The following is a 123,888-nucleotide window of genomic DNA, read 5'->3' on the forward strand; positions in this document are numbered from 1 at the left end:
CATAATTCAAACTATGGTAACACCCTGCAAAGTAACAAAAATGCTACTTTGGTCACATAAGCTACAATGTATGCTTTTTTAAAAAACTATTTTCGTACAGAAAAAAAGTGAAAAATTGCTAGTCTGTATTTATGGCAACCCATGCCAAAGTATTATTTCATGTATTCAGTTGATAGCAATGAGATGATATGAAACAAAAAGTACAGCAAACTTACTTAAAGAATGGAGGTATGTGAAATATCATAGGATAAGGCACACACACACACCACACATACATGGTTTACACAAAATTAGGCAGCCAAAAAAAGAAGAAGAAGAAAAAAAAAAGAGCCAGCCTTGCCACCATCCTTACAGACAACCACTCCTGTAAAAAGAATCCTATAATCCTATAATTCCACTAGCGAAAGCTGATCCTTTCAGGCCAATCATCATTGTATTTCGTCTCCAGTCGTATAAGTAGGCCTATACGTGCTTTTGCTGTTGTTGTTTTCTTCTTTTTTTCTATTCCATGGCTAACCTGTTCACTCCTGTCATTTGACAACGTAAAACCTAACGCGACAGAAGACCACCACGTATAGTCTGCTAATCTGCTAATGCGATTGTCATCCACTGGCTGAAAGTTGCGAGAGCCTTTAAACCTTACACTAAGAGTCATCCTGCAACATGATAATTATCAGATGGCACTTAACCCTATTATGTACTTTGAGTGCTGATTAGCACAGAAAATCCCATAGCATTGCACATACTGCCCGAAGTCCTTAGCACAAAAAGGGATATAACATGTAGTAGTTTGCACTACTTTGGCAAAATGAAGCGAGTGTTTATTATGAGCAAAATGTGTCTTCCATAAGCATAGACGTCATCAGTGTTTTATCACGTCACTTTGACTTTTAAATGTCACGAAACAGTATAGATTAAAGTAGAGGAAGACAAATTGAAGAAACTCACACCTGAACCACAGTCACCCCGCTGATTAATATCTTGCTTTCACAAACGTTCCTGTTTAAAACTTGGCATACAACATTTTATGAACATGCTAAGTTTTTTTAATGCATAATATTTCTATGTATACATGGGCGTCTCCTTCACAATTTATACGGTTCAAAATTAAAGTTTTGTCTAAATATACATATTTAGACAAAACTTTAATTTTAAACTGTATAAATTGTAAAGGAGATCTCCATTTCCAAGCCCCGGGCTTTTGCGTGAGTTCCTCCTTTGACTCACACATCTCCATCAATATTTTGAATGTGATTTTATGAAAAAGATATAATTGCACTGAATTGGAGTCCATTATAAAGCTTTATAAAACCAAATGTGGGAATATTTGTCACTTGGGTTCTATTGCCTGTCTGCTGGCCTTACACAACACGATTAGGTTGCTTCTTTATGCAAACAGCGTGATACAGTGACACAAATCTTCGAAAGGCGAAAGAATGACGGAACTCTGGTTCATTATTATAACGAATATTATTTCCGGTATTGCTATCATAATATTCTGATTTATTGTCTGTGGTCCAGTAATTTGCTTTCCACATATTATACAGTGTCGCAAAACAAAAAGAAAAGAAGAAGAAAAGAAACTAAACGAATTCACAGTGATTGTTATTATAACTTAGTTCATTTGGCAACAATCTCAAAAGGTGAGTAGATTTCGTTGCGTGAATGCATCTCCTAGAGTCTGTGGTCATTATACAAACTCTATAAGATGCATCTTTGGATGGATGGATCATGGAAAACTAGTCTGGCAACAGAAAACTTTCCGAAAGTCAGCTCTTAATTCTTTTCTTTTTCCGTGTGCGTCATTGCTTAATCAAGAATAATTAAAGCTTGAATCATCACGATCATGCTGCACATACGCACTCACACGTATGAATGATCTTATACACCGGGGTATATACTGTCATTATTCCCTGCGGTACGGCGTTGTGGAGCCCCATTTCGCGTTCGTATAAGATGTACAGTCTTACACATTGGGCTGGCGGCTAAATCTTGGCAATCGGCGATAACTATCTCAATGGCAATTCATCAATGTTATTATGGGTTTGACGTAATTAAATGATGATGATGATGATGATGATGATGATGATAATAATAATAATATTAATAATAATAATAATAATAATAATAATAATAATAATAATGATAATAATAATAATAATAATGATAATAACAATAATAATAATTTTGACAGCAATAACACTTTTTTTGATAATCACTGATTGATCTGTGTTAGAAGTTCTGGGTTTTCTGATATAGCTACTTAATATATCACTGATTATAACTGCGAAAAGGTTTGTTACAGAGATTTGAGGAAATGGACACAATTTTACTATAATATAGCATTCATGTATCAAATAAAAGAAATTGACACTAATAATTCTACCTCTAATAATAAACAGAATATAACTTCTCATTTACATTATGAGACCTGAGATAGAAAAAAGAATGAATTGGTTTCATAGATGTTTATATCTTTTGTTCATTAATGGAACAAACTCTTGTAAACAAGGTTACAGCGCTAAACAACAATGTTCAACAATGTTCAACAACAAACACAACAACAACAACAACAACAACAACAACAACAACAACAACAACAACAACAACAACAACAACAACAACAACAACAACAGACCCGAATACATTTTTAACAAAAATGGTCCAACAAAATGGCGCATTTCTATATTCCGGGTACACTGTAATAGCACCAAAAACGGTATTTCTATATATTTCAGTATGATAAACATAAGATTATGCGTATATAGTACGAAGTATTAATTTTGCATAACACAAATTACTCTCAAATGATTAACCATGGGAAAAAAAGTAGGGGTGGATCCAGGAATTCCGAAAAGGGGAGGCGCCTTTAAAAAAAAAATCACGTCTCCCTATTTTCCCTTTTTATTTCTATTTTTTAACACACACACACACACACACACAAAACAAGAGGGGCTCGCGCCCCGTGCGTCCCCTCTGCTTCTGTCACTGAAAAGTTTGATATAACGCAGTTGAATGCTAGTAGGCCTACATGTTGTACTAATGATATAATATGCATTAAATTGCATGAAACTCCAATCGGGGCTCGTGCACTAAAATAAAGTTAAGGTTCAAAGTTTCAACCGACCGAGGCACTGGGCGACTTCCAAAATTGGTGGCACTTAGTATAAATCATCGTCCTCTAGAGGGCGACAGATCACGAAAATCTATAGTAGTGATGATGAAAATCACCTGCATTCATTATACATTTTGTACCAGTCAATTTAAGCTATTGTGAATGTGAATATACATTCGCAGTTCATCATTTTTCAATTCATCGCGAAATCATCGCAAAAGCAGATATATCGCGAATTCACATTTTACTTTGAATCCATTGTGGATTCGTATGTATTTCATATTTCGCAACGTGTTGCAATATTTGCTATCCGTCCCTTCACGAGACCCCAGGTTGAACGATATAGCCTTAGGCCTAATTATATGACGATGTTACCGAATTGGCTCATAATTATGACATTTTTGGGGATATGTTTGAAAACTAGATATTGACAGTATTACTAATCAGCTATGATTCACAACAAACAACAATTATTTTCCTGTTAAAACCCACCCAAGCCGAAGACTTGATCACATACACACAGTCACCCACAAACACGCAAATTACTATGTTATATGAATTATGATACAAGTAGGCTATACATCGTTATCTATTCCACTAAAACTATGCATGGCCGGCACCACGTTTTCAAAAAAAAAAAAAAAAAAAAAGGGGGGGGGGGGGGGGGGGGGGTCTTCACCTGACAAGCAAAAAGCACAAGGCCTTACCGCGCTCAAGGTTGCATTCTATTTTTTTTTTTTTTTAGCCACTTCCGGGGTAAAAAAAAAATAGTGGCTGGTACCCAAAGTGGTGATACCTTATGTATTCTTTAGGTTAGTACGGCTATGATAAATCATCACGCCTCTTCCTTTTTCAGATTTTTCATTTTGTCTCTCAATATGACAATATCACGTAGGGCCTATACGAGGAATATGACCGATTGTTCAAATTAACATCATCTTTTCTGAGAAAAGCTTTTTTTCTTACCATTTTAATACTGCATGTTTTGCATGTTGTACACAGGGATGGCTTACTGTGACCTCATTTTTTCGTTCACTAATTATAGTAATTGCCATCGAAAATGATTTCATATGGTGAGATTTCATCCTGTTTCTATTTGAACAAGAAAAATTATGTGTGAGATCGTTTAGCTAACATCATAGAATTATTCTTATATCGTATTCGTTTCTGATAGACGTTTAATTTATTTCTTATTTTTAGCTCTGAAATGATAATTTCATCATAAATTGTTTAAATGAGTGTATGAATTAATTTCAACAGCATGATATATTACAATATCAAAACTTTGAGTTCTTCAAAGCTTTGATATAAATATGGGCCTTTAATTGGGTGAATGATTGTAACGAAATCTGGAGACACGAAAAAAGAAGAATTACGAAACCACCGTAGCGTACCGCGACAGCTAAAAATGAATAAAGGGACTCCGGAAACAAGTAGGAGATGGAGACAAGAAAAAATGGACAAGACTCGAAATCAGTGGAGGAGAGTATAGGCCTACGGAGGAGAAGGAGGAGGATACGAAGAAGAAGAAGAAGAAGAAGAAGAAGAAGAAGAAGAAGAAGAAGAAGAAGAAGAAGAAGAAGAAGAAAGAGAAGAGGAATACAATATCATTGCACGAGTTTCCAACAAGTTCGGGGAAAAAAAAAATCGAATTTCATTCATCTGGTTACGTTTTCCTCAACAGTAACGGAACAAAGGAACTTCACAAATGTTCCTGAAAGCTGTTCTCTGAAAGCAGGCATTTCATTTTACCCTGCTACTGAAATATTAACATGATATTCTTCATAAGTGCTTTCTTCAGTTCTTAGGGAGCTACTATAGGCCTAGATGCTCTTTCAATATCGTCAAAAGATTTAGCCGCTTTTGTGAAATTACTTCTCCAGGGGTGGATCGATCAGGAATTCCGTAGGCCTTTGTGTTCTGGTGTCTTTAACACATTCCTGGATCAGGCATTACGATTTGTTGTGGAATTTCCGCATGTAGAGAGGGGCACAATGAGTGGAAAGAAAAACAAAATGTTGAAAACTGATTTTTTTTTTTTTTTGAGCATGTTGCCCTAAAACAGGGGCGGATCCACGAATTCCGTAAAGGGGGGGGGGGGGGGGGGGGGCGCAAACAATATTTCTGGTGCTACTTCCGGGTTTCATCTCATTTTTTTTTATTTATTTTGTTTTAACAACAAATAAAGGGGGGGGGGGGCGCCCTCCCGGTGCGTCCCCTCTGGATCCGCCACTGCCTAATAGAAGTTTTTATTGCAGTGAATTGCTTGATCATTGACTTAAGAATACAAACAAACAAAAGACACTTTGAATTTCGCCAGAGATATATTATCTATACATGTATACCTATACCTTTTCTTGTATATTTGGGGACGTGTGTGTATGCACACACAACTTGTGGTAGAGTTCTTAGTTGATGACATCACATCTCAACTACACTGTAGTTTTCATATACATGTAGATTATATAAACACTGTATGCAGTAAACTGTTCCAACTATCGATGAAAGCGTGTTGTGGAATTCTGAAAACTTGCTCAACATTCGACGTAAAGGGGACGTTGAAGAGAAACGCTAACCCAATCAACTTGCGCGTACGGGATAAGAGCGCACGAACAGACGACGATTGACTGCTGCCAAATCTTTTGTCCGGTCTCCGTTCAACTTGTACAAGATTCGGACGGACAGAAACCGCTACAAGCTAGAATGGTGTGACGCAATATGCGCATGCGTTGTAACTCCATTCAGTGACATGCGCACTAGTTTTCTTAAGTAGCCTTACTCTCGGTCGTCCATGTAAAAAGATAATGCCATCATTTTCGATCTGACTCCTATGAGTGTGCATGTCACCTGATGTGATTTAATCTACTCATTTTAAATTGACTCTACTTAATGGAGTAAGAATAGACCAAAACAACCATAAATCTTATCACAATGACTAGTTAAAAAGGAAAACCGCAGAATCCTAAATGAATAAGTGTTTGGTACTACAAAACTTGAAAATGGCATACAACACACACATACTGAAGCTTTTCGACATGCACTCATCAGAGTAAAATCGCATGAATGAACAGAAAGCCAGAAACGAAACAATATAAAGGAAGCGAAGGAACCATAAGGGCGAAATGGCGACCTATGGTTCCTTATGGTTCCTTCGCTTCTGTTCTGTTCATTCATGCGATTTTACTCTGATGAGTGCATGTCGAAAAGCTTCAGTATGTGTGTGTGTTGTATGCCATTTTTCAAGAATACTAAATGTATACAAGCTCACCAGAAGAAGTACACGTATGTGCCTACTTATTGTTACACTCTACAGAGCTGTAAAATAACTGACAGTGACATCAACTTACAGCACCCTATTGGTCTGTATTACAAAGCAATATCAGTAAAATTATGTATTGACCCAGTCGACTAAAACTCTTTCCTCATAAAAGTGATTAGGCCTATAACGTTAGGTTATTGCAAAAAGTAACAAAACGCACCAAGGCGATTCAAATGTTCCTTATTGTCTACAAGGGATGACTATCAATAATTACGAAAATAAAAATTCTGCAACTTCGTATTCTTTTTTGTTAATTCTTCTATACTTGATTATTCTGTTTGATTTAATTTGGTTTGTCAAGATCTGTTAACATGGGAATCTGTTAACTAGGAATTGAATTTGGCTCTTTGTCGTTCTTTGTAAAAAGATGTGAAATTCAAATGGTTCATAATGACCATGTCATTTACTCAGATTACAGAGGAATTATATCCATATAATTATACTTTTCCTGATCTGTGATCACTCACTGCAAAAATATATTTTTAAAAACATTGTCAAAATATAGACATTGTTATAGCTCGCCTGCTATGCCACCGCCCACAACTTGGAGCGGTTTTTCAAAATTGTATCAAATTCTGGCCAGGCCGTAACAATATACTGCACTGAATTCTTTGACATAAGATTGAAATAGGTCTACGTTTTCACGATTTGATAGTTTTGAACAGTCATTATATAACAAAATCAAATCATGGTTGTTTCCATCTTTTTCTGTATCTGTTTCTGCTTGCTTTTGTGAGTAAATTGATAGAAGAGGAAATATCTTTGGATATTGATAAGCTGAAGAAAGAAATCTCTTGTTTTGTTGCTCGTTTTTGTGCTGTGCAGTTCGTCAAGCTATGGAAATTTTCATTGTGTTGAAACAGCCTGTTCTTCCGCGCAACGACTTCCCTATATTGTTTGTATTGCCTTGAGGGGAGACTATAGTAGGCGAGCGGTGAATGGGCAAGTCTCACGTGTAGAGCTGAATTTGCGCGCGACATTGCATTGACACACTACAGAATTCCCTAAGTTCGGGCATTTATTCAGGTAAGTCAATTCAAGCACTGAGTAATCGTAATTATCTTAGATTGTATGATGAAAGAGTTGAGATTGTTATATGGAACCTCCTCTCTTTATTTTGTTTATTGTGGTAAAAGTAATAAGCTACATTGGAGTAATATTGTCTTCCCTGTTGCAATGTCTTTTGACCTTTTGTTGACTGATGATGGTTGCCGCGACTGAGCAGTGTGTGCTGTAGGCCTACTGGTCAATGCAAGTCGCACAATGTGCTCGTGGTGCTCCCTCCCTGAATGTGCATGAGCATGCATTTGCATGCATGAACTGTGAATGTGTGATTGCAGGCAGCAATACTGACCACAGGCGAGTTGGAAAAACGTGCTCGGTTTAACATCAGCTCTAATTGAGATGACACGATGATATCTTCAAAAATTTTGTAGAAAACTAATAAAAGTCAAACTAGATTTATGTCATGTCGCCATGAGGATTCTCTTTATTTTATTCTACTCTGAACACAGTTGTAGTTGTAACTTGTACAGTGTGTCAACTGTTGCCACACACCTTTGTTTTAGTTAGTTTTACTTTTGACATGACAATGCCATGGTAAATTAAATTTACTTGTAGCTAAAGACAAGTAAGAACGGAAAAAGCTAAATCTAATTCTGATTTACATGGATTACTCTGAAGACAGTGATCAGTGAAGTGTGGTGCAAGAACATGTGAAGAAGTCTACGTACAGATGCAATGCAATGACCGGAATTTGCCAGGAGAGCAATCCGTCAGAATGGTTTTAACTCGAGTGAAAGATTGGTCTGTAGACTGTAGTGTACCGGTATAGATCTCTGATTGTCAGGGATGTGTTTATGTGGAGACTGCGTCTGGCTTCACGGAATTATGTGTTATAGCATTTGCTCAATTCATTGAGACCATATGTCATTACCAGATATGGAATTGATATTTAATTTAAAACATACATGTAGCTCTGAAGGCCTATTTCAGTATTTGGTATTTGTCCAATTTATACAGATTGCAGTTTGCAGGGTAAAATGGATTTTTGTCAAGAACATTCCAACAATTTGGAATTGACTTTCATTCTGTGTTAATGTTCACACATGCCCGCGTGCACACACGCACACACACACACACACACACACACACATACCATGGCAAAGGCCATTTTGTTGTCTGCTGTCTCCAGTAACTGTTCCCCAGATTTGAGTCAAGTAGAATGAAATACAAGCACCTAATATTTCATGGAAATGGGTGTTTTATTATTGAAAAGCTCTCGTAGGCATGCTGCAGATTGTTTGGAGCTTGATATCTTGACAAGCAAAATGTTAAATTTGGGTCATTGTTGGTGACATGTCCAAAAGAAGAATATGAAACCAAAAAAAAAGGGGGGAAAAAAAAGATGAAAAGACCTGCACTCACAGAACTACCAATTTTTCATGATTCTGCGGAATGTTCTTTGGTGACTTCATCTTTTCATGTGTGAACAAAACAAAAGTGTCCCTGATTTGATGTTTTTTTTTTCTCTTATTGGGATGCACAATACATGCTGCACACAAGTATCTCCCAGTTTATTCAATGAAACTGAATTCAGAGCATGACATTGCTCTCAAGGGAAATATGATGTGGTTGAACTTGAAGGAGTTCAGTTATCAAGTCTGACTTGACAAAATGAGTGATCGGTCACAACTTCTGGCCTGATGCAAGCCATTTCAGTCACTTGCTTGTATTTCTATATTGATGCAAGTGCTTGGATGCACGTAGCCTTATATTGCTCTCCATCATTTGCTTATTGTCTGTGACAGTGAATTCATGCTGGATGAGAGTTAGTTTTACAAGTAGCCCTGGTATAGTTTTTACCGTGTGATATTACATAATCAGCTCATGTAGTGTTTTCCTTCCTATCTCTTTTGTTTTCCAGATTTGATTTTTCTCAACACTAAAAACCAGATAAACAATGGCAGCACCTGCTCAGCCAATGGCTGTATTCAAGGTGAGTGCAGAAGATTGTTTTATTTTATTCTTAGAGCAATCACACAAACTCGGAGTGCACAAGACATGTCTTCAGACAATGCAGGGGGGATGGGTGGTGGTGGGGGGGGGGGGGGTTAAGTTAAAGGACAAGTTCACCGTCATAAACATAAGGATTGAGAGAATGTAGCAATATTAGTAGAACACATCATTGAAAGTTTGAGGAAAATCAGACAATCCGTTCAAAAGTTATGAATTTTTGAAGTTTTTGTGCAGTACCCGCTGGATGAGAAGACTACTGCAGTGTATGAATAACTTAGATGTCACATGCGTACAACAATATAAGGAAAATATAAAGAGAATTTCACAAAGTTCCATCTTTTGAAAAAAGTACACATTCCCCTGACTCGTTACCGATAAATGTTATGGGTAATATTATTCCCCCTGCCTTTAGAAAGAGGCAAGTCAATTGCTCTTTTATTATGCGAAAAAAGTGAAAATATGTTGAATTTTCTTTTATATTTTCTTTATACTGTTGTACGCATATGACTCACAAGCTGTAGTAGTCTCCTCATCCAGCGGTTCCAACACAAAAATTTAAAAAATTCATAACTTTTGCATCGATTGTCTAATTTTCCTCAAACTTTCACTGATGTGTTCTACTAATATTGTTGCATTTTCTCAATCCTTATGTTTATGAAGGTGAACTTGTCCTTTAAGAGATTTCCAATGAGGAAAACTGAATTCAGGTCTTCATTTGCCTTCGAAGAATCCAATGCAATTTCGAGATAAGCAAAGTTTAGTTACCCTTCCACCTTACGATCAATGAGAATTTACTTGCTTGCGGTGTGTGGTTCAAGACACTCTTTCTAATCAGCCACTGCCACTGGGATGGATGGCCGTCTTTGAATGTAGTTTATGCCCCACCGTAGTGTTTGTAGAGACTCTGGCTTTGGCTTTCAATTTCTGTAAGGACAATGTTAAGTTCAATCACATTCAACCTCCCCCAAGAATGTTCCCCTTACCTGCCCCCCCCCCCCCCCAACCTGAATCAGTCATCACCTTTTCAGTAAAATGGGAATTTGCAGTAAAAAGTTTCCCCTCTGTTTCCAAGTGTTTACCTTTATTATTATTATTATTATTACTATAATAATAATAATAATAATAATAATAATAATAATAATAATAATAATAATAATAATTATTATTATTATTATTATTATTATTATTATTATTATTATTATTATTTTTATTGTTATTATTGTTATTAGTAGTGTTATTACTATTATTGTTAAATATCTGTAAGGTCCTGTTTCATCTTTCATTTCTAAGGATTGTCAGTGTTGGCTGTCATTTTGATACTTTACACTTAGACTTTCCAGTTTGGAAATGTCTCTGAATTTTTGGCTCTACTGAAGTCAGAACTGATGAGAAAATAACAATGAGCAAGTATTATTTTTAAGATGTTTAAAATAGAGAGTGAAACCATGAAATTAATAACAGGAGAGGGACACCAAATTGGCTTCGCGCAAAATGTTGATTTCCTGTAATAAACTCCACTATCTCTTCCCATTGTTTCCTTGTGTATTATACACATTTTCTTGATGTTAAAGGTCTATTATTGGATAGATCATCCAGCATATACTTATGTATTTTCCACTGGCTTTATCATGTGCCTCTGTTCAGTGTCAGTAAACACCAAAGAAAAAGATATATTTTGTTACCATTGTGTGATTCCATTTTAACAGCTTGTTCTTGTTGGTGATGGAGGTACGGGAAAGACTACATTTGTCAAACGTCATCTCACAGGAGAGTTTGAAAAGAAATACATTGGTGAGTGACATAGTCCTTTTAACAATTCTGCATGAAGAAGTTCTCACATAGATTTTTGACTCACTTGAGCTAGTGACATTAGTTCGAGGTCCTATGCATATAAAACTTACAGAATTACAAAACTCAATGCTCATTATGTCATCTTTCAATAATCTAAGCTTAATTTTTTTTTTCACTAGACAGCAATCATAACAGACTTGCTAGTGGTTTTTTTTTTCTAATGGAAAATTGTCAATATGAATTCAAACTCACTTTTCGTTGCTAGTTCCCCCTGTTTTACCCCATCTTACATATGCTGTATCCACCATATATTGTATGGATATGTTATTTGTTGAATATGGACTTGTAAGACAGTTTTGCGAGTGGTCAAAATCATGAGTAAAAATTACAGTAACAGAATGAGAGGAAAAGTATTCATCCCTTTGTTGAAGAAAGGTTAGTGATTTCAAGCCTTGGAGACGATATACAGCACATCTGTGTCAGGAAGCAAATCATTGCAAGTTGGTCATTTTGAAAATATTGGTCTACGAGCAAAAAAAACAAACCCAATACTCCACTTGACAATGATAAAATCAAAAGAGAAATGTAAAACCCACAATTTTTGGAGTTTTTTCCCTCGTGATTGATTTCATGAATAAAAGATGTTCTTTTTTTTTTACTGAACAGCAACCCTCGGTGTTGAGGTACATCCCTTGGTGTTCTACACAAATAGGGGACCAATCAGGTTCAATGTATGGGACACAGCAGGTCAGGAGAAATTTGGAGGTCTGAGGGACGGCTATTACATCCAGGGTAAGCATGGACTCTAGTGATTCTGAAAAAGCTCTTTTCGCCTACAGATATTTGTGCGAATGAGGAGGTCATGGACATTTTTGCGAGATGTTTTTTCACAATTGAAAATCGAGACCCATAAGTGCACTAATGCCTCTCTGGGTATCAATATTTTTTTGTGTTGTTAAATTTTAGGCCCGACAATGATTGGCAAAATTTGTGAAAATTAAGTCCTGGTGAAAATAATAACTCTTACAGTATATGTTGGCTCTCCATTAGCTAGTTTGTAATACTATGTTTTGGTTGGTGTTGTATGATAGAGCTGACTATAAGAAACACCAAGTTGATGAAACATTAATTTCCAGATTAACTGTTTGTTGATGGTAGTGTTTCGAGTGTTTTGCACAATATTTCTAAAGAAAGGCCTGAATGCATGCTTTGTGAAAGAGAAATTTCAAGTATAAGTGAGACAGGAAGGAATGTAAGCCATTTCATGGTCTGTGAAATTTTTCAACTGTTGGTCTGTCTGTACAGCAACACAGATCTTGTTAGTCTAGTACTTTAAAGGGGAAGGCTAGTAACTGATCAGTGGGAATCAGTGGAAATGCTGGGAGATGATTGTTCCAATCCTTATGGGATTCATTCAAGAGTTCATTGTATATCTATTGTTGTGTGAAAATGATTTGCTTCAGAATGGTCTCATATTCAAGTAATGTGCAGTTTAATGCTTCCAGGTTAGCGTCCCTGGTCAGCGACGGAGCATTAATCTGCACATTACTTGAATATAAGACCGTTCTGAAGCAAATAATTTTCACACAACAGTAGATATATAATGTACTCTTGAATGAATCCAATAAGGATTGGAACAATCATCTCCCAGCATTTCCACTGATTCCCACTGATCAGTTACTAGCCTTCCCCTTTAAGTAGCAATGTTAAAAGAGCAAAAGGGACAGAGTTTTTTTTGTTTTTTGTTTTTTAACACTTTATTCTTGGTGTGCAGTGTGCAACTATTGTGACCATCGACCTCAGACATCAAATTGTATCTGTCTATGCTTAGAGTTACGTTGTGACACACATTTTTAAAAAGCTAGCCATGACAACGTCTCAAAGGTTTTTACCTTCCATGAAATAGAGCAAATAGAGTAAAATAAGAGTTTCATGACTTACATAAAACAGGTGTATCAGATAAGGACTGCAGTTGCACAGAGGCTTTAAGGTGAATGAATAATCCTATGGGATGTATATTACGATGGATAGAAACCTTATTGTGAGATGGATATGCAAAATGTTGGGGTTACAGTGTATATACACAATGACATTCTTAAAGAATTGGCCTATGTATTTCTTTCCAGGCCAATGCGCCATCATCATGTTCGATGTCACATCGAGAGTCACGTACAAGAACGTGCCCAACTGGCACCGTGACCTGGTGCGAGTTTGCGAAAACATCCCCATCGTCCTCTGTGGCAACAAGGTGGACATCAAGGACAGGAAGGTCAAGGCCAAGACCATCACCTTCCACAGGAAAAAGAACCTCCAGGTATCAAAGAGATCAGCTCATTTCTGTCAGCCTCTCTCTCCTGTTTTGGTCCTGTTTCTCTGATATCATATCTTTCAGAAATGTGAGATGGGTGAAAAAAGAAAGTTTTTTTCAGATTCACTTTCGTCCATGTGAACTTTGAGGAGAAAGTGTAATTCCTTTTTGATAAATCACTAGTTGTAATCTGTTTCAAAATTTAGTGTTCTGTGGTTAGTTGATGCCAAGTTGAGATTGTTGTATAATCAGTAGTGTTGATAGTCCCACAAACTGAAATGTGTGTAGCTTAAATGAAAGAAAGATATTATTCAGAGGGGAAGATTCAGGTATGAGTTTCTTCAGTTTGTCTCCCTCTACAAATTAAATTTGTTAAGATCGCAACTGCTGATTTGTAAATTAACAAACATGTCGGAAAAAAGGAACCAGTGGGACTCTAATCTGTCATCTACTGCTTTCCGGGCAGCGACACTACCACCAGGCTGTCCCTGGTTGCCGGCAGTGACTCAATGAACATGGAACAAATACCCAAGCTCCGAAATTCCAACATTGTTGTGTTAAGTAGTCCAAGGCGGACAAGGCATTGGATAAATGAAAGAAAGATATTATTCACAGAGGAAGATTCAGTTAATTTACAGATTTTGTTAATTTACAGATCAGCAGTTGTGATCTTAACAAATTTAATATGTAGAGGGAGACAAACTGAAAAAACTCATACCTGTGTGTAGCTTGTGGTGTTCTTTGCTACTCTGCTGGCTCATTAGATTTTGTCTATGAAATTGTTTCACAGAGTAAACTTGGTATGGAGTATGAAGAAATTGTCTTCTACCAGCATGATTTTTTTTTCCCATTCACATTTTAATATGTTGCATTCAAGTGCCCGCTTTAAGCTTTCAATTTATTTGAAAAAAAAAAATGTTCCAAGTTCACCCATACTTTTGGTGCAGTTTTAATAAAACTCCTACTCTTGAGTTGAGAGTGGTGGTCCAGAGAGGAGAGTACATATAATGCAATCATCGCCTCTCTGAAAGCAAGCATATTCCCTCTGACGTTAACCTCATTGCCATCAGAGTTGAACCAGCTTGCAAGAGAATCCAACCTTTGGTCTGTGAGTGTGGTGTCACTCGTCTTGTGGGACAGCATCTTCACAGATTGAAGGGACATTTGGCCATGGGAAAATGATTCAGTTGTGCAGGGGAATCCCGTTGTAATGAGGTCGTTGGGCCCAGCTTATTGACCTCATAGCCAGACCCTCGTATCTGTGCACTTGAAATACACCCATAAATTTCCACTCTGAACATGATATGGTAGGGTTACACACATAGTATGACATAATATTGATGAACAGGAAAGCTGAAAATGTGATGGTAAAGTGCTTAGAGTACTATAGCAAAACAGAACAAAAAACACCCAGCAGATCTTTTGTTCACTGATGTTGATTGTTTTAGATTTGAAAAGGTGAAGATGATACCTGCCATTCGTTTATGTCTTATGTGCTACCTATATAATATCTACCAGGTACTATAATTTTGTTTCTGTAGAGTTACCTGTGAACAATAATGTGCGCTCATGGCTCTATAGGTGCAGACGTCTCATCTGACAATATGGATTAACTAATCCTACTAATCCCTTTATCACAATACTAGCTTGTGTGCAAGACTGTTGCTGTGTTTCATTCTAGTGGGTTTGTGCAGTGTAAAGTCAGGAACTGAATACCAATAAATGGTGAATTGTGGGTGAAAGCATATGCACATACATTGGATTGAGCAGATTTAGACATCTTTACTCATATTTTACTGATTTTGCATCATATGTTGCGGTGTAGAAAATGTATTTATGCCGATGTAATTCACATCCAACACACACACAAGATCAAAGAAAGTATCACATATAACCAATGTCTTCTGAATAACTGTTCTCTCTTGGCAGTATTATGACATCAGCGCCAAGAGCAACTACAACTTTGAGAAGCCATTCCTGTGGCTGGCCCGTAAGCTGTGCGGAGAGGCTGAGCTGCAGTTTGTTGAGATGCCTGCCCTCCAGCCCCCAGAAATCACCATGGACCCCACATTGGCATCGCAATATGAGGCAGATCTTCAAGTAAGTTATTTAGGGGCACTTGCTGAGGGGGTTTCATGGCACATTAGTTTGATCATCATGGATGACTCTTTCATACCTGATATGGGGTGGTTGTAGTTTTTTGGAGGAAATAAAATTTATGGTGTATTTGTCCATGTTAGTTTTCATTGAAAGTTCAACCAAGGCCCCAAAGTATGTCTGGTTATTCAAGATATTTTGCCAGAGGAATATAGTTGCATTTTTCTTTTGTAATTCAAAATTTCATTATAACCGAACAACTAAACAGTAAAAAAAAAAAAACCCCAAAAACATACAGTATATAATGTTGCGGTCTGAATTTTACTTCCGTGTAACTTGCATTTACCTATTACCATGTTTGTTATAATGGGAGTGCACTGTAATTTGTTTACACATTCACCTGTTTCTGCTAAATGTCAAAACATGGGAAACTCCAATTTGCATTCAGTGTTAAGTGCTATGTTAGGCAAGCATCAGGCCATCTTTTCTAGTCATCAAAAAGAACTAATTAAAAAGCATGCATAAAAATCTAAACATGCTAGTAAACTTAATTACTGTAAAAATTTACCTCTCCTCTCTTTATGTTTTGCTCCCTGCAGGAGGCCCAGAATACTGCATTACCTGATGATGACGAGGAGATATAGATCCTAGCCAGGATAAAAACATGTAATTACCATGGTAACAGTTGTGTGTCAATTATGTAATCATCTGGATTCCTTGTCACAGTCTGGGCTCTGTTTTATGCTGGCAACCCATTCCACTAATTCATCAGAAAACACAAAGAAGACAAAGAGAGAAAGATAGGAGATAAAAATAGAATGGGAAATCTTTTCGTAGGAGTCAGCGGGAGTTCCAGATGATTACACACAAAGGAGTGGAATCTACTGAGGCATGGTATTTATAGCTCTGTTTGTTTCCGCTTTTATTTATGTGCTCACGATATGTGACATTTTCTACTCCACTGACATTTTTCGAGAATGATTTCGGCCATAGCTCGTAGAGTACTTCCCTGTTAATCCCCTCCTTGGATTAGTAATGAGATATAGTCGCGCAAGAGACGTCTTCAGTGGCGGAATAGTGTGAAGATGCATGTTGTGTTAGGTGACGGGACACATTACCTCAAAGAGAGAGAATTTTAATACATGTATTTGCTTTGTAGATAGTTTGGTTCAAAGGAATGGTGTTATTCCATCAAGAGGGGTAGCATTAACTGCCTTCTGTAAAGCAAAGATGATAAACGACCCAACCTTCTCAAGGTTGTATGTACATTGTAATTATATTTCTCTGTGAAGTAAAAGCAAGACTTGAAGTTTTGTATCAATGTGGTGTGAACATTTTTGATATTTTGGTTATAAGTATGTTTTATTCATTGTCACAAATGAAAAAGCAAATGGTAATATCTATGACTGCACATTCATTGTGTGTTTCCGTTGTGAGAATTGAAATGTGAAGTAAATTACAGGTGCACTTCAGATATCTTCTGATCAATGTAGAGGAAAAGTGTGTCCATGGTCAAGCTTTAAAAATGAAGCGTTGTATCATAGCTGTATATGAAATGATATTCACCTTTGAATGAATCAGATTTCTTTCATTTCCTTAACTCTGACCAGATGTATGTGTGTTCCATTATCTAATTCATGAAGTTTTGACTTTATTGTCTGATACTGTCAGCCAGCTGCAAGCTAAAGGGACATCAAATTTGTACTGATATATTGCGACAATTTGTTCTGTTTTTCCTCTTTTTTTTTTTTACCTGTACAGTACAGGGCTCAGCATGTCCACATGGTGGACAATGCTTGTAGCATCGTTACTTGGCAGATCCCATTCTAGGCTAATATCACAAGAAGATCTTGGCTCTATAGAACACAAGTAGAATCATTCCTGGGGGGCATTTCATGAAGCGTTTTGTCTGATATTTCGTCTGACAAACTGTTAAAAGTTACAGAAATCCATGCATCTGATTGGCTGACAGCAAATTTGTCAGACAAAGTTGTCGGACGAAATGCTTCATGAAATGCCCCCCAGGTCTGGTTCAGACCTCGGCTGTGCAAATGCCACAGAAGCCAGTCAGTGTGTCGGATAAACACAAAAGTGATTCAGTGCACAGGAGCTCTGTTGAACAAACAGAACTTTGCACAAACAGCTGTCACATGTATGCCCTAAAAAAGTGAAGGTCTGTTCTCTGGCATGACACACTGAATGAATATTTGATGTCTTTGGTCTTCTGGAAAAAACAAACTGCCTTTGTAGTACCTGTTCTCACATGTTAACTGCGATAAACTCATAGTGAATGTACAAAGGTAACATACTTTGGGTTTGTGATTTTGCTAAAGGTTGTACCTCTTGTGGATAATATTTCATTGTGTATTTGTGTTGGAAGGTCGGGTCGGGATGGGGGGGGGGGGGGGGGGGGCAACATGTTCAGGAAGGGGAACCCAACCATGAAATGGATAGAACTGTGGATAAACAAATTAACAAACTGAGGTACAGAACCTAGATTTCAGTGTTTTATGTGATTCTATTGGAAGATGAGTGCCTAGCCCACATAATGCAGTGACTTCCTAGTAGTTCTGAAAGGTTGCTTTGCATTCATACACTTAGAGCTCAGTGTCAACCCTCATCAAATGTGCATGTACATCTGTGTGCAAGGTGGGGGTATGGCTCGCAGTAATACTCGTTGTACCGGTGTCGGGTTTAATGCATGATTTCATTATCATGTACAGTTCACAAGCTACATGTACTGTATATGCAATTAGCCTGAATTATGACAGTGTTACAAGAATTCTCAAGGCTAGTGTTTTTGCACACATATGAATTTTGTTGTTGATGTAAATTACATTCTTATATTTTTTTTTGTCACCGATTATATTCCATACCTTACATGCATGTGAAACTTGACTTACAGGAGTAGAATTATTGGTTGAAGCAGTCTTTCTGCTGAACGGATTGCACCATTGTCATGCACACGAATGTAGTCTGCGTGTTCACTTTGATTCCCCTTTCATCTCTACATTGATAAATCCTAGTTCAATTAGACTTCATTAAATTCTATAGACATACGTGTGTGTACACATATGGGACTTCTCCATGCAAGCAACTGAAACACTATTAAGCACAATCCAGAGATGTATGTAGGATGCTTTTTTCCTTTTTTTTTTCTCCATGTGTACTTGTCCCTTAACATGAGAATTAAACAGAATGTATGTTTGAATTTGCAGATATGTATGTGTTCCCTGTGTTTCTTTTCTTTCAAGTGAATAACATACACTCAGCCTTGCTTAAGTCAACCTCGCATAAGTTGAATAATCGCCAAAGTGGAAGGTCTTTTCAAGTCCTCTTCTTCTTATATTCTATTGATTTTAATCCCTCATAAATTGAATTTTCTCTCGGTAAAAGCTACCCGGTACTATGTTTCTTCAGTCCAAATAAGCCAGTTCGTAGTTCCACTTTGCGCATGAGCAGAAACAAGGTCATTCGGACCAACAGGCATAATGTTTTTTTAATTCACTGGGATAAGCATCTGTCATGTAATGATTATTCATGAGATACTTATAAATGCTGCTTGCCAGCACATCGACCTGACAGCAAAAGTGGTAATTGGCAATATCAATAGAAAGAGATTGTCAATACATCCAATGCAAAATAATGAAATGGATGCTTTCCCAAGTGTAAATTGACGGATCGTTCTGCTCATCTGGTCTACGCAACTCTATTCTTTGTTTGAACAGGATTGTGAATCCCATAAATTGTTATGTAAAGCTTATGCATTATGTCGCTCTAAAACGAGTGAAGTGCCCCTAACCGACTGAGAAAAGAGAAAGGTCATTCGTACCAATGTGCCCATGAGCTAACTCCGAACTAGCTTATACACACTAGATTCAACTTGGGCAAGGTTGACTGTACATTGTACATACATGTATGTACCAAGTTACAATGAAGTTGAGTTTTGTGATTTTACAGAATACACTGGTATACAATGTATGTGTACAAGGAAGAACACTGCACATGATGTGGAAAGGAAAATCATATACATTCTACATGTAGGTTCTTGGAAATCATCAAGTGCTCATTCAATTTGTAGCATTCTTTTTCTTCCGAACCCGTAGGAGCTGGAGATAGCGCTTTGCACTGTACAGTATGTTAAAATTTTTGGTACATTGTACATTTACATGTGCAGTATTACACACTCCCAAGAACCAAGGAATTCACTTTGTAATACATGCACAAGTACAACATTTTGATATACATGTGTATACAGTATCAAGATGTGACAATCACTAAAGAAATTTTGAATTCTGGACAAGAAATTTTATTTTGTTAGTAATGAGGGCTTGTGTGTACGTCAGTTCATATACAGTGTACAGAACACGTATTTACAAATGTATCTACTGTAATTTCATTGTTTCTTAGCTACTCCCCCCCCCAAAAAAAAAAAAAAAAAAAAAAAAAAAATTGTAAAGAAAATTAAAAATAACCAAACATAAATGAAAGAGAATTAAAAGCACTAGGTGTACTGTATTTTAAGTCAGGGTTAATATAACTGAAGAAAATTAAATCTTGTCATTAAATTGGCAACTTTGTACATGTACAATGTATGTGTATTTTGAGAAGTGGAAGGAATTCAGCATCAGACAGAAAACAGCACATACAGTGTACACAGTACTTGTGAATAGTTTTGCCAAGTTGAGACAAAAACATGTACATGTACAACTTAGCTTTAAAATATGATGCGCTTTCATAAATCTGGTCATAAATTTCTCTTAATTACATGTATTCCACAGTGAATAAAAAATAAATAAATGCTATGTGACCAAAGGCCTTGATGAAAGAAATTTTCATTCATGGTATGATGAGTGAAGACAAGCAATGAATAATACAGCTTTATCAAGAGTCCAACACAGAAATGGCATGTTTTTGGAATCTGACATAAGTCATAAGTAGGTCCACAAATTAATTCTTTATACCAAATCTATTTGTGGTAACAGTTTTTACTGGGGGGGGGGGGGGGGGGGGGGGGGTCAATTTGACCCCCCCTTCAAATCTCGGCCGCCGATCGCGCTATCGCCGCAAAATTTTGCCTGAACATAGAGCCGGATGTCAACTACAAGATTACGTGGTCATACAATAGAAAAATGTTGATTTCATATTTTTTGATAAATTAATTATGCAAATTAACACATGAAATCATATTTTCACCTATAACTCCATCAAAAAGACTGAAGGATTGCTGAACTTTTGAGTCAGAGTTCCTCAAGACACATCAAACAATTTTCTTGAAAAAAAATAGCGCAATTAAAATCAGATTCTTTTGTTTTTTATTGTTTTGTAAATTTCTTTTGTATTTTATTGTTTTTTCGATCTTTTGTTTTTCTATTGTTTTTTGCCAAAATTTGTTGGAGGCACTTTTTCAAGCTTACCTACATTAGAATTGATTTATTTCAATGGTTAAAAGTTGAAATAATCTAATTTATATCAATTAAACAAAAAAATACAGTTTGCATTGGATTTGCAAACGAAATCATGAATTTGAGCGGTTTTCGGGTTGACATGCATATGCAAAACATTGCGTAACTTCAGAACGGTGTACCTGGACGTCGCAAATTTGGTCTCAAAATATGTGGGAGACTTCAATGAAAAAAGTCATGAAATGACGTGGCAAAATCTTTGCGCGTTGCGGTCAATCGTGGCGCGAAACGTCGAGGGGGGGTCAATTTGACCCCCCCCCCCCCCCCCCCCCAGTTAGAATAGGGTTAATGGGTGAAATGTGCTCATGGTAATTCTCACTGGATTTCCCTGCACATGTACATGTATCACACAGTGGAAACTCGATACAAAAAGATCTGGGGGGCATTTCATGAAGGAACTTGTCGGATAAAATGTCCGACAAGTCAATTATATCAGACAAGTTCAGAGAAATCAGCCAATCAGACTAAAGAATTTCTCAAAACTTGTCGGATATAATTGACTTGTCAGATATTTTATCCGACAAGTTCCTTCATGAAATGCCCCCCTGATATCACAAAATACCTCTGATGTAACAAACTAATTTCTCCAGTCCCAATAATTTCCTTTGTTTTGGATTGTTTATTGACTATTGATATAAGAAAGTATCTGATATAAAGAACAAATTGTCTTCGTTCCAAGGATCTCATTATACTGAGTTTCCACTGTATAACAAACTAATTTCTGTGGTCCCAATGAATTTCCTTTTGTTTTGAATTGTTTATTACCTAATGGTATAACAAAATATCTGATATAAAGAACAAATTGTCTTGGTCCCAAGTATCTTGTTACTGAGTTTCCACTGTACCATGAAAACCCAAGTTATGAGTGGGACCCTTAAATTCCATCCTAGCCATATGCAAATACAATTTGACACTCGCATTACTCCATGTACAACCAACTTCACACACACTTGACAGAACAGACATACATGCATGGTACGCAATGTACAACATAAAGTATGATGGTGTACGTAGAGACTTTTTTTTTTTTTTAATGAATGTACACTGTATTTGATATAGATATAACTTATTTCAAACTGATGCCTCAACAGAAAACAAAGTATGACATACTGTTTGTTCCATGATGCTGAAATTGAGATTTAAACAACACTGCCTGTATACGTTGTATGCACAAATAAAGCACAGCCCTGTTTTATAAAGCTGTCCGTAACGTTATGCATGACTTTACCAAAGACTGGAATATGAAGTACACATACCAATACGTGTGCCCATTAAGTTATCCTTATGTTATATGTCAACATTTCATCTACATTGGGGCAAAAAAAAAAACACTTTCCACTGAAAAAGTGTGTTAACATAGAAGAATAATCATTATCATCTGCAATCTTCAACTTTAGCTATTGAAATTGATAATGATTAAAAAACCCACTTGGCTTGCCATATTTAAGTTGTTTGTAAAGTCGTGCGTAACTTCACAAACAGCTTTATGAAACGGGGCCCAGAGAGCCCAATGAACTAATGCATCTTGATCAAGGGGCAGGTGTCAGAGGAGCTACCGAGTCCCAATGTGAGGATCAATGTGTTCAGTGAAACAAAGCTCTTGCAGGAGAAACCATTTGTGCCAATTAAGTTAGACTATCGTAAAGAGTGGTGACTACATGTACTTGACATACAGCCAATAATCGCAGACATCACGGAGGTGCTTCAGAATGGACTTCTTCCATCATTGTGCCTGTAACATTATACAGGTGAGACACAATCATATTCTCCCAAATTCCTTTGCTCTTTCCATGGGCTCAAATTTGTTTGACCTATTGCTTTTGATACAAAGCAACTCCCACTACTTATTCTTCTTCTACATACATCACATTTATTGTAGCTTCCTCTTCCTTCAATAACTTTCATTCCTGATGTACCCTGTGATCACGTACAAAGTGCATTGCCAATACACGTTTGAGGCAAACTGGATAAATATGATGAAATAATAGTCGATCATTTGTAATTCTCTCCCTTGGGCTATTATAACACTTGAATCTGAGAAACTAATGATATGCCATCTTTCAGACAATAACAATCTTGGGACTTACAGTGCACTCCCATTATAATGAACGCGCTACAATGAAGTAGAAATACAGGCCCCAACATTATACTGTATGCTCTATGTGTTTATTGTTAATTTGTTCGGTTATAATGAAATTTCGACATAACCAAAGAAAACTGATGGTCCCAAGGACTATTGGAGTCGACTGTATATTAAACCTTCAACAAAAGCATTTGCAAACCCATTAGAGGCATTCTGTATTTCCCCCAAACTTGCCAATAATCTTAAACATATCATGCCTTCAAAAAGCTCGCACAAAAAGGTTTGCCTGATTTTAGCACTTGCCAAGTTTTGTTTTGTTCCTTGACTGCCACGCTCTTTATACCAGATTTGGGGTGAGGAATATGCTGAAATGTGCAATGCATGCATGTAAAGTGCACGTTCCTTCCATTAGCCCCACTGATGTCCATCACTTCAATCTTCATTGAGATTGTATGTTAAGCTAGGAAAAACAAATCTGATGTCTATGACATGCAGTCCAGGCTGTTGATGGTATGAGAAGGAGGTACATACTTGGGACAAATCCCCAACAACAACATGATCACATTTTGGTATTATAAAGAGGTTTCACTACTGTAATCTTACATGAGAGAAAAAAAAAAAGAGGAGAGAGAGAGAAAAAAAAAAACAAAACAAAAAAGAGAAAAAAAGAACATGACTACCGGTATATGGAAGTCATAGCATTACTATATGAGGTTCAGAGACTGATATAGAATGTGTTTCCATCATATCAAATGATATGCCCCTAATAAGCATGTAAAATTATATGCTTGTGTAAATTGATAAGAACCAACATCACTTTTAAACAGTAGTCTCTGTGAGTGCTCTGGGGTAATGTTAAGTGGCAAGATTTCACTTTTACACTCAAGCCTAACATGTGCATATTTGCCACGGTTAAAGTCATTCTTGAACTCTGACCATCCTTATTTCTGAGTGTGAAAGGGTTTTTTTCCCTCTTATTCACAACAGCCTGAACGTTTATTCACTACACATGCGACAGCAATGTTCCGATCCTATTTTGAAACATCTGTCTATGGTTGCCAGTCATGCAAACAGTCTTTCAAAAAGTCTTCCTCCGACTAGAACTACTCCTGATTTCCAAAGTGTGAATGGGGTCCTTCTCATAGTAGTTGCGGTTGCCTGAAAGTTCATGCACTGTTCATGCACCTGAAATATTTCTCGTCTCTGGTTCACAGTGCTTGTCTGTAGCTGTAAGCAAGACGTCCAATGGCCCTATTCAGAATGCCTTTCCAGAACGCTTCCTTCCTGTGTACTTGGAGTCTGGCCTCACATCACTGGTTGAACAATTGTGAGAAGAAAGCAAGAGGCAAGAGGTTAAAGGGACTTCCTCAAAATGACACAGTCAGACAGAAAAGTATTCTACATTCAATGTGTTTCTAAATGAAAATTGCTTAGTTGTGATTTTTACAAAGGGAAACTTTTAATTTTCTTCCCTACTGCTTTAACCATGAGGCATCAAAGGTACTAGAGTGAACAGCTAAACGTAAAGTAAATAGTAAAGCCCATTATATACATTCAAGTATCATTATCTTCCTCTCTACATGTACACAGATCACAAAGATTTATCCTAACAAAAAGTGTGGCAGAAACTCTGAAGGTGATTTCCATTCACACTGACTCAGGATGGAATAGTGAAATGACCTTGAAATTTGAAATGTAGGCTTTAAAAATGCTTATCAGTCATCGCATTCTACTAGTATCTGTTTTGTTTGTTTGTTTGTTTCATTTCAATCTGAGAAGATGGCTGGATAGCCCATATATAGCTGCAATAGCTGGTCTTCCATGTGGTCCAGATGGATGTAAGGCGGCACCACTTCACCGGGTTAAACACCCTGCTCTTTGCGGTGAATAAATGAAGTGGGATCTTTTACGTGCATGAGTTGTGACTCGCTCACACACAGGACCTCCATTGTATTGTATGCCATTTCCGAAAGACAGAGTGTTTTGCCTCTTTCTAGAGAGGACGGTACGATTACACACAACGTTGCTCAGTGGGACCATAGAATTGAACCAGGGTCCTTAGGATCGTGAGGCAGACGCACTAAAGACTGAGCCAACTCATTGCCCTCGGTGCATACCCTGGTTGCAGAAGTGGTGCAGTATCAGTCACATCTGCATCAGTTTTCTCCCAGTCAGGGTACCCTGTTTACACCGGTGATAACTCACCCCTTTCCTTGTCTTCTCCTTCTCTCTTTCTTCTCTAAGATCCAGTCTCTACTCTTCTTCACATTCTTTCCCTTCATGTTCTTAAACCTCATCCTGGAGTCTGTGAAGGAGGCTTGTGTTTGCACACCATGACCTGATTCCGTTCCAAGGGCCTGGAAACATGATATCAACAATTAACAAATAGCATACAGGTTAACAGATGAATGAATGAATAGATAGAAAGACAGATATATAGACAGACAGACAGACAGACAGAGATTTAAATTGATAGATAGATAGACAAATAGATAGATAGATAGACAGATAGATAGATAGAGACAGATAAATAGAAAGACAGATAGATTGATAGATAGGACACTTCAGATAGATAGAGATAGATAGATAGATAGATAAATAGATAGATAGATAGAGATAGACTAATAGAAAGACAGAAAGATTGATAAATAGGGCAGATAGATAGATAGAGATAGATAGATAGATAGATAGATAGATAGAGATAGAGATATAGAGATAGATAGATAGATAGATAAATAGATAGATAGATAGATAGATAGATAGATAGATAGATAGAGATAGAGATATAGAGATAGATAGATAGATAGATAAATAGATAGATAGATAGATACACAGATGAACAGATAGAGAGAATGTTAGACAGTTAAATAGAAAGGTAGATTGAGAGATGGATACATAGGTAAATAAATGAATGAGTAAGTAAGAAGGTAATATGCTTCATTTATAATCTACTATAATGGTTTATTTCAACTGAAAATAAAACCACAGCACAAAACAAAATGTATTAAATAAAAGGATATTACCATCTTAAACGTATGAAAATGGCAGTATTATTCAAGTACATGTATTTTCAAGTGAAACTTACTTTTGGTAGCTGTGGATTTGACACACCAGCAAACAAGCACAGGAACATCCTGTAATGGAAAAGCAAAGAGATAAAATTTGTATCTTTAGTTTTAATCACATCTTCCTCATCACATGTTCGAATCATTTAGCAAAACCCTTGACACTTCTTAAACATTGCTATTCGGGGCACATAGCAAATATAAGCACCAGCTTATAAACATATCAACATTGGTACCTAGCTTATAAACAACACATGCTACAGCAGTGGTATGCCCAAACACACATAGTCAAACCTGTCTGAGTGGCCACCTGTCTATAGTGGCCACTGAAAAATCCCCCTCCCCCTTGAGAAAAAAGCCATGTTAAAGACCGTGTGCACAGTGGTCGCCTATTTTGTATCCCGCAGTAGATTTTCAACTGTGTTTAGTGGTCACAGACACAATACGGACCCACAGTCAAGTCAATAATACAGTGTGTTTTCTCTCCTTTGCAGCTGTGCCGGTCATACATTTCGTGTACATGGCATTCAGACAAAGTAATGCACTCTTGAAAAGCTTGCTTGCTGTACAATATATATTCATGCTATGGTGCAATAACACGATCAATAATGGCACTGCTCAATGCATGAAACATGTGTATACTCATACACATATATGTGCATGTATGTGAGAGATACACATGATGACATTGATGTTAGAGAACTGGTATATAGCAGCTACCTGTCTATAACAGCCACTCTTTTTGTCTCCCTTGGGTAGACACTACAGACAGATTTGACTGTACATGTTGTATTTGAATACTTGAACTTCCTGATGAATAACCATTGCTGTTTACATCATGACACACAATTGGGAGGGTGGGGGTGATCTGTCCAAGAGCACAGATCAATACAAATGGCACACAATACAATATTTCTACACATATTCACTTTTTGGCCCTGGTACTGTTGGGGAAGTCAACGACCAGCCCTCCGGTGAAGCCTGCCCTCATTGCCTGAGATGTGATGAGTTCCAGCTGGCTGGGGTTCTCTGGGTAGAACTGGAAAACAGCTCGACCACCTCTCCTCTGAAATACAGTAAAATGGGACAAAAGAACAAAACAATGGATTACACTCTATCATACTGACAACAGAATGTTAGCACAGATCATTTCATCATATCATAATGGAAAAAAAGTGTTTATATTGCTGCCAAAGTAAATTTTCGGGTGGCAAATCCATATGGCATGTTACTGCAAACAACCTTGTCTGTATCTCACCAATAACAATGAGCAGAGATATTCACCTTGTGTCTGTGAAAACCCAGCATTCAATGGACAAAGCCTATGGATATTTGAGAATTTCACATGGGATGGATTAAAAAAAGGACACTTTCAGTTCTTGCAATGTCTTCAACCAACAGTGTATAATGGTACACTGCTTGCATGCAGAAACGTGAAAGCTGCATGTAATGACACACTTATATGTAATTTTATGAATAAATCATTGACTATCATTCATATACATGTACATTTCATAAACATCCAACAAAATCTACAAGAAAAAAATCTACTAGAAAAAACAACAACAACAACATTCTTTCTCTACACATAGCAATGAGAAGAAGACTCACCAGGGCACCGTAGAGTGTGGAAAAGAATCTGTACAACCTTTTAGGTGGGTGATGTGATTTCTTGTCTGCATTACACAGCCATTGTAAGGCTGAGATACTGTGGAGACAAGATAACATAGGTAACACACTCAAACACAAATAACACACAGAAGAACAGAAAACAGATCTCATCACTGACACCCAATGTTGTCTCCAGTCATAATGTTCTTCTGTTGTGATGATATCCAAGTATTTCAAATCAGCAGGAGTAATTAACCCCAGGGAGAAAATATGTCTGGACAATTAGAACAATGGATTCATTAAAAGATAATATGCACACTTCCAAACACTCAAAAATATAATTTTTCTATTTATTGCAACAACAACTTTCACAAATATGCAAGAGACATCATTTGAGTGCTGACATCCAGGGGAATAACACATTCTCAGAAGCCATAAGCTCGAGAAAACAGACCTACATTCTAACAATCCTCTCCTGGGTTAGATTCTCTGCTGGGTAAAGTGGTGTCTTTTCATTGTATTTCAAAATAAATTTGCTCAGCCCTATATAATTTAAAAGATGTTTGATTTTAACTTCTTTATAAGCATTGATTCCTACCTGGTATTGAAATGCTTTAAAGACTTTGTAGTATGGGAAGACAAAGTTGACCCAACTGATCAGTCTTCATTTGCCATCCGTCAGGTTACATTGAAAAAAAAAATCCTGACCAGTGCAAGCTTGCGAGAATAGATTAAAGTGCTTGTCAGAAAATATTTTTGCTGAATACACTCATCAGTAACATCAAATTTCATTTTATACACAATGCATTATGGGGGTTTCTAAATACAGGTGACTCCTGTTATGACAAAGTCCTTGGGATTGTCCGTTTTCTTTCATCATACTGAAATTTCATTATTGCCAAACAAATGAAGCATTCAAACATATATGCAGATAACAAATCTGGGTCCTGAATATTTACTTTGAAGTAACAAAACTTTGTTACAACTGTGTTTGTTACAATGGGAGTGCACCTTACATCGGAGTCAGACCAGTCTTCCCATTGCAAGGTACCCCACACTACTGGGTCTTTAAAACAAAGTTATTAAAGAATGGTAAGGATGTCATTCAATCACCTGATTGCACCATCAAATGTTCCTGGTTTAAAGAAGACTCCCTGTCCCATATCCGCCTGACAGACGTCCCCGTCAACTTCTCTCTCCATGGCAATGTCTGATGGAAGAATATATCGGATAGAACAGAGAGTCAAGTACAGGAAACTAAAGTCACAGCCTAGTGTACTAAAAATTTGAGATCAAGTAACAAAGACAATGGTCTGGCTAAAAATAAGGACCCACATAGGAAGAGTAAAGCAAGATTCATTAAAGGACAAGTTCACCTTCATAGACATGTGGGTTGAGTGAATGCAGCGATATTAGTAGAACACATCAGTGAGAGTTTGAGCAAAATCGGACAATCCGTTCAAAAGTTATGAATTTTTGAAGTTTCTGCTCGGTCACGGCTGGATGAAAAGACTACTATAGCTTGTGATGTCACATGAGTACAACGATATAAAGGAAGAATAAAGAAAATTCAACATATTTCCATTTTTCTCGCATAACAAAAGAACACTCGACTTCTCTCTTTCAGAAGGCAGGGGGAATAATATTACCCTTAACATACGTCAGTAGCAAGTCGAAGAAATGTGCACTTTATTCAAAAAGTAAAGTTTTGTAAAATTCTCTTTTTATTTTCCTTATATAGTTGTACGCATGTGACATCATACACTGTACTTCCAGCAGTGACTGCGCAGATACTTAAAATATTGGTAACTTTTGAACGGATTGTCCAATTTTCCTCAAACTTTCACTGATGTGTTCTACTAATATTGCTGCATTCTCTCAATCCTTATGTATATGAAGGTGGACTTGTCCTTTAATCTCTCCACAAACAAATGTCCACTATTTACCAAGCATACTGGGGCTGATGTCCAGTCCCACCCAGTGGTGTCCCTGTTCAGTCAATGCTTCACCACTCAGACCTGACCCACATCTGAAAAACAAGGCAGATGATTGATATCTCTTGTTTCTGTGCAAACATTTCATGCAAGGCTGCCAAGATGGCATTTAAAAACAAACAAGCAAGCAAGCAAGCAAACAAGCAAACAAGCAAACAAGCATGCAAAAAAAAAAACAACAAACAAACACAAATTATTTTAAAGGTAAAAAGTTAATATTTTGTTTAAAAATGGGGAGTTTGTGAACATCAAGCATGCTACAAATTGTAAATCAAATTCTAGAAAAGGATTTAACAATATATTATATTATTCATTTCAAAGCAACATTTACCTTTTCAAAGTAAAGAAAACACCTCTACTAAGTAACTAATGGTGGAAACATGTTAGTGGGTTACCCTTATACATGGCTGATATGACACATGTTTTGTACATAACAAAAATATGTGTTGGGAATGGTAACCATGTAACTTGTACGAAAATAGATGTACACAAAAGAAAAACTTGTGGTCACCTGAAATACAGCAAGGCTGTAAGCCATACCTTTTCTTCCAGCACTTCTTTATCAAAACTAGAATTTTATTATATCATAAATATGACTAATTAGTTACCCTCCCCAGTACACCATCCATTTCCTTCAAAAATTACTTTTGCCTTCTGCTTCCTAGCTGTGGTGGAAGGGTGATATCTGTAATAATTACCCAATGTCCAAGATGTATGATGGTGTGTCTGCTGGCAGTGCTAGGAGTTCTATGGCTCTCTCAGACATCGTCATCTGAATTTCAATCATTCTTGAGCTGAGAAAAGAATAAAAGTATCAATGAAGTGCCATAATGACTGTCGTATCAAACCGCCATTACAACATGAAACCATTTCTGCTAATGTTGTACTGCAGCAAACTGCAACCTTTCTTTATAAAGAGAACCTTGAGCAAAACATGTTCAGCAAATTGTTGGAAAAAACAACAAAATTTTAGCCTACCATGGAGGCCTGATCTGACCATACATAGCAATGAGAGCTACATAAATAACAGGTTGATGCTAATATGAGATGATTAATGATAAAACAATCCTAGGTACTATTCTAGTCAAACTTGCACTTTGAAGATAGATGTTGGTTCCATTTGCCACATGATTTACAGTTATTTCAAATGCCTTTATTATTGGGTGAAGGTCACCCAGCGCCATGTACACAATGCTGGCTTACTGAAAACTTTCATCGGTTGGGGATGACAATAAATTTACATTTTTAAGCTTCTACCAACCTTTAATTGTAGTGGGCAAGCTTTTGTCCTACTCCTGAGGACTTTCTCAAGCCTTATGCAGTGAGGTGTTGTCTTGCTGCCTTTGCCTGTCTTTGTTGATCACTGGACCATAGATGGGTGAGAGGGTGTAGCCAGAGTCTCTACTGAGAGCTGGATTAATCCTTCTGATCCAAAGTGATTCCTTTATTTTTCTTTTCAACCAGTTGCTTTCGAAGTCAATGATAAGAGCCTCATCCCATTCAATGTTATGTCCTGTATTGTAGGCATGTTCAGCTACCGCCCAGTGTGATGGGTTGTTGAGTCTCAGTGCCCTTTTGTGTTCCTTACTGTAAGTCTCTCATTCAAGGTTCTGCTAGTTTCTCTGATGTAGCAATCGTGGCAATCAGCACAAGTGATCTTATATACAATGCCTGACCTTGTTTGTCTCGGGACTTTGTCTCTTGGGTGGACTAGTCTACTTCTAAGGTCTATGGTCTACATATGGTCCAGTGATCAATAAAGACAGGCAACGGCAGCAAGACAACACTTCACTGCATAAGGCTTGAGAAAGTCCTCAGGAGTAGGACGAAAGCTTGCCCACTACAATTAAAGGTTGGCAGAAGCTTAAACATTTGAATTTAATGCTGGCTTACAAAGAGGTGAGGCAGGCATCGAGTTGGGGTAAAAATTCTGAGGAATACTCACTTGCTGGTATACTTTCTGGCTTCTTCATCATTATAAAACTGCCAAGGAGAGAGGGAGAGGCATATAATACATTAATCATTAAGTTTTAAACCATTGGTATCTCAACTTTCCATAGAATTTCTGGCTTGTCTACCTCCCCTACTAAAGCCATCAAATAAGCAAACTAATAAATACAGTTGTTGCCTTGTAGCCTTGAACTTGCCAAAGAGTAGAGTAAGAACAGTTCACATTATTATACTAAGATTTAGAACAGTATGATTTGAATACAGTTAAGAAAACAGTGTGTAGTAGTCTGTAGCGGTTTCCAATATTTCTGTATTTTTTACTGTCTGGCTGCCGTCAATTATGCTGTCTGACAGCAGCATTCTGTCAACATCCACGCGAACTTTCTTTGTGCGCCGGCACACGACAGGTGCGCACTACATTCTTCGCCTTTGTCATCGTGCCGAGGTACGCGTAGTTCACATTCCAACAGTAGTCGGATCTCATAAACACACCCCCTGTTTTGCTGTCACGGAAACAAGCTACCAATTAGTGGCGAGCTGTACACCTTCACCAGCCAATTACCACTCTCAAAGCTCCTGTCCGTGACATCACACGTCTTCTCCGACCACGCTGTTTTACTTTCCACGCTCCCTCACTTCACGATTAGCTTTCATCCTGAGAGCACGTTCTAATCGTTGGAGTCACTCACGTCCGCATATCACGTCCGTATATTACTTCCCACGTCTTTTCTCGCGCACGATACCTCGCGCCGTGGACTGTCATTTCTTACGGATTATTACATTTCATACGGAATATTACACTTCCTCGGATTTCATACCTCGCGACATTCGCTCCTTTTTGTATCGCGACTCGCCCTTTCTTCATGCTCTACACTCCAACCTGGGGATTTTCTACGTAGCTGCATTCAACGCGATTCGCGTCGTTACATCGCTGCATCGGTCCTGCTAGCGTGCTGTCGGTGGTGTGCAGACTCTATCAGGGACCTCGCAGTTCTTCGACCCAGCGCTCCAGCGGTGGATTCTACCCTCGCTTGTGCTAGCCGCGGCACCCGGAGGCTACTCCACGCTGTCGCTGGATCATTTGTACATATTTATATGGGACACTGTCGTCTTCGGACACCCAAAGTGCATTCGGAGTTAGTCCATATTATTTAATATCATTTCGGGAAGTGCGATACCCATTTCAAGGACACTGTTCACCTCTACTGGTGCCCTGGTGCTTTCTACAGTCCATACACTACTGTCATACGGTCGGCTACCACTCCTGCTGGTGGTGCCTTCAGCTTCAAGCCCCGTTAGCCACTCGGTGAGTAATTGTTAGGTATTACATCATAGGCCCGTCTAATAATACCTACATTGGTGACCCCGACGTGATAGTTTAGGGCCAACTTCACGCATCTCATTCTACATCCTTCCCCTTTCGTCCTTCATCCCTCACTTTGACGAATACAATGGCTACCACCAGCCCTCCGGCGGACGTCATAGCGAACCTCACGGCGCAGGTCCTGCTGCTAACAGAGCAGCTGTTCATACTGGTAGCACGCATGGACGAACGACGGTCTCAGCGAACGTCACGCCGTTCGCAACGGAAATACCGTCCTCGTCCTCGTCCTCGTCAGCGGTCCAGAGGCGGCAACCGCGGCCATGGAGGTGGGCCGCGCAGCGCGCTGCGGAAGCGAACCCCTTCCCAAATCCGACACGCTGGCAGTGAGTGCTACTTCCATTGGAAGTTTGGCGACGACGCCCGGCAGTGCTGCTCACCCTGCTCGAGACGAAAAACCCCGACCACTCCCACCGCACCAGGAAAACGACTCAGCCCCAGCCAGAGATCAGCGGCGACGAGCCCCTCTGGCAGCGACACAATTGGTCGCCGATCTCCCACTTCGGATCGACAACACCGGGCTGTCGAACACTCCTCGACCGTCACCGCAGCCGAAGTCAGCGCCCGCCCTCCTTCACCCCCCAACAAGACGAAGCCCCCGCCTACACTTCATTTACAGGCGGAGGTGAAGCCCCCCGTCGCCACTCTCGGAGAGCGTTCGCCCACACTAGACTTTGGCCCGCGTCGCAATCCCCGACGCAAACGGAACACCACATCCCACGCTCCCGCTCGTCCACACAACTCCACGCGTGATCCCAAGCATCTCACTCTGGAGGTCAACGCCAGGAGGGAGACAGCCACGAGCGTTCCGCCCACCACACCGCGGCAGCAGCCTACGCCTGTCCCTGCCAGGAGCCCGGCGAGCACACCGAGCGTCCAGCTCACCACACCGCGGCAGCAGCCTATGCTTGCCCCTGCCAGGACTCCGGCGGATATACCGAGCGCCCCGCTCACCACACCACCGCAGCAGACGACACTGCGGCAGCCTACACCACTGCAGCAGCCAACACGTGCACAACCGCAGCACGAGCTGCCAACACGAACGGCACGCACTAGCGGTAAGCACGTACACTGGCCAGCCCATTACGTACAATACAGATACTTCGACACGTGAAATTTTCAACCCCTACTTCCTTCACATTTCTCACAATCGATCGCTCATTTCTAGTCTTCACTCCACTGACTCCTCCACTAGCGATCTGGAAGGGGGCTAAATGTAGCGGTTTCCAATATTTCTGTATTTTTTACTGTCTGGCTGCCGTCAATTATGCTGTCTGACAGCAGCATTCTGTCAACATCCACGCGAACTTTCTTTGTGCGCCGGCACACGACAGGTGCGCACTACATTCTTCGCCTTTGTCATCGTGCCGAGGTACGCGTAGTTCACATTCCAACAGTAGTCGGATCTCATAAACACACCCCCTGTTTTGCTGTCACGGAAACAAGCTACCAATTAGTGGCGAGCTGTACACCTTCACCAGCCAATTACCACTCTCAAAGCTCCTGTCCGTGACATCACACGTCTTCTCCGACCACGCTGTTTTACTTTCCACGCTCCCTCACTTCACGATTAGCTTTCATCCTGAGAGCACGTTCTAATCGTTGGAGTCACTCACGTCCGCATATCACGTCCGTATATTACTTCCCACGTCTTTTCTCGCGCACGATACCTCGCGCCGTGGACTGTCATTTCTTACGGATTATTACATTTCATACGGAATATTACACTTCCTCGGATTTCATACCTCGCGACATTCGCTCCTTTTTGTATCGCGACTCGCCCTTTCTTCATGCTCTACACTCCAACCTGGGGATTTTCTACGTAGCTGCATTCAACGCGATTCGCGTCGTTACATCGCTGCATCGGTCCTGCTAGCGTGCTGTCGGTGGTGTGCAGACTCTATCAGGGACCTCGCAGTTCTTCGACCCAGCGCTCCAGCGGTGGATTCTACCCTCGCTTGTGCTAGCCGCGGCACCCGGAGGCTACTCCACGCTGTCGCTGGATCATTTGTACATATTTATATGGGACACTGTCGTCTTCGGACACCCAAAGTGCATTCGGAGTTAGTCCATATTATTTAATATCATTTCGGGAAGTGCAATACCCATTTCAAGGACACTGTTCACCTCTACTGGTGCCCTGGTGCTTTCTACAGTCCATACACTACTGTCATACGGTCGGCTACCACTCCTGCTGGTGGTGCCTTCAGCTTCAAGCCCCGTTAGCCACTCGGTGAGTAATTGTTAGGTATTACATCATAGGCCCGTCTAATAATACCTTTACATCCATCAAGTTATTACCCTTTACAAGGATCATGCCCACCCTCTGCATTGTCATCATCATTCTGATACCACATCAACAATAACTTCAGCAAACAATTTAGATGCACATCCAACTTTTGACGTGCCATGGTGTACATCCCCCATGTGCCACATTTAATATTCTGTGTCAGCAACATATTCATGCCTTGGGAAAACATTCTGTTTTTCAAATCTGTGTAAGTCTCATATCTTTATTACCATGGACAAGTAATGAACAAAGATGTAGAGAAAATGCCAAGCTTTGCTTCATGATGTAAATTGTATATCTGCAGTGTACGTAACAAATCTATGATTGTTTATCTTTCAAATGACCAGTAGCTACATTATTGTAGAAGCATGACTTTTGTACTCAAAACAGTGACAGAAATTTAGAAGTTACTTGCAAATCCAGAAGGGAACACCACTTGATAGTCATTCACCACATAAAATGCAAGCTACATGTCACAGCGTTGACACAGGAATAGAACTGAGGGAAATGCTTTCATTGTACGTACTGCGATATTTTGGCAATCTATTGATTGCTTGGGGCAGGTTTGTGCATTTGAGCAGAATATAATGCGAACTTGGCACGCCGTCAACTGAGTTGGGTGTGCAAATGTGACACATAAAGAGTTAACATATCAAAACCAAAACAATTCCGACAGTGCAGTGCAACAAAATTTGTAAATTCCATTTCTTCATCTTACTGTGACTGCCTCTACCATAAACTGTGTACAAGGAGCGCCCCGGGGTTACCTCTACCATAGCCTGATCAATTCGCACAGTGTCTGGCCATGCACTGTCGTGGCTATAGACGCTCTATAGTACAGCGACATGGCTGTGTATAGTTACCTCCAGTATACAGTACCGGTATACAACTCCAGGCCTCGAAATAGGATTTTGGAGTAGCAAGGCCATTTAGAAAAGCGCACTTTTTCCAAGAGGCCAGGGCACTTAAGTCAGTCAGAGGGGCACCAAGGCCACATTGGAAAGGGCATGTTTGGTGTTTATGAAAAAAGAAAGAAGAAAAACAAACCGAGAAAAACAAACAAACAAACACACACACACACACACACACAAAGTGCAACACACAACAAAAACCTCTTCCCTACAGCTGTAACACATTCCCGATCTCCGCGTTTCTATCAGGTGAAACAACATTTTTTAAAACAGGAATAAAACAACAGTAGGTATTGATTGAAACTCGACACCCTTTCAGGCCAGCCAGGCCAGGCTGCCATGAAACTTCAAAGCACATTCCGACAGCTGGCTGGCAAAACCACAAGGCAAAGGAATTTGCGTGCGCGTGTAGATTGCTATGATTAGTCACCGTGATTAGTCTGTGACAGACAGTTCATGACCTCCAAGAATGCGCCAGTACGCGCGGTTTCTTCTGTTGATTGGTCTCTCTCTCTCCACCCCTCCCCATTCCCCAGTCTGGCACATCTTGGCATCGTGGGATTTTTCTTTTTTCTTGGTAAACTTGGAGTTCACTCTTTACTACTCTATCTGAATATGCGCTGCCTAGCCAGTACATACTCGCGGCCGCTGCGCTGCGGAGGCAGTCGGGACGGTAAAAACCGGTCGGGCGTACATGTACGTACACGTCGTCTCGTATCTCGGAAAGATACTTTGAGTTTATATCAGATATATCGGGACGCGAGTGAACTGAAGGTATGATATTTGAGATCAGGAAAGTTGTTCAAGCTTATTAAAGAGACTTTGAGAAAGGGCATATCATACGTCATAAATAATAACTTTCATTCTAAAAGGGCACCACGGCCCCAAGAAAAAGGGCACATTTTTTTTGGCCGTAACTTTGATCAAAAAACAAAAGGCATTGCGGCCAACGAGAGGGGCACCGACGGCCATGGCCGTCGGTGGCTGTCGGTTAATTTGAGGCCTGCAACTCTAGCTCATGCAAGCCTCTATTTTAATTTACTTTAAACGTTGTAAACTTTATCTATTGACCTGAGTATAAAGCGTGATGATAAAAAAAATAAATGTAGATTTAGATTTACTATCACACGTTCTACACAAAATAAGATGCTGGCAAATACCATGTCATGGCACAACCATGACACAGGCAAAGTGAGACCTCAAGATGAAAAGTGATTTCTTCACAAGGGCAATAAAATTGTATTAGTAAATGGGCATTTAATTACGCTTTTACAATCAGAAGATTCTAGATCTACCATCTAACTAACTATCCGTCTATACACAGCCCAGTCGCTGTACGTAGGTACAATGTATGTAATGTGGTATTCACACAGCGTACTTACAGCGTTTGGTCGGGCTAAAGGTTTAGATCCAGATTCTAACTTAACGTTGAATAAATTTAGATCAAACGTTAACATTAGTTTAGTCCGACCAGACGCTGTGCAAAGAACAGCGACTGGGCTGTGTACAGTATCAGAGACTCCAACCCCAAGCACCTTCTGATCTGGAGATTCTCCCGCCTGAAACCCCTATAGCAAACGGGAGACTCCAACTTGTAAGTTGTAACATGTTAGTTGATGTGCGCGAAGCGCACATCACGGGGTCCAGGGCCCTGGAAGCTGTAAGGTTCTAGATGCTCTCTCGTGCTATCTAAGCCTTAAGGCCTATTTTTAAACATACAATGGCAATAAGTAAGAAATCATTTCAAGCGGGAGACACAGAGCCAGGGCGGCAGAAATTAAATCTCAAGCGGGAGAACAGGAGATTTTGCAAAAATGGTGTAGTGGGATTTGGTTTTGGGGGAAGGTTGGTTTTAACTTCCCCTCCTATCTACCTCACGACCTTAACCAGACCCGGACTGTGACTTTAACCTGACTAGGGGGTCACCTGACTGACACATCCAACTCTGTATCAGGTGACAATTGACCCCCATGACCTTGACTGATAGCTTGATGACTTGGACTGGAACTTCACGGATGGAAACCTCACACACCTCATGAAATATCCTGTGAAATCAAGCACATCAGGCCGATGGCGTAGTCGGTAAGTACCAGGTATATTACGCTGTGAAGTGGACACTAACTTTACTCCCACTTTAAAATGGGCTTTCGGCAGGAGAGTTGGAGTCTCTGCAGTATAGTTCTAGCTAACATATGGTAAAATATATTTTGATTACAATTATTTGTGTTTTTACGGAGGAAAAAGGTGAATTACGAATGTATTTTGAGAGTGATGAAAATCCGTCGCCCAACCTGATCTCCGATCGCGGCGCGCGTTACATGCGATGTGAATGTCTGGCGACCTTACCGCAGTGGCGACCATACCGTAATTGACGTTAGTTAGACTAGTTGTTCAGTGCCTACATGTATTTATTTATTATTATGACCATGATGCTAATATAATTGCTGTAGCGTCTAATGTGTGTAATTTTTCTTTTACCTTGTAACGAGTGCGTTCATCCTCGACCATTTGAGGGCAGCACTTTATCGGAAGAAGAAGAAGAAGACACCTGAATTATGAAGCTACAAAACGTTACAATATATATATGAGCATGACGCAGAAATCTAGATGTGGGACTACATCGTCCCCACTTAATATCTAGTACTACCACTATAAATGTTTTCTTTTACCATCTCTGGAGGAGCCGTATGCTCCGGTCTCCGACTAGATGCCATGGTGATGTGAAATTTCCTTGACGTTCTATCAACGGTGGGTTTACCAATAATTTGTGAACGGGCTCTTGAGAGTAGAAATCCTCGACACACTTGACGACAAATCGCTTGCGCAATCATCCAGCCAGATACTGTACTAGGCCTGGTATGTAGAAAAACACCGGTACAGTAACCACCTGAACACGTGCTGTGTGTGTGTTTTGTACATGTCATACACGCGCACGCGACGTGGCCGACGAGACGATCATTGTACGACACACGGCATCTTGTCTGGCGGCGCGGCAGGCACGGAGCACAGCTGCTGTAACTGGGGACCGCAGTCATTGGTAAGCTCTTTTACTCTTTTACTGTTTTTGTTACTCTGCTGTGTTGGATTTTGTAGATCATGTTCAAATCACGTACACGCCTTATTTACTGCAATATGTAACTTACTGTACAAGTAACGTAGAACTCTATTCCCGCTCTCATCTCATAGTCATGCCAAGAGTGATGGCAGTGATGCAATTTTACACGGACGCCAATCCTCGCCAGGGCGCTGCCGGGGGAAGTGCGGGTGACCCTATGCCAGGCTACAGTCTGTGCTGCATGCTGTTCGGTCCTTATTTAGTGGGATACATAGACCAGGGAGGTTGGAGTTTCCCACCTCCCTGGATAGACATTGTTGGTACACGCCAGTGTGTGGTGTACTTGAATTTACCTTGAATTCACCCTGAAGTGCTACACCTCCATCTTCACGTAGATAGATTGCAAGTGTGGCAGGGTTTAGGGAGCTTTTTAGCCCATTAATAACCCAATTTAGACAATTTCATTTTGAAGGTGAGGAGTGTCTGTGACTGGATGACATCTTCTGGGAGTTTATTCCAGCTGTCTACCACTCGTTGGCTGTAGAAGTGTTTTCTTACGTCCAGTCTAGGGCGTGTCTTTGCAAGTTTCTGGGAATGTCCTCGAGTACCTTATTATACATGTATGTTGTTTTCTGGAAGATGGAATTTGGGTCGATGTTGTCTAACTGTGTTATGATGCGGTACGCTTGAATGAGGTCGCCCCTCTTCCTTCTGACTTCCAGAGTGGTAAAGTTGAGTCTTCTGAGTCTGATTTCATAAGGTAAATCTTTTAGGTTGGGGATGAGTTTAGTGGCCCTAGCCTGCACTTACTCCAGTATTTTCTTGCCTTTCTCTAGATATGGACACCAGGCCTGCCTACAATAATCCAGGTGTGGTCTGACAAGTGATTTGTAGAGTTTTAGGACAACTTCTCGATTTCTGTATTGAAAGCTTCTTTTGATCATTCCCAGGACTCTGTTCGCTTTTTTTGTGGCTGCTGCACACTTGATGGCATGGTCATTGACAACAAGGATGTATCATGTACCGGTAGCTATAGATGCCTATGTACCTGGTATTTAATTGGTATGAAAGTACATGCATCATCATTTTCCACATGTAACTGATGATATGTATTATTTCTTAGATGAGAAGTGTTTTATTACAAATAAGGTTGAAGTGCAATAACTGTCATTGATGAGTTGTGTGTACAGATGGTGCCTTCCTTGCATGGCCATTTCTAGGGACGTCGATACATGGTTTGAGAGTGAGGGACTTAATGTAGGGTTTTCAGGGAAAGAGAATGTTTTTCGTCTATAAACATAGACAGTTCTACTGGATGCTATTACTATACCATCTGATTTTTGACAGGTGCTACATGACAGTAGACTAAGTTTGTGTATCTATTGCATGGAGTCTTTGTTTCAAAAGAGCAATTTTATTTTTAAGAAGCAATGTTGTCATCAGTCATAGATTCCTCAAGTTTCTTGTGACATGAAAGACAATCTTTTCACCCCTTGCAGTGACTTGTGTGGCTGCAGTAAACTCAAGAAGACAATTTCTCAACATATTGCCATGGCAACACTGGATGAAGTAAAGAATGTCTTCAAAGATGCAGATGCTGTCTGCTTTGATGTGGATAGCACGCTCATCGAGGATGAATCCATAGATGAACTGGCAAAGTTCTGCGGAGTCGGTGACCAAGTTAAAGAACTGTAAAGAGCCCTCTGATCTTCTTCTCCCCCCCCCCCCCCCACTTCCTAGTTAGGGCATACAACATGACATACAACAGGATTTGGATTTGTAATATGATAATTCACACTTTTTGAGATTTGTTACATGTATACATAAAATCAAGAGTGTAGAGAGGGGAAAAGCAGCTTTGTCGCTCAGTCCAAGAGCAGTGATCTAGTAACAGAAAGCAGCAAGCGATTTGGAATGTATTTTGGCAGAGAAGTCTAATTAAACCTCCTCAGAGCATGAACTGTGATAATGATTCATAATAATCCATTATTAAGATGGCGACTTCTCAAGGTGCAATTCTTCCTAGGTCGTACACATTTTAATGTCAATGCAGGGGCGGTAAAGGGGTGGCACAAAAAATATTTCTGCTGCCACTTCCGGGTTTCATCAGCTGACAAGCAAAAAATAAATAAAGAAAAGGCAAGCACAATTTACGATTTCTTAAAAAAAGAATTAAGGGGGGGGGGGGGGGAGGGGCACCAAATTAAAGGGGTGCACACCCTATTTTTTCAATTTTCTCCATTGATTTCTTTTGTTATAGCAAAAAATAAAAAGGGGCATGCACATGTTAGTAAACCATCCATATTCCACTGCTATCCAAACAGGACCAACAAGGCCATGGGAGGTCAGATGAGTTACAAGGAGACGCTGGAAGCTAGACTGGATCTGATCAAACCAAGCAGGGACACCATGGAAAGATTCAATAAAGAGAATCCACCAAGGTTTACCAAGGGTGTTGAGTGAGTAGCACTTTTAAAAAGCATGTTTTTTTGTTTTGTTTTGTGTGTTTTGTTTTGGTTTTTTTTTTTGCTCAGCCACCCGCAGAGCACACAAGATCATGTGGAAGACTAAAAGAGATTCAGAGAGTCTGCCAATATGATTCAAAATTTGGCAGGACAGGTGCATTAACCTTAACTAGGCCGGGGGAGGGGATTCTCTGAAGCCCCCCCTCGACGTTCCGCGCGATGTATCGCTATCGCGAAAAGCTATGGCCGCGATGTTTCATTACTTTTTTCTTCTGAGTCTCCCGCATCTTTTGACACCAAATTTGTGATACCCGGGCACTGTTCCGAAGTTGCGCATAAATATGTACGTGCATGTCATACCAGAAATTGCTCCAAAACGTGAATTCGTGTACAATTTCAATGCAAACTGTGCTTACAGGCTAATTTAATAAAAGCATGGTTATTTTGGGGTTATATTGATTAAAATCAATTAATAACATATTTTCTTGTTCAGAACAATGTCGCGGACAAATTTCATCGAAAAAACATTGAAAAACAAAATAAAAAAAAAACCACAGAAATACACAAGAAATTAAAAAAACAATAAGATACTTCAGGATATTTTTTTTGATGGCACAAGTTTCTTCTTTTACATTTACTAAGGACACTAAAGAGAATATTTACACAAAAAATGTGCCTGTTTTGAGTTTTATTTAGTGATATACCAAGTTGTCTGATTTCATGCATCATTATGCATAGATTAGAATGATTTAGCATAAATCATAATTTTTTTAAAAATTGACTTCATGGTATTTTAGATTACATCATAGGCAATGTGTGCGCCAATTTTCGTCGCGATTACGCGGTCGATGGCCGAGATCTAGATCACCCCTGGCTCTATCATCTACCTAAATACTGTAAAAGTGGTTTCTTTCGCGTACAGAAACTTTCGCGGTTTCCATCGGTGCGGACTTTTTCGTTTTTAAATTCGCGGTCGGTAATGATAGCGTTGTACAAGCGATGAGTTCAAAACATTTTTGCGTGATGTTAAATTCGCGGTTCAACCTCAAAGCGCAAAAAGCGCGAAAATAAAACCACCACAAAAGAAACCACTTTTACGTTACAACGGCTAGTTAGGGTTAACCCTATCTTAATGGGGTTTTTTTGTGGAATGAAAAGGGGACTCTAAAACCGATAGTTTACTACAATGTATTGGTGGAGATGAGAATTTGGCTTTGAACTTTTTTCGAGATACCAGGAAACCACTTATGAAATAATACAGAGCATACCAGTCTAGAAGGAATTCAAAGTTTATATGATGAAAATCGCTTTTGTAATGGCTGAGGCACCCAAAAACAAAGTAAAACAAAATGATCGTAATAAAAGCTGGGTCCTACCTTTTATTACCTCTGCCAAGGGAGGAGGCTTTGTTTTCGTTACCGTTGGTTTGTTTGTTCGTTCGTTAGTTAGTTTGTTAGTTAGTTTGTCCGTGTGCAAAATAACTCAAAAAGTAGTTAACGGATTGGAATGAAACTTACAGGAAAGGTTGAGAATGACACAAGTAACAAACTACTAACTTTTGGTAGTGATCCGAAATTTTTTTTGGAATTTATGAAGGATTTTTTATATTTTGGCAGGTAGGGTCAATGAACTTGGGAGTTCAGGCTGCGCATATTTGAGGTTTGCCCGTGCGCACTAAAGTGCGTGCTCTAGTTTCTGCTGGGGCGAGGCGCGCCGTGCAGCTGAGGGTTTATGACATAACAAAGGCTTCTATATTGGGAAATCGGGCGATTTTTCAGTGGGTGAAAATCACTTATCTCTATGGAAGAGCAAGATCATTAGTGGAAAGTAACTGCTTGGTGGAGGTCTGCGCTCTCGGAGTGCTTTTCTAGATAGGATTAGATTTTTTGGATATCTCAGCCATTTCAAAACCAATTTTCATCAAATAAATGCTGAATTCCTCTTGAAATTACATGCTCTTTTATATTTCATGAAAAGTTCCTCATCATCTCACCAAAAAATGTTAGAAATCTGAAGTTAGGTCTCAACCAAAACTGTACAATACCTTTAAGATGCACCTAATCACACTTTTGTAAAAAAAAGTGTCGAGAAAAACTGCTAAAAACATGATCGCTCTTTCAAAAAATATGAAAAACTCAAGATTGGCTAGGTTGACCCATTTCACCGATTTTCAGTCCTCACACAAAGTCACTGCATGCGACTTTTTGTTAGTTTGTGACGCACGGTCACAAATGAATCAGACTTGCCATTCAGAGTGTGGATGATTACACCTTTTTGCCTCCTCCAGGGATCTTGTGAGGAAGCTGAAGTCGCTAGGCGTGGCCATCTACCTGGTAACCGGTGGCTTCACCAGCATTGTCAGAAGCTTTGCCAAGGTTCTTGGTATTCCTGCTACCAACATCTTCGCCAACAAGCTCCTCTTTGACTACGATGGTAAGTAGGAAAAAGATGTGTCAAAGTGTACATATATTTTCCAGAGTGCTGTTTTGTCACTCAAGCAAAACACTTTAATATGAATATTGTCTGATGAAAGAAATCTGCAGTTAGAAAGATAAATTCTGGATACACAAATTGAACTTACTAGTATTCTGGAGATGTCCCATAAATCCCTACAGTTCAGTTCATTTCGTTCTTTCTGCAGGGAATTATGTGACATTTGATGACCGTGAGCCAACTTGCAGCACGGGAGGGAAGCCCCGCGTCATGTCCATTCTAAAGGAGCGGCATGGCTACAAGCGACTTGTGATGATCGGTGACGGAGCCACGGATATGGAAGCATGCCCTCCAGCAGTATGTTATCCCATGGGATCTCTTCATACATTCTCTTTTGTATTGATGGATGTCATGTTGGGTATTACAGTTCAAATTCAAATACAGTGCACTCCCGTTTAACCAACGTGGTAATAATGAAATTCCAGTCAAAATGAAGTCAAAATTCAGGCTGCAATATCATCCACTCTATATATTTTTATTGTTTATTTGTTCTGTTAAAATCTTGATATAACAAAAGAAAATTGCCGGTCCCGAGGACTTTGTTATAACAGGAATCCACTGTAGGTGTTAGGCAACACTTTGCTATGTGCAAAAGTATGTCACTGCTTCAAATTTACAGACATTTCAAGAACAATTAAGAGCTTAATATGTGAAAGTGACACAGTAACATGACCAAAATTCACAATTTTGAAACCTACGAAGACAGGAGAAGCAAAGACTGTAAATATCTTGGTGCTTGGTTGAAGTTTGGAAGTTATTTTTTTATAACTTGACCATGTTAGTTATATTTCTATTATATTATATTATATTATTTTGTAGTAAAGCAGATTTTTTCTTGTTCATATAGGAGGTATCTCACTGGGCTTCAAACTAGTTCGCGACTCCAGATTTTGCTAGTTGCAAAGATGTCTCCGCAACGTCTCCGAGATGTCTCCTGAAAATTACAGAGTCTCCGAGGAGTCGCAAGAAATTTAAACATACTCAATTTTTTTGGAGACTTCTTCCAGTCTCCGCGATGTCTCCGAGACATCTCAGAGACGTCGCCGAGACCTGCTGGAGACCAGAAAAACTGGTGAGAGGTCGCGGAGACATCTCTGCGACTCTTATTTGATGCTCTTTGACCTACTTTAGAAACCATATGACCCATCTGCGTGCTGACATCCTGCCTAGATCAAGTCAGGTGATCCTGCAACGGCTCCATCATATTTGAAAATTTCTGACACCTGCCATTACTTCTACCAACATGCCACCCTAGGTCTCCTTGGTGAGACCGCAAGCCATTTTTATGTTGGAGACGTCTCCGCGACTGCTGCGACTATACAGTATATAGATACTTCCTTATCTATATACTGTATTTTTTCTTTCTTATTTTCTTTCTATCTCCAGGATGCATTCATTGGTTTTGGGGGCAATCAGATCAGAAACAAGGTGCAAGAAGGGGCCAAGTGGTTTGTGACAGACTTCCAAGAACTGATCGCTGTGCTGGACTCATGATCTCCAGGAAGTTTTTAAAGTTTTCCTGCTTTAGTAGGGATGATTTATGCTGCATTACTAACCAGTAGCCCACTGACTTCCCAATGAATGCCTTGCATTTTGAAATATTGAGAGATTTTCTTTCACTCAAGACTATAACATTTAACAATCAAACCCTTGTGAAACTGGACCTGTATTTTGGAATGATTTGAACGTGAACCATGTTTTTTGGCCACATTCAATAATTTTTTTGAAAAACAGTGTAAAAAATTCCTCTGAGTTCATACCGAAGTTCCGTGTGAAAGTATCGGTTTTAGATTTTTGGTGATATCCCTATGTTTTTTGACTCTGCTAATTTGTTTGTTTCTGTTTTGTTTGTGTGTTTTTTTTTCCAGTTCAAATCTGTTTCTTTACACTATTAGGTATGTACAGTCTTGCAAGCCATTTAAAGGCTTTCTCATGTACATTCCCTTTTTCATCATTACAGTTACGAACAAATGTGTACTTTGTGCTGATTTGTATAGTAGTGAATGTATCAATACCTTGTGTTAACGTTGTTTTGATTTGTATGTTATGTGTTTTTTTATCCTTCTGGAACGATGGAAGTACGAAATGAAATGAAATGCAATGCAATGAAATGAAATGAAATGAAAAGCAAAGTTATGCCATGCCAACTGCCTGCCAATAACAACATGTCATTTAAACTTCTGTTGATACTGTTTAGCATTGCTGGATTGACAAAACCTTGTACAGAGTATCTCAAAAATGTCAAATGTTCAGGAGAGCAAATAACATGACAGCCAAAGCACTGTAACAAACAGGATCACCTTTCTGTTGACATGATATGGTGGCTTCAATTTTGTGGGTAATTCAGCTTGGATTTGGACAGGACATCACTTGATTGATTATCTAATGATTAACCCTAATCAGGCTGGGGGGGCAGAATCCGCGCCCCCCCTCGACGTTTCGCGCAATATCTTCGCAGCGCGATAAGCTCCCACCGCGATGTTTCATGACTTTTTTTCTTTCAAGTATCGCGTAACTTTTGAGACCAAAATTGTTGCACCCGCGCGTACCGTTTTGACGCGACGCCCATTCGAAAAAAATTTGTCAACCCCAAAATTGCTCCAAAACGTGATTTAGGGTACAAATGCAATGCAAATTGTGTTTTTTCAATTAATTCACATAGAAATTCATATCTTGACTTAGAATGGACGAAATTAATTTATTTTAGCATAATAAAGCTTCAAAAAATGTCTGTTACAAATTTTGGCCAAAAAAAAAACAAACAAAAACAAAAGGTCGAAAAAAAAGGAAATACATAAGAAATTCAAAAAACAATCAAATACATAAGATATTAGTTTCGATACAGATTTTTTTTTTATCCTATGTCTCAGAAGAATGATACAAGAAACATTTTAAAAAAGAAATTAGCTTAATTAGAGCATTAATAAGTGATTTAGAGCCCAAAACTGATTTTATGCATAAATTACAATAATTAATTAATATAAAATATAAGAAAATTTTTTCGGAGAAAGCAACCATACATTTTGATAGTATACGTCGCGAGCGTCACGTGTGCCGATTTTCGGCGGGATCATGCGTTCCATAGGCGAGATCTGAAGGGGGGGGGGGCGGAATCCCCCCCCCAGATATAGCATAGCCAAGAAAGCCCAGCCTGATTAGGGTTAAGCCAAGAAAATGACTTTTACCAAAATTTGAGATACAAGGTTTTGTCACCTCGGTGATGTAACATCATATATATTTTGCCAGCATACAATTTAGCAATACATGTATGAAATTATAATTCACAATTTACCAAGAAGTTCAATTTGTGATCAAGAACCAAAGATGAGTGTAGAATAGAAAGGAAATATTAGAAGAGAGTAAGGTAAGGAAATGAATAAAAGCAATAAAGTTAGTGACTCCCCACCTTGAGTCAATACAGTGCACTTGTTACTAGAGCCATTTCCCCCCAAGTTTCTGTTTTGCAATATACAGGACTCAAACACTAACATTTTCTCTGTTGGCTCAAATTGTTGAATTTGAAATTTTGGTGGCCAGAAATAAAAGGAATTACAAGATTTCATTTTGAACTTTTGCTGCCCAGTTGGACAGTAAAATATGACCTTCATGGAAATGTAATGCACACCAGGCCTGTGGGAATTTAAAAGACAAGTTCACCTTCATATACACATGTACATGTGGATTGAATGAATGCAATATGCTGTACTGTAGTAGAACACGTCTGTGAAGATTTGAGGAAAATTGGATAATCAAGTTGCTTTCATGGCGTGATCCCCCCCCCCCCCCCCTGCAATTGACATTCATATTGGGCTGACTACTTGTACATGTACTTGGAAAGGGAGGTGTGTTACAACTTCATGTACTTGTATTACAGATATGTAGAAAATGTACAGTATCATATGGCTGTAGTGTATATCACATTTCAGACACATAAGATAGTGGTCTATCAAGAATTCATGACGAATCCTACTAATTTTGTTTCTTACAGAGTGGATCATTGCTGGTAATTAGTTTTGCAGATTAAAATGAACTCATGTTTGTGGGACTTTATTTGTGACCCTGCATCACAAAACCAGTTAAGGGCAGATTCTGAAAGAGCAGACTCTAAGCTTTAAAATGACACATAACTCAAGTAAAATGGACTCTCCTTACCTATCTACTATATTTGAAAGAAAGCACACACTCTGGAAATGTGTGAACTGAAAAAAAAAAAAAGAGGATCTGAAGTGCAGGATCTATTCAAGCGCTTAATCTTCACCAAGCTGTGCTGGTTGTACCATGAATGAGACAAAAAACAGGATGCCAACCACTGTAGCAACAACAATGAAGGAATTACCAGATTAAATTGAAATGAAAAATGCTCTATGAACATATTCTGTTCATGATTACTGCCAACTTTCAAGGGGGTAGCCCTTCCCTTTCAAGAGTTATTAGAGTTGAAAGTGAAGGGTGTGCAAAGGATTTTCAAGAAATGTAAAGTGATCTCTAAAGACGTACCTTGATCACACTACTCTACGAAAAAAGGGTTGTAGAAAAACTGCTGAAAACACACTTTCCCTTTCGTTTTATGACCCGAAACTTAATAGTAATGTACATGAAGAATAGCTCTTTCAGAAAATATGACAAACTCAAGATTGACTTGGTTGACCCACTTCACCTTTTCAGAGTCCTCACGTGAAATCAAGGGGTGCGACTTTTTGTTCGTTTTGTGATGCACTGTCACATTTTGTACTTGTGCACTGTATAAGCTTAGTTCTGTGTGTGTCATATTTTTTTGTATGTATCTATGCAGTATGGGGTAGCATGTCTCAGGTATTATCATTTTAAGAAAGGATAATGAAAATCACCCTTCATGTCCTGGCAATTTAATTTTTTAGTTACAATAGTGCAATTAGTAACATTAGCTGTTTACTAGTAAGTCCAATGTATTACCTAAAGGTACAGTTATGCTTTGAAGGCCTAGTAATAGACATCTGATTTACAGCCCTTTGGACCACTCCAGTAAGCATTTTGTTGTATTGATTGTGCAAATATACTTCATATTTTGAATTTTGCATCATTATGAAATGACTGCAATTTCATTCAAACTTCTATCTCATAAATTATGTGCAAAATCTGTAGAAATGACAGCCAGTAACCAGTGAATTTCCATATTGGGCAATAAATGCAATTCAAACAGACCAACACATTTCATCCAATGTGCAATGAATCTGTGTATGACCCAAGTGTGAGGAAGAGCATTCATTCATATCCAATTTCATTTTGAAGTTCACCTGGAAATATTTCCTTTGTCAAAACAGTGGCTGTGGAAATTGTGAGTGTTGCACCCAACTTCCTTATGCATGCAGCTCAGTATGATACGTGTATGAAGAGTTTATCTACTTACATGTACCAAGGAGGTTCAGGAAATGGAGTCACAACAGTCTTATTCGCTTTGATCCCATGCTGGAAGCCGCCACTCAAAAATATTTGAAGTATGTGTCAAACTGGATCTGCCGCTCAGATGCGAAGACAATTGACTCGTGTCTCATTGCATAATCACCAGCCACTTTCCAAGGAAGATATGTCTTTGTGATGGTAATTACTTTTCGCTATCCCTACTTCCAAACGATGGGCGGTATATAGACAATGGTAAAGGCACGGGGATGCTTGAATAGAAATTGCTCAAATATTGCTGAAATGGGTATCAAAATTACTCGACTGTATGTGTCTGTACGCTAATCTGACATATTAATTTATAAAGAATTATACTTGAAGATGATACCATATTAGTTTCATTTGGCGGAAATAAGGAGAAAAGTGATAAAACTGACTTTCCATGAGGGTAAAATTTCAAACACTTTCCCAAAATACAGCTCAGATTTACACTTTCGCACATATTTTTGAACGGAATTGACTTTTGTGTTACATTGTATATGCTTTATCATTAGGTGAAATTTCATCGCATTTGATATATAAACGAGCAGCATATACCCGATATTATGTTAGCGTTAGAAATGAATCTTCAGATTGCTCAGAAAGATGGCGGCTTCAACATCAAACATCAAAGGCACAAATGAACCTGTGGAATTCTTTTGTCAATCCATAGAAAACTGACAGCTGATTGAATAATTATAGTCAGTTGTAACTCCATCTCTCGAACCTCCTTGCATGTACACTGTACATGGATGTAATTTTTGGAAGTCCAGTTTGTGTTTTCATTATTTTGTTTTGTGTTATGCCACAAGTCCTGCTCAAAATGAATGACAACTGTTTACATGGATGGATTATGTTAGGCAATGCTTGTACAGCCCTTACACAATATCTGATACAATTACATTCTTTGTGACAAAACAAGTTTGTATGTCAGAAGTAAGCTGATATGGAGGTCAATGACTAAGGAAGATAGTCTTCTTGTCTGTGAGTAATGCAGAGACTCCAACTCTCCCGTTTTCGACGGGAGATCTCCCGCCGAAAACCCATTTTTGCAAAATCTCCTGTTCTCCTGTTTGAGATTTAATTTCTCCCGCCCTGGCTCAATGTCTCCCGTTGGAAAGGATTTCTTACTTATTGCTATCGTATGTTGCAAAAATAAGCCTTAGATAGCACCAGAGAGCATCTATAACCCGAGGAACTTCGCGCTTCGCACACATAAACTTGGAGTCTCCCGTTTGCTAGGGGTGTCAGGCGGGAGAATCTCCAGATCAGAAGGTGCTTGGGGTTGGAGTCTCTGGTAATGATGTACACTCAAGAACCACAAGATACCAGAACCTAATGTGTCAATGCTGGACTTCTGTACCGACTTCTGCAGACAAAACAAACAAAAAATTCTGATTATGATGCATATAATAAAGTATTTGGGTTCTAAACAGTGAAGTACCGGCTATACAAAACATTTGAAATAAAATGCCTGAAAAAGGGTTAATTTTTCAATTGAAAGGCATACAGTATTTTCATCTTTTACGCAGGAAAAACATACCGTTTGGTAAAAAAAAACACACAAAAAAAACCAAAAACCAAAAAAACACCACTATTCACTAGTTGGCAGCTTGGTGCATGTGATCAAACATGTCGAGTAAAATGCATCCAATGTGGATTAGACTTATAAAACAGTTGCATGTCATGCAGTTACGGTATCTGCATGTATACACATACAGTGTACTGTAAAAGCGGAAATTTTCGCGGTGTTGAAATTTTTGCCCATTTCGCGCAACCCGAAACTAGCGCGAGAATAAAATCACGCGAATATTTTTGGCTTGCCATATGTTCCAGCAGTTGATGTCTTGATTTCGCGGAATTAAAAACGCGCGAAACTCTTCTTACCCCGCTGATCGCGAAAAATTAGTCGCGCGAAAATATCAACTTTTACAGTATTATGTTTATGTCATCAGTTTGCAGTTAATGAGATTAAATGAGAATCAAGCAGAATTACCGGTACACTCTGGCTCTTTGGGACTACAAGTTGAACAATCAAATGGACAGAAACAGACTTTGTTAGCTTTAGAAAGCAGACACTGACAAATTTGGTTTTTTGCAAATATACAATTCAATTTTAATGGTACAAAAAGGAAAATTACATTTACAGACAATATAGACTTTACATATGTAGAGTATATCAAGTTAGCATCAAAAACCTTACAATATAAAGATCTTTTAAATGTAACAACTTGAAAACTTTCATAGATGCATAATCAAGTGCAAGTACATTTGATGTTCCCAAACACACTGCATAAGAAGACAATTCTATTGCAGAAGTTCCAATATCATAAAGTGAAACATTTGTTAGCTATCATCTTCACACCACTGTTGCTCTTAGATACAGGTGATATCATTTATTTATAGGTGGAAGGGGTCATAGGGTTATTTTAATGTCATATTCATTATAAACAAAGATAATGTATAAAGATGATAATGTCATCTCCATACATATGTAGCATCATAACATTTTGCACATCTTCAACAGTACACAGCTCATCAACAGTATTCCAAGTTACTGTACACCGATTTACCATTCATCTATCGCTATTTGCCCATCTTGCCAATATCCTATAAATTGCACAATGTAATAGCTTCCAACACCGTATTTCAGGACTTTGTACCTAACACTGCCCTAATAAAAAACACCCCCCCCCCCAAAAAAAAAAAAAAAAAAAAAAAAAAAAAAAAAAATAAATAAATAAATAAAATAAAAATAAAAAGAATAAAAAAAAAAAAAATAAATAAAACCCCAAACAAACAATACAATACATCACATTTCCCAGTAGACTGCCTAAACCTCAATTCATACTCGGTGTGGTATTTTGTAGAAAATGAAATACCTTGTATGTATTGTATACTACACATTATTCCAACCTCATTTTACAAAGAAAGTACAAAAAGAACACAAATCTCGTAATAATTCAAAGTTATCATTTTCCTGCTTCTTTTTCCACATAACATGGTCACAATATGAACTACATTTCACAAAGAGAATGGACTGGTATACTTGCTTCTTAACTAACATACCTACATAGGTACAGCAACTGCACAAATTAATTGAACTCTAATGCTAGACTCGCAAATCTATGTAAGTATGAAGGGTTGGGCATTTTGTAAGTGTCAGGAGCAAAATGTCACTGTCAAGTATATCTACAGCCTACTGCTTAAAATTTCAGTTAAGGACTTCACGGAAAGACTGAATGTAAGAGCATCTCTCTATGCAGCAGTCATGTTCACATGTAGTATGTGTATATGATAAAAATTCTGGGTACCGTTATTCAAATTCAGCCAGTTTTTTCTTACGTCCCCCCCCCCCCCCCCCCCCCCCCCCCCCCCCAACATGCCCGGTAATAAGCTTATCATTTCATGGTATTATCTTTCCTCTTTCTGTACTGCTGGATTTTGCCCAGTGTGCATACAAATGTATCACCTGTTGTTGAGTTGGGCAAGACTTGTAGAAAGCTGCAAACAAGCTATTGCAGCTGCCATGCAGAAAGAAAAAATTATGTAATAAAAATAATAATAAAAAAAGAAAATGAAAAGAAACTACTGCAAGAGCTGTAATTTTATTATGGGATTAATACTCATAAAATTCTGCTAATCATTGTTGGGCCACGGATTAAGCAGCACATGAAAATATTGTGAACCGACAGGCATTAAAGGGCTCACACCTGTAAATAAAATGGACTGTCCCAGACCCCTTCACGTACCAAAGATACCAAAATAAATGAAGAAAAAAATTAATTAAAAATCAATGATGTAGTTTGGCAAAAAACTGAATAGCTGTAGACATTGAGTATGAATTCCTCTACAAACTGCATTTTGGTTGGAAGATGAAAGCTTCTCTGATGGAATTTGAGGGGACTATATTTCATTGGGTACGTGTACGGAAAATAGGTGATTTTTTAAGTGACAAGAACTCGTAGTCTGGCTTTGCGCACTCTTGGACAGAATTAGAGCAGAAGAACCCACCCTGGAAATTTGACGGATGAAAGGGTATATCTCACTTATCCAGGTTAGTGAAGATGAAACACCTCATTTCTCCCAGCTATTTTACAGAATTTTTTGAAATTTGAATTTTAACACACGTCTCTGGGGAATTATTTACCCGTGTGAGCCCTAAAGGGATGGTATGGTAGTGGTGAAGATGAGGATTGGACTTTTAATTTTTTGTGAGATATCGAGAAACCACTTCAATGAAATAGTACAGAGCATACCATTCTAAGAGGAATTGGTTTCAGAATGGCTGAGACATCCAAAAACAAAGTAAAACAAAGCGATCGTAATAAAAGACGGGTCCCACCTTTTATTAGGATTGCTCTATTTTGGGTATCTCAGCCATTTCTAAACCAATTTTCATCAAATAAACGTTGAATTCCTCTTGGAATTGTACGTTCTTTCATACATCTTTAGAGGTTTCTCACCTCACCCAAAAATGTTAGAAAATGGAACTTAAGTCTCCAGCCACCTATACGATCCCTTTAATGCACTAATATAGCCTCGGTGTGAAATTGCAAAAAACAATATCTTGCGAAAATGCCTCTGGGCAGAAAAATAACAGCTTTTACAGTGTGCATACACTATGAAGTCATCAGCCAAATGTTCTCTTTGAAATCGAATATGCTGAAATTTGTGGACGACTGCCCTCTCTCCACATTGCATGCTAACAGAGAATCTAATGAACCTGCCTCAAATAATTGCACTACTGTAGGTCAAAACACAAGTGTCAAACTCTGTTACCACTGTATGTCCGACAACTATCAAGAGAGCATTTTTAGCGATATAGTGGTAACAAGGAGGACCATTATATTTGAGAACAGTTTGGAAAATGGTTTAATTGAGAATTATGTCATACAGTATACGTGACACATGTTTTGTTCTATGTTTAGGCCATCTACTTTGCTGATTATCGGACACACAGTAAAAGTTGTGTTGAAAATGTGCAGCATACAATGTGATGTTCAACAGGGCAAGATTAAGAGTGTATTTCTTTTTCTTTTCTTTTCTTTTTTGCTCACATGGAACACTAAATAAAGTCAGTGTATTGTTCATAAATCCTAGTGCTTCTTGATGACTGGTTCATGCATGGTTCGTCTAGTTCCTGCATGATTCCTGCATGGTTCCTGCACGATTCCTGCAGGGTTCCTGCATGATTCCTGCATGGTGACAAAGTATCATTTTGCTTGTCCATTGCCACTCCTGACAATGTCGAGTCTAGAATGCCTGGTTTAGTTCTTGTACAAACTCATGCAAAGAAAACAACCCTGCCATCCTCATCATGTCTCACACACAGAAAATGCATCAATTGCAAATGATGGTATCATTAGAATCATCTGTGATGGACTTAGAATCCCAAATGAATCACTCTAGAAATACAGTCAAATCTCTCCATAGGGATTTCAAAACCAACATCAGAGCCTTTATAGACAGATGGTCACTGCTTTGTGCTGGGTTTAGTGCAAATTTCAAATTTGATTTTATCTCAAGTCAATCTTGTCACACAACATCAATCATAATTGTCAAGAAAACAAATAGGTTGAAAATGAAATTTTCTTCACTTTTTTTTACCATTTTGCTTGGGCAATAGTTTGGTTGGCTTTAAGAAGTGTTGCTTTGTGAGAACTCTGAGCCCCGTTTTATCAAAAGATATAACTGATTATAAATTCCCTTACCACACAGGCTGCCATAGACTTACGATAGAAATCACACTATATAATCAATTATAACTCTTTATAAAACAGGGCCCTGGTCATACCACAGGCAGGTAAGGTGAAGCATGGAGTGAGTAGCTACTTCACATGGTGATATTCCAACTATGGGACATAAACAGATGACTGCTGGTGACATCAGACTGGTGGTTACTGTAATATGGTATGTAGGTCTTTGAGGGATGGTGGCTTCATAAATCAGCAGGCCACTATTGAGAGGTGCCCACTGTGACAGGTTTGACTGCATATCTTAACTCATTGAGGACAAGTCCCGAGTATACTCAGGCAGGTGTCTGTGAGAAATGTGTGTCGTAGCAAAATCAGTCCGTCCTCAACGCAGAGACTCCAACCCCAAGCACCTTCTTATCTGGAGATTCTCCCGCCCGAAGCCCCTAGCAAACGGGAGACTCCAAGTTGATGTGTGCGAAGCGTGAAGTTTCTAGGGTTTTAGATGTTCTCTGGTGCTATTTAAGGCTTATTTTTTCAACATACGATAGCAATAAGTAAGAAATCCTTTCCACCGGGAGACACAGAGCCATGGCGGGAGAAATCAAATCTCAAACGGGAGAACGGGAGATTTTGCAAAAATGGGCTTTCGGCGGGAGATCTCCCGTCGAAAACGGGAGGGTTGGAGTCTCTGTCAACGGGTTAAATGCATTACAAAATGGAGGCAAAAACGAATGAAAATCACCATATTATTGTGTCTGTCTCTCCCATTGACCACTTCTAATCAGTTTATGTGACGATGATCATAATTATCTCCACTGGGTCACTGCTGATCAGTTGATGAGATGATGCTCACTTCTCCTCTGGGTCACTTCTTACTAGTCAGTCCACTTGACCGTGATTGGCTTGAAGTCAAAGAGATCTGGCTGACCAAGATGAAGGGTCTGGTTGAAGTCCGACTTGCTCCACTGGAAAGGAGGTTGCTGGTCAGTGGTCGGCCCACACACGGCCACCATAGACAGCTCTTTCACCATGGAACTTGTGGTCACCTTCAGGTCAAGCACAAGTAGTGAGAACTCATTTCAACAACATCTAGAAGCTGTCTTTGAATTATCCCACAGTATACAAATAATGCACAGTTGTGAGTGAGATTATGTGTTAGAGCAAGCATGTCATGCTATATATTTTTATAAAAAATGCAAAATCGAGTGCATTTTTGTGTCAATATAAATACCCATGACATATACCACATATCGTAAGTCCCTACACATCAAATACTAAAAAGCAATCACTATCTAATTTACATTGTATAAGACTGGTCTTCCATACAAACATGTCACTTGCCTTTGAAATATACATGACTTCAGTAAACATCACAACTGTGCATTTTCTAGGAATATCATGAACAAAAATTACCCTTTGTAACTTTGTGGATATACATGTTAAACCACTCAGTTTGTAATCAGTGTTAAAGAAGTTGTTAGAGAAGATCATGGTGCCATGCTTTACAGGGAAAATTCCCCCAAACATATAAATTATGTGGATTTAGTAAATGTAGGAAGATTAGTGAAATATGAGGAAAATCTTTTGCCTGTTCAAAAGTTATAAATTCTTACGATTTTGGTTAATATCATGTGTCTCTCTCTATGTGGAACTCTGCAACAATGAATGATGCTACAATAGTAGGACGACATAAAGATAATATAAAGGGAATATCACAAAAAGTAATTTTTCTTGGATATTGGAGGAACACTTATCTTAGCTCCACCATAAGTCATGGTCAATAATACTGCCTTGAAATATTTCAGTGACAGGTAAAGGAAATGTAAGCTTTTGCATAAAAAATTCGATTAAGGAATCAAAAACAGACAAAAAGAGGTATAATGAAAGGCGCTAGATTGCTATTGGTAACTGTAGTAGTTTGCATTCATATCACACATACATCAAAGACATCGCCATGTTATTGTTTTATATGTCTTATCATTGTTTTGACGTATATATACCTCATCAGTGTGATAGTTACCTTCATGTCGGTAGCCCCATGCAGGCGATGGCCGAGGGCAGAGAAGGGGTATTTCCCATTCTTTGGGTTGAGGTCAGATCTAGCAGCAATGGCGTTCTCTGCACTGTACGGCGGATTGCAGTCACATGCCGACAGGGGGTCATGCTCAAAGTTATTGTACCTTGGGGATGATATTATAAAGGTGAGATGTTATGTGTGAGGTATGTTTAACCCATTACCTTGACAACAACTTGGTGGCATTGGTGCACAGTCTATGCACGACTTCAAATTTTGTAGTTAAAATGGGTTAAACAAATGAAATTTTACTAATCTCTGTATCTAAGTATGTCTGTTAACCCTAAAAAGACTGGGGGGGGGGGGGCCTAAAAGGCCCCCCCCCTTGACATTTCGCGCGATTACTCTGCAACACGCAATGCTCTCGCCACGATGCTCTATGACTTTTTTCTTTCGAGTTTCCCGCACATTTTGACACCAAATTTGTGACGTCTGGGGGTACGGTTCTGAAGTTACATAACTTTTTGTACATGCACGTGAGGCTGAAAATGGCTCAAAAATGTGATTTTGTGTACAAAGTCAATGCAAATTGAGTTTTTTCACATGGTTCATATAAATATGCTTATTTTTACTCTCAATGGCTAAAATTAATTTGTTTTAGGAGTATTATGCTTCAAAAAGTGTCTGCCACAAATTTTGTAAAAAAACCCAACAAAAACAAAAGGTCGAAAAAACAAAGAAATACATAAGAAATTCATAAAACAATAAAATAAATAAGAAATTAATTTGATATCGAATTTTTTTCAAGTACATTTGCTTAGAATGCCACAAAGAATAATTAGACCAAAAATGAACACTTTTGGAGCTTTATTTACTTATTTAGACCAAAGAGTCTGATTTCTTGCATAAATTAGCATAATTAATCAAAATAAAATAAAAGAAGACTATTTTGGAAAATTTAAATATACGATCTTGTAGATTACATCGCACACTACCATTGTGCAAATTTCCGCTGCGATCGCGCTATCCACGGCCGAGATCTTAAGGGGGGCCCCTTTAGGCCCCCTCCCCCCCGTCTTTCGAGCTACCAAAATAGCCCAGTCTTTTTAGGTTTTAAGTCCCTTTGGTCTTGTTATTGCATAAGGTTGTAAAATTGTCAACTTTGATCATAACTTCTGAGCCTGGCCTTTTTTGTTGAATTGTGCAAGACACCAAATAGGTGTATTGCGCTGTTTGCTGCATCAAGACTGACTGTATTTCCTTGAATTCTTCTTCAATCATCAACCTTAGAATATATTGCTGCTGGTGACCTAGAGGGATCTTATTTATTCAAGGAACTAATTAACCTGTTCTATATGGGCACCTGGTATACCAGTCAACAATGTGTGTACTGTATTTTATGTGCATACTCCTTATGCTAGCAAATTGAGAGTTCCCTGTTTGCATGAAAGGTCAAGCTGTTTGTGACTCGGCACTTGATTGAATGCCATTTGCAGTTTTAACCCTAACTGCACTGGGGGGGGGGGGGGGGGCCTCGGAGGCCCCCCCCCCTCGACATTTCGCACGATTACTCTGCAACACGCAATGCTCTCGGCGCGATGCTCCATGACTTTTTTCTTTTGAGTTTCCCGCACATTTTGACACCAAATTTGTGACGCCCGGGGGTACGGTTCTGAAGTTACATGACTTTTTCTACATGCATGTGAGGCCAAAAATGGCTAAAAAATGTGATTTTGTGTACAAAGTCAATGCAAATTGAGTTTTTTCACATGGTTCATATAAATATGCTTATTTTTACTCTCAATGGCTAAAATTAGTTTGTTTTAGGAGTATTATGCTTCAAAAAGTGTCTGTGACAAATTTTGTTACAAAAAACAACAAAAACAAAAGGTCGAAAAAACAAAGAAATACATAAGAAATTCATGAAACAATAAAATAAATAAGAAATTAATTCTGATACCAATTTTTTTTCAAGTACATTTGCTAAGAATGCCACAAAGAATAATTATACCAAAAATTAGCACTTTTGGAGCTTTATTTACTGATTTAGATGAAAGATTCTGATTTCTTGCATAAATTATCATAATTAATCAAAATAAAATAAAAGAAGACTATTTTCTAAAATTTAAAAACACGATCTTGTAGATTACATCGCACACTACCATTGTGCAAAGTTCCGCGGCGATCGCGCGATCCACGGCCGAGATCTTGGGGGGGGGGGGCCTTTGAGGCCCCCCCCAGTCTTTCGAGCTACCAAAATAGCCCAGTCTTTTTAGGGTTAAGTAAAGAGATCAATTTTTGTGTGTGAATACTTGGTAAACTCGAACCAATGTTTAAAACTGGGTTTCAGAAACATGATTAAAAAATATTTCTTTTCTAAGTGTGAAACCCTTCTTTGACTCTTTTCTTCAAGACACTTGACACTTTCCCAATAAATTCTGTGATGATAATATTCAGCTGCACACAAACAGTGCACAATATTTACAAGGTTGCTATCAAGTATTTAGTCTGGATAGTGTTGTGTAATGATACACAAAGCTGTACCCCCTCCACATTCCACTACGGTGACAGGATATATCTCTTAACCTCCGGCCAGTCACTGACCCCTACCAATACTCTCCACCTCATCCAGTGAGTCACCCACCTTTATCATCCCTCCAGTATACTAACAGAATGGTGAATGTAGTTGTAGCTCCATCTAATTTATGACCAGGCTGAGTCCAACCCAAACATCCTGCCTTTCCCCCATTGATTACTCAGAATTGTTGAATCCAAATCCAAGAATACTACCTCCATCTTAAACCTAGCCCAGCCTTTGTTTCTATAACAACCAAAGTTTTGCCCAATTGAAAAGCCTTCTTTACACGAATACTCCACCCCCATTCACCCATTCACAACATGTTACAACCATATAACCAGTGTGTATCATTCAATGTATGAAGAGAATTGCATCATTGAGCAGAGACTTGCAATATGAAGCTTGAAGAGAGGAGATCGCTCCCAAACACCTCTCAAATAAAATGCTCTTCAAATTAATCTCAACTGTGTCGCAAGTCATTCATTAAAGATGTACCTCTCTAAACTAAAGAGATCCCACTACACAACAATAGATGGACGACCTAAACAAAATCTGACACCACTATGTGATGACAGCACATTATTCGAAACACCAAAGGAAGTTTTTATTACCATTGAGCCATCTATGCATTTATTCAGAATGAAAAGTAGACTTGGAATTTATTGCTTTGTAAAGTTGACATGAAACTCGCAAGTCATCTAACTCTCAACAATCATAAGGCATAAATTAAGACACATTACACTTTTCCCGTCTATATATGCCTTACATGAAGAAGAATTGCATGACAATTAAAAAACTTCCACATTCAATGCCATGATCAACATCTTCGTCACTGTGCTGAAGAACATTTTGCTGTGGCAAGCAAAGCTCAGCAAATAAAGTACCTCATAAGTTTGATCATCGAGTCGAGGTCGGTGACTTGTGTCTGGTTCCGTCTGAAAATGTTTGCTCTGGCCGTCTTGTTGTAGGAGAACCAGTCCCCATACTTCTTCTTCAGTGCAGGCCAGCCACTCTTGTCATAGATATCCTGGAAAAACCTGTGTCCACAAATTCAAAATGACACAATAAAAACAACAACCAACAAACAAACGATCACAATATTCATTCAACATGATTAATAAGGGCAATTTCGATTCTCTTCGCATCAAATAAAAGCAATATAGTGTCATTGATTTTCTGAAATAGACCTGTTACGACTTCGAAGATGAGATGGACACGATTCGACCGCACATTTCTATGACAATGAACGATAATAAAGCCACAACACTACCAATCATCTAAGGAGGAAACGACAAGACACGAGTTTTCCTCAAGTGCCACGTGTGTGATCTCTTTTCCTTTAGAAGCTTCCCACCACGTGGGGTTCATCAAACAAATTATACATTCATTAATATGCATATATGTACATATTCATGAGAGACTGCTTTGTTAATATACTCACACTTTATGTGTACCTAGAGGACTACACAGATTGTGCCTGACAACTAGATAGCTTGACAGAAACAGGCTGGACATAGCTATAGTAACAACTAGTGCATACAAACTAGATTTTACATGACTGTACTGTACATTGTATGAATGTGTCTCAATACAGACAGGTGCTTTGAACAGCTTGTTACCAGGTCACCATATCTTTAATATATATCTGTACACATTGTTAAACTAACACGATTACAAGTTAACTCTCCATGACAGCCCATTTTAACATTCTACTATGCATGATTTTCTCATCATCATATCTCAGAAACATACATTGCTATGGTGATGAAGATGACTGGATTGTACTGTGATACAAGAAATTGTACATGTTACTTCACTATTCCTGGTAAAAGAAGATCATAATACTTCGATATGTTTTTGATAACTTGCATTTGTTAGTTGATTCTCACTTTCATTTTGTTGCCTCTTCTTGGTACATCAGGTTAGGGCTTGCTGCTTCTTCAGCCCCCTCCCCTTCACTCATGCTGTTGCTATTTCACTCTTTTCCTTTCTTTATCCCTCTGTTGTTCCTAATCTTGTTTGATGTTGCCTCCCTATTCATCCTTTCCTTCACAGGTTGCCCCCTTGATCCTCAGGATCATCACTGACCCTGAAATCTTTGAAGGCTTCCGTCGGGTGGTGGTAGAACGCTGGGTGGTAAAAGGCTTCACGGTGCACCACGTATTCTTTCTGGAATATGCGAGTAGGCCCTTTTCAGGCCACTCACATACTCCAGAAAAAATATGCGGTGCACTGTGAAGCCATCTACCATCCAATCACTGACCCTCCTCTGCCTTTTGTCTGTCCACCCTCCTTTAATCCCCCTCCCTTTTTACCTGTTGGGCTCCTTGCCCATGACCTCCAACCCTCCCCTTTTGTTTCCTTTGTTCTGTATCCCTAGCCCTCCCCTGACTGTTCTTGTTGTGTGAAGTCTTTACGTGATTGCTCTCCCTGCCTGTTTGTCATTCTGCCTCTTACAAAGATTCTGCTAGGATCAAAAGCTCAGGCCCCTTTTGACTACAAAAGAAGAACATAATCCCATAATCATTGTATAATGACATATGACAATTATCCGCATAGATATATCTTTTCCTTACGCAGGGATTTCTGCATTAAAGGAAAAGAAAAGAAAGAAAAGAAAGAGATTCCAAGATGGTCCATGTAAACCTCATTTTGGGCTCGCTCTAACTACAGGGCATATTTTATTATGGTCATTTCTCTACCAGTTAGACATCTTTCAACAATCCTCTATTGTGAGGGCTGACACTCAGAGCTCTCTAGACTGGTTTTTCTTTCACAGTAAGTGTGCAACAATAAAAGCCATTACTTTGTCAGTCAAAAATACCTTATGAACTACATGCTAGCAGAGACGGACAATTGAAATTAATGGCAACACAAGTACTTTTGTTTAGTTTTGTTCTGTTTAATTCACATGATTATCCCCCTTGAGATTTGTTTAAAGAGCACTTTGTCTCAATGACCCATTTATAAACTAAAATATATTTAGACAAAGAATGAAGACCTGTCTATGTGCAATAAAAAGTGGGATATCATTTGTTGTGTAAGGTATCGATACTCACGGTGTATTATAGCTGGGCCAGTATGAATGTTCTCTAAGGAAGTAGGTCATGTCCTCAGAATGTATTGTACCACTGAAGAGAGAGAGAAAACATATTTTTCATGAAGTGATTTTACTTTACTGTCCCTGTTGACAGGTTTTCATGAATAAAAGCAAGCATTGGATTTATGACTATATATGACGCAAGAGAATAAAGTAATTTTCTATAGAATAAGAGCACTCAATGGTTAAACTTCACTTTCTCTAAAATTTGAATTTTCACACAATCATGTACAAGCTCATATCATACAGGTGACACATGCATTTCTTTTACAAAAACAATTACACATATATCATACTACAGGGCAGTTCATTAACATCATAAGAAACTGGTTTACCATTAAATCTATTAGTATATAATCATACTAACATATAACACCATAACATACACATGAGCTAATAATGCTAATTGCTCAGGACAGCTATGCCTATCATAAGCAACACAAGTGGAGCTAAATATACAAAATATGATTACAGCTATCTACATGGTATAAATTTGGTTCCCATAAATAATGCAGCACACTCTACATTACACAGAATTGGTAAAATGTGAAACTAAATTGCAATATTCAAAAAAATGTGCTTGCCTTCTTCTGTGACCTAAACGATAGTGCTTCAAATACAAATGCAGCATTAGGACTGATTCACTTACGGAATTTGTTCCAGTACCACTAGCAGTCCATCAGACGGGGTTTGACCAGGAGTGAACTTGTTGTAGTCAACAATCATCCACTGGTTATTGTACCTGACAAGAAAAGAGTTCAAGAACACACAACAATTAACTTTGTGGACACTATCACTATGCATTGTTGCTTCAAGCAATCCATAAAATGTTTGAGCAAAAATTGATCCTACCTTCCAACTCATGCAAAGACACTCATAAAATCTGAATTCAACTAATAATAATAATAATAATAATAATAATAATAATAATAATAATAATAACAATAATAATAATAATAATAATAATAATAATAATAATAATAATAACACATACAATTTCTATAGCGGCATTTTCCTTTCTGATTGAAAGCTCAAGGCACTGAACCACAGTGATATACAGGTACAGACGGGTGGGCCACAAATGAATGAAAATGACATACTTATAGTACATTAAACAAACACAATTAAAACCTTTATACAGAATTCCTCAAAAGAAAATGTTGAATGCAATTATTCAAGGTCAAACCATTTTTCTTCCAATGGTGGAAGGAATTATATTAGCCATATTCATAAGCACACGAGCATTGTGTTTTACATCTTTTACCCATCGTACACACAACCTCACACAAACTAAAATCTTAGCTAAATTGATACTGTAAAATCAAAAATTTTTGCGTGCATTTTAATGTCATGAATTTTGCGAGAGCAAAGATTTATAACATTAAAATGACACCAAAGTTCTTCCTACACAATATGTGACCGGCGACAACGGTTTCAGGCAAAAGTTGGGAATTTTGAAAATTCATTTTTTCACTGAATCACATTGCCCATTTCCTAAGCTTTGCATTGATATAAAATACAAATGGTACTTGTATTCTTCGGCACCATAAGTGGGCATAGAAAGAGAAATAAAATGCACTTTTTAAGTTGTTAGCCTGACAAAATTGCGAGAAAACAGGCTTTGAAGATTCACCTCTTTCTCAAAGACAATGTCCGAGCGGCGATGCGAGGGGAGAATCACCCATCCGTACGATGGTGCCAATCGATGTTAAGCTCCACCTCTGGCAACCACATCGCCTTCTGATTGGCTTACTGAGAGAGTCAAATTTCCCGGGCACCTTCCTCGGAGCTCAGCGTATGGAGCCGAAAACAATGCGTTTCGCTCGGGTTTGTTTACCAGTACGTCTTTCAAGATGGCGAATACGATATTGCACGTATGGTGTACATGTACATGTGCATGGTGCACGCATTACGCAATGGCATCCACACGCCATGACACGCCAATTTAGTGTAGATGTAGAAAACATGTCAAAGATTCGATTTCTGCGAAAAACCTAAATCGACCAAAATAATGGTCAAAATCTTTGCACCCCGTCTAGGAGGGAATTTGCTCTTGCGACTTTTGCCTGCAACCGTTGTCGCGGGTCTATATGCATTGAATGCCGGTGGCAATTTGCGAAAATGTCATTCTGCAAAAAAAGGCCACCGGCTGCAATTCGCAAAAATTTAATGCCGCAAAAATGTCTTTCTTTACAGTACTCCACCAGTCATGTCTTCCTTTGCATCTACATACCAACACATACACACTGACACACAAACAACAACACTACCACCCACCCCCCATCCCAGTAAAAAAAAAACAAGAGAATGACACTTACATGTATGTAAAAGCCAACATTGAGAAGGATAGTACAAACTTGCTTTGTTTGAATTTTAACATTTCAAGAGTACAATATGGAAGTCCTTTTTACACTTTTGATTCCACCTGTCTGTGAGTTAGGCAAACTTGTCAGATAGAGATATCAACTTCTGGGCTCATCGCATAAAACTATGGTAACTTCACAATTAATGGTAACTCCCATAGCAACATGATGCCATAGCCAATCAGGGCCAAAAAACCACGGACACTTACCATAGCAGAGATACCATTGACTGTAAAGTTACTATAATAGTTTATGCTACGGGATCCTGGTTCACTCTTTACCTATATTCCATTCCATTTCACTCTCCTTGGCACTTTTCCTTCACCAACACTTCATCCTACCCCCATTCCTCCCCCCCCCCCCCCCACTGATACAATAAAGATTTAATAAAGAATATAGTTATGGCTGATATCAAAAGAGATTCACTAAAACTATCATTCTATTCAGCTAAAATTGTCTCAGGGAAATGAACTTGATCTCTACAAAGGTACTCTCCAAAAATTAATCATTAATAGAACGAGACTGCAATGTAACTTACGTCCCACTGTTGTACATGGAGAAAATTTGGGCCCAGTGAGAGCCATTCCTGGCCAGTCTGTTAGCGATGATATTCCGGGCCCACTCCAATGTCTGGCCAGTTGGTTGGACGTACTTCCATAGGGCATTGTTGTTGTTGCCAATGGTGGTTTCTATGGTTACCTAAATATTGGAAGTAGATGTATCAGGTGTAGTGAGATATACAGCATGATCTATTTCACTAAACTGATCAGCTTTACCACAAGGGAGCCTCACTGAGTTTCCATGGTTACCTGACAGCTCATATGGACTGTCATTATTGAGTGAAGATTGGATGGGATTTCAGTGAGTATTGTTCAAGCACAGTATGGGTTAAGTTTAGAAAGTACGGGTATAAATGTTAAGTGATATTGGGGGTGGGGATGCTGAAACACATTACTTCCTACACTTGTCAAGATGACAGCTAAGGGTATGAATTCAACAGAATAAGTTCGCTAAGTTCCTTCCTCAAAATATTGTGAATTGAAACCAAAATAACGTGAACAGTATCGTAGACACTCAATATCTCTACCAGGAAACATGCCTTTTTGCTTTTCCGAATAAAAAATTCTTCCTAAATTGGAATCATTAAGTGGGCAGAGCAAAGAAATCAACTGCTCAGTAAATCAATTGGCTGCATACTTGTCACTGAAGAGTAACATCCAAATTTACAATCTGTAGTGACAAATTAACCACATACTGTAGGGCATGTGACAGATTTATGTCAGAAAAGTGCAAAGCTATATTGTCTTAGCCTCTGCATTACAGCTACAGTACGAAGAATGAAGATTCAGTACAAAATAGCCATACAGTTGTATCACAGATATGCAACACACACACACACACACACACACACACACACACACACACACTCCTGTAATCGACCATAAGGGGACAGTTTATCTTTTACGGTTGACTGGGGACCAATTTTCACACAGATACACACACAGAAAGTGTACATTCTGGGGACGTGCATCTTGGATGAAATGTGAAAAAGTGGGGACGATTTTATTTTTACATCCATCTGGGAACTTATACTTCAAAAACACACATTCGTAAAAATGTGCAATATGGGGACAGTCACCCAACATTTGGGGTGTGTCAAATGGGGACGCCTGATCTTTTATGACTGATTGGAGACCTGATTTCACACAAATACATGTGTACACAAACTGGAAGTGTGTGTTATAAGGGGACATTGTGATTCTTTCAAGTTGACTGAGGAACAAATTTCACACCGACACATCTTCTGAAAATGTACATTCTGGGGATGTGCATCGTGGATATGTGTCCTGTAATGGGCCATAAGAGGACAACTTGTTTTGTACTGTTGACTGGGGACCAAATTTCACCCAAATACACACACAGACAGTGTACGTTCGGGAGACGTGCATCTTGGATAAAATGTGAAAAAGTGAGGACGATTATATTTTTACATCCAACTGGGGACTTATACTTCAAAAACACACATTCGTAAAAATGTGCAATATGGGGACAGTCACCCAACATTTGGGGTGTGTCAAATGGGGACGCCTGATATTTTATGACTGATTGGAGACCTGATTTCACACAAATACACGTGTACACAAACTGGAAGTGTGTGTTATAAGGGGACATTGTGATTTTTTTCAAGTTGACTGAGGAACAAATTTCACACAAACACATCTTCTGAAAATGTACATTTTTGGGATATGCATCGTTGATATGTTGATATGTGTCCTGTAATGGGCCATAAGGGGACAGTTTATCTTTTACAGTTGACTAGCGACCAATTTTCACACAGATACACGAACAGAAAGTGTACATTCTGGGGACGTGCATCTTGGATGAAATGTGAAAAAGTGGGGACGATTTTATTTTTACATCCATCTGGGAACTTATACTTCAAAAACACACATTCGTAAAAATGTGCAATATGGGGACAGTCACCCAACATTTGGGGTGTGTCAAATGGGGACGCCTGATATTTTATGACTGATTGGAGACCTGATTTCACACAAATACACGTGTACACAAACTGGGAGTGTGTGTTATAAGGGGACATTATGATTATTTCAAATTGACTGAGGAACAAATTTCACACCGACACATCTTTTGAAAAATGTACATTCTGGGGATGTGCAGCGTGGATATGTGTCCTGTAATGGGCCATAAGAGGACAACTTGTTTTGTAACAGTTGACTGGGGACCAAATTTCACCCAAACACACACACATAAAGTGTACATTCTGGGGACGTGCATCTTGGATGAAAGGTGAAAAAGTGAGGATGATTTTACTTTTACATCCAACTGGGGACTTATAATTCAAAAAGGGATCGTCTGATATTTTGGTACTGATTGGGGACCTAACTTCAAACACTGTCGTACACACTGTAAAGTGTGCCTTTTTAACAGCTGACTGGGGACAAGACTGGGGAATTTCACTCGAATACAGACTAAAAAGTGTGCAATCTGGGGACGTATTTCATGGATGAAATGTGAAAATGCAGGGATAATTTATATTCATATTTTGAATCTGGATGGCCTTTCAAAAACACACTAATAACAAAGTGCATTTCAGGGTGTGTCTAATGGAAACATCTTACATTCTTTAACTGAGCCGGGACCTGATTCACAAAACACACACACACTGAAGGTGTATATTCTGTGAATGTGCATCAATCATAAATTATGTAAGGTGGACATTATTCATTCTTGATATTTGACTGGGGACCCTTTTTTTCACACGCATTGGTAAAATGTGCAATCCGAGGAAATACACCCTGTATGGGGGGTGTGAAATTTGGGTATTTTGTTTTACGATTTATTGGGGACCTGTATTTCACCCAAAACACACGAATTGAAGATTGTACAATTTTTAGAGTGCACTTTGTATATAATTGTGTGCAAAGTGGAAGATTTATATATTTGAAAGTTGACTGGGAACATATTTTCACAACAAACACACAAGTTTTGCCGTAATGGTAGAGGATCTCATTGGCAGGCCTGAAACCTGATTTTGTTTGAACTTAGCAGCATTTTGAAGATAATATTGACAGAGAACTGTTATAGAAATCCCTTAGCTTAAGCTGTTGTATTGGTAACATCATTTATGCAAATTGATTCATTTTGAATTTCATGTTAGGCCAACACGAAATTCAGAGTAAAGAAAAACAAAGGCATATCTATCCTCAGGATGCAGTTTTGCTTCTTATTCCTGATCTGTGAAATACTGGCAATTAAAACTTTACATGTGTTGTTCTGAAGTAGGAAGGCATCTGTAGAAGAATTTTGGTTGACAATTTGCAGTGACTTGCAAATGTGATCCCCTACCTTTAAGGTACAATTGTTTCTTATCACAAGATAAAAAAATAAACTGCAGAAAAAAATCAAAGGGAGAAGTCATTTATATATATTTTTCCAACTGGAAAATATGTATTTAAAACAAGAACAATAACAAGTAGAACAGTCAAGGCGATAGCCGTAATGAGTCTCCCTCTCTTCCTTTTTGTTTTGCTTTACCACGTAAGTTTGATTTCAAAAAGGCAAAAGGGTGCATAGTTATGGAACTGACAACATAAAATACCTCTGACCTATGTACTTGACCTTTGATCCCATAAAAGATTAAGATTATTAATGGTCATAGACCACCCAGGAATGATTTTGAAAAGCCATTACAGTGCAAAGTTATGGACCAATTTCAAAACTTACACGTAAAATACAATAATCAGTGGTTACCATGGCAACACCTTTTTCTCATACTAACACATTATCTTCTAAGCGGAATGTCTACAAAAAGTTTGATATTGTTGATACAGCAACAACCTACTATTATGTGAGAAAATCAGACTCAGTGGAGCACGTTATTATTACTGGAAATGATGTTCTTCAGAAATCCTATACATAAAAATTCTGAAATCAAATGATCATGTAATATCATCCCCTGAAATACAAAATACCCCTATCATACACTCCGCCTAGAAGCACTAGTCCCTTAAATTTTAATGATGCAAGTGTTATCAGTACAGTAGCACAGAAAAAGCACACTAAATATGAAGTTTGACAGAATAACATTTCAAACTGTCATAACAAGTAAACTATCCAGAACAGTATATGTTTGAACTGTCCAGTAAAACATACAAAGCAAAACTCGTAACAGTACAAACTAAACATTATACATCTCAATGATTTAATTCTTGTGTACATTTCAACAAAGCGTCTTGTCCATAACTCTCTTCTCACAAGACAAGGAAATATTAATCTATCATAACATTCAAAACACGGACATGATGAAGAGAAACATATTGAACAGCCTCATTTGTGTTGAGGTTGTATTGGCTACTATGGTAACACTTTCAAAAGTTGTAATTTAGAAAAGCGTGCATGATACACTCTGACAATGCCAGACTTAATACTCATGCTAATACTGTACAGGTTTTAAGAGTCATATATAATATGCATATCGGTATTAGTCAATACTATACAGTTAACAACAACATTATTCATACCCCTTGTAAATTTTAAGTTTATTGTCCTTTTTACTGCATAAAATGTGAAATGGCAAACATTTATCTTTTGTTGAATGCTTCCAGTGGTCAGGTGTTGCAGTTCCACCTAATTTGGATAACAATAGACATGCCCACATGTTAACTTCCTGACATCTCCTGAATTATTCATACCCTGCTCCATTCATGACATTTTTAGTAATATGTTTCAAAGATACATATGTTTTGATATTCCTAATATTTTGTATGTGTTTAGCAACTATTCAGTGATGCTTCCTGTCATTGTGAAAGCCGGAAGAAATTAGGTAAGTCATGGTTAAGGGCTCTACTTTTGGAATACATGCACTTAAGAAATTCAGGTATTGCAGCTTTTCTTAGTTAATGTCGATATGGCAAAGATTAAAGAACTCGGGGAAGAAAACGAAAACGCATTGTACTTGCTCACAACGATGTGAAGGGTTATGAAGCCACGTCCAAGCTTCTTAGAGTTTATGTTGCCACAATACAGAGCATCATCAAGAAACACAAGAAGTTCCACACTGTGAAGAATGTTGGGAAGCGTGGTCAGAAGCTCAAGATTTCCCCTCATCTTGCTTGGAGAGTGCGTCGAAAAGACCTGGGTAACCCTGTGTAAGCATCAGGAAGCTTGGCTGGCATTTAGAAAAAGAAAAAACAAACAAACAAACAACAACAACAACAATAACATAAAACATGAGGACCAGGATCCAATCTTCTAGTCATCAGTTCTATGGTCAGACGAGACCAAAATTAAGTTGTTCGGGCATAGGGATGTCTCGTTCGCCTGACGCAAAAAGTGTTAAGCCTTCAACCCAAAGAATACTGTCCCAACTGTGAAATCTGAAGGAGAAAGCATCATGCTATGGGGTGCTTCCCACTAGTGTGACTGGCAACCTGGCCAAGGTGGAAGGCATCATGAACAAATACATCCTAAGATTCTTTTAAGAAACAAAAAATAAAACACATCAAACCATCTGCAGAGAGTCTTCAGCTTGGGTCAGAAGGGGGTACCAACAAGACAATTACACCAAACATACTGTGAAGGCAGTCAAGAAATGGTTCGAGGACAGCAATGTGGATGTCCTGGAGTGGCCAAGCCAAAGCCACGACCTCATTCCATTGAGAATCTGTGGAAAGTGCTGAAGACCAAAGTTCATGCCCAAAGCCTTTGCAACCTCAAAGACCTGGAGACCTACGCCAAGGAAGAGGGGGCAAAGATTCCTGTAGAGATGTGCCAAAGCCTTGTCGGCAAGTACTAGAACCGTTTGGAGGCCGTCGTCACCAACAAGGGCTTTCCCATAGATTACTGTGACTTGAAGTATATCAAGAAAGGGTATGGATAATTATAGATTAGTCATCTTTGATAAAACGATTAAAGAAATACCCCTGAACATTGGAATTCCATAAATTGTCTTGAGTAATAATTTCTGTATGTGTTTTTCAAGCACTTGAATAATATTAAGGAGAAAAAAAAAAAGGTTTTCCAAACAGCAGAAATATTTTTTTTTCAACTGGCAAGGGTATGAATAATTTCGATAACTGTATATACAGGCATAGGCAAGGCAAAATCGATGACACAAACATCGTGCATCTCAATGTCAGACTTATGATATTAGGACCACAACAAATGTCCTGTACATAATTTTCTTCTCTCTTCTTACATGACAAGTAAGTAAAATTTATTTTTACCAGTTAGTGTCACATCATCCATTTGAATATTTTCTAACGTCCTCAGTTATACGTAACAAGGACAGCGCAAAACGTAGTATCCCGTTTGCCAGGTAAAAATCTGAATCCGTTGAAATAATTTATATTGACTCTGTTCTTTGCAAAATCTTGACCGCTGACCCATTTTTTTTTTATTTCGAGAAAGTGATATGGACTAGATTTGTAAGTTTAGTCACAATCTTTTGAAAAACATGGAATTTACATGTTCAAAACACTTCTATGTCCAACTTTTACATTGACATTTGATTTATTTTTCATTTCGAGAGACTAATATGAAGTAACTCAATCTCTCTTAGCATATTTATGATTTAACGCTTGATAACCTGTGATCGTTAAATGTTAAAACAATCATTTGCGTTCACAAAGCAAAACGTAAAGAAGATCTGCCTAAGAATATTTTGACCACAATTGTGAAAAATGGAGACTTGTTTTTTTATCCTTTCAACCTTTTGTCTGTGTCATTTCGTGCAACTTTCTTTTTTTCACTTTGTGTAAACAGATAAATATTTAGGTATCAAAATGTTAATTTTTTCTAAATGAAGAAACTTGGAGGACATTGAACGTAACTCAAAGTACACAAAAATCATTTCGTCATGCTCCTTTGGATAAATATGTATGTATGAAAGCAAAACATTGTTAACCCGTTCTATTCAAGAAATAGACTTTCTACATTAGTCTAAAAAATTAGACTGATTTTGCTAAAAACAGGTGCTCAAAAAATGGGAAAAACAGTCTACAAATGATCAAAATTTTAAATGTTAATCTGAAATTGTGGTGCAAGGTTTGGCATGAACAAAATGGAATTAACAAACCTGTCCTTCATTCTTTTCAGAATTGCATCAGTCATAGCTGAATATGTCAATGTTGGTCTTCTGCCAAACCTGCTGAGCTGGCAAGGTTCGGCTTTTGACGAACCTGCCGAGCTGGCAAGGTTCGGCTTTTGACGAACCTGCCGAGCTGCCCAGGTTCGGCTTTTGACGAACCTGTCGAGCTGGCAAGGTTCGGCTTTTGACGAACCTGCCGAGCTGTCCAGGTTCAGCTTTTGACGAACCTGCCAAGCTGGCAAGGTTCGGCTTTTGACGAACCTGCCGAGCTGTCCAGGTTCGGCTTTTGACGAACCTGCCCAGCTGGCAAGGTTCGGCTTTTGACGAACCTGCCGAGCTGGCAAGGTTTGGCTTTTGACGAACCTGCCGGGCTGTGCCCAGCTGCCCAGGTTCGGCTTTTGACGAACCTGCCGGGCTGCCAAGGTTCGGCTTTTGACGAACCTGCCGGGCTGCCAAGGTTCGGCTTTTGACGAACCTGCCGAGTTGGCAAGATTCGGCTTTTGACAAACCTGCCCAGCTGCCCAGGTACGGCTCTTGACGAACCTGGCGAGCTGCCAAGGTTCGGCTCTTGACGAACCTACCGAGCTGCCAAGGTTTGGCTCTTGACGAAAGTGCCCAGCTGCCCAAGTTCGGCTATTGACGAACCTGCCCAGCTGCCCAGGTTCGGCTTTTGACGAACCTGCCGGGCTGCCAAGGTTCGGCTTTTGACGAACCTGCTGGGCTGCCAAGGTTCGGCTTTTGACGAACCTGCCGAGCTGCCCAAGTTCGGCTTTTGACGAACCTGCCAAGGTGGCAAGGTTCGGCTTTTGACGAACCTGCCGAGGTGGCAAGGTTCGGCTTTTGACGAACCTGCCAAGCTGGCAAGGTTTGGCTTTTGACGAACCTGCCAAGCTGGCAAGATTCAGCTTTTGACGAACCTGCCAGGCTGCCCATGTTCGGCTTTTGACGAACTTGCCCAGCTGCCCAGGTTCGGCTTTTGACGAACCTGCTGGGCTGCCAAGGTTCGGCTTTTGACGAACCTACCGAGCTTCAAAGCTTCAAAGGTTCGGCTTTTGACAAACCTGCCGAGCTGCCAAGGTTCGGCTTTTGACGAACCTGCCGAGCTGCCAAGGTTCGGCTTTTGACGAACCTGCCAATCTGTACAGGTTCGGCTTTTGACGAACCTGCCGAGCTGCCAAGGTTCGGCTTTTGACGAACCTGCCAATCTGTACAGGTTCGGCTTTTGACGAACCTGCCGAGCGGGGGGAGGGGGGGCCAGGCCCCCCCTCCAGACCTCGGCCGTTGACTGCATGATCGCGACGAAAATTCGCACACACGTTGCCTATGATGTAATCTAAAGTACCATGAAGTTAAATTTTTTAAAAATTATCATTTATGCTTAATTATGCTAATTTATGCATAATGATGCATGAAATCAGACAATTTGGTATAAATCACTAAACAAAGCTCAAAATGGGCACATTTTTTGTGTAAATATTCTTTTTTTTAATAGTGTCCTGAGCAAATATAAGAGAAAAAAATTGTGCCATCGGAAAAAATTTCTTAAGTATTTTATTGTTTTTTGAATTTCTTATCTATTTCTTTGTTATTTCGACTTTATGTTTGTCATTGTTTTTTCGATGAAACTTGTTCGCGACATTGTTCCGAACAAGAAATTATGTTATTAACTGATTTTAATCAGTAAAACCCCAAAATAATCATGCTTTTAAGAAATTTGCGTGTAAGCACAGTTTGCATTGAAATTGTACACGAATTCACATTTTTGAGCAATTTTTGGTCTGACATGCACGTACATATTTATGCGCAACTTTGGAATCGCGCACCCGGGCATCGCAAATTTGGTGTCAAAAGATGCGGGAGACTTGAAAGAAAAAAGTCATGAAACGTTGCGGCGTTATCTTTTCGCGTTAGCGATACATCGCGCGAAACGTCGAGGGGGGAGCCTCGGAGGCCCCCCCCCCCCCCCCACCCCGGCGTAGTTAGGGTTAATGATCCTGTCAGGCTCCAAATTTTTCATCTGTTGCAATGTCCCTTTGCGAAGATCACAAAAATAGGGATTAGAAACAGTTAGTTGCAGTGAATAATAGGCAGAAATACATCTTAAATGCAGTTCAGTTTAATCAGTTTCCAGCGAAATGCTTTTTCATTGTTGAAATGCAAAAACATGCACTTCTATCATGCCACATTGAAAGGTTCATTCTTGTGTTGTTTTGATTATCCAGTACGCTGAAAACCACAAGAAGCTACATGGTTCATGCATACCAATTTGGGGACCAAACTGCAGTGAAAACGTGATATTCAAACATGAAAATGAAACAATTTTTATTCACTAGCTTAATTGTGACATTTTCAATTGCCAGAGTCACAAAATATGCTGCAGAAAAAAGGAGAATATTCCACAAAGGGTAAGATAAAAATTTGAGGAACATTAATTGCTCATTTGACTAAACAATGTTTTCATTATTAACTCTTTATGTGCCACGTTCGCACGTACGACTCAGTCGACGGCGTGCCAACTTCGCATATTCTGCTCAACACACAAAGCCGCCAAAACCGATCGATAAATCACTAGTCCCGCGGTACAATGAAAGCGTTTCTAGCGCTTTTGATCCTCTCACATACGGCTTGCATTCTATGTGGTGATTGACTGTCAAGCAGTATTCCCAACTATAGATTTGTGTGTACATTCTAAGTTTCTGTCACGGTTTCATGAGCAAAAGTCATGCCTTCACAGTAATGTAGCAAACTGGTCATTCAAAAGAAAATTGAAAATAGATTTGTCATACAATTTATATCGAAGCAAAGTTTGGCATTCCTCTAAACTTTGCTCACTATCATGTCAAAGCTCAACAGCTGAAATTTGTAGAAGTTACACAAATTGGAAAAACAGAATTCTTTCTCAAAGCATGTCTACCTTCGTGTCCCAGAATAACGTGGCATACAGAGGGTTTCCACCATGGCACATAAAGAGTTAATATTCAGCTTCAGGAATGTTATGCTCCAGCACTATAACATATGAAACATATGAAACATATGAAAAACACATACGGTATGCAAGCTGAATAGTTCAGTAGAGTACAGTTCAAAGTATTTCAACAATAAGCATAGCATATTTGCAGTATCGTCTCTTTCTGGAGCTCAAAAAGACTGAGCACATCGGTACTCAATCCTGTGAATGGCATTTTGAATCAGTACAGTGTATTTCGAAACACTGATTCTACATAGCAAATTGAGCATAAACACAGCCCATGTAAAAGTAATACAAGATCATAAAGTAGTATGCCATATTGAATCACAGAGAGTTAAGCTGCATTATACCTGTTTGATGGAGAAGATGACTGATGATTCTTGATGTATGGTATCCTCCACTTGTGGTATAGGAACATGTGCACTACACTAACCTCCTTTTCTCCTTGTGCAAGATAATATGAGTCAGGGTGGGCAATTCGTATAAGGCTTTGGTTGGCTAGTCCATGCAATGAGGTTATACCTTTATACCTCTATAAAACAGGCCCTTGCCAATAAGCTACACTTAGCAGGCAATCCTAATAAATTATCTCCTTATCAGAGACAATGAAAACTCTCTTGTGCGCCTCCAAGATCAGATTGTTGATATAGCCAGGGAGGGGGAAGAGATACAAACTGTACAATGTATAGCCCTAATGCACTGCTGGTTTGGGGAAGTACCAAGCCCTATGGTTTGTTTCTCACAGAAGTGCTTTGTGGTCTGCCAATTAACCACAGTCAGCAAACAATGTTTGGGCAGTCTGTGGTTGAAAGTCAAAGCTCCTTGGCATTCCTCTCAGCCTTCATTGAGAAAGTGAACTGATGCTCCATCCATACCAGCTGTGTACTCTGGTTAGATAGCACATTCGTCAGCTGCAGATGTTCCTCTGGACAACTATGATTCTAATTTTCTTACAATGGAGACGAATGATGGAAATATCAATGAACTTGATATCTCAGCTCAGTATTGATGATGATGGAGATGGTGCTAACATTTTGTCCTCAAAATTATCAACAAGAGCAAATACCAATGGAGCTTCTGACATGATGGATTTATCTCACCTGAGCTTTGATGAGCTCATATTAGACATGATGCTGAAAGATCAACTCCTACAGAGGAGTTTGCATGCCACATTAAGATGAAATTCGCTTGCCTCATGGAATATGCACCAAGACAGACATAACAGTCAGTATCTTCGTGGCAAGGCAGAAATACTGGATCCTACTCTTGGCCGAGCTGAATTCTACAAATCATCGTCAAAGTTCTTCTGGCAAGTGAGAGTGAAAAAGGTAAGTTTTATGCAAACATACTTGCCAATCATGGGGAGTTTTTGCACCAACAGAGAAGGCTCAACATGTTTATTTTTCAACAAGTGTTAATGAATTATTTGGGAATACATGATACATAGAAAACCTATCCATATTCTTTATAGTGTCACAATTAAAAATGCAGATATATCTCATTACCTCGTATTAGCTAATCGCAGCTCTATAAGGACCATTCTTAGTCACGTGTGTGACCAAAACTACTGCAAATTGGGAAAAGTATCTCATTTAACTCTAAAGGCCTTACAGGTATACTAGTTGTCAGTGTGTATTTGACTTATGCATGTCAAAACCTATCAGGTGACAATTTGAAATGTTTTGTTCATTTTGTTGATTAAGGGTCAGAGGTCAAATAAGGTCGGTCACGTGTGTGACTTCACACGGAATTAGATTTTTCATGATCAAGACTTAACGTACAAACTCTGTGAATTCTTAAAAGCTAGAATGTTTATGATTCTAGCAGACATGCATTAGAGTTTTGTGAATAGGAAATGAGCCACAAATAGTATAAATCTATTACAGGTATTTGTTTATGTATTACTTTATGTGTTGATGTATGGTCACGTGTGTGACATTTGGGTGGTCACGTTTGTGACATGATACTGACGAAGAAAATCCAGGAACATTGCATGGTGAAAACCTATGCTAAATTAGATCTAATAATTCATAGTTTCAGCTATCAATGGTTTTATATGATGTGAAAATTTAGTTTAGCTAATTTTAGAAATAAAGACACAAAAAGGGACCTAAAACATTTCTATTTTTTAAAAGTTCATTAAATGGTATAAAAAGCAGGCAGTTTCACACAAAGTTAATGTTTACTGCAGAAATATCAAAATAATGTGTATATGATACAATAATGAACATGGACTTATAGGCTGGTTTTATGTGTTATGCTGTCTTTTAAAACCTGGCCATATGTTATCTTTTTGATTGCATTGAATTATTGTGTGCATGTTCTAATATTATGCAAAAATCAACACCCCAGGTGCAAACATGCACAAAATCATACAATCATTATCTAATTGAATGCCATGTTTCATGCCAATCAGAAGCAAGAAGAATTGTTGGATTATAAATGTATGTATTTACACACAAATGACTACTTTTCTCTGAGTGATATCAATACCATGTAGTTTGATTATCAAAGTAAATTAGAAGTAACAAGCAATCTCCCTTCCTTAGTACTGTCAAAAAAAAAAAAAAACTTTGTGAATGCTTTCCTCACTCTTCTATCACATTTCAAATCAGACTCACATCAAACTGTTCTGACTAAATTATTTTGAGCCTTGCTAATTTAATTTGTCAATGATCCATCTTGATGTTTTAGATTCTGTTTTTGATTTCTAATCAAATCTTTATTGGTAACTTGATATCATAAAGCAAGCATCAAGTACTTTTCCCTATATCATTAGCGGTGTATAACATTTTTAAATAATGATGCTCTTGTTCTCACATATCTTCATCAATTTTTTAATTGTTGAAATTAATTTGCTTGCAAATATTTGGATAGATGAAGTGCGGCTTCCTATTTCTGGTATGTCTTCTAAAAGATGATCAAAGTCATTGCTTACTGTAGTAAGTTGCTTTACACATTTTGTGTACCGTAGCGTATTATACATACGTACATTACAGTACATAATTGTAGTACATCAGATGAGCAGTATGCAAACATGACTACAAAATTCTGTGCAGTTTAACTTAACTTTGGCAATGTTTGAATGTATCAAATCAATTCAGGGTAGAATAACCTGATAATGTTACTTACATCTTTGCATACATGTACAGTCCTAATGTCCTACTGTATCAATCCTAATTCTTTTCAATGGCATAACTGCTATGGATGTAGTCTTTAAAAAAACAACAACAAACAAACAAAATACATGCAATACACCATGCACGTACAAAACATATGAGATCAGTGTGGATATTGTAGATGAAACAACTGTTCATGAGAAAAGTAATCACATTCACTACATACAAAAAGTTGTTATGGTTTTACTGTGTAACAAGAAATTAAATGTGAATATCTTTTGTTTGACAGTGACATAATTGCAACAAAATTGTTCAGCAGACTTCTCACCAGCTTGAATAGGAAGTTACAATGAACTTTGTGCATTCTGGTATCAAAAGTGTCAAACTGGAGATCAAGAGCTGGACACTGCACAATCACTTTATTGTTTTAAGGGTATCATTCTTGAAATAACTGTTTAGAGTGTACCATTGAATATGGGTACATTCTCGTCATAAAAAGGGGCAACAATGTGCATTACTAAAGTGTGCAAATGAATTGCTGGTCACACGCGTGAACACACATATGTCACACACGTGACCAGTGGTCACGTGTGTGACCAATTAATTTGCTTGTTACTAATTAAGTCTGATACTGTAGGATGCTTATATTTGGTGAAAAGTAAGATACAATCAAACTAGCTTTTGACATGAAAAAGAAAGTTGATCATGGCTCAGGTTTTTAATTAGCATAATCTTTTCTTGTTTTTCGGTCACGTGTGTGACATTTAGAGATAATTAACTTTGTATGTTAATTACTTCCTTATGATTTCATTATGTCTATCATTTTTAGGCTAGATATGTTCAATCATGTAGGGACAAACATATTTTTACCATATATTACAGAAAGGAAGTTAATAGACACACCTTTCCATCAGTCAAACAAAGGGCAAAAATGCTCAATATTTCCTGTATAATCTATGTCTATGTAAATATATGCAAATGAGCACAATAATGACCTTACTTACAAATTAAAAATATAATTCATGCAACTTCAGACAATGCTCTGTATGATTGATCAACTCAAAATTTCATAGAACAAACTTCATTTTTCTGAAATTAGGTTCACTTTTCAAAGAATGGCCCATAAAATCATTGAAAATGTAATGTTCAATTGGATTCTTTCTTATTTTCAGATATGGTGCTATATGAATTAATGACATCACAATTGATGATTCAGGCATCCACACAATTGTGACTGTTGTGAGGCATTTCGGTTGTATATTCTAAGTGACACTTGAAAATATAATAAAATAAATTGAGAGTGCTTCAGAAAGTTTTTGTAGACCTGTGAAGTCATTTTATTTTGTCTTTCAAACATATAATTTTCAATTTCTTAATCAAGGGGTACATTTGGAAACATCTACAGTGTACATGTAGCTGTCATTCAATTACTGGTGGGATTTGAATGTGTGTTCTGGTTAATTTAACCTATGCACACTTGCTTTTTAATATCCCTATATTCTAATGCATGTAATTTTGTGCACTGCAGTACTTTGATGGGGAGTGGTGATTTGATCATGCATAAAAAATTTCAGATTTAGAGTTTGGTGTAATTGATATTCTAACTTCATCAGTTTTCATTTCATGCAGACTTGAGATTTCTTCAAAATGCCAGAAATGTATTGTCCTGGAGAAGACACTAGACAAGGAAATGAACCAGACCAAAAAGGAAAGAGCTTGAGAATGCAATGATGATGCACAATGAAAGCCAAATGTAAGTGAATTTCAGGAAACTATTATACATTTCATCTGTGTACCAGTAAATGGTAACTCGGTCTACTGCTTGATGGTAAAACTGTCACATAATCACAATCCCTCAAGGTCTATGTCCATCATCTTCCATCATCATGGTGTTTACATCTTTTTATACCATGCCATGTTATTTCCCAAATATAATATGAAATTTATATTGATGTGCAACATCATATTTCATGAATTTTTTTCCTTTCCACAAAGAATTAACTTGCAGTTTGGGTTTCCCTTTTTGTAGCACAGTCTGCATAGTGTGTACCAAAAGGGGTGTGAAAGCATTTGTGGGACAAATTCAAATAATCCAAAATGCAGAAAAATAATGTTAGTACCGCAAAAATATCAATGCATTCAAAATCTGAAGAACAGTGTTTTGTTTAGAGTAAAACGTCTGAAATCAGATAAAAGAACAAGTCCATTTTCATGTGACAAGTGGAGTATGTGAGAAAAGAGAGCGCTATCAGAAGAGCACATTGACAGTTTGAGGAAAATCAATAATAGTTTTGAGGAAAATCATACAATATGTTCAATTTGTTAGCAATTTTTAAAAATTTCTGTACAGTCACTACCTGATGAAAATTACTACAGTCTGTGATGTCACATATGTAAAGAGAAAACATTTCTATTAAGAGAATTCCACAAAATTTCATTTTGAGAAGAAAGTACAAAGGATTCCCTTAACTGGTACTGATGTATGTTTAGAGTAATATTATTCCCCGGCCTTCTGAATGAGACAAGTCAATTGTTCTTGTCATATACATAATGCTGCAAAGTGAAAAATACAATTGTATGTTGATTTTTCTTTATATTTTCTTTATTTTGTTGTACACATACGTGACATCACAAGATGTTTTAGTCTTCTTATCCTGCCATGGAAGCATTGAAACTTCACAAACTCATAACTTTTGAACAGATACAGTAGTCAGACTTTCATCAAACGTGCATTGATGTATTGTACTTATAATATTGCTACTTTCTCTCAATTCACATGCATTTTAAAGGGATCGTATAGTTTTGGTTGAGACCTAATTTCATGGTCTAACATGTTTTGGTGAGATAATAAGAAACCTCTTATGAAATATGAAAGAGCATGTAATTCCATGAGGAATTCAACATTTATTTGATGAAAATTGGTTTTGAAATGGCTGAGATATCCATAACAGAGCAATTCTAATTAAGTTAATTAAATTACATCTATGCATTGAAACTTGTGTATTTTTCCCCCACTCCTCACTCCCTTCCTACAATATCCTTAGAGCACCATGGTCATAAGCTCTGTTTCATGGGGGCTCATATTCATTTGCTTTATGTCATTCATTACAAATTGTACTTTGACTATGTCTGATTTTCAATAAGAAAAATTGAAATGGAATTAAATTGATATGGTCATGAGATTTTATCAATGAACTCTCTGCTCTGCTGTAGTGGTTGTCAACACAATGGAATGTGCTGGTCAGTAGCCTGAAACAAAGGGGCACGTAGAAGTGGGTAGAACAGGTCAGTGGGGACTGAGTGCTTTCCAAATAAACCAGTGGGTCATAGGGTAGTGCAAGGACATTAAGTGTAGGAGGGAAGTGAGGAGTGGGGAGAAGTACACAATTTGGGGTCTAACATCTTCCTGCAAATGATTGTCTTTGACTTTAGAATAACTAAGTATCTCAGAATGATAAGGGGAAAAAGTAGATGAAATGGCAGTTACAGAGAAAAGATACTGAGCTGATGTGATGAATATATACCTACTGGCTGGTTATCTACTGGGGATAAGACAGTGGTCAAGGCCAATCACCTTTCTGAGTTTTATGTGGTCTTTGTAGTAGAACAAGGAGGTAATATATCTCTTTGAGTTGAAGAAGCCTTCAATCATCTTTAATAGTTTATCTACCTCCTAACCTTCTAACAAGCAGTTTGTGCAATTAAAGGATGCAGTGCTTTGTGTCAGTGGGTGATTGCATATATACAAGTACATTCAAAGTATGCACTTGGTGTCTAGGATTAGGGTTTAACCCTAATCCCACTGGGTTATTTGAGGGACGAACTTTTTTGGCCTCCCCCCCCCCCCCCCCTTCAGATCTCGGTTGTGGATTGCGCGATCCTCGCGAAAATTTGCACTAAGGTAGAGGCCAATAATCTAAAAGATTGTATAGTTAGATTTTTCAAAATTTAATTTATGTATTTTATATTAACTTAATGCTTATTTAAGCAAAAATATTTTTTTGCCTATAAATCCAAAAGTAAAGCTCCAAAACTTCTAATTTTTGGTAAACATATTTTTTCATTATCCTCAACAATAATATTGAAGAAAAAATGCAGCTTCGTAATTTTTCTTATGTATTTTATTGTTCATAGAATTTCTTATGTATTTCTTTGTTTTTTACTTTTTGTTTTAGTTGTTTTTTGTCGTCAAAATTTGTCGCAGAAACTTTTTAAAGCATAATCAAGCTTTAATGAATCATTATCAGCCACTGAAAGTAAAAATATCTATTTTTATATATAATGAATTAATTGCAAAAACACAATTTACATTGGATTTGTACATAAAATCATGTTTTTGAGCAATTTTTGGGTCGACAAATTTTTTTCAAAAGGGGCATGGCTTCAAAACGATATGGCCGGGAGTGACAAATTTGGTCTCAAAAGTTGCGCGATATTTGAAAGAAAAAAGTCATAAAATGTCGCGGCGAGAGCATCGCGCGTTGCAAAATAAAACACCAAATGCGAATTCAAACACCATATCAGCCAGCTCCTTTACTTTTAACGGCACAATTTGTCAATTTGTAATCCTAAAGTAAAAAGCTCCCTAACCTGTATCGTGGGGGAGCAAACTCCTGCCTTGTGGCCCTTCCTCACCCCTCCTACTGCAGTTCCACCTTGGTAGGAGAATTCACTCAGAGCCATGCAGTAAGAAACGCTGGCATCTTTGCATGCAGTTGATATTCAGTGTATTGGCAGACCATACAGTGTGGGGGGGGGGGGGGGGGGGGGGGGGGGGGATATCATGAAAGTATGATTGTGGCCAGGGAGCCAGTGAGTTCACAGCCCTGTGGTGGTTGTTGTTTGTTTGCTTGCCTCCCTGTGCCACATTCCATTGACCACCAGTGAAGGGCGTGAGAGCATTTTCCACCTCCCTGATCAGTGTGTACATAAACAAGATTGAGCAGGTAACTCCAACCACTGCATTTTCTGGGAAGCTAGTGGCCAGAAGAGTTGGTATCACACCAGATAGGCAGCTTGCAGCTTGTGTCTTTGATCCTAACAGACAAGTCAACCTTTAATACATGTGGATTGAGTGATTGCAACAATATTAGTAGAACACATTATACAAAAAAGTGAAAGTTTGGGGAAAATCCAACACTCCGTTCAAAATCACTGCTGGATGAGAAGACTACTATAGTGTATAATGTCATATGTGTAGAATGATACTATAAGCAAAATGAATAGAGAATTTCACAAAACTTTACTTTTTGAATAAAGTGCACATTTCTTTGACTTGTCACCGATATAAGGGTAATATTATTCCCCCTGCCTTCTGAAAGAGAAAAGTGAAGTGTTCTTTTGTTATGCAAGAAAAGTAAAAATATGTTGAATTTTCTTTATACTTTCTTTAAATTATATCGTACACATGTGACATCACAAGCTAAAGTAGTCTTTTCATCCAGCTATGACTAAGCTGTAACTTCAAAAATTGATAACTTTTGAATGGATTGTTAGACTTTTCTCAAACTCTCATTGAACTGTTCAATTTGTGTGTGTGTGTGTGTGTGTGTGTGTGTGTTTCTTAGGTTAAATTTATGCTGATATAAGCTCATTTTAGCGGTTTTTTTTTTCTTTTCGTCCTGAAACAGCTGTTCATGTATCATGTTTGTGTGTAAATGTACTTGTATACATGTATATATTTGTGTAACTGTCAATTTTGGTGTGATGGACCGGGTCCACTGTATTTCTTTCCTTGTACTTACCTGCCTGTGGGCAGGTAGTATCCTAGGAATATTCATCACATGCTTTAATTTGCAATTGAAATAAAGTATGTTATATATATATATACATTGCTGCATTCACTCAACCCACATGTCTATGAAGGTGATCCGAACTTGTTCTTTAACAGGTTGGGGCTTTTATATTTCTCAGTGTATATTGGACTGCTTAGCCAGTTGTTGATAACAGGACACTGAACTTGACTATCAGCTAGCTAGAGCTGGACGAGTCATTGTTCTTTATAAACAATGTTATTGATAAAGGTCCGAATGTGATATATTTCAACCATTTGAATGTTCATACAGCTAAACATGGATTGTGACTGCATGACACACATTTAGGATGGAAAGACACCCATTCATGCTGATAAAAGTGGGCCGACAACACTACTGTAAATAAAATCTGCAAGCTGATCACCCAACAGATATATGATGATAAGGATTAAATGCCCTAAAAAACAGTACTCAGCAGTCACATCTATGTAAAATACATGCAGCTACAAGAAGCATTTTGAGAAAGTCTGTCACCAGCCTTGTCAACAAACTCTAGACTTTTGCTTCATACAAACTTTTGAAACGAAGTTCATTTCTTGATATTCATGACATGCATGATTGTTATAAGTGTCAAACAACTTTATTATGATAATTAGTTAACCAAATTTGCTGACATATACATGGTATATCAAGAATTAGTTCACAAATTGAGAAAATGTTTCTTGCATGAAAAACAAAATGAATATTTTCCCTTCTATGTGTCTTCTTTTTTTTTTACAGGGTATCAATGATACAGAACTCCTCAAGACACATGTGACTGGTGTTATCCTTCATGAGCAACAAAAGAATTTGACTTTTAGATATTGGACAACACAGCTGTGATTCAATTCTTACCATCAATATCCTGCTGAAAGTATTCCTAGGTGTTAAAGGTAAGTTTTTCATTTGCATCAAAGCAAAAAGTAGGCATTATTAAAGTAATTACTGCTATTCCGCATGATGCATACTGGTCTTAAAAGAGGTCTTGCACTCGGACAGTTCCATTCTTTGTAGTTTTTAGTAGTAATCACATTCAGCAAGTACTTTCAACTATTTTAAAAAATAAGTCTATGTTGAAAGGAAATGCATTTAATCCCTGTCTCCATACGATGGCTGATTGCCTACATCACAATGTATAGATTCCTTTTAACAACAGATAACCAATTACTGTCATGGTTATAATATCTGGCAATAAACACAAAGCAATTTCAAAATATTATAATACTGTTCAATTTTGGAAGGAATAATAATAAGTCAGCTCATTTGACATCCCTTTGTCATATGCAAACCTTTATGTATGTGCACTTCCTGCCTCCCATTCAAAAAATGTGATGCAATTCTATTCTGTTGAGATCAAAGGAACCAAAATTGTTGTCGAGCAAAATTTAGGCAGACAATTACAATATTGATACTGAAAAATATGTGTATTGTTTCTTCCAAAATGTAACAATGTTAAATTCAATAAGGCAATAAGAAAGAGCAGTGGACTGGTGTGTGAAAATGAAATATCCCAATTGTTATACAGTATAAAGTAAAAAGATATATACAGTTGTAGGTACATTGAAACTTACACAACATTTAAAGAAAAAAAATGTAGTAGAAGACTTGACGGGTCTTTAAATGTACTTTGAAGGGTAACGTTTACAGATAGGCCCTGATCATCATGTAGTAATCACACTGCAGTTTAGAGATAGAAAATGATACCTGACCGAGTACAATGTACATTGATAAAGATTCCAGAAAGAAGGTAAAATTTGAAGAGGCCTCATATGAGCAACAAAGAAGATAACTCAAGAGAGGAGAAAGATAAAGGTGTTGAAGTATGTGAAAATCTATCTTTACATCCTCGAAAATGAGAGTACAGATTTATTATGAAAATTTGTCTGAATAGTTCATACAATGTACATGCTAGGGATGACAGGAATGGTTCATCCTCAATTATTTGAAAATATACTTGGCATTTTATACTATTATCGCTACAATTTGTAGCTCAAGTACCCTATCGACAATACAATCGGATGAAATAAGTGCTATACTACATGACTGTAATAATGAGCCTTTTACAATCCAGTGTGAGGTCAGACAGTTCACACTACTGGTGTGCTTCCTATGCGATCACAGCACGTATACTCCCCATATAATAGTCAAGAGGCATTTAATCCTAATTCTGCATAAACTTGGCCCTCTAAAGAGGTGTGGACAATGTAGGCAGTTTAAGAAGTACATGTGTGGTCACCAAACAGGAGATTTGAAAAGTCAAACAAAGCTTAAGAAAACAAACACCTCTGTGCTGCAGCTAAACAGGAAACACCTTACTATCTGTGTGTTATACTGTCCCAAGAGTTTGTGTTTAAGTTTTTAAATTTTTGTTTCTTCCTTATAGGGTCATGTCACCAGACAGAAGTAACAACAGCACTAAGACTTCAACAGCACTCTGCAGGATTCAGAATGGCATTCATCTCCGTGAAATTCAACATAAATAGGCATATGGATACATACAATTACAATTAGTAATGTACTCCTGTGTGCACTGGATGAGAATGCTTCTGCTATTGCCATAGATGAATGTGCTTACAGCTAGCAGCAGCAGTACCACTGCTCCTCAGGAACATTAGTAGAAATGGCTCAATGTGATGTGGACATCATTTGTGTCAAATGATCATGGAAGCTATACATGAAGTATGGACAAAAAGTGCTAACAGACTTAAGTTAACAGTGTGGGATTCAAATTTCCTTGGCTTGTAAATAAACTGTTTGTCACATAATATGTTTTGGAAGCTAGATACTCTGTAAGTAGAATAACATCAGCTCAGGGCTTGCCTAAATTACTGCACTCAGCCCCATATTTTCATATGTGTATAATTACATTTTACTGGCCTGCCAAGCTGTACCAGGGAGAGAAGTATCCTTAAATTGTATATTCTTCTGCCCCCCCTTTTTTTTGGGGGGGGGGGGGGTTGAAATGGTGCTCTAAATACATTTGAACTAGATGTATGTATTCAATAATATTTGTTTTGTTTTTGTTTTTGTTTGTTTGTTTATTTATTTTTTTTTTTTGGGGGGGGGGCAGCCCAAAATTAATATCACATTGTTTTGTGTGTTCTTTGTTATTGTTTGTGTTTTTGTTTGTGTGTGTGTGTGTGACTGTGTGTGTGTGTGTGTTTGTGTGTAACAGGTGTCTAAGATGGTTTAGCCTGAAATTTTGGTGGCCAAAAAAGGAAATGAGTACTGGCCCAAAATAAGACCAACAAAACAATCTATTTTCTATGATAGTTGCTTGCTTTGGGGACAACAGATAACTTTTTTCTTTTAAATTGATGGTCCACAATTAATCAACCTAAAACCAGGCTAATGGGCCACAGTTAATTTTTGACCCTGCATACTGCATATGGACCTGCAAGCAAGAGTTAATTATCCTAACTTGGTTAAAAACTTTTGAGTACCTTTTTCTATTTCAGTGTTGAGTAATGTTATCCACAGAGAATAACTTCACCACTTTCTGAGGCCACTTTAAACAAACTAAAAAAAAATACAGTTCAACACTCTTCTTTTCTTAACAATCATGGATTCAATTTTCTCAGTACTCTTTTTGCACTGGAAATCAATTGAAGTGTGCCTATCGCTTGACACGGTAAATTTGAAAAGTCTATTTATTTAGTGTATGTTGCTCCACATATTAGAAGCTTCAGTTACACTGCATGCTTAATGCAGCCATGTAGACTGCATCTGTGTGTGAAAGAGAATATTATGAGCCCTTATGTCTCCATCAATAACATTTTTTTCAACAATTAATTAAGACCATTTCTGAAAGACATCGAAATATAGAGCAAGTAGTTGGCCTATTTCTTGCTAAATTGAGTAGTCTTTTATACAATTATCATACAAATTGATTCATACAAATGAAGTGAGTATAGTATATGTATCACAGGCATGGCTGTTCTCTGATTTGAAAACTATTAAATTACATGCAATTTCATATTTTTTTCTATATTGGTATAGGATTCCTCTCAAACAATTATAAGTGTAGCATATCCCACGTTAATATGTCTGAACACCTATTACTATTTTTATGCAAACTATACATTACAATTCTTCGCAAAAATTTTTGTTTCATTTTCTTTGCTGACGACGCCTCTCACACAAAGCTGGGAAGGTTCAGCAAAATCCAAACCTGTGCATCTAGGCAAGTTTGTCAAAAGCCAAACCTGAGCAGCTCAGCACATTCATCAAAAGCCAAACCCGGGGCAACTGGGCAGGTTCATCAAAAGACGAACCATGGAAGCTTGGCAGGTTCGTCAAAAGCCAAACCTGAGCAGCTCGGCAGTTCGTCAAAAGCCGAACCTGGGCAGCTCGGCAGGTTCGTCAAAAGCCGAACCTGGGCAGCTCGGCAGGTTCGTCAAAAGCCGAACCTTGGGAGCTCGGCAGGTTCGTCAAAAGCCGAACCCCGGCAGCTCGGCAGATTCGTCAAAAGCTGTGCAACTCGGCAGGTTCGTCAAAAGCCGAACCTGTGCAGCCGCTGGCAGGTTCGTCAAAAGCCGAACCATGGCAGCTCGGCAGGTTCGTCAAAAGCCGAACCTTGCCAGCTCAGCAGGTTCGTCAAAAGCCAAACCTGTGCAGCTCGGCAGGTTCGTCAAAAGCCGAACCTTGGCAGCTCGGCAGGTGCGTCAAAAGCCAAACCTTGCCAGCTCGGCAGGTTCGTCAAAAGCCGAACCTTGCCAGCTCGGCAGGTTCGTCAAAAGCCGAACCTTGCCAGCTCAGCAGGTTCGTCAAAAGCCGAACCTGTACAGATTGGCAGGTTCGTCAAAAGCCGAACCTTGGCAGCTCGGCAGGTTCGTCAAAAGCCGAACCTTAGCAGCTCGGCAGGTTTGTCAAAAGCCGAACCCTGGCAGCTCGGCAGGTTCATCAAAAGCCGAACCTTGCCAGCTCGGCAGGTTCGTCAAAAGCCGAACCTGTACAGATTGGCAGGTTCGTCAAAAGCCGAACCTTGGCAGCTCGGCAGGTTCGTCAAAAGCCGAACCCTGGCAGCTCGGCAGGTTTATCAAAAGCCGAACCTGGGCAGCTCGGCAGGTTCATCAAAAGCCGAACCCTGGCAGCTCGGCAGGTTTGTCAATAGCCGAACCTTAGCAGCTGGGCAGGTTCGTCAAAAGCCGAACCTTGGCAGCTCGGCAGGTTCGTCAAAAGCCGAACCCTGGCAGCTCGGCAGGTTCGTCAAAAGCCGAACCTGGGCAGCTCGGCAGGTTTGTCAAAAGCCGAACCCTGGCAGCTCGGCAGGTTCATCAAAAGCCGAACCTTGCCAGCTCGGCAGGTTCGTCAAAAGCCCAACCTGTACAGATTGGCAGGTTCGTCAAAAGCCGAACCTTGGCAGCTCGGCAGGTTCGTCAAAAGCCGAACCTTGGCAGCTCGGCAGGTTCGTCAAAAGCCGAACCTGGGCAGCTCGGCAGGTTCGTCTAAAGCCGAACCCTGGCAGCTCGGCAGGTTTGTCAAAAGCCGAACCTGGGCAGCTCGGCAGGTTCGTCAAAAGCCAAACCCTGGCAGCTCGGCAGGTTCGTCAAAAGCCGAACCTTAGCAGCTTGGCAGGTTCGTCTAGAGCCGAACCTTGCCAGTTTGGCAGGTTTGTCAAAAGCCGAACCTGTGCAGCTCGGCAGGTTCGTCAAAAGCCGAACCTTAGCAGCTCGACAGGTTCGTCAAAAGCCGAACCTGGCCAGCTTGGCAGGTTCGTCAAAAACCGAACCTTGACAGCTCAGCAGGTTTGGCAGAAGACCAACATTGACATATCCAGCTATGACTGATGCAATTCTGAAAGAAATCAAGGATAGATTTGTTAATTCCATTTTGTTTATGCCGAACCTTGCACCACAATTTCAGATTAAGATTTAAAATTTCGATCATTTGTAGACTGATTTTCCCATTTTTTGAGCACCTATTTTTAGCAAAATCAGTCTAATTTTTTAGACTAATGTAGAAAGTCTATTTCTGAAATAGAACGGGTTTGTTGTGAAATATTACAGTGGTAGGACTCACAAATACACTAAGAAAGCAAAATCAGTTCTTAACAATATATGTGATGTTTGCCCCTCAGTTTTTGCTAAGTGATCTCCTGTGTTCCAACTTAATACAGGTTTCGATATTTCTTTTTCTTAATCATGACTTCATACACATTTTTCTCACTAAATACGACGTTTTGAAAACATAAAATGTTGTTCTATAAAAACATTTGAAAATATCATTCATGGTCTCACGAATTCACATACCTTTTTTTTTTTTTTGGCTAATTGTCATCTCACATGCAGCAAAAGTAAACTTGATCCATTCAAAAAAATGGAAAATCAAATAAAACCCAATCACTTATCTCTGCTTAGAGATGTATGTATTTCGGATGTGGTCTTTCACATTCCTCCAGGTGCGAGTCATGTTTGTTTGTTTAATGAATTCTTCAATCTGATTCTTTCCAGGTAACTCATTTCTGGCTATCTGGGTTCCAAAGTGCATTCTCACTGCTCTTTTTTCTGCCTCTTTCCATTTAGTTACTTTTGTAAGTTTACGCCGTTTCTTGTTTGGTTGATCCTGCTCTGAAGTCACTAGTATGTCTGTACTTAGCCCGGCTTTCTTAGTATTACAATTTGCGGGACGTTTAGTTGCTGATGAGCTTCTTGGTGTGGTGGACATCTCTTCCTCGAGTTCATCAGTTGGTACGCTGACGTCTTCTTCTTTTTCTTCACCGGTAACATCATTTTCTTCATGTTGCTCCTCATCAAATTCCCCTTCTTCATCTTCTTCATCGAACTCCACTAGATCATCGGGCGAAACGTGAATGTCATCTAAGCCTTTACCCGCGTATTCGCCGATGCGTCCCTTATTAGCTGCAAGAAGGACCTTTGATACACGCGCAGCCTGCAGTACATCAAGAGGCATGCGGTAGAATTGGCGATGGACTCGGATATCGTGGCCAAGAAAGTCAGCGACTTGGTCCAGTTCATTATCTTTAAGGTTCAAAACTTGAGTCATTGTACCCAAGCTTTTTCGGAGCCTGGTGGATGTCAGCAAATGTGGCCTCTCGGCACCACAATCAATGGCATGTTTGCGCAGAGAATCTGAGCCTCGTATGTAGGATCCATGGGTTGCACTTGCAAAGAGATAAGGGTTGGACTCTGGAACGTGATGATGTCTTGAACTCAATACAAGGTCCATGCTGTTCTCGATGTCTTTTGTTATTAGGATGGGCACTGTTCTACCTTTTTTCCCTCTGATTTCCAGTCGTTTTAGGGTATTGACAAGATGCTTTTCACATTCATCCAGTGAAGAGAGAACTTCTTCCGATGCTTGGGCACATTTCTTCTTTTCCCAGTCACGGAGCTTCAATTTCGATGCTTCTCCTTGCCTCTTCCTATTGATCGTTATGAGCTTCGACAATACGACCTCTTCAAGGCCAAAGAATGCATCTTCATCTAACGGGTCTTCAGCCAATTTCGAAGAGCACTGTTGAATCTTGTGATCTATATGCTGATTGAGATTCACAATGTCTTTCGTCAGTGGAATGAGTTCCACCCCGTTCCTCTTTCTCTCGTTCAGGTTTCTCAGTGCATTTGAAGACAATTCCGGCCATCTCACTTCTATGATTTTCATCAAGCCACTGCATTCACTTGCTTTGGTTCCATCTCCACTTTCTAGCGAATGGGCAAGGTGGATTTCGGCTGCTTTCTTTAAGTTTTGTCCTGATCTTAGAATGTGACTGGGTGTCTTGTACGTATGAGTTGTTGGGTTAAACCCAGCAATTTCTTTTGCTGCATCAAGAAGAACTGAAAACTTTCCTGGTTTCATGCATTCTGACAACTTGCGACAGGATGCATCTTTTTCCTTCACACAGATCATGATTCTGCCCAATTGTCTCATCTTCCCCCTAATGTTTGAAAACTGTTCTTTATCTGCCCTGGCTTTTGCCAACCAATGGCTACCAAAACGGAGGATCAGATCATCTCCTAGTGCTTCTTGTCCACATTTATCTTGTCTCATGCCATCTAACAAGGCTGACATATCTTGCATGTCCTTAGAGTATGTGCGTAGGACTTTACTCGCCTTTCTTACTCTCTTCTTCTTTTTGCTTGCGCACTCTTCTTCTCCCTGACCACTTGGCCCCACAGGACAGGAATGTTTCCAGAGACTACTTTTCGAAAGCGTGGCATAGCAAAATTTGCAGTAGTCGTAATCACTGTGCCGACTCTCTCCTGAAGGACGGTGAGAGACAATAAATTCACCCTTGCCTTTTAGGACTACCTCGCGATTGTGAATGTAATTCCCCATATTCCTAAGAACTGTGAGCTTGCTTTCTTTTTTCTTTGCATCACATTCACTTAAGTACTCAATGACTTCAGTTTCGTCTGGATGCACATTTCTTAGGTGCCTTGCTATTTTGGCATTGGCCTTATGACAGTAGTAGCAATAGTACTTCTTATCGTATGTCCTTTTCCCCTTTTTAGTTTTAGTGACTTGAACTACAATGATTTCGTGATGTTCTACTTGACTTGGAATTGTGATAGGGTCGTCTGATTCAGACTCAGGTTCAGATGGTGTGGAGTCAGGAACATATTCACTCCCTGTATCATCACTATAATCCGGTCTTTCTAGTTCCGGATCGTGGGTAGAAACATCATCTGTGCACAGCTCCGGACTTCTACTATAATCCGGTCTTTCTAGTTCCGGATCGTGGGTAGAAACATCATCTGTGCACTGCTCCGGACTTCTACTATCATCCGGTCTTTCTAGTTCCGGATCGTGGGTAGAAACATCATCTGTGCACAGCTCAGGACTTCTACTATAATCCGGTCTTTCTAGTTCCGGATCGTGGGTAGAAACATCATCTGTGCACAGCTCCGGACTTCTACTATAATCCGGTCTTTCTAGTTCCGGATCGTGGGTAGAAACATCATCTGTGCACAGCTCCGGACTTCTACCACCTTTTACTTCTGTAGTGTAGTGCATATGACATGACATAACGTAACGAATTGTTAATTACACATAAACTGTACATTTCAAGTGCATAACTGTGTACGAGGGGTGTAAAGTCGAGACATAATACAATTATTTAATCATTTGAACAAACACTGAAAAGAATGTAGTCCGACATTTCAAACAAAATGTCCTCTTTCAACACACTTCATACAGGAGAGTGTCTCCAGAAAGCACACTTTTACAATAATTGAAAAAGATAAGACCAACTATTAAACTAACTCAAACTATATAGAGCTCATTTCGGGGACAACATTTTGTATGACATGTGTGCAGTGGCGACAATTCGTTTAAAAAATTGGGAACTTCATGCAATTTTTGTACGATACCTGATATAAAATTAAACATGCAAACCTTGAAAGTGTACATTCCGGAGACAACAATCTGTATGTTGTGTGCGGAATGGGGATATTTCCTCATTAGAATTAGGAACTTAATAAAAATTATTGAATTAGTCCTGACATTCAACTGAACACACAGCTGGAAAGTGTATATTCGCAGCTGGGGACATGACTCTTTGTGAGGTGGGGGGGGGGGGGGGGGGGAGGGGCATTCCTTTTTTGAACGTAGGAACAGAATACAATTGCAGTATGTGTACTGAATTAGACCTGCGCAACCTAAACACATGCTGAGAGAGTGTACACTTCCGAGTCACCATTCTGTATGAGATGTGAAGGGAGGGGACATTACTTTCTTTTTTTTTTAAGTGGGAACACCCTTGTAAAATTAGACTTCATAAGTTAAAATCAAATTAAACATGCACTAGAAGAGTGCACACAACTCTGTCTGAATAAAAAGGATTGAACATTTTTACATTATAAAAGGCTGATTAAACTCTGATTCTGCATCATACGAACCGTCTCTGACAACTGAAGCCTCACTCCCTGCGTGATCACTGCTATCCGGGTGTCAGAGACGGTTCGTATGATGCAGAATCATAGTTAAGATTTATAAAGTATTTTTTAAATAGATATTAAAGGAGTGTAAACAGCCTTATACCCTTGCAGAAAATTTTCTAAGCGAGTTGCCAGCTTGCAACAAGCATGCATGCTAGTAACTAGCTTGCTACAAGCTAGAAACGAGCGTGCAAGTCCCGAAATATGTAAATTAGGGTTATATTTCATCCAAAGAGCAATCGAGAATTTGGTTTCTTCGGGTGCTTGCAAGCTTACAAGCATGCAAGTGGCTCCATGTAGTGACAAATCTTGCAAGCCTGAAAGCTTACACTACAGTTAATATTAAGATAGCTTGAAAGCATGCGGCAAACATTTTTTGATAGCTTGCAGGCATGCAGATAACATTTTTGATAGCTTGCAAGCTTGCCAGTTTGCAGCATTGGTCTTCGCAAGCATGCAACAGGACATGCCCAAATTTTAAGCTAGTTATAAGCAAATATTTAGCAAGTATGTTCTGTTCGCTAGCTTATGATTGCTTATTAAGCGAGCCGCCAGCTAGTCGCTCGCTTGCAGCATGCATAAGTTTCTGCAGGAGTATAGTGGAACAATGTTCAATCTTTTTTGTCCAGTTATTTACAGATTTCCAGTGTGTTTTACTTTCATTTCATTTATGAAGTCTAATTTTACAAGTGTGTTAAGTTCCCACTTTAAAAAAAGCAATGTGCCCTATCTCCACATCCCAATACCCATACCCAATTTCAATAACGAAATATCCCTATTCCGCACACAACATAGGCCTACAGATTGTTGTCTCTGGAATGTACTGGAATGTATCCAAAAAAGTGATAATGATAAAAGGCGACAGGCCATAATTTTATTAGGATCTCTTTGTTTTACCTTGTTTTTTGATATCTCAGCCATTTCGAAACCTATTTTCGTAAAATAAACTTTTGATACCCCTAAGAATTGCACGCTCTGTGACATCTCATAGAGTGGTTTCTGAATATCTCGCAAAACGTTAAAAGCTAAATCCTCGCTTCGACCAGAACTGTACACACCCATTAAGATAAAGTATTTTTGAATAGATATTTAAGGAGTGTACACAGCCTTATACCCTTACAGAAAATTTTGTAAGCGAGTTGCTAGCTTGCAACAAGCATGCATGCTAGTAACTAGCTTGCTGCAAGCTAGAAACTAGCGTGCAGTCCCAAAATATGTAAATTAGGAGAAGATTTCATCCAAAGAGCAATCGAGAATTTGGTTTCTTTGCCTGCTTGAAAGCATGCATGTGGTTCCTTTTATTGGTAAAGCTTGCAAAACTGAAAACTTTAATTTTAACCCAAACTTACCAGAGCTATTTTGAGAGCTTAAAGTCCTGGAGCCATTTGTCCCCCCCCCCCCCCCCCCACCCCCAGGAGTTTTATAGTTGAGTCTTTTTCAGTAATTGTAAAAGTTCTGTAAAATGAGGTGTGTGGAAAGGAGGCATTTTGTTTTGAAATAATGAACTACATACTTTTCGGTGTCTGTCTTATTTGGTAATTACGGTCCTTCTTTTAACAGAAAATGTATCCACTCAACACCCCTAATGCAGGATCATGTCCCCGGAATGTTAGTATGTTCAACAGTTCATTTCATTATATATTATATCCTCAACAGAAGTACAAGGTAACAGTCCGTAGCTGCGCACAGACGACATTTCTCATCATGATTCGAACCAAGAATGCCCGGAGACGGTGCGCAGCTCCGGACTTCTACCACCTTTTACTTCTATAGTGTAGATCATATAACAAATGTGACTGTTAAACACACCACACTGTACATTCTGAGGAAATGACCCTGTACGAGGGGTGTAAAGTGGAGACTTGATATAATCATTTAATCTAACAGACATAGAAAATGTAGTCTCACATTCTTAACAAAATGTCCCCTTTCATCACACCTGATAACAGGACGGTGTATACATTCCAGAGACAACACGCTGTATGCAGTGTTTAGAGTGGGGACATTTGTTTTTTAAAGTGGGAACTTAATAAAATTATTGAATAAAAAAAATGATCACATCATCTACATATCATGGAGTGTTCATGAGCCAGATTTGATGAAAACCCATGAAGACATTCTTTATATATCATAGTAATGATATAACTGTGTGAACGGACGTACGGACAACCCGAAAACATGACACCCGGCACCCTTTGGGGTGGAGGCATAAAAAATATATAATTAATGGTACAATGATTCAACCTAATGTCAAACTTACTGCGAATCTGATGAGGAAATACCCATCGTGTTTCATCATCTTCGTACTTGATGAAGAACCGACCTGAAAAAAAAACAAAAAACATTCATTTCTATTCATCCAATATGAATCAATGCTAATCATTGATGCATCCAGCATGTGCTCGCAATTACTGATGACAGGTGAAATGTACATGAAATATTTTTTGTGGATGTAAAATTTTTACATTTCAATTTAGTAAACAAACTAGAAATGTCGCTATGGCGACTGCTATGCCTCCGCCCTAATGCATGATTCTCCTAATAGGTCCAGATAGTACATGTGGACAATGTGTGATTACATTTTCACAAAATTGGCAAAATATTAAAACGACAAGTTTGTCACAAATGTGTTAAATGTTCACCTTCCTTGAATAGGAGAGCATGTATTTGGGAGTTAAGGACTTTAACTTGACTTTGACCCATTCATATGTTTATGCATTGAGTTATTTTCAAGGTATGGAGAAAAAGTGCAATTTCTGTATTGAATAGTAAATTGTTACCATTTTCATCTGGCCTTTGACCCTAAAATTCATAAAATAATCACTGTCAGGCAGAACATGCATAAATATGTAGTATGTTTCAAGATAACTTGAGCCACTTCCGAGATACACATGGAGGAAAAGCTTAGTTCAGCACTTTCACTTGCTCTTTGACCTTTTGACCTTTGAGGTAAAAACAAAAGGAAAAAAACTCTTTCCAAAGAATCTCTATTACGTTATGCATGCATACACCAAGTGTAAAAAAAAAAAAAATCCTGCCAGCATTGCATAAACATGACGGAAATAGTAAAATTTTGAAGTGTTTCCCTTTTCCTTTGACCCCTGACCTTTGACCCCATGAACCCTAAATTTTCTAGATAATCACTGCCAGTCAGTACATGTATATATACTATGTTCCATGAAGATACCTTGAACAATTTCCAAGGTACAGAGAAAAAAGGTGAAGTTTTAATATCTTTACTTGACCTTTTGACCTTTGACCTTTGACCTCATGACCCAAACTTTCACCAGAGAATCTTAATTGGGTAGTACATGGATACACTAAGTTTCAAGAAAATATCTTCAGGCATTGCATAGATATGGTGGAAATAGTGAAATTTTATGTATTTGACCTTGACCTTTTGACCTTTGACCTTGAGCATGTGCACCCAAAAGTTGATAGGCACAACTTCACCCCCTAATACACATACATGCCAAGATTCATTAGGATACCTCAAAAGGTTTTGATAGTTACCCTGTCCACAAAATTCATTACGGACGGACGGAAGGATGGACGGACGGAAGGACGGACGGACGGACAACCCGAAAACATAATGCCTCCGGCACCACTTCGTGGCGGAGGCATAAAAATACCTAGATATACAGGGTGGCCCAGAAAGAATGGATTAGCAAAAATTTTGTGTTTCGTTTTATCAGACAATGAATATTGCTCTGAAGAATGGTAAACCATTATCGTTTATTTAGCTAGGGACCTACAATCTGCACAAAAAATCTGATAAATCATAAAGTTTCCTTGCTGCAGCACAAAGTAAAAATTACACCGGTCCGTTCTTTCTGGGCCATCCTGTATATATATATATACACAAGAGCCCGGGGGGCACGACGCTCACCCGAGTATCGCAGTCAATACACTTGATGCAATTTCCCAGTACATTAAGGCCCTAATTGAAACAAGAAAGAATAATTATTACAAACTTTGCCAGTACTCCTCATTCCCTTTAAGATACCCCAAAGATACACAACCCAAGTACCTTGTTTGAAGTCAACTACAGTAGCAGGATACCATGATCCATTCGGCGGCCACAATGCACGAACTTCAGTACCTCGAGGAAACTGCAAGTACATAGAAATGGGACATATAAACTAGAAAAATGATTTTCATTTTTGCCTTAAAATTCAATTTGTTAAAATACAAACTCAATATTACCCTCAAATAATTCAATTAACACATTTTGTTACATAGTGCCTCAATTTGTGAACACTTAAAGATTTTCCCTCGTTTGACTACTGCCACTGTGCTACAATTACGGTGGTGTCCCACCATAAATACAAAATTCAGAGCTGCTAATTTTTAGTGAGAGAATGCATGATTGTTACTTTGCTGCTTCTTTTTCCTGTTTATTCATCCAATCCTGACACTGTATATAACCATGTATACACGTCTGCCAGCTCAGTTCTATCTTTATAGATCGATCAGTCACAGTGGTTGTAATTACCTAAACGGTACATTTATATAGCTATGATATGGTCAAACAGCAGTTGCTGACTATGTAGCTTGAAGACGTCTGGTAAGGACAAAAAAGACAGAAACTCTTACAATTTGCAACATAAACCGTGACATCAGTTAAGTTTTGATGGAGGGGCAATGAGAGGTTTACTTGCCGTTACCATTGTTTGGCCTTGGGGCTCTTCTTGATTGCCGGAGGCGGATGTCAGTAAACTAACTTTAATACTCATCTGCAATTTCTGTGGGACCAAGCCTAGCTATAGTCTAGACATATTTTCAGTAGGGTCCTATAGGGAATTTTCTATACAACCTTTTAACCAATTTAAAAGCACAATCAATTGCAATAGCTTCCTGTATGACTAATCACTAGAGTCAGATTCAGGATTCAAAAAATTTTGTTTGATAAAAAACAAAGAAAATCTGTAGATCTAGATCTACAGTATGTCTATATTCTATATTCATGAATAGTATAGTATACATACAACTTCCGAGGTATGTCCATGACTAGTCCTCCGCTTCCTTTGTCGCGTACTCATAACTGTCTCACAATCATTGAAGATCTGTAGGTACAGAAAACACAAGTGAGGAAATGTACATTTATTAGTTTGGCACTTGTAAAGTTGTCTTTTAATTGGTTTCATCTTCAAATGCCATTCAATTTTCTTGATAACACAGTCGCTAGAACTGTGTATAGCAGCAGTGAATTATGGGTGCAGACAGCATAAATAGGTCTACTAATGACAATTTTATTTTCTAATATTTAATAAGCAAGTAGACTTTATAAATAAGACTCATGTTGTCATGGTATTTACATCTAGAGGTACAGATGTACCATGATCCGACCACTTAAAAGTTAAAGCACAGTCATGAAAATGAAACCACTGATATTGTTTTGCACAAACATTTTTCATATGAAAATAAAGTCTTAAAGGTAGGGAATCCCATTTGCATGCCTTAAATGAAGAGTTGTAGGCCTATAAATACAGTGGTATATGTTGAAGAGAGTATCATTTTAGAAACTCCCATAAAGTATTGAAAGTGGAAGGTAACATCTAGTACATTTTTATTGACCGTTAGATTTTGAATTGAATTTTTTTCGGGGCTCACCGTAAATTCCAGTACATTACTAGGCTACCTTTGCAGAACCATGCACTGCATGTGTGTCCATCATGTATATTTTGTGAAGAAAGTTCATCAAAACTTACAAACATTTCTATATACATTCTTGCCACACACTCTATATGTTATTACATCAGCTCTTATACTTTTAGATTTGTGTTTATAGATTTAAAAAAAAAATACAGAAGACTGCAACAAAAAGGCTTAAGTGTGACTGACACACAGAACTATTGAGCAGTTGAGTTTTGTGCATTATTCAAATTGTAGATAACTGTTGACTTCCAAATTTCTCAGCAGTGGCCTAAACAAGTCCCCTGAGGTTCATATCTAATGTTTTGCTGCATTTTGGGAGGTCTCTAAAAGGTATCCCCTACCTTTAAAGAGCATATTCCAATCATTATATTATCACAATCATGTTTAATAAAGATATTTTTCGATTTGACATTTGTACTCTAAAGTTGTAATGGACCTACGATTCGATCACGCGTGTTGAGTCAATGCAAGTTTCGAGCCGCAGCGCAGAGCGCGCCACGAGGCCCAGTACTAAAGTAGTAAAACGGCGGATGCTCACGCGAGCGAGAATTTGGTTTCTTTGCCTGCTTGAAAGCATGCATGTGGTTCCTTTTATTGGTAAAGCTTGCAAAACTGAAAACTTTAATTTTAACCCAAACTTACCAGAGCTATTTTGAGAGCTTAAAGTCCTGGAGCCATTTGTCCCCCCCCCCCCCCCCCCCCCCCCCAGGAGTTTTATAGTTGAGTCTTTTTCAACTAGAAATGTCGCTACAGCGACTGGTTATACCCCCGCCAAACAACATTTCATAAGCTTTGGTCAAAAAACTGAGGAAGTAGTTAAATCCGCAAGATCTTTCCTTGATCTTCTGCCATTAATATGCCGTTACCATGGCAACGTACTTTCGGGTACTGTCGAAAAATGCGTCTTGCACATCTACAACCAAAGGCACACATCTGTACCAAGTTTCATGGAAATTGGGCAAAAACTGAGGAAGTAGTTTGCAACACAAAATTTTCCATCATTTTGGCTCATAATATGTGAGCTGTTACCATGGCAACATACTTTTTGTCACTGTCAAGAAATGTGTCATGCTGACCTATATCCTAAGACAAACATTCAATATGAATTCCATGAGAATTGGAAGAACACTGATGAAGCAGTTTTGCCATGAAGCATTTTGCCCTATATTTTACCAACATGCCGTTACCATGGCAACGCACTTTTTGCCACTGCGGAAATATGTGTCTTGCACATTAACATATTCAGATGAACATCTGTACCTAATTTCATAAAAATTGATCAAAAACTGTGGGAGGAGTTCGCGACGCAAGATTTGTACCCATTTTTGCCCATAATATGCCGTTACCATGGCAACGTACTTTTTGGTACTGTCAAAAAATAGGTCTTGCACATCTACAACCCAAGGCACACATCTGTGCCAAGTTTTATGGGAATCGGTTGAAAACTGAGGAAGTAGTTCGCGACGCAAGATTTGCAACGGACCGACCGCCCGACCGCCCGACCGCCCGACCGACCGCCCGCCCGACCGACCGCCCGCCCGACCGTCCGCTGATTCCTATATACCCCCTTCAAACTTCGTTTGGCGGGGGTATAATAATTGTAAAAGTTCTGTAAAATGAGGTGTGTGGAAAGGAGGCATTTTGTTTTGAAATAATGAACTACATACTTTTCGGTGTCTGTCTTATTTGGTAATTACGGTCCTTCTTTTAACAGAAAATGTATCCACTCAACACCCCTAATGCAGGATCATGTCCCCGGAATGTTAGTATGTTCAACAGTTCATTTCATTATATATTATATCCTCAACAGAAGTACAAGGTAACAGTCCGGAGCTGCGCACAGACGACATTTCTCATCATGATTCGAACCAAGAATGCCCGGAGACGGTGCGCAGCTCCGGACTTCTACCACCTTTTACTTCTATAGTGTAGATCATATAACAAATGGGACTGTTAAACACACCACACTGTACATTCTGAGGAAATGACCCTGTACGAGGGGTGTAAAGTGGAGACTTGATATAATCATTTAATCTAACAGACATAGAAAATGTAGTCTCACATTCTTAACAAAATCTCCCCTTTCATCACACCTGATAACAGGACGGTGTATACATTCCAGAGACAACACGCTGTATGCAGTGTTTAGAGTGGGGACATTTGTTTTTTAAAGTGGGAACTTAATAAAATTATTGAATAAAAAAAATGATCACATCATCTACATGTCATGGAGTGTTCATGAGCCAGATTCTGCAAAGGTAGCCTAGTAATGTACTGGAATTTACGGTGAGCCCCGAAAAAAATTCAATTCAAAATCTAACGGTCAATAAAAATGTACTAGATGTTACCTTCCACTTTCAGTAGGGCCCTACTAAAGTAGTAAAACGGCGGATGCTCACGCGAGCCACTCCGGGCACTTCCACAGCGAGGCTCCGTAAGAGCGGCTGCCATGGCATTAGCCATTACATCTTTTTAGTCTCAGTCTTAACGAGTAAAACCATGTAGACTTCGACTCCTACTACCTTGTAAACATGATCTAGGTCTAGATAAGAGTCTCTAAAAGTTATAGGCCCTAGACCTAGACTATAATCCCTGATCTAGAGACTAGACCAGTTTAGATCTAACGTTAGTATTACTAGGCCCTACTAACCATGCTAACTAGTAAGATTAATAAGAGTCAGTTTCAGACGTCTCGACTCTTAGTCAATAACACTTCTTTAGGCACAAAGAGCATTCAGCAGAAGTGAGGTTGTTAAAAATTTTAAAATTAAACTAAAATAGAGTTCTAACGCGTTAGATGTAAGCACTGATTCATAGAATACGTACCAATTGTGGACAGAAGTGTAATAGACTGGGTGGGTGGCCGTGGTTCAGGTGTACGGTACCGGTGCAGGTGTGATGTATTGTAGTCTTGCGATAATTGCACGTCTATGTACAAGCACAAACTGGACCGTACGTACCGGCGCGGCACGTACAAAATGTACGTACGTACGCAATCTCATGCACAGAGTAAGACGGGAACTTTCATTCATCGAGCTTGCGCACGCAAGGCGAGAACTCGACGTACGCGGCCTTGATCGATGTAGCCTTTTGTCAAGGCCCTCTCGCTGTACGGTGAAGAGAGCCCAGCTGAGTGGGGTTGCGCGGCGCGCTCGGCTGGGCTCGCTTCGCTCGCCCATTACAGCGAGAGGGCCTTGACAAAAGGCTATGATCGATGGAGCTGCAGGTATCATCACGCACGTACAGTTATTGCAGTTTCTACTTATCGCAAGCTGGCGCTATTGTCCTTTGTGGAAAACACTCATTTCTGACTTTTTACAACTAACTGGGGACAATTTCTTGTAAAATTGTTGTTACATTACATATCACTCAAAAGGTTGAAAAAAGGATGAATTACGAGTGGGGACGTCCCCACTCCGCGTGTGTCCACACTTGTTGGGTTAAAAATACAAAAATGTCCCCACAGGTCGGTCCATACAGGCTCACACACACACACACAACACACACACACACACACACACACAAAGCCAATAGAAAGAAAGAAGAAAAAAAGGACACATATATTGTCCTCATGACTTACCAGCCCAGAATTTGTGATGTAAAAGTCATCTCCAGACAGCAAGCTTCCTGGGTTGGAGGTGAATGCCGCTGTCTGCCCCGGGACAACCTCAGCAGCTGTGTACAGACAGACAGACGTACGGACAGACAGTTACTACAGACACTAAGTACATGTAATTACTGGTGAAGCCAGTGGATAATAGGGTATAACTACAGATTTGCTTCATAGAGAAGGATTGGAATAGAGGTCATTGTAATATACTTAGTGTATAAAATTAGGGGGTTGCAAACTAGGCTAAACTTCAAAGATGACCGTAACGTACCTTACCTTGATTGTACTATCTTGGAGTTCACCAAAACAGAGGGAATCAACAGTATTATTACTAGTAGTATCCATAATTGTCATTGTCACTATTGTTGTAGTGTAGTAGTAGTAGCAGCAACAGCAGCAGCACTGGCAGCAAGAATAAATAGTACTGGTAGTAACAATTGTAAAAGCATAACCACTGCAACTTTTGTTACTACTTCTATGACACTAATAGGACCAATATGATGTGGCACAAAAATCAAAATCAGTACATGATTTTGATAATCCATCAGGCACACAAACATAATGCACAAACTAAATGCCATCTCTTATGGAGAATGATACAGAATTAGAAGTTATTTGACGGTCCTTACACAATGATTAGTAGATTTAGCTCTGATGCAGCTACTGCACTCATCTCATAAAAGAGTCGTGAATCAATCCAATAGTGTCATACTCACAGGTGTTGGTAAGGTGGAAGGCAAAGTTGTATTTCTTGATGATGCGCAGCATGCCCATGTAACCGTTCCAGGTGTCGTGGGAGGAAAACAGGTCTGCGTTGCCTGGCAACAGCCTGATGAGGGCGGAGCAGTGGCCATCTCCCATCATGCTCTCTTTGCCCTCTTTATTGAGGGCGCTCTCAAGGTCCTCCAGATCGCCTCCTATTTGGAATAGCCTGGAAGGGAGGCAGGACGAATCGAAACTTAGTTACTCTCTCTACTCATTAGAAAGGAAATGAGAAATGAGCTGGACAGTATGGGATAGTAATACTATGTTAATGAATGACTATGATGTTAACCCGTTGAGGACGGGCTGATTTGCTACAACACCCATTTCCCATAGACACCAGCCCGAGTATACTCGGAACTCATTTTCAACAGGTTAAAAGTATTTCAATTAAACAAAATGCAGCCAGTCCCATGAGGCAGATAATGTCTTTTTCTTGCTCAATGATTGATGATATGTTTCCTTTTTACTCTTTCCTTCTACAGTTTCCAGAAGAATTGGAAGTGAAAACTACGAGTAATCTCAGTCTAGTCTCTAGAGTAAGGCCAAATATGGAGTAAAGTGACACACAGGCAGTTTGAATTGTAGGATTTTTTCTGCCTTTTTCAATCTTAAATGCATTTCCTGCAACATACAATAAGTACCCATTTCTGTGTCAGCAGACCTCTATTTCAGAGTGTCAGAATTTGCTTTTAAAATAAAGTACAGGTGTAGTTATAGCCTGCACAAATAACTGTAATACATTACAGGAGACTCATTTAACCAGTTACACGATGAGAACATAAGTGAAAATATTACGCACAGAAATCCAAATGGGTTGAGGTCTATTCTAGGCTGGTCTGCTCTTCCATTGTAACCATCCTCAAGTCCAGACAGTTGAAGCAGTAACAAGTTCAGCTGTAGTGACCAGAGAAGAAATGTTAACATCGTAAATGGTATAGAGCCTGAAGTAAATGCCCACTTGAAACTTGCATAAGACAGGGCTGCACACGAACTCATTTTTCTACTGGTCTAACCTGTCTGTCGGACCAGTAAGTACCCAGTATTTCCTTTTTTTACTGGCCCATTCCTAGATAAAGTTATGGTCCGACACTGATTTTCACGGGTCCAAGGACCATTGGACCAGTGCCAGTGTGTGATGTTGCAGAAGAGATGACTATATCATTCCCTTCTTGATTTCTTTGTTTCTAAAGCAATGAAATGAATCATCCCCACACTAGCACCACCTGTGAATTCTACCATGTTGAGCTCACTGTCATGAACTCACACATGCAGTATAAAAACTGCACAAAATGAAATTTTGTGCTAAGATATTCAACTAGCCTGTAATTGGGAATACACTATTATACAAGCGAAATATATAAAGAGATCAAGAGAAATGACACAACAGCCAAAAGCAAAGAAACAAACAAAATAACAAACAAACATAACAAAAGATAAAAATAATGTAGGACTAATATAGGGGTTATTAAATTTTGTACCTCAACATCAAGTAGTGATACAAGACAGTGTATTGTACAACCAAAACATAATAAACATATTCTGTTACTGAACATGTAGCTACATTGTACATACAGCAGTTTTGCATCACACTGTAGGCAGTTAGGTATGAAGTTTTCAACTCAGAGATGGCTTCACTAGATACATCTTTTTTTCTTTTTTTTTTAAACAGTTTTCTTTCAATGGATATTCTCTACGTGACTTCCAGTTTATCCAAAGCAGGGCAGCCAACATTCATCCCTCAAAATCAGGAAGATTCCAGAGATAAATCTGTCTAAAGATACTTGTGTAATTCATAAATCTCAATAAGTAAGATAATTCATGAATTAGAGAGATTCTTTCTTTTATCTAGACATGAAGAGGTATTGAAGTTTTCAGTGAGCCTCCTGCAGAATCAGGCAGATAAGTGCCTAATGTTTGCTTCATACTCTTCTTCCTCTCACTATTCCTTTTGAATTTTTCCCCTTTCCTAATCAATAGGACCAATGCTAAGTGTTTTCCTAATTTGTGATCACATGAATGGTTTCTCCCCATGTTATTGTTTTCTGAGAGAGAAGCGAGAGAGATAACAAATGGATAGAACAAGTGGAAGAGAGTGAGATATGAGGGGGACAGAAGAAAGGTAGAAACAAGAGAGTACTTTAGTATGGTGGGAATGGGGACAAGTTTTTCTTGAGGGGATGGGGTACGACTTAGTGGATATGAGGTAGCTTCTGCATACCTGGTGGAAGTAAGGGTCATCAGGCTTGAGGTCAATCTGGGTCTGCATCCATTCCAGATTCTTGACCAGAAAGTCATGCAGCTTTTGGCAGAACGTTGTCATGCTCTCACAGTACTCATTGATGGTGTTCATCCAGTTCATGAAGATGAAGGGGGCGGAGGCATGCCCCTCTACCACCCCAGCGGCGTAGGCCTGGATGGCATCCGGATAGGATCCATTTGTTGTCACAGTGAGATGTGCCCATCTGAGGGAAGGAAAAGGATTATGACATGAGTACTAGTAGCTAATTACTACTGTTGAATTTTTCAAATATAATTTGCTCAATATTACTTCTAACATCCTTTGGCCTATTGCGACAAATCATAAAGTTGAACATTTAAGATGTGTCACAATGTCACAAGTATCTACAAATGCTTACAGCTGAAAATGTGATTTCCACTCAGATAATTACCATTAAAGGCAATTTGTCAATCATTTTGCAATTGCCATTTAATTTGGCATTATACAACATGAAACATACCTATTATCTTCAATTTACTGAAGTCATAGCAGAGAAAACTGTTCAATTACTCACAGAAAATATGCATTAAAATATGGAAGGCAGCTTCATCTCACAGTGTTACCTACAGCAAACAAGGATGATGAAGCTAGTGTTCTCTCGTTACCCTGTTTTGTTGACGGTCTCTGTAAAGTTGGCCCAGGCGACAGCATCTGGCACCCGCCCCTTGACAATGCTGAAGGAAGCCGTGGAAGCGTTGTATGTCACAGATGCAACCATGTCGTAGGAGAGACCGTTAAGTTCTTTCTCTAGGATCTTGCTGTGACCATACTGGGCCAGAGATAGGCCCAGCACCATGGCAAGGAGGAATTGCATAACTTGCATCCTGATACCTGTGTCCTAGATGCTGTTTGGATGAGATGCAGAGGGCCAGATTGTCAGTCACATGATTTACAATACAATGCTCATAGTTTATAGTGTCACATAGTCTGTTTAGCCCAGTTCATTCTTTAATTCCATAAAATAATGCAGAAGGTATATAAATTCAAACAATTATACAATTCTTTATATTTGATTGGTCTTAATTTGGAGCAATAAAGGAGTCCATGCAAGTTGGTATGGAAGAAATGAATGGTTATGAGTACCGGTAAGTAACCACAGGACCGAAATACAAGTACACACTGTATGTACAATGTACGTCATGTGAACTCGCAGTCACTACATGATAAATTTGATTTACTTCAATTACGTCTGAACTTCTGATATCGACATCACAACACAATGTGTTTGTGAAATTGAGATTGCATTGAACTTGGGAGAGGGGGTTCAAAACTGAATTCATAACTGATCTCTGACGAATTGGAAGTCATATGGTTGAAAGTTCTCCCAAAAAGACTTCCACAATCTGTTTCGATCATTGTGATCACGGCTTTCTATCATCCTCCTTATGTCCCCACAGCTGACAACCTGATCGACGATTTTTTTTAAATCCATGGACCTTGTTTTGTCTAAGCACCCAAATGCTGGTTTTATCCTACAGGGGGACTTCAACGAAGTTGACGTCACACCGATGACTGCCAGTAATGGATTTGCCAATGGTAAAATGAGTACACTAAAGTTGAGTTGTTATGACAAACCAACATGGGCTCATCAAACACTGGATAAATTGTGAGTGACATTGGCCATCTTAATATGACACCATTGATACTACCCCCACTAGGCATCAGTGATCATGCAACGGTTATGCAATCCTAACCCCATCGAGTATTACATGGACAACGTGACCTATGCCAGACAGTGCCATGTATTAATTCGGTCAGAAGCTAAGTGACTGCGATTGGTTTCATGTTCATGATGCTACTTGACGCTAAATGTGAGACATTCTATTTAATCCTCCTGCCCTGCCCCTGATCGACACACAATACCAACATGAACAGTAAAAACGCATGACAATGACAAACCTTGGATCACATCCAAATTCAACTGGACTTGATCAAGCAACAACAGAAAGCATTCGCTGTTGGCAAAGCTGCAGGCTGGAGGCAGTTAAGGAACAAGTTAGCTTGATGCACAACCTCAGCAAGGTCTTCATTTTGTGGTGACTGAGTACAAGCAATGAAGAAGACAAAGCCCCTCCTAGTGGCACTCGGGTATAGTGATAACTAAAAGTTAAAGAGCTTGAAGTGAGCGAATCCAATGGAGGGCTTGCCACCTTGCCCTTGGACTTCTGTGTGGTAATTACAGACATGCTCTGGAAGCTCTGTGTCTTCCAACCGACTCTAGATATCAGACAGGAAAAGCTGGCTCTCAAATTGGGTAGAGGTTTGACCAAAACACTGCAGTCACCCTTTCAAAATGATCAATACAAATGAAGTTTCATAACCTAGAACTATTTAAACAATGGAAAGAAAACCACGCTCTGGAAAAGAGTTCACCGAGAAAAAGAGACTTTAAAATTTAAAGTCTAAAGTGCTCTATCCTCACCAAGCTGTGCTCAGCGCATTTCAGACAAAACGGGAAGTATAACTCGGATGGTACCTACAATGAAGGGACCATCAGGTTAAGTTGATATTTTGCCCACTCTATTTAAGTAAATCCTTAAACGCTGACTACTGAGAAAGTAGCATCATCTCTTCAATGTGTAGAGGGTTTTTAAGAAATGAAAAGGAGCCATTTAAATGTGTACCAGTACTCTGAAATAAAGTGTTGTAGAATAAAACTGCATAAAAAAGGATAGTGCATGTGTTCCGCTGCAAGGCTCTGATGTTACAAATACCTACCTATGGATACCTATGGAAGATTCTGAATGCAGGCTGAGCCTCTGTAGTCAGATTCAGGTTTTAGTCCTTAAGATGAGCTGGGTCATGACTAGGTGGGATGGCGTCGAACTTAAATTTTATGGGTTCATTGTCTCAGAATTTGTCCAAACCAACTTCAAAACTGAAGACACTGGGTGCATCTATTAAATTTTTTGTTTTTATACTATTCCATGGTTTCCTGATACGCATGTAAAATGAGTTTCTTCTTGTAGTGGTATGTGATCGAAAAATACACAAGTGTATAACTTTTTACTACGTCCTCTTGTGCATTTTTTTATCACAAATAAACAAACATAATTTGCCGCACACACTCAACAATTACCAGCATGCTTGCAAGCACATACTTTTGTCACTTACAACTTCAAACAATCACTTCCTTGTGTACGTACTCACATACACATCTGCATCCGACTTGACCACTGTTGACAGCTGAAAGAGACTGCAGCTACTCATTCCCCATTCACAAAAATAGTTGCCATTTTTGTGCTATAAATTCAAGAGTCTGTGTGGACCATATTTCTTGACGTTCGAGGTGCATGCATGTAAAACAAATACAAGGGTTGTAGTGTATGGTCTTCTACTTGTGCAATGGAACAAGATTTCGCAAACGGTGAAAGGTGAAGCCCAGTGTGACAATGAAGTGCACTTTTCAACTTGGCTTTGTTGAAAAGAATGCCTCTATCTTTTACCATCGGCATCACACTTGTGACCATCATGACCATTTGTATCACCTATTACCTAATCATCATTATCATCATGATCATGGTCACCATCTGATCTAAAATTTCAGTCAAGACAAATTTAATAATTAAACACTGTCACTCGACGATACCAGAACATTAACAGCATCATTTTCTTTAAGCACCGACACCAATCACATCATGTTTTACTGGAGTTTTATTGGCAATCAGCATAATAGTCTTACATCTAAACTTTAATGTTCAATTAATCTTCTCAGATGGAAAATGAGCAAAAACGAACAAACAAACAAACAAATAATAAAGGCAATATATAAACTATAGGACAGAAGTTTTTACACTTAGATCTAATTAGATCTAATGTAGGCATCAAAAAGGCTTACACCGCACTGATCGGTCACTGACTAAGTAACAAACAGTCATCAGCCATCAGGAGACATGTCATGAGCAAATGAGACCTGGCGAGAATCAGCTAAGTGCCTAAAGGTTGGCGATTTTCTTGGTGGGAAAAGACGTGCATTGAAAGCCATGCAAAACAATAGGATTAGGAGACAATGCACTGCCACTGGATATCTCTCCAGTTTCTAGTCGGTAGATAAGAACATTGTTATGTTGGTAAACTGCATCTTCATGTAGGTCTGAGTCTTACCTGGATAACAGATTCTTGTTCTTGTTGGTCACTGATCAGAATTTAAAGCTGTTGTTTACAGCCGACTGACAGCAGTGGTGGCAGTGCAGTGGGCCAGTGTGTGTCTCTGTAATAGGATCTCTCTTTGACTGTAGGCCTACTCGCGAGCCGAGCGAGCGATATGATAAACGCTGTGTAGGATCACAGGCCAGAGGTGGATCGCTCCTTACCACGTGATCTTTCAAGAATCACACGACAGTGGGTTTTTGTGCGTGTGTTTGTTTTTTGTGTTTGTTTGTTTGTTCGATTGATTACCCACGCCGATGAAAATCGGCAGGGGGTTATGTAAAGGGTTCCGTATGTTTGTTTGTTTGTTTGTTTGTTTGTTTGTTTGTTTTTTTGTTTGTTTTTTTGTTTGTTTGTTTGTTTGTTTGTTTGTTTGTTTGTTTGTTTGTATGTTTGTTTGTTTGTTTGTTTGTTTGTTTGTTTGTTTGTGTACAAGATAACAAGAGAACGGGTAAACGGATTTGCACGAAATGTTCAGGGAATGTTTGGATAATGACAGGAAAGAATCGATTAGATTTTGGTGATAATCGGTTGACCCTTGCAAATTCTGTGTGACCTTGAAGTTTTGACCCCATGGTATAGTGACCATTCCGAAAATTTCCCGTTTCTCACTTTGCGATTTTACGCTACCATACGAAGACATAAACTCCCCAACGATCCGACTTCGCTGCTCAAATGTTCGTAAGAATTCCGAAATTTACGTTTAGGCCTATTTGAGGGACTATGTCCTTCTAGATTTATGAAAGTTCGTTCTCCGTCATCACAAACTGGCCCGTATTTTGATGATTTTTCAAATTAACATTGATTGTTTTTTTCGTTGGAGGAGCATTTTGCTCGGTCGCAGTCACACTGCACGATATGCGTGCTCAATGTCAATGCGTGTGCAAGGCCGCTGAAAATGCATCGCGCTCTACACTGTTGGTGCAAAATTGCACCGGGGACGTTGCCGCGCTCGTTGGTGGCCGAATACTGGTGCAGTAGACATTTGCATTCAACCCTTGCATTGAATAATTCCCGTAGACACTAATCATAGGGGTAATTGCCTAGGGGGTACGTAAATTTTGTTTTTCTTTTTTGCTTTTGTGGATACCATCAAAGATCGTACACTCATACGACCTTTGATATTTGATGATTTTTCAAATTAACATTGATTGTTTTTTTCGTTGGAGGAGCATTTTGCTCGGTCGCAGTCACACTGCACGATAAGCGTGCTCAATGTCAATGCGTGTGCAAGGCCGCTGAAAATGCATCGCGCTCTACACTGTTGGTGCAAAATTGCACCGGGGACGTTGCGGCGCTCGTTGGTGGCCGAATACTGGTGCAGTAGACATTTGCATTCAACCCTTGCATTGAATAATTCCCGTAGACACTAATCATAGGGGTAATTGCCTAGGGGGTACGTAAATTTTGTTTTTCTTTTTTGCTTTTGTGGATACCATCAAAGATCGTACACTCATACGACCTTTGATATTTGATGATTTTTCAAATTAACATTGATTGTTTTTTTCGTTGGAGGAGCATTTTGCTCGGTCGCAGTCACACTGCACGATATGCGTGCTCAATGTCAATGCGTGTGCAAGGCCGCTGAAAATGCATCGCGCTCTACACTGTTGGTGCAAAATTGCACCGGGGACGTTGCGGCGCTCGTTGGTGGCCGAATACTGCTGCAGTAGACATTTGCATTCAACCCTTGCATTGAATAATTCCCGTAGACACTAATCATAGGGGTAATTGCCTAGGGGGTACGTAAATTTTGTTTTTCTTTTTTGCTTTTGTGGATACCATCAAAGATCGTACACTCATACGACCTTTGATATCATCACACTCTCGGCTTGCTATAATCAAAATATCCCGCAAGAAAACGGCGTGTTTCTCGATTTTTAGCGCTTTTTCCGCGACCCGTCGCGTAGACAATACTCTTAAAACTGGACTTAATTCGCGCGCGCTTGGAAAAGTTCCGATTCTGCACTTTTGACGGTGGAATTTGGGATTTTCGATGGATTTTTGGAGGAGACTTAAGGACTTTCCTGTACGTGAATGAGTGTTAATACCGTATGTGTAATTATGTGATTTGCGTGTGATGTGACTGTAGAACCAAAGATCGTACACTTCAGTGTACGATCTTTGGTAGAACTCACTGGCTGGTGATAAAGCACACTGGCAATTAAGTGGCCGAATTCTGGTAGATGACCGAATGCACATTATGTTTACCCCGACTTTGTACTTAGGCGTGGGTCTGCCGCCTTTGACGGCCCCTCTCTAGTTTTTTTTTTTTTTTTTTTTTTTTTGGGGGGGGGGGGGGGGGGGGGGCTTGCAGGTGAGTTGAGTAACAAAATTTAGTATAAAGTAGGCCTATTGAAAACGTCACTATTGAACTTGAGATTTCCTTTTTTTATGTTGTTATGTATTGGTTTCGGGATCCTCTACGTGACATAATAATTATCGACCTTTCATTGAATAATTACGGCAATTATCATATCATTCCAAAATAATATTGGCCACGTTCAAGAAGTTTTTAAATTTCAAAAGCTGTAGGCCTATAGACCCATCTATTCTTATGAGGTGACAGATAGGCATTATGTCATAATAACATTATTTTACATTACATGTATTTCTATTTCTGTTTCGACCGCGTCTAATAAATACTCAGACATAGGTGTACTCTACCAACGTCATGTTGCTTCCTCAAAGCAGTGGTGGCGGATCCAGAGGGGGTGCACCGGGCGCGCGCCCCCTCTTTATTTGTTGCTAAAACAAGGGAAAAAAAAAAACTAAAGATGAAACCTGGAAGTAGCACCAGAAATATCGTTTGCGCCCCCTCCTTTACGGAATTCGTGGATCCGCCCCTGCCTCAAAGTATAATTAGAGCAAATATATACTATGGAGGGGAATGAAACTGCATGGGATAATATGGGACTCTGTCCGGGACGCGCCCGGGACTCGATCTAGGCCTCTCAGTGGCAAGGATCAAATTAAGATTTAAGGCAACATTTTAACATTCAAGGCCAGATATAAATATACTATATTGAGGTAACTACCTGCACGGTATATTTACATAATCAACGAAGAGGAGAGTAACCTTGCAGATCTCTGCCACACCCGGTCGGTTAATTCTCCCGAATGACCGTTATGAAAGTATAGGAAGCATAGGCCTGGGTAAATAAGACCTTATTCAAGTTCAAGTTCAGGTTCAAGTTCATATTTATTCGTTTTTTCCACAATATACAAACATAAATCTCACTTTCTTGAGTGACCAAAACAATGCATACAATTGTACAGAGAAGACAACAATAATAGAAAAAAAAACTAACCGTATTATATAGCGATACATTGCAATAGTTGCTAAGATAACGAAAGTGAAATACAAGGTGTAGTCACAGATATATGCATGCACTGTGTGAAAAAACGGAGGGGCCCACTAAAAAGACAGAGCTTGTTGAGTGTGGGCCCCGGTTTGTATTAAAAGCCCGATGCAAAAATTGAATTGAAAACAACAACAAATCGGCATAAAAAGTTTGTCACAAAAAGTTTGGCAGCCGCCACTAAGAGACAGACGAACAAACAGTTATACATAAAACAACAACAAACAGAGTAATGAGCATAAAACAGGACCGGAACAGCAACAAGACTACTTGTAAAAAAAACTGACTAGACAACACAAGAGGAAACAAGACTTATATACCGTGATAAAGAGGTAACAGAAAGACAGGAATATGCAACAAAGACAACGATCCTCGAAGGTTTGAGGAAGAAAGAGTATAATAGAAGGAAAAGAAGAAGAAAAAAGAATATAGAACAAACTCTTCAACTGTGAAGTATAGTTAAAGAAGATCTTATAGTTAAGGCTTAAGCAATTTAACAAAAATAAAGAGAACGGCAATGCAGATATTACGGACGAGTAAAGTAAGCCTATAAACTAATCTGATTCTGCGAGTCATCATTATGAGATTGTAAAAGAAAAGACTTTAATCTCCTTTTAAATGAGAATATAAGGAGCAGATTTTAAATCATAATTCAGGGAATTCCAATAATTTGGTCCAGTGTAAATAAATGTATTCTTTGATAGAATATCGTTCGAAGAAGTGGTAAATGAAACTCGTTAGAGCGTCGGGTTGGGTAATTATGGAATGATTGATTATACAGAGCGTATCAAAAACAAACAAAATAAAAACAAAGCCAATCCAACTTTTGAGGGCTACCATTTCCTAATTGTCAGCTATGGAGAGTGCAATGTTGATTGTAAGGAAAGGCAAACTTTTCTTCTTTCCATTGACACGGTTGTATCTATTGACAAATATCATGCATGACTGGGCACGTGAACTTTAAATTAAATTACCGTTAATACATTGATTTCTATCATAATCCTATATGAAAAATATGAACTCAGAAAAGTGTTTACGTTCCTTTTTGCCAAGTGTATTATCCCCATGTTCATTCGATAAATCCTGAGTGACGAATAACATGACCTGCAGTGTCAACCATGACCCTTAGTACTGGACACTTTCAATAACAATCAATACTCGCTCGTGGTTGGTGAATGTCCATCAAAACTAGAACAATGTGGGTCATCTTGGATAGCCTGGAAGACACGTGCCACAGATCCGGAAGTATAGACCTGCTGAGGTCAGACTGTCGGTGGGCTAAAGCAGATTCAAAGTTCATTCTGATAACATTACCCAGTGGCAGAATAATTATTTCAATTTCAATTTCAATTTATTTTCGTATTTCTCGATGGAAAATACATGGTATATAACAAAATAAAATACAGAATGTCCAGCTTGGATATATACATGAAGAAATAGGAATACAAAAGTAATACATAACGGTCGATGTGTCATTTTCAATCAAAGTAAAGGATGCGAAGAGAAATACGATGGAACCTACTAAAAAGCAAAGCTTGTTGAGTGTAGGTCCCAACAAAAGCCTAGTAAGGGGAACAGGATGAGGAGCACGGGTACAATTAAGACCAAAAGTAATGATAAACAAAAGAGAATGACTATTACTCGGGGCTCAGAAGATTCTTCTCACATGCATTTATGTGTGTGATAAAATGAGAACAAGTAACCACATGCTGCACACTATAGCAGTTGCTCTCATAGCAATTTAGACATGGGAGTGACAATGACGTGAATACTTAAGTACTATTAGGGTTTAAACATTCCGGCTTCCATAGACACGGGGAAAGATTAAAAAAATGGAGAACATGAATCAATTGCAATTCCTATATGTGATATACCAGCCAGCTGCAATGATGCATAAAAGGAAGGAAAAAAGAAAGGAGGGGAAACTATGCGACACGACCAAGGTCTTACTAGAAGTGGAAGGAAAAACACCGATGGGAAGGAATTTGAGAGAGCATGCAACTGAAATGCATATGCATGAGTCTGTTCACATGGCAACAACCGAGTAGTATAACAGAGCAGCTATCAGCATAATAAAAAGGAATTTTAGTGCACTTGTGTGTTGTAGCTATTCAATACATGCTGTCTGAGTTTACGCTTAAAGGATGATAATGACAAGCAGCTTTTAACCTCTGTTGGGAGATCATTCCAATATTTAGGACCTGTATACATAATTGTGTTTTTAGCGAAAACTGTTCGAGTTCGTGGAAGGTGATAAGCGTCACTCTGGCGAGTTGGATAGTGGTGGACAGAATTGTTTCTTATGAACATCTGTAAAAAGACACCAGGAAGATCTTTTGAGGAAAGTTTATACATAAAAATACCTAAATTATAACCAAACAAATCTATCAGTTTTAAAATCTTATTTTTCTGAAATAAGGCGTTAGTGTGAGATAAATACCCAGCATGGTTAATAATTCTGATCGCTCGCTTTTGAAGAAGAAAAAGTGAATCCAGTAAGTATTTAGATGCGTTACCCCACGCAAGAATTCCATAATTAAGATATGGGGAAATCATGGTTGAATATACAACCTGCAAGATATGGTTGGGCAAAAAATGTTTCAGTTTGTTTAGGATTCCTGTATTTCGTGACAAAATTTTGCATAAAAAATTAAAGTGAGTTTTCCAGGAAAGGTCACTATCGATGTAAAGTCCTAAAAACTTTGTACTATCTACTCGGGTTAAGTTAATATCATTAATCTTAACATCAGGAATAACTTGCAAGGAATTGCTAAATAACATATAATGTGTTTTATCAACATTTAATGATAACTTGTTAGCGTAAATCCAGGACTGAACAGATTTCAATTCATTATTCATTATACTTACGAGGGTATTGGGATTGCGGTGAGATAGAAATAAATTTGTATCATCAGCGAAACAAATAAAAGAAAGAATCTGTGACGAATTTTGGAGATCGTTGATGTACAGGATGAATAAAAGTGGGCCAAGAAGAGAACCCTGGGGGACACCGCAAGAAGTTGACGTCATACCTGACTCATAGCCATTTATATAAACAAATTGTTTTCTGTTTGTGAGATAGTCTTTAAACCACTCTAAAGCCCTCCCACGGATACCGTAATGGCTTAACTTATAATGCAAAATTTGATGGTCAATGGTATCAAAAGCCTTCGAAAAATCGAGAAAAACACCGATGGTGTGGGAAGCATCATCTAAAGCATGAGCTACTTTATCAATGAAGGCTAATAATGCGTGAGTTGTGCTATGCTGTTTTCTGAATCCAAATTGGAAATTAGAAAGAATATTGCAATTAACAAGAAATCTAAGAGTTCGTTTATAAACAAGCCTTTCAAGAATTTTTGAGACTGAGGTTAAGAGAGATATCGGGCGATAATTGCTCACAAATTCTTTTGGACCCTTTTTGTATATGGGAACAACTCGAGCGATTTTCATATTATCTGGGACTTTGCCACTAGATAAAGATTGATTGAAAATATAAGTGAGTGGAGAAATTATTTCATTTATTATATTCTTCAGAAGAAAAGCCGAAATACCATCATTACCTATACTTTTCTTAATATTTAGGTTATCAACAACTTCTTTGATTTCTTCTTCAACAATAGGAATGAAAAACATGGTTTGTACATTCCTGTCTTTTAAAAAAGAATGAAAAGTTGTCTGGGTATTTGGTATTTTGCTAGCAAGATCAGGTCCTAAGTTAACAAAGTAATCATTGAATACATCGGCCATTTCCTGTGGATCATCAACTTGATGACCGTCATTCAAAATATGAGTAGGGGAATTTGTAACAGTGCTAGATTTCAAAGCTGTGTTTATCACCCTCCACGTACTCTTAATGTCGAACTTGCATTTTTCAAACTGATTTGCAAAATGCAGTTGCTTGGCTAAGCGCAACGAAGAAGTAAGTACATTGCGGTAACGAATATAACGGGATTTGGTTACATCATTCGGAGATTTTCGGTATCTGTAAAACAATTTATTCTTCCTATTGATAGACCTAAGTAGGGACTTTGAAATCCATGGTTGTTTTGGTACTCTCTTATAATTTGATCTGAATCGTCTAAATAAGGGTATATAAACATTACACATATTTATAAGGATGTTCATAAAAACATCAAAGGACGAATTTACATTTCTTTGGTTATAAACAGAGGACCAATCAACTGACCTCAATCCCTCTCTAAGTCTATCAAGATTACATTCGGACATATCACGAGAACCTGAATTAAGGGTTGGCATTTTCCTAATAGAAAACTGTGGTACAAGCGCATATATCGGGAAATGATCGGTGATATCAGAAACTACAATACCAGAAGTAACATCAGTAAAAACATTATTAACGAATATATTATCAATGAGAGTAGAAGTAGCATCAGATATCCGAGTAGGTTTCCTGATAAGAGGAATGAAGGATTTTGACAACATGAAATTAACTTCGGAAAATCTTGACTGCATAAAGCGTCATTACAATTTAAAAGATTTATATTAAAATCACCCATAATGAAGCATGTCTTAGTATCAAAATAATCATTAGAGAGAAGATTGTGAAACCGCTCAGTGAATTCATTAAGGTTGGAATGCGGAGGTCTATAAATTTCCCCAAAAATGATATTCCCCTTAGTAGGGGTCATGACCTCAATAAAAATACTCTCAAGGCATTCAGACATGATACAATATTCATTTAACAGTTTATGGTTTAAATTTTGCGTGACGTAAAAACCAACACCACCACCTCTTTTAGTAATCCTGTTGTTGGTAACTAATTTAAAACCGTCTATGGTAAATAGAGAAGAAGGTGACGTTTCCTTGAGCCAAGTTTCACTGAGACCAATTATGCTGTGTTTAAATTGTAATTCGTTGAGAAATACAAGTAATTTATCAAAATTTTTATTAAGGCTTCTTATATTGAAATGTGAAACAAAAAGCTCATTAGAGTGTGAATGGGAAAGTGTAATCATTTCTTTTTCCAAGTGATAGTGAGAAAGTTGGCCTTCATTTCGAGAAGACGCATCATTAGCGTCAAAATCAAGCTTCAGATCTTGGGTTTCTGTGTTTAAAGAAGTAACAAAATCGGAGTCTTCACCTTCTTCTCTATCATAAGAATGTAAGAGGGAATTCTGTGCAGCTGGCTGATAATCATTTACATCACTATCTATAACAGAAGAAGAAATAGCGTTTATGAACTCATCCATATTCAGAAGTGCACAAACACGAGTTGAATAACGAGTTGTTTACCGGAAATACATGTTCATGACTTAGATTACCGTATGTCTCTTGGAAACGAGTTACAAAAACAACATTCAGTTGGTAAGCATATGCATACCACACTGCGTTCACATGAGGTAATGACCTTGCAGTTGGTAATAACTGGAATGCACAGTGAATAATGAAACCGTGTTCTCTAGGGATGGACAAATACAAAATGTCGAGGGACAGACGGATAATAAAGGAAAATTCCGTGTGACACACAGGTGAGAAGAAAGCGTCATGAGTGATCTGTGTCACAAACACAAGAAGACGCGGAGTAAGGAGAAATGTACAAGCTCTTATGTGGCATAAGATTGTAGTAGAAAAAGCAGGTGGATAGATTTGTCTGAACATATCAAGCACAAACGAGGACATAAAGCTTTTTTCAAGAATAAAGTTCAGAGTGAGTTTTTTTGAAGTCATGTTATGGGTGTGCGGAAAATTGCAATCAGAGAACATGTATAACAACGACAACGATATGAAGATTTGGCTACAATAGTTTGCAGACATGTGGTTTAGCATAAAGCCGAGCGAGAAGACCTGGGATGCATGCATGGACAATGATTTCTGGTTGGCATAATTATTAAGAGGTTGCAAAGTAAGAATTGACTGATACGCATTCTTAAAGAAAAGTAGATCCAAAATTATGTACAAAAACAACAATGGCTCTAGCTTTGAGCAGATTAGTATACAAAATACGCAATCAAGAAAAGGCTCAGGACAAACAGTTTCGTAAACCGGGTTCCGCGGTTTTACGGCCACCCACCCTACCCTCCAGTCCCATTATAAATGCCAATTAAGCCATAATAATGGCTAGGAAGTTGGAGTTTTGACTAATAGAAAAAGGGATTCGGCTGAAATAAGGCTACGAAAATACAGACATAAGGAGAGGAGTCGAGACTCCTATATCAGAAAAGAAGTTGTAACATAGTTAAAAGAGGTGAAAACCTTGCAGACATTCTGAGGCGACTGAGGTTTGATATGTGACTTTGGAAAGGCCGTAACTATCCATCAACCACTGACATCAACACACTCAATACCTAGCAGGCATTCTGGGGGACTATTAAGCTTGGCTCTGTGACATTAGAAAGGCCGTAACTATACATCAACACACTCAACACACAGAAGAACAGTGTGTTAAAAGATCCAACTGTATCAGCTTGACAATGTAACGGATATAGTAATTTTATGGCACTTCGTGATAGTCAAAATGATACACGACAGTAGAGAGTTGAAAAACTTCATCGTCGCACAGTATTGCTCATCAGAGGCGATACTGTTGGAAATAATCAGTTAACGGTGTTCTTACTTACAGTAAATGGATAAGGGGTTACAAACTAAGGATGCTAGCACAAATCAAGATCTTCGCTAAAACCGAAAGGTGTCTATTAAAGGTATCTATTAAAGTATTTTAGGTAAATTAGATCAAAAGAGAAAAGATTCACATGAGCAAAAGGTTAATCCTCATACAGGTTCCATCTGGAGGTACCCTTTTCCTTCCAGTGTAGCAGCACATTACAGCCGACAACTGAGATTTTCGTAGAGACGTGCTTCTCTTTGCGCAGATTGTAGGCAGCTTTAGCCAGGACGCTCCTTCTGGCTTTCAAAGCTGGGGGGAGGTCTGTGCGGACTGTGATCCTACGCGGGTTCTGGTCCGCGGTGGCGGCGTGAGATCCTTGTGGTCGTCGCTGGCGTTGACGGTCTTCGAATGCGGTCAGGATTTCGTTGCGATCTCTCATGTACACAAACTTGGCAATGATAGCGCGAGGAGCTGAGTCATGGGACGGACCTCCGCTGGCCTGGTTCGCAGCATTGTCACGGCGTGGGAGGCGGTGGGCATTAACCAGGGCAATGTTGTCAGCGTCCCCAATCCCAAGATAGGAGAAGGTATCCCGAAGGACGTCGTCAACGTGCTCATCCTGGGTTTCAGCAACACCATAGAAGAGAAGATTTGTACGTCTACCGTGGATCTCCATGAGTGTCAGCTTTTCCTGTAGCCTGTTGACTTCCTCCGCCATCTTTTTTTCCATTTCTGGGATTTTTCTTTGCTCCAGCTCCGTAATCTTATCTGAGTTCATTGTGACAGAATCCTCAAGGTCGGAGATCTTTTTGTTGATAGAGGCCACTTCACTGGACAACGAATCGAATTTATATAAAGGTCACGAATCGAAATTATATAAAGGTCATCAATGTCATTGGCGACTTGCATGAAGCGTTCAGAATTCCAAACATATAATTTATAGAAGGATTTTTTTGATTTTCATTTCATTTCATTTATTTATTTCAACACGGCACATGATTCAGCCAGACGGCTGTTCTTCCTCATATCCGTGCATCATGAGGTAAAAATGACATACTTTTTTTTTTCAAAACATATACACATGTTCATGAAACATATATACAAAATACAATTAGATGAAACAAATCAGAACAAAAGTAGAAAAAAATATTTACATAAAAAAAATGAATACATGCTTGGTTTACTTGAAAAAAAAAAAGATGGGGAATGGGTACAATATCACTGTGGTGTCAGATACAAATTCAAACTCCGTCTATAACCGCTAAAAATTGTTTGCTGTTTTACGCATGTTGGCAATGTATTCCATAATTTTGGACCTTGATAACTAAAACTCCTTTGCCTAAAGCAGGTTTTGATATATGGTAACTTGAATATCAGCGTTGTATTCCTTAAATCATAACAAAAAAGTTTTCAACTCAAACATTTCACTTATATATTTAGGGGTTAAATTATAAGCGACTTTATACATTGTGCACAACATATGTTTTTTTCTTCTCATCTCAAGTGTGTCAACATTAATTTGTGAGTATAACAAATTAGTTGGGTATCTCAAATTCACCTGCAACACTGCTCCTAGAGAACGATATGTGCAAACCGAGTGGTAGAAAATCGGATATTGAAATACATGCTGTCATGTTTCTGTTGGTAATAGAAAAAAAAAAAGAATGGATGGATGGATATGAATGAACGAGTGAATAAATGAATGAATGAATGAATGAATGAATGAATGAATGAATGAATGAATGAATGAATAAATGAATGAATGAATGAATGAATGAATGAATAAATGAATGAATGAACGAATGAATGAACGAATGAATAAATTAATGAATGAATGAATGAATGAATGTACGAATGAATGTACGAATGAATGAAAGAATGTCAGTGTCAGGGCCGGCGCAGCCGTGGAGGGGGGGGGGGGGGGGGGGGCGTGGGGGCTCGGGCCCCCACACTTTTTGTGCACCATACAAAGGAATACATAAGGTGCCATCACTTTGGGCCCCCACACTTTTTTGAACCCGGAGTACGTAAGTTTTGGTTTTTTTTCGCTTGTCAGCTGAAGAAACCCGGAAGTGGACGGGGATAGATGAGCTGAGGCTGAGGACCTTTTTTTGCTTGTTAGCTCATGAAACCCGGAAGTGGGCCCCCACACTTTTGAAAACACGGCGCCGGCCCTGAGTGTGACCGCACGACAAAAGATCGGGGGGGGGGGGGGGTGTTTCATCAACGTTTGTCGGTGCTGACAACTTGAATCACCATAGTAACAGTCAGTGACCAGAGCATCTCAGCCAATCAAAACCAAGGATTTTGCTGAAATTGGTCAGTGCCGACAGTTGTCGGCGCTGACAAGCGTTGATATGAAACACCCCCGGGAACGACGATCTTTTGCCAGTCTGACCGCGCCTTCTTTAGGTCGGGATGATGCCTCTAGTAGGCCTCTATGGTGGAGGGGCGGATCCAGGAATTCTGTAAAGGAGGGACGTGACTAATATTTCTGGCGCCACTTCCGGGTTTCATTTCTTTTTTTTTTT

The 123,888-nt window shown here is 38.8% G+C and overlaps 4 protein-coding genes and 1 long non-coding RNA gene across 5 annotated transcripts; 2 read left to right on the forward strand and 3 right to left on the reverse strand.

Annotated features, from left to right (window-relative positions):
• The first annotated feature begins 9,379 nt into the window (after nt 1-9,379).
• On the forward strand, nt 9,380-17,945 carry LOC139737258 (GTP-binding nuclear protein Ran-like). The gene is made up of 6 exons (XM_071647935.1): nt 9,380-9,432; nt 11,159-11,243; nt 11,910-12,035; nt 13,370-13,557; nt 15,481-15,651; nt 16,248-17,945. The coding sequence occupies exons 1-6, from the start codon at nt 9,397-9,399 to the stop codon at nt 16,290-16,292; spliced, it is 651 nt and encodes a 216-aa protein (XP_071504036.1). The 5' UTR covers nt 9,380-9,396; the 3' UTR covers nt 16,293-17,945.
• A 6,506-nt stretch (nt 17,946-24,451) lies between these two features.
• Nucleotides 24,452-39,167, reverse strand: LOC139737295 (18S rRNA (guanine-N(7))-methyltransferase-like). Its single transcript, XM_071647970.1, has 10 exons — nt 39,068-39,167; nt 31,812-31,849; nt 30,565-30,660; nt 29,819-29,901; nt 28,986-29,082; nt 27,873-27,969; nt 27,191-27,327; nt 26,282-26,330; nt 25,402-25,553; nt 24,452-24,509 (listed from the first exon to the last, which is right to left on the reverse strand). The coding sequence occupies exons 1-10, from the start codon at nt 39,110-39,112 to the stop codon at nt 24,452-24,454; spliced, it is 852 nt and encodes a 283-aa protein (XP_071504071.1). The 5' UTR covers nt 39,113-39,167.
• A 1,837-nt stretch (nt 39,168-41,004) lies between these two features.
• On the forward strand, nt 41,005-45,923 carry LOC139737296 (phosphoserine phosphatase-like). Its single transcript, XM_071647971.1, has 5 exons — nt 41,005-41,144; nt 41,778-41,912; nt 44,206-44,351; nt 44,560-44,708; nt 45,798-45,923. The coding sequence occupies exons 1-5, from the start codon at nt 41,005-41,007 to the stop codon at nt 45,903-45,905; spliced, it is 678 nt and encodes a 225-aa protein (XP_071504072.1). The 3' UTR covers nt 45,906-45,923.
• A 10,363-nt stretch (nt 45,924-56,286) lies between these two features.
• Nucleotides 56,287-111,483, reverse strand: LOC139737259 (putative phospholipase B-like 2). Its single transcript, XM_071647936.1, has 12 exons — nt 111,383-111,483; nt 107,884-108,123; nt 107,219-107,462; nt 105,800-105,894; nt 104,952-105,166; nt 104,206-104,300; nt 66,119-66,279; nt 63,867-63,959; nt 63,177-63,248; nt 61,002-61,154; nt 57,546-57,705; nt 56,287-56,571 (listed from the first exon to the last, which is right to left on the reverse strand). Exons 2-12 carry the CDS (start codon nt 108,099-108,101, stop codon nt 56,401-56,403), a joined length of 1,677 nt encoding a protein of 558 aa, XP_071504037.1. The 5' UTR covers nt 108,102-108,123; nt 111,383-111,483; the 3' UTR covers nt 56,287-56,400.
• LOC139737260 (uncharacterized) lies at nt 93,879-100,177 on the reverse strand. The gene is made up of 4 exons (XR_011711369.1): nt 99,956-100,177; nt 98,998-99,079; nt 97,228-97,290; nt 93,879-94,028 (listed from the first exon to the last, which is right to left on the reverse strand). It is a non-coding gene; the product is annotated as an uncharacterized lncRNA (long non-coding RNA).
• Nucleotides 111,484-123,888: the final 12,405 nt, after the last annotated feature.

The sequence above is a fragment of the Diadema antillarum genome, unplaced genomic scaffold (assembly GCF_040938485.1).
Source record: "Diadema antillarum isolate AM-2024a unplaced genomic scaffold, OU_Dant_1.0 seq00000688_RagTag, whole genome shotgun sequence".
NCBI classification, from domain to species: Eukaryota; Metazoa; Echinodermata; class Echinoidea; order Diadematoida; family Diadematidae; genus Diadema; species Diadema antillarum.

Coding starts and splice junctions, on each gene's coding strand:
- LOC139737258 (XM_071647935.1), top strand. CDS start 9,397: ATGGCAGCACCTGCTCAGCCAATGGCTGTATTCAAG. Junction 9,433..11,158: donor AGCCAATGGCTGTATTCAAG/GTGAGTGCAGAA, acceptor CCATTTTAACAG/CTTGTTCTTGTTGGTGATGG. Junction 13,558..15,480: donor ACAGGAAAAAGAACCTCCAG/GTATCAAAGAGA, acceptor CTCTCTTGGCAG/TATTATGACATCAGCGCCAA.
- LOC139737295 (XM_071647970.1), bottom strand. CDS start 39,112: ATGGCATCTAGTCGGAGACCGGAGCATACGGCTCCTCCAGAGATG. Junction 29,083..29,818: donor CATCAGCCCCAGTATGCTTG/GTAAATAGTGGA, acceptor TTCTTCCATCAG/ACATTGCCATGGAGAGAGAA. Junction 27,970..28,985: donor ACATTTGATGGTGCAATCAG/GTGATTGAATGA, acceptor TTGTCTCCACAG/TATCTCAGCCTTACAATGGC.
- LOC139737296 (XM_071647971.1), top strand. CDS start 41,005: ATGGCAACACTGGATGAAGTAAAGAATGTCTTCAAAGATGCAGATGCT. Junction 44,352..44,559: donor GCTCCTCTTTGACTACGATG/GTAAGTAGGAAA, acceptor TTCTTTCTGCAG/GGAATTATGTGACATTTGAT. Junction 44,709..45,797: donor TGGAAGCATGCCCTCCAGCA/GTATGTTATCCC, acceptor TTCTATCTCCAG/GATGCATTCATTGGTTTTGG.
- LOC139737259 (XM_071647936.1), bottom strand. CDS start 108,101: ATGCAAGTTATGCAATTCCTCCTTGCCATGGTGCTGGGCCTATCTCTG. Junction 107,463..107,883: donor GAGACCGTCAACAAAACAGG/GTAACGAGAGAA, acceptor TCCTTCCCTCAG/ATGGGCACATCTCACTGTGA. Junction 56,572..57,545: donor ATGGGGCTACCGACATGAAG/GTAACTATCACA, acceptor CTTGACCTGAAG/GTGACCACAAGTTCCATGGT.